General features: G+C 38.5%; 3 long non-coding RNA genes and 1 pseudogene across 4 annotated transcripts in view; 3 read left to right on the top strand and 1 right to left on the bottom strand.

Annotated features, from left to right (window-relative positions):
• Positions 1-8,921, top strand: part of LOC141491808 (uncharacterized) — a 10,929-nt gene extending 2,008 nt beyond the window's left edge. The window contains exons 1-3 of one of the 2 annotated variants that reach the window (XR_012469770.1): positions 104-172; positions 5,174-5,233; positions 8,738-8,921. This is a non-coding gene — a long non-coding RNA (uncharacterized LOC141491808). Of the gene's footprint in view, positions 1-103; positions 173-5,173; positions 5,234-8,737 lie in introns of those variants that run through there. The other variant, XR_012469769.1, reaches the window with a different exon arrangement.
• A 29,806-nt stretch (positions 8,922-38,727) lies between these two features.
• Positions 38,728-77,247, bottom strand: LOC141491154 (uncharacterized). Its single transcript, XR_012469486.1, has 3 exons — positions 77,011-77,247; positions 73,715-75,104; positions 38,728-38,810 (listed from the first exon to the last, which is right to left on the bottom strand). It is a non-coding gene; the product is annotated as an uncharacterized LOC141491154 (long non-coding RNA).
• LOC141491153 (uncharacterized) lies at positions 69,123-90,178 on the top strand. The gene is made up of 4 exons (XR_012469485.1): positions 69,123-69,222; positions 73,963-74,061; positions 83,875-84,016; positions 89,847-90,178. It is a non-coding gene; the product is annotated as an uncharacterized LOC141491153 (long non-coding RNA).
• A 39,566-nt stretch (positions 90,179-129,744) lies between these two features.
• LOC141492211 (adiponectin receptor protein 1 pseudogene) lies at positions 129,745-131,227 on the top strand (annotated as a pseudogene).
• Positions 131,228-144,179: the final 12,952 nt, after the last annotated feature.

Here is a 144,179-nt window from a genome sequence, read left to right as displayed (position 1 = left end):
ACTAAGTATTGACCCAAGGACCATCTGTGTGTGCATTGGTTCTGGTGATTCTGTTGAAGGGATTGGGAAATCCCCTTCTGCCCCAGTTAGTGTGGGTAGAGTACATTTACAATCTGGAGAGTCCTGGGTTCGAATTCTACAGACACACTCCTAAGACTGATTTTTCTTATCTGTAAGTAAGCAGGAGATGAGAATAATCTCTGGGAGTGGGTCCAACACAGAGCTGGTGGGAGGTCCAGAATGGAGTAAAGATGTTTGGAAATCTTAAGGAGCCAGGGAAATTCCCCCTTCCTACTCCCCAATCCCTGGTTATCAACTAGTGTACCCAAGTCATCTGTTTTGTTTGTAGAAGATGCTGGGGCCAAGTAGACCTGCTGGTGAATCAATCACGCCCATGTGGAGTTGAGAGCTTCAGGCTCCCTGCCATGTGGCCAGCAGGCCCTCAGCGCTGCCTCAGGCAGTGCAGCTTGTGGGAGCTTCTGGCGGAGGGACTAGAGTCCCCAAAGACATTTGGGAATGACTTCAGGCTTCCTACAGCTTTGTCACTGACAGCAACAACTTGTGGAGAAATACTTTAATTAATCTAGGTTCCTTTGCTGCTGGGGTCTGACTGGCTAGGAAGCTGAGTCACATTGATTTGCTGGTCCCCCAGCCAGATCTGTAGCACAACTGTGCAAAATTGCACTGATTCCCTTAGACAAATATTTATCCTGGGGTGACAAGTACCTCCCACCTATCTCTCCCAATTCCCTGTCAATTCAGTCCTTCAAACTGTAAACTTCCCACCTCCCTGACCTGAGCCTGTGGCATCTCCCTAAGCCCTGGGGAAACAACCTGAGAGGGCAGCTGCTTCCAGTCCAGGACACCTCCTCCCCTGGGAGGAAGGATGAGCCAGATCTGGAGCTGCTCCTGTGCTGGTTGGACCTGCTGAGGAGGGAGAAGAAAGCAGAAAGGAGAGAGGACAAAGCTGCTCTCCTGCTTGGACACCATCATTTTCCATCTCTCTTCCTATGCTAGTATCCCTTTTATAAGGGAGAGATGTTGATAAAGGATCAAGACTGAAGAGGCCATTCCTTTTGTTGGGTTTTAGGGAAGGCAGAAATATCTCAATAGATTCCAAAGAAACTGAATAACTGACAACTTCTCTTGACCTCAGGGTGGGGTAAACCTGTTCCTAACCTCTTAGTTCCTTAAGTCTTCAGTCCAACAAAGAGAGAGGATGGATAAACACAGCTGATTCCCAAAACAAGCCACAATCCCTTTGGGCTCATGTCAGTCTTCTTTTCTCATCATTGTTGCTGGACCCCACCTGAGCTGGGAGTTAGGTTTGAGAGATTCCCATGTTGCCTGTCAACTGTTCTTGGGAATATAAAATATGATAGAGGCACAATTCCTCAATATTATACACATTCACCTTGCAGTCCTTACAATGTACACCCAAACCCCAAAAGGTAAAGAAAGAAAATTACTAACCAACTTTCCTGCTTTCTTTTTTTTTAAATTTAATATTCTTATTTTGTACAAATAATGTTCTTTTTTACTCTTATTTAAGAGTAAATGAAATACCCCCTCCCCCCATCAATATAGACTTGCTTGAGTGATAAAGTAAAGGTGAGAGAAAAAATTAAAATTAAAAAACTAATAGTAATAATTGTAGGTATGGCCAGGTGGCGCAATGGATGGAGCATCAGCCCTGGAGCCACAAGCACCTGAGCCCACATCTGGCCCCATACACCCAATAATCATCCAGCCATGTGACATGCAAGCCACCCGAACCCCGCTGCCCTGCAAAAAAAAACACACAAAAAAAAACAAAGACCCAAAATAAAATAAAATAGTAATAATAGTAGGGCTGGCTGGGTGGCAGACAGAGCTTTGGCCCTTGAGCCAGGAGTACCTGGGTCCAAATCTGGCCTCAGACACCCAAAGATCACCCTGCTATGTGGCCCCAGGCAGGTCAGCCAGACCCATTTGCCCTGAACCCCCCCTCAAATACTAATAATAAAAAATGTGCTTGAGTCTTTGTTCCAACACCAACACCTCTGTTGCGGGTGGATCACATTCTTTATGATAAGTCCATCAAAAAAGTGACTTCCATATTTTTCCACCATTGCCATTGCTGATCATCACTCCCTCCTTTTGTATTTCTCCACTACCATGTACTATATTTTCTCTCTCTTTTCACTCTGACTCTGCTGTAGGGTATCTGAGTGGTGCAGCAGACTGATCCCTAGCTCTGGGGCCAAGAGGCCCTGAACCCCCATACCACCCCTTAGGCTCAGCATCCACCTGGCCCTATGATCCTGGACAGGCCATCCAATCCCAGCCCCTTGCAAGAAGTAAAAAAGAAAATGTGTTATATCTGACCACTTTCCCCCCATGGTCCATCCTCTCCTCCATCACTCACATCCCCCCCCTTCCTCCTGTCCCCTTCTCTCCTTCTTACTCCAGATGCCTATACCCCATTGAGTATATATGCTGTTTCCTCTCCTAGCCACCTCTTATGAGAGTGAAGATTCCCTAATTCCTCCTTGTCTTCCCCCCTTCCATATCATTGCAATAGCTCATTGTAATAAAGAAAAATCTTCTTATGTGAAATATCTTGGCCTATTCCCCCTCTCCTTTTTCTTTCTCCCATTATATTTCTCCCATACTTTTTTCTATTGACTACATTTTTACACTATATTTTATCTTCAAATTCAGCTTTCTCCTGTGCGTCAGGAGAAGCTCTATTAACTGAGAAGGTTCATATGAGTATTATCAGTGTCATTTTTCTCTGCAGGAATACATGCAGTTCATCATCATTAAGTCCCTCATATTTTGCCTTTCTCCAATCTCTATGCTTCACCTGAGTCCTGTATCTGAAGATCAAACCTTCTGTTCAGCTCTGGCCATTCCAACAGGAACATTTGAAATTCCCCTGGTTCATTGAAAGTCCATCTTTTTCCCTGGAAGAGGACATTCAGTCTTGCTGGGTAGTTGATTTTTGGCTGCATTCTAAGCTCTTTTGCCTTCTGGTATATTCTAAGCCCTATGAGCTTTTATGTAGTTGATGCTAAGTCCTGTGTGATCCTGACTGCAGCTCCATGGTATTTGAATTGTGTCCTTCTGGATGCTTGTAATATTTTCTCTTTGACATGGGAGTTCTGTAACTTGGCTATAATATTCCGAGGGGTTGTTTTTTTGGGATCTCTTTCTCAGGGGATCGGTAGATTCTCTTCATTTCTATTTTGCCCTCTGCTTCTAGAATATCAGGGCAATATTCCTGTAGTAATTCTTTGAAAATGATGTCAAGGCTCTTTTCCTGATCATGACTTTCAGGTATTCCAATAATTTTTAAATTATCTTTCCTAAGTCTGTTTTCCATATCAGTTGTTTTTTCAATGAGATATTTCACATTTTCTTCTATTTTTTTTTCAATTTTTTGGTTTTGAAGTATTGATTCCTGATTTCTGGTAAATTCATCAGTCTCCTTGAATTCTATTCTTTGTCTGAAGGATTTGTTCTCCTCAGAGAGTTTTCTTATCTCTTTTTCCATCTGGCCAATTTTGCTTTTTAAAGCATTCTTCTCCTCCATAACTGTTTGAACTGTTTTATCCATTTGACCTGGATTTTAGCGTGCTATTTTCTTCAGCATTTTTTTTTTGGATTTCCTTGACTAGGTTGCTGACTTCATTTTCATGTTTTTCCTGCTACTGTCTCATTTCTTTTCCCAGTTTTTTTTCTAACTCCCTCATTTGATTTTCAAAGTCTTTTTTGAGCTCTGTCATAGCCTGAGCCCAATTTCTGTTTTTCTTGGAGTCTTTAGATGCAGGAGCTTGCGCTTCCTCATCTTCAGACTGAGTATTTTGATCCTTCTTGGGCTCATTTGCAAAATATTTCTCAATGGTGTTCCTCTTTTTTCTCTGCTTGCTCATTTTCCCAGCCTTAGCCTTTTTTGGGGGTGCTTCCTGAGCTTTTGGGACACTCCCACAAGGGTCTCAGTATGTGAGGCTCTGTCCTCCCTCCTGGTCTGTGAATGACCACATGTACCCTCCTCTGCCATGGGGCTGAGGTGGAGGGGGACCCTGCTCTTCTATGGTAGGGGCCTAGACTGTGATCAGGATCTGAATGTGGTCAGAACCCTAGAGTCCTGTTCCAGGGGCAGAAGACAGAGCTGGGCAGTCTCTCTTCACTCCCCTCCCTAGGTTCAATGGGCTCATGCCCTGAGGGCCTGCTTACTAGCCCCACCTGCTTCTCTTCCTGGATCTGGACTGTGCTGGCCACACTGCTTGCTGTGTTCCCTGAGGACTGGGCTCCTCAACTCGCTCTGGCAGAGTTCCCCTGCTGTTTCCCCAATTTGTGCCCAGTACTCCCCAGGGTGTAGCTCAGGAGACTCCCCTGCTGCTGTGAGCCTCAGCTCCCAGTGCCCTGGGGCTGCCTCCGGGAGGCTGAAATTCTTTCGCTCTGGCAGGCCACCTCTCTGGCAGGCTGCCTCTCCAACCCCGGGGAGCAAAGCCTTTCTGTTCTTTTCCAGGTTACCTTGAGTGGGAGAACTGCCTCACTGGATCCCTCTGTGTGTTCTGTCTCTAGAAAATTTAGTTAGAGTCCTTAGCTTATGAGTTTTATGAGAGAGCGCCTAAGACATGATCCTTTTTTGTCGCCATCTTGGCTCTGCCTCCTGCTTTCAAAGAGTCAACTGAGACCACAAGATAAAGAGCAGAAGAATTCTGCTCTGAGTTGGCTTTCTCTCCAATATTTCTACTGAGGATAGATGAATTAAATATTAGTGTCAACCTTCTTCCCCATCAAAATTAATAATAGTATTGCTGCTCACAAGGAACCAAGTGTACTAAGTTCCATCCTCCTTTTTCTTTCTGTTCTGGAGAAGGTTTAAGCAGGTAGTGAAACAGGCAAGGATGGAAAAAAGATGAGGTAAAAGAAGGAAAGAGGCAGCTGCCAAAGATCTTGGACAATCCATCGAGGGAATTAGCCAGAAATCAACAAGAATTGGTTGAATACTGAAAATGATAATTTGCTGAGATTCAACTTTATTAGTATTCCTAGCATTTAGGGATATTCTCAGGCATTTGTTTTTATATTCAAATGGCTGACAGATTTGATAATTTAAAATAGATATGAAAAATAAAATTTGCATTTTTTTTTACTTTTGTTTGTTCTTTAATTCTTATAGACCTGAGGAGAGGAGCACACCATTCTGATAAAAGGTCAAGAGTCACAAAAAACATTTATTGTGAGTCACTTCATCTTTCTGTGTCTTGGTTTCCTATTCTACAAATTCTACTAGATGATCTCTTTAATCTTATTTAGTTGTGATATTCCATAAGCCAGGGATTCCTATATTTTTCATAAACCTATGATACTTTCATTTCCCCATTACCAATGGGAAAACTAAAAGGTCTTTAGATCAGTAGTAGATAGAACTGGAGTTGAAACTCAAATCCTCTGACTTTATCTATTAGATTTTAATGGCTTTGATCTTCCTCCTACAGAGAGCTAGATATCTGCACTACAGTATAGGACAGAATGGCAAAAAAAGCACACATATGAAGAATGCACTGATAATTTATGGTATCCACACCCTAGAAAAAGTTGCACATACCTCCCTTTGTGTGATAGTAATATTTCTGTGTAGTATTCTGAGCCAAATTCTTTCCCATGATGCATCACCACTGCAGAGAGGGCATAAGCAAAGGTCTCTCTGTCAAGGGAGGTGTGTGTGTCCCTGCAGCAGTGAGGTTCCATGGTTAAGACCTGGCGAGGGGTGTGTGTGAGAGGGGTGTGTGTGTGTGTGTGTGTGTGTGTGTGTGTGTGTGTGTAATGATATATAAGGCATCTTTTCATGATGATTACATCCAGACCACCTAGAAAATGTAAGTATATGTGTGTATGTATGTATGTATATATGTATGTAAAGGCTCTATCAGAAGCAAAGCAGATAAATATTTACAAAAAGTGTAATGTATGTGTATGAGTGTGTATGTATATTTTTGTGTGGTGACATGATGGTGGAAGAGATAACTTGGAAAGTGACCCAGTGTTTAGTATTGTCATGGCTAGAGTATAAACATTCTACAAAATTCTTTTCACTAGTAGAAATGAGCATAGTCCTAGACAAAGGTAATGGGAAAACATTTAACTTCTACATGTATCTTCATCTATAAAATTCTTAAACACATACACTAGGAGGGTACATGGATCAATGTTCAAAAATGTGCTTTGCAAATAAAAATCCCTAGTCCATTTATTTGAATTTTTTGTTAACTTTCAACCCTTCCCAACCCAGCTTTTCTATCAATTGTAAAATTCCTATGTAATTCTATCCTGGGAATGTTTCCACGTAAAACATAATGAATTCTAGAGAACCTTTGAGCAGACAAACCAAAAGCAGTAAGTTCAATTAAACAGAACCAAGGGAGCAGATGGGAAGGCCCATCAACAACTATTCACTATGAAGTCCAGAGGGAGTCCTCTTCCAGAACTAAATAACCTAGGCTCAACTTATTAAATCCCAAAGCAGGGACTCCCACTGCTTAATAACACCTATGACTCCTAAAAGATGCTCACCTGAATCCTTGAAGGTGCAGTCAGAGAACCTGAGGGAGTCTGTAAAACAATAGCTGTTTTTTAGCTTCATTCAGAACCAGAGACTTGGGAAAGTATTTATATCATCTACCTACATGTTTGGGGTGAAGATAAAGCAAATTGTTTATTGAATTAGCATTTTGTTGGAAAATTGTCCCTCTAGTTTTAAATCTTCTAAGGTCAGCACATCTTTGACTACCAAAAAAATATTCTTCTGGTAACATGGGTTTATCAGTGAGACATCAAAAATGTCACTAACACTTTACTTGGGGGAATTTGTGCATGAAAGTTATATCTTTTGAAATTTCATGGTGATAATAAATACATATACAATGTATATATTATGTATTAGGATTATGTAAAATAAAAGGAGGACTCAATGCCCTCCATGGAACTTGAGATTGAGCTGGGAGCTGAACCTCCAAATCAACAGCTACAGAGCCACTCTGGAAAAGGTAGATTCTCTGCTACTCCCCTCAGTTGTGGGTCTGGCTTTGATAGAGGCAACACCGGGGCACTCTGACAATCAACCTTTTTAGTGGCTGAGATGGGCGAGCTTTAAGGTATGGGGGAAATGGGCCATAGAGATGGCATATGCCTTTCCCCAGGCTTTCTCATCTCTAAGGTAAGGACATTGGACTCAGGGATGGTAGACATTCTTTTTGGCTCAGAGAGTCTATGCCCTCAGAAAGAGGCCCTGGCAATAAGTGGTGACAATGGTGCACACAGATGGGGAACCCCTCCAAAGGGATCTTCTTTGCAGACAGGCATCAAGAGAATTCTACCCCTAATTCACTGTTAGCTTGTGCAAGCTCCTTGTGCTCTCTAGGACCTCTCTGGGACTCAGGTTTTTCATTTGTATCACAGGAAACATAATAGCAATTATTTCTAAGATAATTGAGTTACAATGTGAAGGGACATTGAGATTAACCCCCCCCCACACACACACACACACACGTTTGACAGGTGGAGACACTGGGGCTCAGATGCCCAGGGTCACAGGTTGTCTCAGCTGAGACTCAGTTCAGGCTCTTGGAGTCTCAAGTCCATTATCCCACACTATCTTCCCTGAGTTTTTGAGAGCTTCAAGCAAGAAAATATATCTGAAGCAGGATTTTTATTTCAATTTTTAAAATTAACAAGCTTTGATGTTCTCTCCCTCCTACTCCTCCCCTGGAGCAAACCAGATAGTCAAGCAAAACCTTGTCCCAGAATGTCTGCCTCATTCAGGACCCCAGGGTCCCTACCTCCATCAGGATCTATAAGTCCTCTGACTAGCCTTGGTTCCCAGGTGTTTTCTCACCCTCAAGTTCTAGGCTCCTCAGAAGTAGAGAATCAGAGGTAGATATTTTGGAGAGTGGGTTGGGTAGGGGGCATGCACCTATCTAAGAGACTCTCCCTTCCTCTTCTGGACTCCTTCCAGGCCTTACTTTACTGGGCACTGGACTTCACAGTCATGGCCCAGGAGGCTGTGAAAGTGGAAACCCAGCTCATGGAGATATTGTACAAGACTGATTTTGGCAATGACTGACTGGGAGGTGAGGTCCCTTACCTGCTGCTCCCATATTCCACAAGTGTCCTCTACATCTGGACACTACCTGTCAGAAAGGGCACTGGAACCAATGGAGGAAATGGGCATGGGGCACTTGGGAGGGTTGGGTAGGTGCCTGCAGGTAGAAAGACCAGGAGATTCATTCCATTTGGAAGGATTAAGAATTGAAGGAACACATTTGGCTGTGCTATAAGGAGAATGAACACTGTGAGCTGTCCCACAATAGGCCAGGTTTTCTCCAGAGGTGATAGCTTTTCCCTGGGATGGTCCTCAGATACATGTAGTAGGTAAGATTTGCTTCTTGGCCATACTGTATGTCATAGGCCATGCACTTCAAAACATGATTTGGAGGAAGGTAAATGCATGTTGCCCCAAAGGGAAGATTCCCTGACTTCAGAGGAGCAACTCCAGGCCAGAGGAAATGAAAGTCATTGGCCCTTCATCTCCTTTCCAAAGTTAGAGATTCTCTGGAGATTCACAGGCCGAGGTCACTCCAACCAGGCCAACATCCACCAGCCAAGCTGTGGCTCCATCGGTCAAGCCAGGGCAGAGTGACCTGTGCTCTTTCTTCATTTTCCCCATCCTTTTCCTCCTTTCCAGGGTGTGATCCTTTGCTTGTGGCTGGAAATCAGATAACCACTATGCTGTAAACATTGGAGGAGAAAATTAAAGAGACAGAGGATTCCTGGCACATCAGTGCCTGGACTCTGGGAACCAGGATGAAGGTGTACATGATCTCAAGGCTTGCAGGAGCCACATCAGAAGCTGAAGGGGAAGATTCTGCTGCACCTTTTTTCTTTCTTTCTTTCTTTCTTTCTTTCTTTCTTTCTTTCTTTCTTTCTTTCTTTTTCTTTCTTTCTTTCTTTCTTTCTTTCTTTCTTTATTCTTTCTTTCTTTCTTTCTTCTTTCTTTCTTTCTTTCTTTCTTTCTTTCTTTCTTCTTTCTTCCTTTCTTTCTTCTTTCTTTCTTTCTTTCTTTCTTTCTTTCTTTCTTTCTTTCTTTCTTTCTTTCTTTCTTTCTTTCTTTTTTTTCTTGGCTTGTTTGTTTTTTTGTGGGGCAATGGGTTTAAGTTACTTGGCCAAGGTCAAATAGTAAGTATCAAATGTCTGAAGCTGGACTTGAACTCAGGTATAGGGAATGTGATTGCATAGTCTATGCTTCTATGTTGTTCAAGGGGGAAGGGTTTCATGTGTTTGGCAAAGTTAGTCAGGTTAAGCTCTCATGCCAAGGCACCAGGCAGAGATTCCATTTAGTTTGGAGGGACAGTATTCCATCATAGTTAGAACCACAGACTTGACTCAGAAGCTGTGACTTGAAATCTCTCCTTGATTGCTCTTCTGATCAAGGATTGTTTCATTATTTGTTAACACCACCCTGAGCCTCCTTGTTGGTGTTGGATAGAGTCACTGGATTCTCTAGTTTCTCCTGTGTGTTACCTGATGATGACTGCACTCTGGCTCCTCAGATGGACTGAACCTGTGCCCAGGACCCTTGGTTCAGGTTGGCAAGGCCTCAACTCAGAGATAAGCCCTTGGAGGCCATGCTGTCATCAACATATTTTTAGCCTTCTCATGGCTGAGAGACAGATAGCATGATTGGGGGATCAATCCTTGTGGGGGAACTAGTATAGAGGAGGAGGTAGGATGGACATGAGAGATTTTCAGGGTCAGAGTAACAGCCAAGGGAAAGCATACAGGAGGCCCATTGGGGCTAGCTTTGGGCCCAGGTGCTAGGCCAGGATGAGCTTATCCTTGTTAGCCATGGGTCTGGGCCCCAGGCAAGGCTGAGCTCTTCCTCATTACTTGGGGGACCCATTAGATGGTCACTGGCTCTCTGGGACTGGGCTACCTGACCTCCATCTCCTCTTAATTTTCCCCTTCTGTACATGTCTGACCCTTTAGAGCAGGGGTACGTTCCTTCTGGTCTATTCAAGTGGTCAGTGGACATTGGTGGAGCACCTACTGTAAAACAAACACCACACCAAGCTTGGTCCCACAACATGAGACAATGTCTGGCTCTACCTTCAAGGAGCTCTGACCATGTTGACTTGATCTGAGCAGGTGTTGGTCCAGAAATGCATATTGAATCATGCCCAGTTAAGGGTCAAGAACTTCCCTGAGAGTGGCAGTTGGCTCTTCCATCTTCCTTCCAACTGCCTTTAGACAGAGGGGCCCTTTGGGGGGCAAGTATTCTGTGCCTTTCTTTCCCAGTGAACTGACATCTTCTTTCGGTGCTGAGGACAACCAGGAACTAATGGGTGAGACTGTCCAGTGTTTATTTCCTCTCCCTCCTCCAAAAGAGGACAATGCCCAGGTTCAGGTGAGTTCTGGTCTCTGGTCTCCTCTGTTCCATGGCAGATATTTGTGCTGACTTTGGTCCTGAATCCAACATCTACTGTGTTTCTCAGACCTGTGCTTGGATCACGTTCCTTGACCAGGAAGAAGGGTTAAGGAGGTATTATCCAAGTTGTAGCCATTGTTTACCTTGTAATCCTTGGGGCTACTCTGTGCTTGTGACCAACCAGTGGCCATTTCTAGCAATGAACAGACCCTTCTGCGAGGACCCCAGCTCAAGGGAGCCATATAGGGAGAGCCCCTACTCCTCTTAGAGTTCCAGCACAAGGACATGATCAGGGCCTACCAGACAAGAAGCAGCTGGGTGGGGGGGAGCTATCGACCACCTTCCTCTATCTCTCTGGTCATGCCAGTGAAGGTGAACCTGGGTCAGATCTCTCCTTCCAATATCTCCTTTGTGTTTGTTCCTATAACCTGTCAGACCAAGAAAAATCTCTTAGGAATATGTCAGGCTTCACCTGCTTCATTGGGTCTCAGATCACTGGGTCATAACCTGATAGATGGGAGGGCACTCCATGTCATCTGACCCCTTCATTCAACAGGGAAGACAGTGAGACTACCCAGCTTTTAAAAGACTCTCCTAGGAAACCTCCCCTCAATCCCACTGCTGTTTTCCCTCATATCAAGCAGAATAGTGGATCCTGAAGTTTTGACACCTGCTTATAGATGTCATGACCCCCATGCATTTCTTCTCTTGGTCTTAGATGCTGTTCAATAATTCCATGGCAACATATTAATGAAGCTGATGCAAAGCATTCTATTAAAAGACATGGACCACAAAAGTATCCAAGAGATATTTCATGTCAGTTTCCAGAGTTCTGAATTCCTCTCCCCACTGACCAAAGAAACCACCCTCCTATGGTAGCTTGCTCTTGGAGCAGGGCCAGACTCTTCCAAACTTCTTTAGTCTTCTTGTAACAAAAAAACTTTATACAAAACCAGCTTCCCAAAATATATATCCTAATGGTAAATACACCACTCCACATTCTCAGTCTTCACCTTCCTGTTGAGAGGAAGAATAAATGTTTCCCAATAAGTTTTCTAGCAACAATCTGAATTGTCTCTGGGTTGACATCTGAACCTGGATGTGAATATAATGAAAGTGTATGTGTCTATATGTGTATGTATGAGAGACAGAAACAAAGGCAGAGAGACACAGGCATGCAGAGAAACAGGGAGACATGGAGAAGCATGCCCAATGTCTCTGATCAGTCCAGCAATTTGCCCTTGCATCAGAAACAGATACCCCTGAAACATGGTCAGTTTAGAACTCTGATTGTATTCCTGGCTCCATGTGCTGTGATACCCAGGTGAGGACTCAGCAATTCACTATTGATGTCATCTCTGGTCAAGACAAGAAATCTCCTTCTACTGGGGTGGGTAGTAAGTGGTAATACAAAGGCTTGTTGGATGTTAACCTTACCCTTAGGGAGATTACATTCATACTGATAAGAAAAAGCAAAGACTTATCTCTAACTGATGGACTTAATTTTTCCCATTTAAAGTTTTTCCCTCAATTTCATGTAAATTTTTTAACCTAAATTTTCAAAAATTTTGAATTCCAAATGTTCTCCCTCTTTTTCTCCCTTCTTGAGAAAACAGGCAATTTGATAATAGTTTATACATATACAATCATTTCAGTACTAGTCATGTTGTGAAAGAAAATACACACCAAAAATAATATAAGAAAAGTGAAAATTTGTCTGTTTTGATCTGCATTCAAACTCTTATCGGTTCTTTCTCTGGACATAGCATTTTTCATCATGATATCTTTGGCATTGTTTTGGATCACTGTATTGATAATAATAGCCAAGTCATTCACAGTTGGTCATTGAACAACATTGTACTGTATACAATCTTCACTTGATTCTGCTTCATTTTGTTTCAGGGCATGTAAGTTTTCCCATGTTTTACTGTATTTATTGTACTCTTCATTTCTAAAGCACAATTGTATTCCATTACCATCAGATACTGCAACTTTTTCAGACACTCCCCAACTAATGGACATCCCTTCAATTACTAATTCTTTGCTATTTACAAAATAACCACTAAAATAGTTTTGTACATATAGGTACCTTTGCTTTTTGTGTTTTAATCTCAAACCTAGTAGCAGTATTTTTGGATCAAAGGGTATGCACAGAGTTAAAATCTTTCTGACATAATTCCAAATTAATCTCTATAATGGTTGAATCAATTTGGAACTCCACCAAGAATCCTTTAGTGTTTGAATTTTTCCACATCCCCACCATCATTTGAACATTTTCCTTTTCTGTCATATTAACCAATATTGCCAGGTGTGGAGTAGTACATCAGAGCTGTTTTAATTTGCATTTCTCTAATCAAGTGACAGAGCATTTTTTTCTTTTGACTGTAGGTAGCTTTGATTTGCTCTTCCGAAAATTCCCTGTTCATATCTTTTGAACACAATTAATTGGGGGGTGACTTTTTTTCTTATAAATTTGACTCAATTCTCTGTATATTTGAGAGTTGAGACTTTTATCATAAAAATTGACAGTGAAATTTTCTCCCATTTCTGCTTTCTTCTACTCTTGGCTGCATTGATTTTGTTTATGCAAGACCCTTTTAATTAAATGTAATCAAAATTTTCCATTTTATATCCTTGAATGCTCTCTATCTCTTGTTTGATCATACATTCTTCCTTTATCCATATATCTGACAGATGAAAAATTCCATGCTCCCATACTTCATTTCTGATGTGTCCCTTTTTATTGAAAACATGTATCCCATTTTGATCTTCTCATGGTGGATGGTGGTACAAGATGTTGGTCAATACTGGTTTCTGCCCAACTTCTTCTAATGGATTTTGCAAAGACAATAAAAAAAAACACTGGCACTCAAAAGATGGGAATTCTTACCAGGGCAGCCAAGTGTGGACAAAGCTGTGGGGAAGCTGAGAAGTAGCCTCTCTGAATCCCTTTAAACAATCCTCTTTGTACAATTTATTTTGTAAGTTATTTGCATCTCAAGTCTAGGCAGGCAGGCAGTCAGTCAAGGATTGATTAAGCCCGTGTTGTGGAAGACCCTGGGGCTAGGAAGAAGAAGATAGGCATTAATCCCCACCCTCCAGGAGTTCCTATGTCCCCTGGGATGGGAGTACAACAGGTTGGTGTTTGCTGAGATTCTGAGCAGAGAGGAGAGCCTGGAACACTGTTGGAAGCAAGAATAGAATATATTGAGGCTTTTGTGGAGTGTCTTAGTGAGGGGACCCAGGGGAAGTCTACCAACTTAAAGGCTGCTGTGCAGAGCCTTGTGGGGGGCAACACTGCTGTGGGTGCAACACACCAATGGTCCTTTTCAATTGCAGCCCAGCCTGATTCATATGGAATATGATCACAGGATGACCATAAAAGAAATGGTGATCACCAATGAGAAGATGATTTACTCTTTGTCCTCCAAAATCGACAAGGTGACCAAGACTGAGCCTCCCAAACCCATTGCTTCCCCCTAGTCAAATTCTGAATCTCCATATTTGTGTGCTGGCAGGCAGAGGGTTGGGGGGTGGGGGTGGGGCTTCCTGGTTTTCCCAGGGTAATCCCTGACTCTACAGCAGTAACAACACTGCCACTAAGGTAATTCTATTATTACCACCACCACCACCACTACTACCATCATCACCACAACCATACTATTACAACTACTACTATCACCACTATTACTAGTTAGTATTTGTCTATCACTTTAAATACTTTTTATCTATTAACTCACTTGACCCTTACAATTCTAAACGGTTGATTCTATTTTGATGTCCATGAGGCAACTGGAGATGGAGTGACTTTTCCAGGGTCACACAACTATCTAGCCAATGTTGAGGTAGGATTTACATTCAGGCCTTTTTGACTGCAGACCCCAGATTCCATCTGCTCACCCTCCAAGCTTCCATGACAGATCAGGCCCAGGATACAGGAAGAGCAGCCCCAAAGGGCTTTCCCCTTCTAGGTTGCTTCTTTCCAGATTGTGTAGAAACCTCCAACATCAGATCCAGCTTCTCCCTGGGGAGCTCAGAGACTTTTGGCTAATGAACTGAAAGGGCATTGCTTGAGATTTTGCCTGATGCCACTGTACTGGGGTCACACCTTGTGCTCAACCTTATTTTGTGTAGGTTTGGAAGGGTCCTGCTTCTAGGTTGAACATCAGAGACCTAGTGGGGACAGTAAGACAGAGAGGGTTGAGTTGATTCTACAGAAGTCAGTCATGGGGTATATCAGTTAAGAGGACCAGTGAGATCCTTGGTAGTAGGTAGTGTCCAGACCCAGGGAACTGGTGGTTCCACTGACCCCTTCCTTAGACCTCATTAAACCTCTATGTTTGCGGAAGTACATTGGAAAAACTGGAGATTGTACTTAGGAGGGCCACCAAGATGGTCTCCACTGTATGAAGATCAGTTGAAGGAACCAAGGCTGTATAGCCTAGAGAAGACTCAGGAGAATGAGGTCAAAGGTAATGTCATAAGCTAGTTGTCTCCACTTATATGAAGGGCTGTCATATGGCAGGCAGGCCTAGGAGCTATGGGTAAAAATTGCCAAGAGTTCAATTTAGACTTTATTCTGGGGAAGATGTCCCCACAATGAACTCTAGACTCTGGCCCTCCACTGAGGTTCCTAGCAGCCCCAAGATCCTGCCTTTCCTCAATAGATCTGGGGATACTGGACTTCTCCAAAAGGACATGAACCTCTAGACAAGGGTCTTGACCTTTCCTGGATCTTAGGTCCCTTTGGCAGCTGGGTGGCCTATGGATGAACTCTTTTCCAAAGACATTGTTAAAATGTGATAAACAAAATACAGACAGCTCCAAAGCAGATAGATGAAAATGAAAGGCACTGAAAAGTCAAGTTGGTCTGCTTAGATAAAGAGCCTCTGCTCTAGGTTCACTCCAGTGGGCAGGTGGGCATGGGAGGTTGAGAACCTTCCTGGTAGCCTTCATCTCTGGGTTCCATTAGTCTGGTTCCCAGGTGATTAGCACTGAAGGATGAAGGGAGGAACTCATCTTTCTTCAGAGTACCTTCTAGAGCCTGGGGGCCACAAACTTCACCCATGACAAGGCTTTCATCATGTAGTTCAACACCATCCTCAGGCTGTGGGGGCATGAACTGGAATTCAAGGTAGGATGGGTTGGATGGGTCTAATAATTGCCTGTCCAGCTGAGAGACAGGCAAAGAGCAAGGAGTGACTACTAGTTTCATGGCGGCTGACGGCTCTCCTAGAACACTTGCCTTTCCAAGGGTCATGTTTCTTTCTGACATAATTCTTTCTGACATCCTTCATAGGTGCCAGAGATCTTGAGCACTTTCTTTGCTTACCTGCCCCATGTGCTTCATCCGGAAATGCAGCAGCCACTGGTGGAAGCTGTCCTGCAGGCTCACTTCTACTTGACTTTTCTCCTGAGGCAGTCATAGCTTCTGAACAAGTAGGTGGACATTAGCTAGGAGGTCCAGGACTTAGACTGGAATCTGGGTAATGCCATGCTCTTTTTTTCCAACTGCATCTCCATAGCTAAACATTTTAATTAGAAACATTCTTGAAGATTAATACACCCAACAATAATAATGGAGCAACCAGTCCTACTTTAATAAACTGATTTTATATCTTACAAGCAGGGCTGCATGCTGAATGGAGGGCTGGGCTCAAAGTCAGAAGATTGGAGTTAAAGTCATATCCCTTACACATCCTCACTGACTTTGGGCAAGTCAGTAGATAACTGGCTTTCCAAGCCAACTGTCTAAGGCTGGCAGCTTTAGGAAAGGTGCCAACTGTGACGGTAGAGGGAATTCCTTATGCCAACCATAGGTTCCAAATACAAAACATGCCTCCCACACCAATTTCATCCTTTCAAGCCCCTCTCAGGATTCTTTGTCTGTTTTTCCTATGTGATTGTAGTTCCCATGTAGGCCATACATAAAACTACCTATACATTTGATGAGAAAGTATCTCAGTGATAAGATCATAAGGAATCACAGTCATTAAGAAGGGAGCTCAGGTTCATGGGGATGAAATGACTTATCCAATAGGAGGAAGCAGAACAGGGACTCACTGAATCATAGATGTTGATTATTTGGAAAAGAGGGATAAGAACATTGACCTTGACCCCCACCCCTGGTCCTCACCTAGGGGTTGGGTCCCTGGGCAAGGTCTCATCTCCTATATGATCAGGTTGATTATTTCTTGTCAATTCTTTTGATCTCACCTCCCATGCACAAAACTACTGTGTGCAGAGCTCTTTGCTAACAACAAGAAGTGGACTGATACACACACATGGTTTACCTAAGGGACAGCACCTGCCCATTGAACATTGGGCAAGGAGTCATCCAGAGAGCCATGCTACACAGTCTTGCTCAATGGGCATATTAGAGAATGGCAGAGTTGTAGGAGAGATCCCTGGGAGGATCTGGAAAATGTGATTGTGGTTGAGTGAGTTCAGTTGATTGGACTGGAAAGTGAGTCAAGGGAATGATGTGAGATCAAGGCAGTAGAATGAGGGTAATGTTAGTTGGTGGAAGGCCTTGAATTCCAACAGAACTTAGCCATTGAGTGATGGGAAGTCACTGATGTTTTCATTACAGGGATGTGGCCAAGGTACGAGAAACTCTGGCAGAAGACTGCCTTTGATGGAAAGATCCTAAAAACCTCGATAGTAAGAATGAAGACAAGGAAAGCTCCTAGTAGCAACCCAACCTGCATAGAGCACAGTAGGCACCTGGAAGCTGTGGGCCTCATTGCAGTAAGTAAATTTGGAGTGTCAGGAGCTCAGTTCAGCCTCACCTACCTCCCCCTCACCATTTTATCCCTGGTGGGAAATGCTGAACTCTATATGTATGTGTGTCTGGAGGGGGGGAGGGGGGGACAGCATTAGGCAGGAGCTTGGATGTGGGCGCACTGCCCTTCCCCAGACAATGTATGGTCAGTACAACATCATGGAGGCACTAGACAGAAAGGAGAAGCTTCAGGCCAGCTTTTCAGAACTCTTCTGAATGGTCCTCCTCCAGAGTTGAGCAGCAACACTTTGCACTGGAAGAACTCACCAACTGCAGAGAGCTGGAACATCATCTGGAGTGAATCAGGATAAGTTTTTAGAAAGGGTCAACCATATACTAGGCTCTGACTTGGGGGAGACAACAGGGGAAAAGTCCATGAGACTTTCTGAGCATTGTCACTTCCAGATCACTCCCCGTCCTCTACTGGGACTACTAACCTCCATGTCTCCTGTAAGTGCCCCCCTAAAACCCCACCTTTTAAGAAAGCTCCCCAGTCCCTTTCTCAGTTACCCATTGCTTGTTTGCACTGTCCCTTCCTTAGATTGGTAGCCCCTATCTCTGTCACTTACAGGATGGCAAATGAACTGATGCATAGGTATCTTTTCTAGACTACCCATCAAAACTCTATAAGAGGTGAAGTGTTGAGTCAGGACCCAGGACATGCTGCAGAACTTGAGACACCACTAGGCTTGGACTCTCCTGGAAAAACCTCAAGACTGACATGAATGGAGTGTCTCCCCTGGCCAGGTAGCCTGGGACAACCACTGTTCTCTTAAAGGATGAGCATGAGAATGACAAGGGTGGGCCTAAGGGTGGACTGCAAGCCCTGGTGTCTGGCTGAAGGGATCCCATGGACCCAACCATGCCCATGATGGGATGTTTGCAAGTCTCTATGATTGGTGTGGGTCTCCTCTCTTGGTGATTTCATGCTGTCTTGAGAAGGTCCTTGGGTTGGGGGATAGACCTCCCTGGTGACAGATGAGAAAACTGAATCTGTAAAGGACAGTGAGTGTCTGGTGGGATTCAATTCTGGGTCTTCTTGACTCTGAGTCCAACAAACTGCCCATTGGGTCAGGCAGTGCCTCCTGGGGTCTTAGCTCAGTGTAGTGGACAGTTTAGAATTACCATAGTATTTTGGGGGGGGGCAGAGTCAAACAGCTAATCAACAATGATGGCCTAAGTACCTACTATGGATAGGCTCTATTAGTATGGCAATAATGTAGTTCCTGCCTTCCAAAAGCTCAGATTCTAGCTAGAGGAGAAAATACCAGCTCCTGTGGACTTGTAATGAATAGATCCAAGAGAATGGGGAGGTGGGGGGGTGGTAGGACCAGCTTTCCTGAAAAGGTAGTGCTAGAATCTGCTATCATATGAAAAATTTCTTTTAATCATTATTGATTAGAGAAATGCAAATTAAAACCAACTCTTAGGAAACACCTCACACCTCTCAGACCATTATACCTAGAAAGGAAAATGATCAATTCTTGGAGGGTATATGGGAATATTGGGACATTAATGCATTGTTGGTGGAGTTGTGAACTGATACAATCTTTCTGGAGAGCAATTTGAAATTAAGCACAAAGGGGGATAAAAATTGACATATCCTTTGATCTAGCAATACCACTATTGGCTCTATATCCTGAAGAGACCATGAAAAAAGCATAAAAGTACTACATGAACAAAAATATTTATAGAAAGTAGCTCTTTAATGTAGTGGTGAAGAATTGGAAATTGAGAGAATGCTAATCAATTGGGGAATGAATAAACAATTTGTGGTATATGTATGTGATGGAATACTATTGGTCTACAAGAAATCATGAGGGACAGGAATTCAGAAAAGCCTGGAAAGACTTGCATGAATTGATGCCGAGGGAAATTAGCAGAACCACAGAACATTCTACACACTTAACAACAACATGGGATAATGGGCAACCATGATAGACTTCTTCATTTCAACAATATAATAATCAAAGTCAATTTTATCAGACTTGAGATGGAAAATATCATCCATATCCAGGGAAGGAATTAGGGGAGTTTAAATTTTTTAATTATTTTTTCTAATTATGTCATTTTTCTCTCTCTGTTTTCTTTCTTCCTTTTGGATCTGATTCTTCTCTATCAATAATGTTCTGTAAGGGACTACTGTGTGTAGGACTACTGACCTGAGGAAGCAAACCTTTATCATATGGTGTCCTAGAGTATGGGAACAGTGTTTTACTGGTTCATTGGAGAGTGTCATGGGAGTTGTAGTGGATCAGGGACTGGGGAGAATATTTAAACACTTGTATTTGGTTTAACAAACAGAACTAGTCATCTTTGTTCTCCGACCTTTTCAACGTTTGCCTGAGAACTTGACTACAGCTGGACTGAGTCAAGTCATAGTTTATGAATAAAGGATAAGCTAGCCAGCTGGAACACAACAACATTCAATATAGATCTATGTTCAGTGTGGTTATAAATATAGAGCCTAGATCAAATTGCTCTCTGACAGGCCAGGGGGAAGGAGGAGGGAATGGAGGGAAGGAAAAAACTTGTATAACTCAAAATCTTGTAAAAGAAATGATTGATAAAAACTACTGTTGCATGTAGTTGGAAAAACAAATAAAATATTAAAATAAAAAAATGGAGTTGAATCTAGGAAGGGACTTATAGGAGGTTTAAATGAAGAGGGAGGACACCTAGTTGGCAAAGGCGTGGAGGTAGGAAATGAGACAGTGACTGGAATGTATTGTATAATTAGGCCTGGCAACATGAAATAAGGAGACCATGCCCCTGGGGCACTTCCTGGGCCCAGGTTGAAAGCCAGTCCTTACCCTCCCCAAGTTGTCTCTCTCCTCCTTCCCCAGAGCAATCAACTTTCACATAGATTCTTATTGTGAGCACTTTATCTAACTACTTCTCCCAAGCCTGGATTCAGAATTGGTCTCCCGGAGAGTCAGCAGCAAGACCTTCCTCCTAGAAGTGTCAACTGGGGGAGAAGTAGATAGCATGAGGGGAACCAGGGCTGCTGCTCCAAGGTCAGGGACCTCTCCCTTCCTCTTCTTCACCTATACTACCACTGCTCCCATTCCTGAGCTCTACCTTGGGCTGATTGGTCATGAGCATCTAGGGAGCAGGCCAAAAGTGTCCAGCCAGAAGTGGACAGAGGTCAGAGTTCAGGCCTAGGCTGGGTCTCCAGCTGCTGACTTGGCAGTAGGCATCTACTTGTGGTCTGGTGGGCAGTCATAGCCTGGTAGGGTGGGTAATGAATTCATGAGGCCAGCATCACCCTTTGCCTCATTAGTTCAATATACCTTCCCCTCCCCCCCTCCCCTATTCCCAGATAGTCCTAGGATCCTTGGGGAGATGATTCCATTCAGGTCTCTGACATTTACCTGCAGGGGAGTGAGGGGAAGGGAATCTTCCATTTCTCTGTCTTGCTCCAAAGAAGATAAAAAGTTGAAGGGAGCTGAAATCAAAATTCTCTTGAGGTGTGTGTATAGGTGTGTGTATGTGTGTGCATGTGTGTGTATGTGTGAACATATATGTTCATGTGTATAGGAGGTTTGGGGTGGGGAGGGGGAGGGGAGCCCTTGCCTCATTTCTAGGGTTGCAGAACAACAGGTCAATTGACCCTCCTTTCTCAACAAGTCTTGTCCTGGGCTCACTTCACCCAGACACTTCTCCTAGCCAACAGGACTAGATCTCTGGGCTAGGTGCCCACAGTAGGGTTTTAGTCGAGCTTTGTTTGTTAAGCAAGCATCTTGACCTTGACAAACAATGATGAAAATGGGCATCTCCACTTACCCGAGGATTGAGCTGCCTCCTCCAGACTTTCTCCTCCCAGCACCCTTGGGGACTCGCTGCTGGGGGAGCCCCCTGCTGTCCTCAGGCCCCCTTTTTGGAACCCTTCCTTTTGCCAGCTTGTGTGACCTACTTCTCTGCGAAAAGATGTGAAGTTGACCAAGGTTCCAGTCACGTCCACAGCAACCTGTAACTGAAGTCCATTAAGGCCCTGGGCAAGATTGCCATTGGGGCTCCCAAAAAAAGGTGAGAAGAGGGAGTAGCTAGGGACCCTCTCCACTGGGTAGCCATGGGGAGATGGAGATTGGAGCCTGGCTTCATAGTCTGTCTCTGTGTCCAGGTGAAACACTACCAGAAAGCTGCTCTTGGAGACCTTCCTCAGTTTACTTAGAAATCCCATTAGCAGCCAGGTAATGGCAGAGACCTTTCTGGCAAAGTCTTTTCTGAAGATGTGAGTAAGGGGCTATGGCCAGGGGAAGTGACTTCTCCCTGGATCTGGAAAGGGGACTCAGAAGTCAGGCACCCCCATTTCACAGATACTCTCAGCTCCTGATTAGGGTCAGTGTTGGCAGGTTTCTTCCTTTACTCACAGCTCACAGATACCTCCTTTTCTTGTTCCCTCTCTGGTCTCCAGGTGCTCCAGATAAGTCTATTTTTCAGAATGCTGTGAAAGAGACCTTTGCCCATATAAAGAGGAGAAAGCTAAAGAAGAGTGAGATTTGACAAAGGAGCCTGCTCACACATGGATATAACTTGTGGGATCTCCTACCACTCTCCTGAAAATACTATTGAATGGGGCAGACCCAGGACTCAGGGTCATTCAGGAATAAAATAAATTAAAAATACAACATAAAGGTTAATTTGTGGTTTTCTAAGTCATGCTGTAGCCCTCAAGGATTAATTTCTATTTGAGTTTGTCAAAGCAGGCAATCACTGCAGCTGGGTGGCTTATTTCCTTTCAATTTAAAAGATAGTCCAACTTCCCTATTTATTTTCTCACTTTCATTCCTACCCCACACATTCCTTGGGGCTATTGACACGTTATGAAAAATTTTCAACATTCATTCACATGCATATGCATATTTATAAGTTACAAAATTTCATTCCACCCTCACTTCCCACTCCTCTCCCTTCAGTGGCAAACAGTTTGGTAAATTTTGTACATATATAATTGTATTTAACTTATTTAAAATTTAGTAATTTTATGTATGATGTAAAGAGGAAAGAACATGAGATAGGAAAGAAAAACATAGGAGAAATTTTTAAACAGTGAACAGAATATTTAGATTCTGTAGGCTTTTTCTTTTTCTTCCTCTGAATATGGATAGCATTGTCCATATTATAGGGTTGTCCTAGGTCTCTCAATGGCTGAGGAGAGTTGCCTCCCATCAAGGTTGATCAATGCACAATACTGTTGCTAATTTGTACAATGTTCTCTTGGTTCTGCTCCCTTTGCTCAGCAAGAGATGAATCTTCTCTTTTTAAAACTTTTGTTTTGTTTTTTTGCAAGGCAATGGGATTAAGTGACTTGCCCAAGGTAATTGTTAAGTGTCTGAGGTTGGATTTGAACTCAAGTCCTCCTGATTCCAGGGCCAGTGCTCTATCCACTGTACCACCTAGCTTCCCCAGGGATGAATCTTCTAAAAGTCATGGATCAACATCTACTGCTAATCTACTGAACTCTATTTCATCCACCCAGCCTTACCAGCCATCTCCCCGTGATATCCTTCCCCCAACCCCATGCAGACTCTAGGAAAAAACTTCTCTAAGTATATTTCAAAACATAACAGGTGCCTGAATATTATGGTCAGCATACAACAGTCCCTGCACTCCAGGAGGTGACATAGTTTTGAAACCCCCAAAATGCCAAATCAGAAATTAAGAAATACATTTTTAAACCACATATTCATGCAATTCCAAATGCTTTTTTTCCCTATGAATCCTGTGATATCAGTAGTAAATGGATAATGGTCCCATTTTACAGATGAAGCTGAAGGCAGAGAAATGACATGATTTGCCCTTGGTTCCCCAGTTAGTGAATGTCCAGTGTCGCAACCTGAATCTCCCACAGGGGTTCCTGGCTTCATGTTCAGGGCTCTTGATTTAGTGACACCAAGTACTGCGGGATGCAGTGGTGATAATGAGCTTCTTGGGAAAGATGGAAGCAACAGTCTTCCTAATGATGGATGACCATGGCAGAAAGAACTGAAAGATGGTAGCCAAGGGAAATGGGGGGAGGAGAAGAAAGGGGAAAAGGGATAGATCAGAAGCAGGATGTAACAGTTGGGAAGGGGAAGGAATAGCTAAGAAAGCAAATTTTACCTGCAGTCCCATCTCTTTGCACAAGATTATGGATGATTATGAGGGGTACAGGGAGAGACCCAGTGATGTTGAAGCAGATGGCAGTGCTGAGGACTTCTGAAACCATGCTTTCAGCAAAGGACTGAGACTCAGACTTTTGCCATCTTGCCAGCAGTGCAATTGGTGACTCCCTGTTTATTCAAGTGGCTTTTGGATTGGAACAGGGCTCTGGGTTATTATGGGCAGAGTGTTGGACTGGACAGAGGGGATGGGGTAAATATCCAGACAAAAAGGGTAGAAATTGGCAATGGGGGGGGTAATTGGTCAATCAAGGGGAAGAACTTGAACAAAGTTTCTGCATCTCCCTTAGGAATCTTTGGAAATCTAGGTGACTACAGGTGGGCAAGGTAGCTGAAGTGAAAATCTCTAGTGAGTTCCCTGAGATACCTGCTACTGGTAGGATTTCAGGAAGCTGTTGATATCTAGACAGCTTTCTGTTTGGGAGGAATGACTTAAATCCTTCAGTCCTCAATGCTTTAGTATAAATAAATTTCATCTGATACCAGGAAAAGAGATATAATTTTGGAGTCCTGGGCACCTGAAGGCAGAATGGGCAATAAATAGCTAAGAGTGGGAAGATTAATAGATTGGCTGGACTTTCAATGTTGTTGGAAGATTTGATGATGTTAGACTCTGTATTTCTGCAAATAAATCTGTCTTCAGCACCTTCAGAATACTGCTGGATGAAGAGATCCCAGAGTTCTAGAAAGCACATACTTATGACTCTGTGTGACTTATTCTGCAGTAGGTCCAGTCCTCATCCCTCTCCTCCCCCTTGATCCTCACTACAGTAAACACTCATTTGTTGTCAGAGATTCCAGAGGACTAGTGTTCATTCTTGTCTTTGATATGTGTTCAAGATCTGAAATCCAACTATACAAGGTCTCATTCCATATTGGGGCAGAGAAGAGTGTATCAGTTAATGGCAATGGGTTCACAGGCCCAGGGAAATCGATGGATTTGTGGTCCCTGGGACTGGAATGTGTCCTAAGTCATCTGAGTGCTTCTTTGGACCAAGATCATCCATTACCTTCCTTGTCTTCCTAGGGAGATTTGGGCTTCAATGCCAGATAAGCACATAGGAACTCAGAAGGATACAAGAAGGAACTGTTTTTGGAGCTTCTGGGGAGGGTAGATATGATTGACGACCCCTTGGCAGGATGTGCAGATGTGAGTTAAACATGAGCTGCCTAAATGAAGCAAATTCTTGTCTCTTGTGACATGAAGATGAATGACTTCTGAGATTGAAGTGGGCAGCCAGTCTCAGGGACATTGGAATGTTTCTGTATCATGGGACTGATCTGGCTGCTTCCCTTTCCAAGAGGCCTGGGCTGCAACCCCCTGCCTTGGATTCCCAAAGGCTCTTGAGTTTAGAACGTGGGAGTCCTGCTACTCAGAATTCCATGATCTTCCCAAGAGAGGGTGGGGTGGAGAAAGGCTGGAGGTCAGTCAAGTGGCCAAGTCATGTTTCAGTTGCCTTGGCTGGTGAAAGCTTATGGAAGGAAGGTGGGGAAAGGGGAGGAAGAAAAGAATGGAGGGAGAAAAGGAGAAAGGAGGTGTGAGAGAAGACCAGGAGGGACTGGAGGGAATGGGGGATGACCTTCCCTAACACAGATTCCAATATCTGTGTGACCAGGCCTAGGCTGTACTCCCTGGCTTCAGCACAAGCAAACTGTTGAGATTTTCCTGCTATTTTTGTTTTGGGACATATGTCACTGCCTCATCTTCCTCTTCCTCTTCAATGATCAGAAACTCATTGCTGGGAATCTAGAATTTTTTTTGACTCCCAATGAAATGTTCTTTATCTCCTTAAACATACATGCACATACACACAAGTACAGACACAAACACACACATGCATGGGCATACACACACGCACATGCACACACACATGCACATGTACACAATGTACAAAGCCAGACACAGGGAGTTCCTGTCAAGAATGTTTCTCCTTTAAAAAAAAAAACCCAACAAGAACAATTTCAGGGAACTCAGAATCTTCCTGCATGGGAACCAGAGCCTGGAACTGTAGGGGTCAAGGCAGGACATAAGAACTGGGAGTTTGTTCATGTGTAGGGCTTCATTTCTCTTCCCCTCCCTCTCCTCTCTTGTCATCTTTACCCTCCTTCCTCCCTAGCCCCTTCCTGCTTCCCCTTTTCCTTCTCCTTCCCCCCTTCACCTCTCCTCCTTGCCCTCCCTCATCTGCCTTCACCATCCTCTACTCCTTTCCTTTCCCCTCCCCCTCCTTCTCCTCTCTGTTACTAGACCAGTCCTCTATTACCTTGGCATCTACCGATAAGTTCAGTCTTATAAGCAGTTGCTTTGTTTTTCCTGAAAACCATCAATATCTGGACCAGGGACTGGTGACTGTGTGTGTGTGTGTGTGTGTGTGTGTGTGTATCTGGATATATAGGTATGCACATTTCTGTGAGTATTTATGCATTAGTGAGGTGGGAATAGGGATTGAGGAAAGAAGGAAAGAAGCAGAGCTATTAGGATATTATTGCTAAGGGAAGACTGGCTCTCAGGACCAGGAGAGAGCCAAATCTCTAAAGGTGATCCAGAACCCTGGACTGGAGGTAGATTTCACAAGTAGATGTACCAGCTTCTGGTTTGGACACTACTGTCTAAAATAGTGTTCATAAATTGGACTAGAGGTAGGTAGACAGATTGTGGCATTATAGTTTAATCACATTAGACCCTCACCTTCCTTCTGTGAATTTAAGTAGGTACCCCTGATATTATGATTTCCAATTAGCAGATGTGAAAGTTGAGGCACTGAGTGGCTAATAAACTGCCCATGGCCGTATAACTACCAAGGTTCAGAAGCAAGGCTTGAACTCTGGGCTCTCCTGATTCCAGAACCAGAACTTTTCTCACTATTCATGGAAGAAGAAGATGGAGGGAATGATGTATTCAAGCCTAGGAGAAGCTTCAGGAGATCACAGGGTATGGGGAACTTCAAAAGACGTTAGAAATTCCGTGACCCAATCCATAGCCAAAAGTAGAACTTGAAAGTCTTGCTCATGTCATGAATCCCTTGAAAAGTCCATCTGTTGAAGTCTATGGATATCCCCCCCCCCCAGTGTTATTAAATGCAGGAAATAAAATGGATTTTCAAAGGAATCAAAGGTCAATCACAATAAGGTGCTCATTTTTGGAATTCAAATTCATGGGCCCTCTGAAATTTATTCAAAGACCCACAAGTAGGAACTCTTGTCTTTAACAGAATGTTTTACTGAGAGTCTTCCTATCTATTGACATGTTATGGATTAACTAGTCACACAAAGAGCCCTTTGTTCCTATTGGTTTCCATTCCTCTAGGATAGAAAGTGGCTAGAGATTTCACCAACCCCTGGTTCAGGGGAAGTCTCCTAAGCAGGAGATCTTGATATCTCTTTATTAGATATTCCAGGACCATAAACATATATCTGGAAGGTATTTCAGAGGTAAATGGTATCAACCCATTCAATTTATAGATGAGGAAATTGAGATCCAAAGAGGCATAATACTCACTCGCTTGAGGTCACACAGTAAGTAGTTAAACCAAGATTAACATCCAGGTCTTCCAACCAGAAACCAAGTCTACTGTCCACTATAGCCTACTCTCAGTAGACAAAATTATGGAGGTCCAGGAACTCAAAGTACGTTGCTTGTGTTCAAACAGTAAGTATCCTGGAGGGCACCACAGGTCCTCTGGGTTTGAATCTTTCTACCACTCATGAAAATCTTCATTAATAAAACAAAACCTTGATTAGCCAGAAAAAAAGTGAGAATTTCTCAGAAGGAAAAACCAAAACAAATGGGAAACTTGAATTAATCACAATTTTATTTAGAGCACTCAGAAAACACAGTCTCTGTTATTGTTGAACTCATCTTCTATTTTTCCTTCTAGCATTTGTTGTTTACAATGTAGTCATGAACTAAGATTTGGACTGTTCACATTTTTCTGGAGCTCTCTGGGTGACAATGTTCTTTCCTACACATTGAGGGGTCCTGATCATGGGTATGTTCTCAAAAAATAAATGATGTTCTCAGATAGGCCATACTCCAGAGAAGAGGTAGGGATATACTCAAGGGGCCCCTGCCATTGGAGAGGGTTTCATGAAGGGTCCCTGAGTCAGTTTCAAGTCCAGTCCTGTTATAGGAATTGTAGGACCATGTTTAAGTGAACTATAGAAGATTTTGACAGAAATTGCTGGCAAATCCTGACTGAAGATGAGACTGAGTTTTGGGGAGAAGTAGAGGGAGCTGTGAAATTCTGAGTTTTCTAATACCTGGATTTCAAGGGCCATAAACCCTGCTTTGACCTGCTTCAGAAATGACCCTCCCTTGAGACTTCAGTCCAGAGTTATATATGATGGTTGGGGGAATTGCTTTTCTGGATTTAAGATTCTACTGATGTAAGGAACAACCCATAAGGAAGCAACTTCTCAGCTAAATAACTGCACTGCCCCCTGACTTGGTCTTAGAGCATTATAGGCCTTTCTCACAGCTCCTTTGTCCTTATCTCAATTGTTCTGATATCCAAGAACATTCCAAATCCATGCCAGAGACTAATGGGCACTCCTGAGGAAAAAAGAGAAGGTGGATGGACCTTTTAGGAATCTCCAAGACTGTTTGCAGCTTGCTTCACCATGGGGCCCTATCACTGACGGCCTCCCTCCCAGAGGGGAGCTGAGAATAAGGAGTCAAGCCACACTGCTTTATGCCTCCAGCTCAAATTTATTACTGCTTAGCTTCTACATATATACTGTTAGGTCTTCCTGGGTAAAACAAAGAAAGATGAGAGAATGGGGGATGTGGCAAGCAGGGTCTGCTGCACTTGCATTACAGGATAAGAGGGTACACTACCGGGGAGGTAGTAAAACATAGCTGTGTCCTGTGCCCTTGGGCCATGGGGTGGAAAGACCAGCTCCCAAGGACTCTGGCACACCTTATCTCTCAGGGCAGCATGCCAGCTCCTGAGACTCAGTCCAGGTGGCAGGGCTGTTAGAATAGCCTGTGTTCCCGCATCTCCCCCTTGTTTTTCATTAAGGCCCTGGAGCACCTGGATAGTTATAATAAACACAGAGTTGGGAACTGACGTGAAATGCATAGGGGCTTCTGCATGGGGTCCAGGTGATCTGCGGAGACCAGAAGCAGGGGGAGTGTCCAGTGTTAGGGACAAAAGGGCAGGGAGGGGTGTGTGGGGTTTTACATTGTTCGGTAATATTAGGTCCAGGGTACAAGGTTCTGAAATTCTGGGGCCAGTGAGCAGGGAAGAGAGACGCATCATGACCCACGGGTGAAGGAATGGGGAGGGATAAGTTCCCACTGAGGGGTGGCCCATGCTTCGGGGCTGTTCAGCAGGAACAGCATAGTAACAAAGAATTGGTGAAGAGACAAGTGTCCTCTGGGTTTAAAGTCCATTGCTATTTTTGCCAAGGTTAGGAGCTCGTCCTGGAGTGCTGCAGGAGGTTGTGGAGATCGTCTCCTCCCCCTCCATCCTCTGCATCTTGGGTCTGTCTATTGTTGCTTAGCGACTTACTCTGCATCTCTTTGGTCAGGGCTAGAGAGGCTGGTCGGATCAGATAGTTGTGAATCCACAGCAGTGCAATCTGTGGGAAAAACACAAGCAAACCCTCTCCCTTGTGTTAGAATGGGGGAGCAAGGGAAGCGGGCAAGGACCAAGGCTAGGGTTTGTAGTTCTGCCCATAGCACAGACTGGGTGTGAGGGCTCTTATGAGTGAATACAAGAGATCCATTTCTATAGATTACATAGCCCAAGTGCTTTCTGTTTGCTTCTGTAAAGGCTACATATGCCTGTGGGATGGGTGGAGGGGAGGGAGATGAGAAGGGGAGCATGCTGACAGAGACTGTTGAAATCCCCTTGAGGAGAGGGGAGGTTGGGTAATGGTTATCAATAGACCCAGCAAAAATCTCTCATCTGACAGGAATCGGTGAAGTCATTAGTAGCTGCTGAGGGGATGGGGGGGCAATGTGGGAGGGGATGGGAGGGGGAGTGTGCTAAGAGGGAGCACCAAAATCCCTTTGAGAAGAGGGAAGGGTGGATCCAGTCCTCTTCCAGAGGCAACTCAGGGTAGAGACGAGGAGGCTTTAGGTGGGGTAGTTTGTCAAGAAGTGGATCTGGGGAGGGCTTAGGAGAAAGGGGGCAAGTGGATTTCTCATCAGTTTGGGTGCCCTCATTGCAGACTTCAGTGAGGTGACATGGGCTCTCTGCCCTGGCCTGTTCTACATCTAAGGCTGCCTATAAAATATTTTGAGGTTCCTCCTCTCTCCCTGAAAGGCAGGCATGTGTTTCAGTGACAATAGGATAGAAGGGCAGCAGGGGAGAAAAGTCACCACAGGCCTCAGCTCTGTGGGAAAATGTCAAAACATGCCCCCAGATGTCAGGATCCATCATATGGCCAGCCTCAATCCAGGGGGCCAAAGCCAAAACCACCTGGAGTGTTATCTTACATTCTCTTTCGGAGCATTCCAGATGACAGGAACTTAGAAGGTGTTTAAGAACCCTACTTGGGTATCTTGAGAAGGGGGAAGATTCTCCATCATGTTAAGGGACTACAGCGGGCTCTAGAAGCCCTGGGGTCGCTGGGGTGAGGGGACCTTGGGAGACCGGCCAATGTGGGGTACTTACCTTGGCCAGCAAGGAAGAGTGTGGTTCTGAGGTGTCCCTCAGATTGGGGTGCTCCCGGGTTTCAGCACCATTTGTTGTGGCTTGCTTCACCTTGGGGCCCTAACAACAACACCTTCCTCCCAGAGGGGAGCTGAGAATAAGGAGTCAAGTCACCACTGCCTTATGCCTCCAGCTCAAATTTATTACTGCTTAGCTTCTACATATATACTGTTAGGTCTTCCTGGGTAGAACAAAAAAAGATGAGGGAATGGGGGGTGTGGCAAGTGGGATTTGCTTCACTTGTGTTACAGGATAAGGGGGTACATTGTGGGGAGGTGGTAAAACACAGCTGTGTCCTGTGCCCTTGGGCCATGGGGCGGAAAGACCAGCTCCCAAGGACTCTGGCACACCTTATCTCTCAGGGCGGCATGCCAGATCTTGAGACTTTCCAGGTGGTGGGGCCGTTAGAATAGCCTCTGTTCCCAGGAGAAAATAAAGCAATGGAGATCATGGGGAATGAGTCCATAATAATAGGTAATGACGAGAGTAGAGAGATGTGGAAGATGGCAGAAGAGAACAAATGTTTGAAACAGAGAGGTCAGAAAGGCATAGATTTAAAGATGACTAAAAGCAATTTTGATCCAACATTCTCATTTTACAGAAGAGGAAACTAAGGTGGGGGGGCACTTAATGACTTTTGCAAGGTAGCATGAACTAGAAGTAGCAGATCCAGGATTCAAACCAGCTCTTCTGCCTCTGAAGTGAACTCTACAGGTTTGAAGGGGTGGATCTTGGAAGGTTTCAACCCTCAGGATAAGGGGAACTCCAGTCTCAATGCAGACCTTAGTAGATTATATCTTTTCCCTCCTGCAGAAATCCATAGGAGGGAACATGGAGGGAACATGGAGCTGGAACATTTGACCATCATGTGTTTCATAAGTATTTTGTCAACAGGTTACTTGGCCAACCCTCCAAGTGGGCATCTGTTGTGGCTCTCTATCACAGTGGACATCTGATGTTTGGTGGCTTGACTGAGATTGGTGGAAGCATCACTCTTCACAGGGATGGCTAATGCAGCAGGAGAAATCAATTGGCTCCCATGATATGTGTCCAGTTCAGGTAAAGCCAGGAATGGGGAGTCCAGGAATTGCTCCTCAGATGACCAATAACCTCTCTTGTGTGGCTTCCATACAAGACAATCTTGCATGGCCAGCAGGCAAGATTCCTGAAAGCAGAAACTTTGTCTCAGGGTTTGGAATCCAACACAGTCCCTGATTCCTAGGATTATTTGGAAATGCATTGAATTGACTTGTTGCGGGTTGTTTAGCACAGTCAGGACTTTAGATAAAGGTTCCTGAAATATGGCTTCCCCCAGGTTGAGGTGAGGATACTTAACCCTGTAATATAAAATCCCACTGATGTTTTCTCTTTTTTAAAACCTTGATATTGGCTGCTGCAGGGTCACACTACATATAAGTGGGACCAGAGGGAAAGAGGCAAGGAAGAGCCCACTGATAATGACATCATATTTTCCACCATGTGTGTGCCAAAGACCAAATGCTTCAGTTGACCATAGTCAACAGTTGGGTCAGAGGGATTAACATTGCTTGATCTATTATGACTTCTTCCAGTAAGGGAAGAGATTGAGTGAGGGGATCCCTGAGGTCAGACTACCAGACTCTAGCCCTCATCCCTCCATTGCTGACCACAGGGAGTGGTCTAGTTCTGAACTCCGATGAATTTCTGAACCCAGGCTTGGTTCTCATGGATGTTGAAGTACTCACCACATCTGTCACTTTTTTCACAAGCATCCACCCAAGACACAGTGCCCACCAAGCACTAGTAGGATTGCTCCCCAATGTGGGTCACTATAGGGTCTCCAGGATCCCCACTACAAGCATCTTTCCTTCCTAAGGGAGAAAGAGATAGGAGCCATGAAGGTGCTTCTGCCCATAGTGGGTCTCTTCATAACATTTGCCAGTCCCTAGATCTAAGTCACAATTTTAGGAAGCCAGGTGAGGGGATGCCACCCTCCTTTATGGCACAAGCCTGGAAAGGACTATGACCATCTAGTCCAATCCTCCCATTTTAATGAAGAAGAAGCTGAGCCTCAGAAAGGGGAAGTATTCAAGACTTTATGATCAACTTGCAAGAATTGGGGAGGTTTGAATTTGACAGAGTCAGAGACAGAAAGACAGAGACAGAGGAAAAGGCAGAGACAAAGTGAGAGAGAGAGGAGGGGGCAAAACAAAACTCCCTTTTAAACAAGTTTGCAAATAAAGAACCTGAGATCTCAGGAATCAAGTGTGGTACCCAAATCTACCTAGGTGGGAAACATACAAGGGCAAGATTTGAACCTCTGTCTTTTCAGGCCATTTCCTATTTTTCCCCATATTTTCCTCACCCAGAAGTTCATGCATTGCTTTTCTTTCTCATCATCCTCCCATACTGAAACTTCTTTGTTGAACTGTTTTCATTATCATTATCATCATCATCATCATCATCACTAACACTGGCATTGAGTATTACTTTAAAGTTTAAATATTCATTTTATAATAACACAAGCCTGAGGAAGTAGATATTACACTTATTATCCTCATTTTGCAGTTGAGGAAACTAAGACAGAGGTCAAGTGACTTGCTCAGAGTAACATAGGTAAACCATCTCTGAAGCTGGATTTGAACTCAGATCTTCCAGATTCCAGGCCCAGTGCTCTAACCACTGTGACATTGGATGCAAAAGTGTTTGCCAGCCATTTTTCCAACTTGACCTCCTTTAGTCCTCCCAGAAACAGGAAGATATTTTTATGATTCTTCTTTCGGGGGAGGCAAATTAAGGCTCAGAGAGGTCCCAAAGATAGTAAGTGATGGAGGTGGGATTCAAATCCAATCCCTCTTGATTCCAAATATAACTCTCCAATCAAAGTTTTTTCAGGGCTTCCACTTTAAGGAACTAGCCTGGGTCAGTCATTCCATCATCAACCTGCAATACTCTAGATCCGAGTGTTACAGCACTCACTGCCTTCTTGTGATCAAGCCTTGCACAACTGGACTATCCAGGTTACATTGAGTACCAGCCTGCTTCTCTTTCTGGCTGGGGAAGAGAAGCTTCTTTTCATCCATGCTCTCATGAAAAGAGTACAGGGTTTAGACCAACAGGAACCAAGTCTGAATCCAGGCTTTCCTATTTACTATCTTCTTGAATTTGAACAAGTCACTTAACCTTTTGTTGACTTAGTTTCCACATTTGTAAAATGAGCTGGAGAAGAAAATGGCAAACCATTCTAGATTCTTTGCTTTAAAAATGCCCCCAAATTGATGGACTTGCTAACTCTATCAGTGTAATATTCAGGGACAATTTTAGGAGATCTGTAATGGAGAATGCCATCTGTATCCAGAGAATTGTGGAGTTTGAACAAATAACAAAGATTATTATCTTCAATTTTTAAAATTTATCATATTATTATGTAATTTGATTATCTCTAATGTTTTCTTTCTTTCTTTCGGATCTTTTTTTTTTTTTCTCTCAATACATTCAACTTGGATCTATGCGCATCATGGAAGCAAATGAAAAGAATATATCAGAGTGCCTTCTGTTGAGGGGAGAGGGGAGTGAAGGGAGGGAGAGAGGAAGAAAAAAATAGTAAAATTCAAAACCTTGCAAAAAAAAAGTGATTTGTAGAAACTCCCATTATCTGTAAATGGAAAACAAATAAAAATTTATATAATTAAAAAATGAAAATTCCCACCCCCCACAAAAGGGGTCATAGTCAGTCTCAACTAAAATGAATGAACAGTGAAACTTTACAAAGGGGGAAATTGAGGCAGTTGGCAAACTCCTCAGGGTTATTGCCTGCACCTGAAGCCTATTCCCACAGCTTGCAGCCTTATAGTGAGAGTGGCTGGGTTATTGGGGAGCTGCTACCTTCCTGTCCACACAGCCTGGCTACTCTAAAGGAATTGATGAGTACAAATGGAGCAGGACCTTAATGGTGGGAGAACCCAGGATTAAGGAAGATGGGTGGAGTTAAAGAGAAACAAGCAGGAGGACCTCAGTTTCTGTGGTTGGGGGGGCTACTTTTTGGAAGAAAATGGGAGCAGGAAGGCAATGGGACTAGAGCTTCATGCTGGTCCTTAATGGAAATTTGACTGGAAGGAACAGTGGTGTTCAACTAAGCAGCTCAGTCTGGGGGTCACTACATTGGTATGGACTCCTTGACCTGAGCTCTCCATGGTTCCACTTCAGAATTCCTTCTGGGGTTGATAAATATAGATAGATAATAAGTTACTGAACCATAGCAGAGGTTTATGAGCCAGACATGCAGGAATGGAAAGCTATGAACAGACAATGAGCTAAAAATGCTGATTTTAGTGGGAACTGATCTGTGTCCCCAGAATAGGATATAATGGTCTTTCTTCTATCCTGATCCTTATCAATTTTGTACAGTGGAACAGATTTGTAAAACAGGATACAGATGTTATAAATTAAGATTTGTGACATCTTTACATAATATGTGAAACCTGTTTGGTTGACTGCCAAAATTCCTATGGTTATTTGCTTTAAATCTTATAAGTATTATTTATTCACTTCCTTAGTTGTTGGAATTCTTTTTTAATTTAGTTTTTTTTTCAAGGCAGTGGGGTTAAGTGATTTGCATAATGTCCCATAACTAGGTATTTATTAATTGTCTGAGATCAGATTTGAACTCAGGGCAGGTGCTCTATCCATCTTGCCACCTAGCTGCCCCCAGTTGTTGGTATTCTTAAGGATGCTATCCACCTATGGGTTTTGGTAAGATCCTAAAGAATAAAACTTCATTATAAAACTAATTTTGTTATTTCATCTTTAGTCTAAGGAAATTATGGTTAACACTAGGAATAGCTGAGTGACCCTGGACACATCACTTACTCTTCATCTGCCTCAGTTTCTTCAGGGAAAGAGGGCTGGTGTAAGGATGCAATATTTGTAAATTTTCAAGTGCTATATGCATTCTAAATTTTATTATTAGCTATTATTAGAATGTAGAATATCAGAATTAGAAAGTTCTTTTGAATATAAAATATCATGGTTGAGTTGCTTTACAGTGTTATGTCTCAATATGACTTAAGAAAGAGAATTTAAAGTTTAGAATTTAGAATTTAGAGTTGGGAGGAACCTTAGAACATAAACCATAAAGAGAATGTCAGAATTTGGGAAAACCTTAGAACAGGGAATGTCAAAACTGGGAAGGGTCTTTGAGATTATGCAACAAAACTTGATCATTGTAAAGATGTGTAAACTGAGGCACAAAAAGGAGAAAGCCTTGACGAAGATCCCCAGGAAGTCAGAGGTATTTTTCATGTTCATAATTCTCATAGTTTCTTAGAATAAGGGCTGGTGACAATCTTCCCCCAGGATGGGCCAACAGACTCAGCTCACATTACATGGAAGCCTATGGTGGGAAGTAGAGTTTTGCAGAATCTTTCATTCTTTCTGGCACTAGACCCTTTGACCTGGAGACCCCAGAGAAGTAAAATCTTTTTTTTCTTTTTGGAGCCCCCTGCCCAGAATGTTTCCTCAAGTAGGGAAGGATCTATCTTGGACACCATTTCATTTGCTTGGTCTTTCCCATTCAAGGTGTGTCATCAGGTGTTCACAACCCAGATCATTTTGGAATGACCCCAAGGCTAACACCGGGCACCTAGAGGGGCTGACTGAAATCTGGATGAAAATAGTTGGAAGAGGGAAACAGTGGAATCTGGGAGCCTTCCATGCTTCCTATGTCGCCTCAACTAGTGCCTTAGGATTTCTGGGAGGTGAGATGGCCCCTGGCACATCCAAGGAGCCTGACATGCTCATAAGGAGGTCTAAGGTCTCCTGCAGGCCCAGAGATGCCTGCTGGGGTCAAGCTGCTGCTTTTTGGATAATCAGACACTGCTCCACACAAACTGTTACTGCTCATTCTTACTGAAAATAGTCAATAGTTTGCATCCTTCATTGATAGAAGCCCACCACTGATACCATCAGACTTAGTATAATCTGAACTGATTTTGGAGTCCAAGGAGCTGGGTTCATTTCCCAGTTTTGATATTTATTGCTGAAGTATTCATAATTTTCTTTGAGCCTAGAGAGGAAATAACATACACTCAGCAAGGTATAGAAATTTATTTTATCCTAGAGGAAAAAAAGAAGAGGAAAGGGATGCGAGAAAGGGGACAGGGGGTGGGGAGGGAGGGTGTAGGTGATAGAAGAGAGGGATAATTATGGGAGAGGGTAGTCAGATACAACTAACTTTTGAAGAGGGACAGGGCTAAAGTAGAGAGAGAACAGAATAAATAGAGGTGGGGAGGAATAGGATGGAGGGAAATCCAAGTAGCAATAGCAACTATGAAAAAAAAAATATTGAAGCAACTTCTCTGATAGACTTATGATAAAGAAGGTGATCCATCCCAGAGAGAGCAGATTATATCTGGATGTAGACTGAACACATTTATTTTTCTGTCACTTCATTTTTCTTGATGTTTTTCTATCTTTGTTGGGGGGAGGGTGATTATGCTTTTCTTTTACAGCAAGACTATTGTAGCAAAAAAAATAAAGAAATAATTTTTTTAAAAAAAGAAAAAACCTTTCTCTGAGTCTCATGGTCTCCCTCTTTAAAATGAACTTTCACTAAACCTCAGTTTCCCCAATTTTAAAGGGGACTTTCTCCAAGTTTAATTTTTCCATTTTAAAATGAACTTTCTCTGAGTCTCAGTTTCAACATCTTTAAAATGGACTTTCTGTAAGCTTCAGTATCTCCATCTTTATAATAGACTTTTTCCTGAGCTTGAATTTTTCCATTTTTAAAATGGACTTTTTTCAGAGCCTAAGTTCTCCTTCTTTAAAATGGGCAGGTCATATTTCTTTCCTTTGTGGTCGTGGCGGGAGCAGACTTCCAAGTCCTATCCCTATAAATGCTGGAATCACAAGTTTCTTTTTCTAAGGCACCTCACAACTCCCAAAGACAAATCCCACAATCCTTTACCTTCTGCCCTTCTGAATTACAGAACAACAACCTCGGTACCCTCTCTTCTACCCTCTACTCCTTATGTCACTCTTGGAGAATTTGCTCTTGAAAGAAGTCCAGGCACCTGGATGGTCCCTCTCCCTGACACACCCCCCCCATGGCAGCCACTGTGTCTGCCTAGGTTGGCACCCAGGACACGCTATTCTTCACCTTGCTTCTCTGACATAGTATCCTATGCACTTTTCATGTTGCAAAAGTAAATGTAATAACCCCCACACCCACAAAAAAGAAACCTCTTGAAAAATAAAGTGAGGGGGGAAAATGTGTGCTTCAATATGTAATAAGATACCATCAACTCTCTTTGGGATGGATAATATTATCATAAGTCTATCAGAAATTGCTTCAATATTTTTTCCCACAGTTGGTATTGCTAGCTATATTTCCCTTCATCCTGCTCCTCCCCACTCCCATTTTTTTCTTTTCTCTCTCTCCTTTCACCCTGTCGCTCTTCAAAAGTGGATAGTATTTAACTATCCTCACCCATGATCTTTCCTGTTTTCTATGACCCACAGTCCCTCCTCCCCCTTCCCTTGTCCCCTTTCTCCCATCCCTTTCCTCTCCTATTTTCCTCTGGGGTAAGATAGATTTCTATACCCACTTGAGTGTGTATATTAAGCCCTTTCTGAGTTACTTTTGATGGTAAGGTTTAATCATTCCCCTTCACCTTCCACTCCACTGCAAAAGCTTTTTCTTGCTTCTTTTATGTCAAATAACCTATCCCATTCTACTTCTCCTTTGTTCTCCCAGTACATTCCTTTCTTCCCCATTAACTCAATCTTTTTAACATATTATACTTTCTAATTCAACTCCCTCCTGTGCCTTGTCTATATATGCTCCTTCTACCTAACACAATAAATGAGAATGTTCATATGAGGAATGTTCTGTCCCATGTAAACAGTTCAGCATTATTAAATGTATCATAATTTGCCCTCTCATTCATCCTCTCTATGCTTCACCTGAGGCCTTTACTTGAAAATCAAACTTTCTGTTCAGATCCAGTCATTTCAACAGGAAAGTTGTAAAGTCCCCTGTTTCATTCATTGTCCATCTTTTCCTTTCTTTGGTTTTGCTGGGTAGTTGATTATTTGAGATTTTTTACCTTACAGAATGGCCCTATGAGCCCTTAATGTAGATACTGCTAATCCTGTTATCCTTACTGTAGGTCCATGATATTTGAATTATTTCTTTCTGCTTGTTTATAATAATATTCTCCTTTAGTTGGAAGTTCTGGAATTTGGTGATAATATTCCAGGGAATTTTCATTTTGGGATTTCTTTCAGGAGGTGATCAGTGTATTCCCTCAATTTCTATTTTATCCTCTGCTTCTAGGATATAAGGGCATTTTCCTGAATTATTTCTTTTTTAATAAATATTTTATCTATATTTCCAACTACATACAATGGTTGCGTTACCAATCATTTTTTGCAAGGTTTTGAGTTTTACAATTTCCCTCCCTCCCTTCCCTCCCCTTACCCCCAATGGAAGACAGTCTGATATAGGTTTTATATCTGTATCCACGTCAAAGATAGATCGAAATTGAATGTATTGTGAGAGAAGAATCAGATCCAAATGGAAGAAAGAAAACATTAGATATAATACAATTATTTAATACATAATCCATAAAACAACTTATAAAAATTGAAAACAATAAGCTTTGGTCTTCATTCAAATTACATGGTTCTTCCTCTGGATATGGATAGCACTTTTCTATCACAAGTCTTCTAAAATTCTCCTTTTACTCCTGAAATGAACAAGTTCATCAAGGTTAGTGATCACCCCATGTCACTATCAGTGTGTATAATGTTTCTCTTCTTCTGCTCATTTAATTCAATATCAATTCATGCAAGTCCTCCAGCGTTTTCTGAAATCTGAGCCCTCATATTATTTTTTATTTGATATTTTATTTTTCCAATTACATACTATGAAAGTTTGTCAGCAGTCATATACATGCTTAAGCATATTTTTAAGTTACATAATTTTCTTCCACCCTCCTTCTCCCCCCCCCAGCACATACACATTTGTGTTTAACATGTTTATAAATTTCGCATTTTCAGCATGAGGAATTAGGATTAAGGAAAAAAGAAAGAAAACCATAAGATAGGAAAGATATACATATGAAAAAAAAATTTTTAAAGTGAAAGTATTATTCATTCAGATTCAGTAGGGTTTTTTGTTTTGTTTTGTTTTCGTTTTCTTACTCTGGATGGAGATAGCATATTCATAGCTAGTTTCCTAGGGGTTATGCTAGCTCTCTGAACTACTGAGAGGAGCTGCATCCACCAAGGTTGATCAACTCACTGTTGTTAATGTGTACACTGTTCTCTTGGTTCTGTTCCCTTCACTCAGCATTAGTTCTTGCAATTCATTCCTTGCTTTTCTAGATTCTCACTGTTCGTAGTTTCTTATAGAACAATAGTATTCCATAACATTCATGTACTTTATCTTGTTCAGTCATTCTCAATTGATGAGGAACCCCTCAATTACAATTCTTTGCCACTATGAAAAAAACTGCTATGAATATTTTGGACCATGTGGGACTATTGCTGGGTTAACGGGTATGATCAGTTTTATTGCTCTTTAGGCATAGCTCCATATTGCTCTCCAGAATGGTTGGATCTGTTCACAACTGCACCTACAATGCATTAATGCTCCAATCTTCCCACAATCTCTCCAACATTGAGCATTTTCCCTTTCTGTCATCTTAGCCAATCTGATCATGTCAGGTGGTATCAGTAATGATTTGGAGCATTTTTTCATATGATTACATATAACATTAATTTCTTCATTTAAAAACTATCTGTTCATATCCTTTTTCCATTTATCAAATGGGGAATGACTTGTAAACTTAAAAATTTGATATAATTCTCTATATATTTTAGAAATTAGACCTTTATCAGAACTCCTAATGAATAAAATTGTTTCCCAGCTTTCTATTTTCCTCCTATTTATAGCAGCATTGGTTTGATTAGTGCAAAAACTTTTTAACTGAATATAGTCAAAATGACCTACTTAGTATTTTATAATGTACTCAATTTCTTGCTTGGTCATAAATTTCTTCTCTTACCATAGATCTGACAGAGTATTACTTAGTCTATTAATTGATCTATGGTGTTGCACTTTATGTCTAAATTCTGTACCAATTTTGAACTTATTTTGGTATAGGGTGTGATATGTGGGTCTATGCCAAGTTTTAGCCATACTATTTTTCAGTTTTCCCAACAATTTTTATCAAGTAGAGAGTTCTTATCCCAGAAACTAATGTCTTTGGGTGTGTCAAACTGTAGATTACTGTAGTCATTTACTACTACTGTTTCTTTTGAACTATCCTAATCCACTGATAAATAACTCTATTTCTTAACTAGCGCCAGGCAGATAGGATGACTGTCACATAATTTTAGATCTGGTAGAGCTAGGCTCACTTCCTTCACATTTTTTTATCAGTACCCTTGATATTCTTGATCTTTTATGACTCCAGATGTATTTTGTTAGTATTTTTTTCTAGTTTGGTAAAATAGTTATTTGGTAGTTTGATTGGTATGACACTGAATAAGTAATTTAATTTGGGCAGAATTGTCATTTTTGTCATAATAGCTAGACCTAACCATGAGCAATTGACATTTTTCCATTTGTTTAGATCTGACTTTATTTGTGTGAGAAGTGCTATGTAATTGTATTCATACAGTTTCTGGGTTTGCCTTAGGAGGTAGATTTTCAAGTATTTAATGTTGTCTGCAGTTATTTTTAAATGGAATTTCTCATCCTATAATTTTCTCTTGGACTTTGTTGATCATTTATAGAAATGATGATTTTTGTGAGTTCATTTTATGTTCTGCTAATTTGCTGAATTTGTTAATTTTTTCAAGCTGGTTTTTTTTACATGATTTTCTTCAGTTCTCTAAGAATATCATCATATCATCTGCAAAAAGATGTTTTACTTCCCCATTCTAAATTCTGATTCCTTCAATTTATTTTTCTTTTCTTATTGTGAAAGCAAGCATTTCTAATCCTATGTTGAATAATAATGGAGAAAATGAACATCCTTGTTTCACCCCAATCTTACTAGAAGTGTTCCTAGTTTATCCCCATTATATATAATATTTGTAGATGGTTTTTAGATAGACACTGCTTATTATTTTAAGAAAAACTTCATTTATTTCTTTACTTTCGAGTTTTTTTAATAGTAATGGATGTTATATTTTCTCAAAGGCTTTTTCAACATCTATTGAGATAATCATAGGATTTCTGTTGGATATTTTATTAATATGTTCAATTATGTTGAGTGTTTCCCTAATATTGAACCATCTTTGACTACTTGGCATAAATCCTACCTGATCATGGTGTATTCTCCTAATAAGTCTTTTTAAAAAATTTATTTAAAGGGGTGGCTAGGTGGTGCAGTGGATAAAGCATTGGCCCTGGAGTCAGAAGTACCTGAGTTCAAATCCAGCCTCAGACACTTAATAATTATCTAGCTGTGTGGCCTTGGGCAAGTCACTTAACCCCATTTGCCTTACAAAATCTAAAAAATAATTTATTTAAGATTAGCACATCAGTGTTCATTAGGGAGATTGTTCTATAATATTCTTTGTTTTGGTTCTTCCTGGTTTAGGTATCAGCAATATATTGGTGCCATAAAAGGAATTTGCAGAACTCCTTTTTTATTTTAATAATACTTCATGTACAATAGGAATTGTTTCTTAAATGTTTAGTAGAATTAACTTGTAAATTCATCTGAACATGGAAAATTTTCTTAGGAAGTTTATTGGTGGTTTCTTCAATTTCTTTTTCTGAAATAAGGTGATTTTAGTATTTTATTTCCTCTTCTGCTAATCTGGACAGTTTCTATTTTGTAAATATTCATCCATTTTCAAATCTATTGGCATAATAAAAATATTTCTGAATTATCTATTTAATTTCCTCCTCATTAGTGATTAGGTCACCTTTTTTCATTTTTGATACTGGTAATTTGTTTATCTTTTTTTAAAAAATCAGATTAACCACTGATTTTATGTTTTTTGTCTTATAAAACCAATTCTTAGTTTTATTTATTAGGTTACTGGTTTTCTTGTTTTCAGTTTTATTAATTTCTCCCTTGATTTTCAGAATTTCTAAGCTGGTATTTAATTGGGGATATTCTTTTTCTAGCATTTTTATTTTTATGCCCAATTCATTGATCTCTTCTTTCTCTTTTTTTTAATTCAAATAAGCATTTAGAGATATAAAATTTCCCCTCAAAAATACCTTGACTGCATGCCATACATTTTGGTATGATGTCTCATTGTTGTCATTTTCTTGTATGTAAATATTACTTCTATGATTTACTGTTTGATTCACTCATTTTTAAAATTAATTTTAATGTAATTTTTATAGTCTCATGTTATACATCAATTATTTCTGCCTTTCTGCATTTGATTAAGAAGTTTTTGTGCTCTAAGTACATGGTCAATTTGGTATAGGTGCAATGTACTGAAGAGAAAAGGGTATGTTCTTTTCTATTCTCATTAATTTTTCTCCAGAGGTCTATGATATCTAAGTTTTCATTCACCTTCTTACCTTCCTTATTTGTTTTGTGGTTTATCTAGCCCTGAGAGAGGGAGGTTGAGGTCCCCCATTATTAAAGATTTACTTTCTATGTCTTCTTGTAATTCACTCAGCTTTTGCTCTAGGAATTTGAACACTATTCCACTAGGTGCATATATGTTTAATAATGATGCAACCTCATTGGGTATTTTTTTGGGGGGGGGGGTTGTTTTGTTTGTTTGTTTTACAAGGCAATAGCATTAAGTGACTTACACAAGGTCAGCCAGCTAGGTAATTATTGTCTAAGATTGGATTTCAACTTAGATCCTCCTGACTGTAGGATATGTACTTTATCCCCAGAACCACCTAGCTGCTACTACCTACTACCCCTTTTAACAAAATCAATTATTATGTTTTATTTGAACTCAGGATTGCTACCCTCATATTTTTACTTCAGATGAAACTAATAAGTATTATATTTTGCAACAGCCCTTTGCCCTATGTGCAACTCACTGCTTTGAAAATGTTTCTTGTGAACTTATTGTAGAATTCTGTTTTTTAATCCATTCTACTATTCATTTCTGTTTTGAGGGAGAGTTCATTCTATTCAGATTGCAGTTAAGATTGCTAATTCTATATTTCCTTGCATTCTATCTTTTCCCATTTATATTTTTCTCTTTCCTCTTATTACCAAAGTTTTACTCCCCTTCCCATTTAACTTTTCTTTTATATTTTAACTTTCAGTTTATTTTCACTTGTAACTTTGCATTCCCTTTCATCAGTCCCTTCTTCTCTTTTCTTGCTCTCCCCTCTCTGGGGCAAAACTATTGAATAGAATCTACTTAGTGTTCATAGACTCCCTTCTTTCCCTCTACAATAATAGACCTTTGTACCTCTTCACTTAATGTTATTTATTGGAAGAAGTGCCATCAATAAAGTACTATCAATCAAAATACCATCAAAGTTTTATTAATTGATTGCTTGATAAGCTCAAAGTACTATCAATCAAAATCCAATCACAGGTTGGTTGATTGGTTGCTTAATTGTATGATACATAGCATTGCCTCATAGTCACTAAGTACTCTCCCCTCTGCTGTCTTATTATAAATATACTTCTCAAGAGTTATGAATAAGGAGGTGGAGTCAAGATGGTAGTGTGAGGGCAGAATTTTCCAGAAGCTCTCTTCTAAAATATTTCAAAAATCTTAAAATTATGACTCTAAATTTTCAAGAGAGAACCCACAGAAAGATCCAGTGAAGCAATTTGCCACCCCCAAGGCAACTTGGAAGAGCACGAGAAGGCTCTGTGTCATGGGGTTGGAGAAGGTGGCAGCACAGCCAGGTTCACCATGCCATAACGAAGGAATTCCAAAATTCTGGGAATAGTCTGAGGGGTGACTGGGTCCCTGGGGGCACTGGCTTATGGCAGCAGAAGTCATTTCTAGACATCCAACCCAGTGAATATGAAGCACAACTTGGAAGATCAATGGGCAAACCTCTGTCAGACTGAGCCCAGGACAGCATGACTCTCACAGTGTAGACCAAATCCCAGGAAAAAGAAACAGGACTGCAGGGCTCCCAGCAGTAAGCTTCCAGGCAGCTGCTCCCAGAGTGCTCAGCTCAAGGAAGGTAAAAGGGTGGGGGGAGATTGTCAAGGTCACTCCTCTGTCCCTGAGATAGGATGCTGTGGCTTCATTTATATTCAGACCTTGGTCTTAGTCGGAGGCATCCCACTGCTATAGAACAGGGACCCTCCAGGGCAGAAGGGAGTGATCATCCACAGATCAGAGCACATGTAGGAGAGTAGTCAGAGTCTCTCATAAGACACTGAAGGAACTGAGGTCCTGGTTGGGGTATCCCAATAATACTTTTTGGTGCTTAAGGAAGCACATTAAAACTAAGACATAGACTGGGAAATGAGTACTTAGAACAAAGGAACCTGACCATAGACAATTACTTTGATCCTATGGAGAATCAAAACACACACTTGGAAGATAATGAAGTCCAAGATTCTGTACTCAAAGCCTCCAAGAAAAATGGGAATTGGGCTCAAGCTAAAGCAAAGCTCAAAAAAAGATTGTGAAAATCAAGTAAGAGTTAGAGGAAATATTGAGAATAGAAATGAAAGCAATGCAGGAAAAACATGAAAACCAAGTCAGCAGCTTAGTCAAGGAGATACAAAAAAATGCCAAAGAAAGCAACATGTTAAAAACTAGTTAAGGTCAAATGGAAAAAGCAGTCCAAAAAGCTAATGAGAAGAATACCTTAAAAAGCAGAGTTGGCTAGATAAAAAAGGAGATAAGAAAGTTCTCCCAAGAAAACAAATTCTTCAAATGTAGAATGTAGCTAAGGGAAGATGATCACTTCACTTTGTGAGGAATCAAGAAACAATAAAACAATACCAAAAGAATGAAAAACTAGAAGAAAATGTGAAATATCTCAATGGAAATACAACTGACCTGAAGAAAAGATCCAAAAGAGACAATTTAAAAATTATTGGGCTACCTGAAAGTCATGATCAGTAAAAGAGCCTTGACTTCATTTTAAAAGAATTTCTATAGGAAAATTTCCCTGATGTTCCTAGAAACAGAGGGTACAATAGAAATTGAGAGAATCCACCAAATTCCTTCTAAAAGAAATCCAAAAAATAACCCCCTGGAATATTATAGCCAAATTTCCAAACTCCCAAGTCAAAAAAGAAAATATTACAAGCAGTGAGAAGAAGCAATTCAAATATCATGAAGTAACAAATCAGGATTACAGAGGACTTAGCAGCATACACATTAAAGACTCAGAGGGTTTGGAATATAATATTCCCGAATGCAAAGGAACTTGGAATGCAACCAAGAATCAATTACCCAGAAAAACTGAAACTCCTCTTCCAGGGGAAAAATATTCACCTTCAATGAAATAGGGGAATTTCAGACATTCTTGTTGAAATAGCCAGAATTGAAAAGAAAGCTTGACCTTTAAGTACAGGATGCAGGTGAAGTATAGAGAGGGTGGACAGGAAGGGCAAATTATGAGGGATTTAATGATGTTGAACTGTGTGTATTCTTGCATGGTAATATGATTTTGATAATATTCATATGAACCTTCTCATTTAATAGAGCAATTAGAAGGACCATATTTTGCCAAGGCACAAGAGGGAGCTGAATGTAAAGATATGATACATTGTAAAGATGGAGTCAGTGGGCAGAAAGGCAATGTACTGGGAGAAAGGGAAAGGAGAGGCAGAATGGGCTAAGATATTTTATGTAAAATAGTCAAGGAAAACTTTTTCCATAGAGTGAAAGTGGGGGAAAGGTAAGGGGAAATGAGTGAGTCTTAATTCTCATTGGAAAAGGGTCAGAGAGGAAATAGCATACACACTTAATAGGATATCAAGATCTTTTACCCTAGAGGAAAAAGGAGAGGAAGGGAATGGGGAAAAAAGAGATGGGGGAGGAAAGGGGACATGTAGGTGAGAGAGGAGAGGGTAGATCATGGGACAGTGGAGTCAGACACAACACGTTTTAGCTTTTTGAAAGGTGGTGGATTTTGGTTACTTGCCTGGTACCACATGACTGGGTGGTTGCTGGATGTCTGGAGTGTGATGTGGGCTTGGGGTCTCCTGGCTCCAGGGCCAGTACTCTGTCAGCTATAACACTTGGCTGCCCCATCACACTTTTTTAATTTATATATTTCTTTATTTACATATTACTAAAATAGTCTTGTACAAAGAGTAAACCTAATAACCCTCCCCCACAAAAATAAAACTGTCATGAGAAATAAAGTGAAAGAAAGAGAAAAAAAATGTGCTTCAGTCAGTTCTGATACCATGAGTTCTGTCTCTGAGGTGGATTGCATTCTTTTTGTAAAATTTTATTTATTTATTTTTGAATTTTACAATTTCCACCTAATCTCACTCCCCTCCTCACACATCCCACAAAAGGCAATCTATTAGTCTTCACATTGTTTCCATGCTATACATTGATCTAAATTGAATATGTAAAGAAATAAATTATATCCTTAAGGAAAAAAATAAAATATAAGACATAGCACAATTATATAAAAACAGTAGTTTTTTATTTTTAAATTAATTATAATAGTCTTTGGTCTTTGTTCAAATTCCATAATTCATTTTCAGATGGTATTCTCCATTGCAGATACCCCAGAATTGTCCCTGATTGTTGCACTTATGAAATAAACAAGTCCATTAAGAGTGATTATCAGGACTTCTGTCTAAGATGGTGGAGAGAAGACAGGCACAGTTCTAAAGTCTACTGATCTTTCCCCATCTATGAAATGAAACAAACCTCTTAACAGAAATTCGAACTACAAAACCCAGAAAGAAAAGCCAGGAGAAAGAACATCTACCTCCAGATTTGTTTTCCATGATCCTGGGTGAGTCCAGGCACATAGGGTGGATCAGTCTTGGATCAGCCTGATTTGCTGCAGGGTTGGAGCCCCAGGAGCCTGACGGCCTGAGAGCCAGACCTGCTTGATCAGCAAGACTAGAGCCTGGTCCACTGTGGGAGCTTGAGTCAGCTAGGGAACAGAGGCATCAGTGTGGGCACTGACCATCTGGAGCTTGCCAACAGGGCAAGGGGAGCTGTAGACATCATCCCAGGGCTACTCTGGTCTGAGTCCATGGCTCCATTGCAACTAAGGCCTCTTCCCAAAACAAAAACATTTCCAGACCTTCTGCCCCAGGCACAGGTGTGTGAGCAGAAGAACCAACTCAGCTGACAATACAGAGTGGGGTGACCACACCCCAGGGTAAAGCCTATCATTGATTGAAGACAAAAGGATTTAACAGCTTCAATGGCTCCCTCCAGGCTAAGGGAGTAGACCTCAATCAAAGTCAAAGACACTCCACAGAAAGCAACCAGCACCTCCTACTGGCCAGCCAGAAATTGCACTCAGTGAGTAAAGCCTTTAGGGATCCCAACACCAAACCTCTGTGTACTAGCCCCTCCTCACCTCAAGGTCTTAGCAAAATGAGGAAAGGATAGCAGGAAGGTGGGTCCATAGAAAAATTCTTGGGAGTAAAAGACCCTATTTCAGAGAGACCTAGAACCTCTGAAGAGAATATGACCTGGTCTATAGTACAGAAAGACTTCCTTTAAGAAATAAGGAAGGAGTTTAAAAATCAATTGGAAAATCTGGGAAAAGAAACTCAAGAGCAGATTAACACCTTGCAACAAGAAAACAAATCATTGGAAAATACAATTGGACAAATACAAAATGAGAATAATTCTCTCAGATCCTCAACTGGGCAAATGCCCAAAGAAAATAACTCTCTCAAAACCTCAACTGGTCAAATGGAAAACTCTTTCAAAAACAGAATTGACCAATTGGAATAGGAGTTTCAAAAGGTAAATGAAGAAAACTCCTCTCTAGAAAAATAATGTGCCTTCATGAGATAGCAAGAGCCTTTTAAACAAAATAAAAAAAATAGGAAAAATAGAAGAAAATGTAAACTATCTCATCAGCAAAACCACTGCCCTTGAGAACAGATCAAGGAAGGCCAACATGAGAATTATTGGACTTCCTGAAAACATTGAAGAGGAAAAAAATCCTGGATGTAATATTACAGAATCTAGTTTTGGAAAATTGCCCTAATATCATGGAACCAGAGGGCAAAGTAGTTATTTAAAGAATAAATCAATCCCCTCCAGAAAGATATCCTAAAATGAAAACACCAAAGAATGTTGTGGCCAAATTCTAGAACTATCAGATAAAAGAGAAAATCCTGCAAGCAGCCAGAAAGAAAAATTTAAATGCCAAGGAATCACAGTAAGGATTATGCAGGATCTGGCTGCATTAACATTAAGGGATTGAAGGGCCTAGAACAAGATATTCCATAGAGCAAGAAAGCTTGGAATGAAGCCAAAAATCCACTATCCTGCAAAGCTGAGCCTTCTTTTTCAGTGGAAAAGATGGACATTTAACAAAATGGAAGAATTCAGAAAATTTTTGATGAAAAGACCAGAGCTAAATAGAAAATTTGGACATCAAACAGGAGGTTCAAGAGACACAGGAAAAGGTTAAAAAAATTGGAAGGTAAAGAAAAAACTGCTATCCAATAAGTTGAAACTGGCTATATTCCAGCATGGGAAAAAGATTCTCAAAACTCTTGAGAATTGTTACTCTAACAGAGAGAATATACATAGCCAGAAGTGATGGATACTCATGACTTGTCCATGAGACTGCTAATCAATGGGATGAAACTGGCTATAACCCTACTTGGGAAAAAGACTCTAATAACTCAATAATTATAACTCTATTAGATAGAATATATTTAGCTAGAAGTGATGGATACTCAGAATTTTCTATGACTCAGATAGAATGATTTAAAAACACCTCCTCCTTAAAAAGGGGGACAGGAACAAAATGGGAGGAGGGACAGGATTGAATAGGGTAAATCTCATTACATTAAGAGGTACAAAATACCTATGATAATAGAGGGGAAGAAGGAAGGAGATGAGAAACACCTGAATCTTCTTCTCATCAGATTTGGCTTAAAGTTAATTTACACACAGACTCAGTTAACATAAAAAAAGATAACCTTTCAAATATTAAAAGGGGAAAAGGGGAGGGGGCAGAGAAAGGGCGCTGCAGAAAAAAGGAGAACCAACAGAAAGAAGAGAAGGGAAAAGGGAAAAAGGGAAAGGGGAAAGAAAGGGGGGTGGATATAGGAGGGCAAACACACTGAAGGGGTTGATATTCAGAAACAAAATACTGGGGAATATGGATAAAGGGGAGAAAGGGGGAAAATACAAACAGAGGGAAGATAGCATGGATTGCAAAAGAATAAGTAATTATAACTTTGAATGTGAATGGAATGAACTCTCCCTTAAAACATAAGCAAATAGCAGAGTGAATAAAAAACCAGAATCCTACAATGTTCTGCTTAAAAGAAACTCATCTGAAGCAGAGAGATACATATAGAGTAAAGGTAAAAGGTTGGAGAAAAATATATTTTCATTCAGCTGAACTGAAAAAAGTAGGGGTAGCAATGCTTATCTCAGACAAAGCAACTGCAAAAATAGATAGCATTAAAAGAGATAAGGAAGGAAACTATATCCTCCTAAAAAGGTACCATAGACAATAAATTGATTTCAATACTGAATATATATATTATCTGCACCCAATGTGATGGCATCAAAATTCTTAGAGGAGAAACTGAAAAGAACTACAGGAACAAATAGAAAGCAAAACTCTACTAGTGGGAAAACTCAACCTCCTGCTCTCAGATCTAGATAAATTGAATCATAAAATAAACAAGAAAGAAGTTAAGGAGGTAAATAGAACATTAGAAAAACTAGATAAGGTACATTTATGGAGGAAATTGAATAGGGATAGAAAGGAATAAATACCTTTATCTGCAGTACATGGCACTTATAAAAAAAACTGACCATGTACTAGGGTACCTAATGATCAACTGCAGAAAGGCAGAAATAGTGAATACATCTTTCTCAGATCACAATGCAATAAAAGTCATGTGCAATATTGGGCCAGGCAGATATAGACCCAGAAATAAGTGGAAACCAAATAACCACATTTTAAAGAATGAGTGGATCAAAAAGCAAATGATAGAAAGAATTAATTATTTTTATCCTAGATAATGACAATAAAGAAACAACATAACAAAACATATAGGATTCACACAAAGCAGCTGTCAGGGGATATATCATATCTTTAAATGCTTACATGAATAAATTAGAGAAAGAGCAAAGCAATGAACTAAATATGCAAGTAAAATAATTAGAGAAAGAACAAATTAAAAATCCCCAATTAAATATCAAATTAGAAATTCTAAAAATTAAAGGAGAAATTAATAAAATCAAAAGGAAAAAATGCTATTGAATTAATAAATGAAATCAGAAGTTGGTTTTATGAAAAGACCAATAAAATTGATGAACCTCTGGTCAATTTGATTCAAAAAAAAGAAAGAAGAATACCAAATTGCTAGTATCATAAATGAAAAAGGTGAACTCACCACTAAAGAGGAGGAAATTAAAGTAATAATTCATAATTATTTTGACCAAATCTATGACAATAAATTTGACAATCTAAGTGAAATGGATGAATATTTACAAAAATATAAGTTGCCCAGGTTAAATGAAGAAGAGATTAAATACCTAAACAACCCTGTCTCAGAAAACAAAATTCAATAAGCCATCACTGAACTTCCTAAGAAAAAATCTCCAGGGCCTGATGGATTCACAATTGAATTATACCAAACATTTAAGGAATAATTGCTTCAAATTCTACATAAACTCTTTGGGAAAATAGGGGAAGATGGAACTCGGCCGAACTCTTTCTGTGAAACCAATGTGGTGCTGATACCTAAACCAAGAAGAGTTGAAACAGAGAAAAAGATTATAGACCTATCTCCCTGATGAATATGGATGCAAAAATATTAAACAAATTCTTAGCAAAATGATTACAAGTTATCACTAGGATAATACATTTTGACCAAGTAGGATTCATCCCAGGAATGGAGGGTTGGTTCAATATTAGGAAAACTGTTAGTATAATCAATTATATCAATAATAAACCTATCAGAAATTATATGATCATATCAATAGATGCTGAAAAAGGTTTTGACAAAATACAGCACCCTTTCCTACTAAAAACACTAGAGAGTGTAGGAATAACTGAACTGTTTCTTAAAATAAGAAGCAGTATCTATCTGCTACCATCAACAAGCTTTATATTCAATGGGGAGAAGCTAGAGGCATTCCCACTAAGATCAGGGATGAAACAAGGATACCCACTATCACCACTACTATTCAATATCGTATTAGAAATTTTAGCTTCAGCAATTAGAGAAGAAAAAGAAATTGAAGGAATTAGAATTGGGAAGGAAGAGACAAAACTCACTCTTTGCAGATGACATAATGGTATATCTAGAAAATCCCAAGAAATCATCCAAAATACTACTGGAAACAATTAGCAATTTTAGCAAAGTTGCAGGATATAAAAGGAACCCTCATAAATTGTCAACTTTTCTGTATATGACTAGCAAGATACAGCAGAAAGAGCTAGAAAGAGAAATCTCATTCAAAGTAACCTCAGACAATATAAAATACCGGCGAGTCTATTTGCCAAGGCAGACTCAGAAACTTTTTGTAAACATTTATAAAACACTTCTCACACAAATTAAATAAGATTTAAATAACTGGGCAAACATCAACTGCTCCTGGATAGGTAGCACTAATATAATAAAAATGACAATTCTACCAAGACTAAAGTACCTGTTTAGTGCCATACCAATCAAAATTCCAAAAAATTACTTTAATGAGTTAGAAAAAGTTGTAAGTAAATCCATATGGAGAAATAAAAAGTCAAGAATTTCCAGGGATTCAATGAAAAAAAGTACAAATGAAGGGAGCTTAGCCCTACCTGATCTAAAATTGCATTATAAAGCATGAGTCATCAAAACTTTCTGGTATTGACTAAGAAACAGAGTGTTGGACCAGTGGTATAGAATAGGTGCAAAAGCAGGAAACAATTATATTAATTTGCTGTTTGATAAACCCAAAGTGTCCAGCTATTGGGATAAAAATTCTCTCTTTGATTAAAAACTGCTGGGAGAATTGGAAGTTAGTATGGAAGAAACTTAGATTAGACCAACACTTCACACCCTATACCAAGATAAGATCCAAATGGTTACAGGATTTAGACATAAAAAAATATTTTAAGCAAATTAGAAGATCGCAGACTAGTTTACCTGTCAGATCTATGGAAAGGGAAGCAGTTTATGACTAAGGAAGACATAGAGAATATCACAAAAATCAAACTAGAAGATTTTGATTACATTAAATTAAAAAGCTTTTGCACAGACAAAACCACTATAACCAAGATCAAAAGAAATTTAGTAAACTGGGAAACAATCTTTACAACTAATATTTCTGACAAAGGACCCATTTCTAAAATATACAGAGAATTGAATCATTTTTAAAAAAATCCATTCCCCAATTGACAAATGGTCAAAGGATATGCAAAGGCAATTTACAGATGAGGAGATCAAGGCAACCCATAGTCATATGGAAAATTATTCTAAATCATTACTTATTAGAGAAATGCAAATTAAAGCTTCTCTGAGGTAACACCTCACACCTCTCTGACTAATCAATATGACCAGAAAGGATAATGATCATTGTTGGAACGGTTGTGGGAAATCTGGAACATTATTACATTGTTGGTGGAACTTTCTGGAGAGAAATTTGGAACTATGCCCAAAGGGTAACAAAAATATGCATACCTTTTGATCCAGCAATACCACTACTGGTTCTATACCCTAATGAGATGATGAAAAATGGCTAAAACCTCACTTGTACAAAAATATTCATAGCAGATCTGTTTGTGGTGGCAAAGAATTAGAAATCAAGTAAATGTCTTTCAATTGGGGAATGGTTTAGCAAACTGTGGTATATGAATGTCATGGAACAATATTGTTTATTTAGAAACCAGGGGGGATGGGAATTTGGGGTAGTCTGGAGGGATTTGCATGGACTGATGCTGAGTGAGATGAGCAGAACCAAAAAAGCACTGTGCACCCTAACAGCAATATGGGGGCAATGATCAACCTTGATAGACTCACTCATTTCATCAGTGAAACAATCAGGGACAATTTTGGGCTCTCGGCAATGGAGAATATCATCTGTATCCATACAGAGAACCATGGAGTTTGAACAAAGTCCAAGGACTATTTCCTTTAATTTAAGGGAAAAACCCTATATCTTATTGTCTGATCTTGTTATCTCTTATACTTTATGTTTCTTCCTTAAGGATAGGATTTATTTCTCATCACACTCAATTTGGATCATTGTATAGCATATAAACAATTTAAAGACTGACAAATTTCCCTCTGTGGGGGGTTGAGGGAGGGAAGTAAGATTAGGGTAAAAATTGTAAAACTCAAAAATGAATAAAATCTTTAATGGAAAACAAAAAAATAGTGATTATCAATCCCAAGTTACTGTTATGGTATACAGTGTTCTTCTGGTTCTGCTCATCTTGCTCAGCATCAGTTCATCCAGATCATTCCAGGTTTTTCTGAATTCCCATCCCTCCTTGTTTCTAATTGAACAATAGTGATCCATAACATAGATATACCACAATTTGTTCAGTCATTCCCCAATTGATGGACATTCTTTCAATTTCCAATTCTTTGCTATAACAGAGCTATTATGAATATTTTTGAACAAGTGATGTTTTTATCCTTTTTCATGATCTCTTCAAGGTATAGACCCAGTAGTGGTATTGCTGGATCAAAGGATATGCAGATTTTTGTTTCCCTTTGGGCATAATTCCAAATTACTCTCCAGAAAGATTGGATGAGTTCACAGCTCCACTAACAATGTATTGGTATCCCAGATTTCCCACATCCCTTCCAATATTGATCATTGCCCTTCCTGGTCATACTGGACAGCCTGAGAGGTGTGAGGTGGTATCTCAGAGATGCTTTAATTTGCATTTCTCTAATAAGTAATGATTTAGAGCAAGTTTTCATATGACTATGGGTCACTTTGATTTCCTCATCTGTAATTTGTTTCTGCATAGCATTTGACCATTCGGCAATTGGGGGTTGTTGTTTTTTTTTATAAATTTCACTCAGTTCTCTCTATATATTATAGAAATGAGTCCTTTGTCAGAAATACTAGTTGTAAAAAATTATTTCCCAGTTTACTACATTTCTTTTGATCTTGGTTACAATGGTTTTGTCTATGCAAAAGCTTTTTAATGTAATGTAATCAAAATTATCTAGTTTGTTTTTAATGATGTTCTCCATCTCTTCCTTGATCATAAACTCCTTCCCTTTCCATAGATCTTTTAGGTAAACTATTTCTTGATCTAGTTTACTTATAATATTGTCTTTTATATCTAAATCCAGTATCCATTTAATCTTATCTTGGTACAGGATATGAGGTGTTTGTCTAAGTGGATTACATTCTTTATCATAAGTCCATCAGAGAAGTTACTTCCATATTTTTCCACAGCTGTGGTTGCTGATTATAATACCCTCCATTGATTCCTCCCCACTACTATTTATTATATTTTTGTTCTCCTTTCACTCTGTCATCTTCAAAAGTGTGCTGTGGGGCAGCTCAGTGGCTCTGTGGACACAGGACCAGCCCTGAGGCCAGGAGCCATTTACAATGACTGGTTTCCCCATTACAAAGCCATTCTGAGCCATTTAGGATGAGAATGAGGCTCCCTCATTCCCCCTTATCTTCCTCCCTTCCATACCATTGGAAAAAAGCTATTTCTTGACATCAAATATCTTAGTCTATTCTACCTCTCCTTTTCTTTTGTTCCAGTACATTTTCTTTTCACCCATTGAGTCCATTTTTAAAATATATTATACCTTCATATTTGGCTCACTCCTGTGCCTTGTCTATATATGCTCCTTCTAACTGCTTTAATAAATGAGGTTTATATATTATCAGTATCATCTTCCCATGCAGGAATACACACAGTCCATCATCATTAAGTCCCTCATATTTTCCCATCTCATCTACTCTGTTTCACCTCAGTCCTGTATTGAAGATCAAATTTTCTGTTCACCTCTGGCTGTTTCAACAGGAACATTTGAAATTCCCATTTCATTGAAAATCCATCTTTTCCCCTGGAAGAGGATAGTCAGTTTTGCTGGTAGTTGATTATCTAATGCATTCCAAACTCTTTTCCCTTCATATTCCAAGACCTATGAGCTTTAATGTTGATGCTGCTACGTCCTGTTTAATTCTAACTCTAGCTCCACTATATTTGAATTGTTTTGTTGTAGCTGCTTGTGATATATTTTCTTTGACTTGGGAGTTCTGAAACTTGGATATGATATTCCTGGGGGTTAATTTTTGGTATCTCTTTCAGGAAGAGATTGGTGTATTCTCTCAATTTCTATTTTGTCCTCTGTTTCTAGACGATCAGGGCAATTATCCTGTAGAATTTCTTCAAAAATGAAGTCAAAGCTCTTTTTTTCTGATCATGATTTTCAGGTAGCCCAATAATTTTTAAATTTTCTCTTCTGTATCTGTTTACCAGATCAGATGTTTTTGCCATGAGATATTTCACATTTTCTTCTAGTTTTTCATTCTTTTGATATTGTATTGTTTCTTGATTCCTTTCAAATCATTGACTTCCTTTAGCTCCATTCTATATTTGAAGGAGTTGTTTTCTTCAGAGAATTTTCCTATCTCCTTTTCCATCTGGCCAAATCTGCTTTTTAAGGTATTGTTCTCTCCATTAACATATTTGGACTGATTTTTCCATTTGATCAAAATTGGTTTTTAACATGTTATTTTCTTCAGCACTTTTGGGAATCTCCTTGATCAAACTGCTGACTTGGTTTTCATGTTTTTCCTGTATTGCTTTCATTTCTCTTCCCAATTTTTCTTCTACCTCCCTTCCTTGATTTTCAAAATCTTTTTTGAGCTCTATCATAGACTGAGCCCAACTCCTATTTTTCTTGGAGCTTTTGGATACAGAAGCTTGGACCTTGTCATCTTCTGAGTATGTGTTTTGATCATTCATGGGGCCTTAGTAATTGTCTATGGTCAGGTTCCTTTTTTCTGTTTACTTATTTCTCCAGCCTATGTCCTGGTTTTGAGGTACTTCCCGAGCTTTTAAGTGTTATTGAGACAACCCTGCAAGGACCTCAGTTCCTTCAATATCTTACAAGAGCCTCTGACTGCTTTCTTGATCTGTGCTTTGGTCTGTGGATGATCATAAGCATACCCCTCTGCCCTGGAGCTGTGAGGAGGGTCCCCTGCTCTATGACAATGGGGGTCCCAGACTGTGACCAGGATCTGAGTATGGACAAAGCCACAGAGTCCTGCCCCAAAGACAGAAGAGGATCTCAACAGTCCCTCTTACCTTCCATGGACTGAGCACTCTGGAAGTAGTTGCTGAGCAACTCCTTGCTAGGCAGCTCTGTTGGACTTTCTTCCATTTTCTGGGATCTGGGCTGAGCTGGGGGATGCACTGTGGGTCATGCTGGCTCCTACTCACTCTGGCAGAGGTTTCCCCACTGATCTTCTAGGTTTTGCTTGGTGTTCCCTGAGTTGGCAAGTCAGGAAACTGCTTCTGCTGCCAGGAGCTGATATTCCCAGGGAACTGTTCCTAGAAGGCTGGAGTTCCTTTGCTCTGGAATGATGGTACTGGCTGCACTGCTGCCCCCTCTAACCCTGTGGACCAGAGCCTTCTCTTGATCTACCATGTTACCTTAGGCTGGAGAATTGCTTCGCTGGATCTTTTCTCTTGAAAATTTAGTTATAGTCATAATTTTAAGGTTTTTGAAATATTTTGGTGAGAGCTCCTAGGAAAGTATGTTCTCATGCCACCATTTTGGCTCTACCCTACCCCATCCACACTTTTGAAGAAGGACAGAGTGAAAGGTGAGAAAATATAGAATAAATTGGAGTGAAGAGGAATGGATGGAGGGAATTGCAAACAGCAGTAACAACTGTGGGAAAAAATATGGAAGAAACTTCTCTGATGGATTTATGATAAAGAATGTAATCCAACCCAGAGATAGAGTTGATGGTATGTGAAAACAGACTGAAGCACTTTCTTTTCTCTTTCTTTCATCTTGTTTCTTATTAGATTTTAATTTTTATGGGAGGAGGTGGCATTATGTTTACTCTTACAACAAGACTATTTTAGTAATGTGTAAATAAATGAAAATTATATTTAAAATTTTTTAAGTTAAATAAAGTTGAAAAAATTATGTATAAATTCAAATTATAATCATTTTATACCTTACCCCCTTTTCAAGTACCCTTCAAGGACACACAGTCCTCCTAAGCCAAAGCAGCAAGCAAAGGCAAATCATTTCATAAACCATTTTTACTCCCCCCATTCCATGCATACGCTCTCCCACACTCCCCGTTTAGCTCCTCAACCATGATACTTAAACCCTTGTATTAAGTCCCACCTTACTAAGTAGGTTCCCACCCTCTGCCCATAAATTCACTTCTGATTTTATTCACAATAGTTTCTAAGTGCTCTAAGTACTGAAACACTCTGAGAAGGTCTCTCTTAAGGACTTTACAATTGATTATAAGGTATGAAAGACACTGTTTCCATACCACTCAGTATAAGATGCCTTCATCAGAGAAAGGGTCAAAGGAAACCGAGACACATAAATTTAGAGTAAACACCACAGCTTTTCAACTGTACTTATCTCAAATATAGTGCTGTCATCTTGATCTTCATCAATGGAAAGACAAGAAACAACTATACCCATATCCTTTAAATCCAATCTCTTCAATTAAATTCAACCCTTTACTATCCTAAGAGAAATACAATTCTCAAGAATTACAAGTGTTTTATCTTCCCTTAGAGGATTGTATATAATTTGATGTTCTTGACTAAAATTTGTTTTGTTTATTTTGTTTTCCATTTTCATTTACTTTTTTTAGGTTGTTTTTTTGTAAGGCAATGGGGTTAAGTGGCTAGAGGAAGGACACACAGCTGGGTAATTATTAAGTGTCTGAGAAAGGATTCGAACTCAGGTACTTCTGACTCCAGGGCCAGTGCTCTATCCACTGTGCCATTTAGCCACCCCTCTTTTACCTTTTTATGCATCATTTGAGTCCTGTGTTGGGAGTTTGAATTCTCTGTTCAATTATGATCTTTTTCTCAGGAAATTTTGGAAGTCCTCCATTTTGTTGAACATCTATCTTTTCCCCTGCCAGAAAATGTTGAATTTTGCAGAGTATTCTTGGTTGTAATTCCAACTCCTTTGCCCTCCATATATGGTATTCCAGATCCTCTGGTCCTTCAATGTTGAAACTGATAAATCCTGTGTAAATTTGATTGTGTTTCCTTTGTATTTAAATTGCTTTTTCTGCTACTTGCATTATTTTTTTTTACTCAAGAATTCAGAAATTTGGCTATGATCAAAGAATATGGAAAGGCAATTTTCAGGCAAAGAAATAAAAGCTATCTATAGTCATATGAAAAATGCTCTAAATTGTTAATAGAGAAATTCAAATTAAAGCATCTCTGAGGTACCACTTCACATGTCTCAGATTGGTCAAATATGATTAGAAAGAATAATGATTAATGATTAATATTGGAGGGGAAGTGGGAAATCTCGGACATTAATTCATTGTTGGTGAACCTGTGAACTGATCCAACCCATCTGGAGAGCAATTTAGAACTTTGCCCAAAGCTTAAGAAAAATGTGCATAGCCTTTGATCCAATACTATTGTGTCTATATCCTGAAGAAATCATGAAAAAAGGGTAAAAACCCCACATGTACAAAAGTATTCATAGCAGTTTTTTGTAGTGGCAAACAATTGGAAATCGAAGAAATGACCAATTAGGGAATGGCTAAACAAACTGAGGTATATGTATATAATAGAACATTATTTTCTATTAGCAATCAAGAGGGATGGGATTTCAGACTTGCATGAATTGATGGTGAGTGAGATGAACAGAACCAGAATAATATTATAACAACAACATGGGATGATGATCAACTCTTATGGACTTGCTCCCTCTATCAGTGAAATGATCAGGGACAATTCAAATACAAAGGGAACACAATCAAACTAACAGAGGATCTATCAGCCTCAACATTGAAGGATTGGAAGAACTGGAATTACATATTTTAGAGAGCTAAGGACCTTGGATTACACCCCAGAATGCACTACCCTCAAAAATTCAGTATATACTGCCAGGGGGAAAAGATGGTTGTTCAGTGAAATACAGGACCTCCTGAACTTCCTGACATAAAGACCAGAACTGAACAGAAAATTCTACCACCAAATGCATGACTGAAGAGTTACATAAAAAAAAAAGGTAAATGAAAAAGGGAACTGAAAAAACAAAATTGTTTGAAACAAATGGTGGTCCCTAAAAGGTAAGATATAACAATTCTAATTCCTTTGAACTTTACTTCTCTAAGAATGAACCTAAAGGATAGGGATATAATTGGGTCTTGTCTCTCAATTGAAGAGGTACAAAATCACATCACTATGTTTGAGACAAAAAGCCCTGCCAAAAAGAAGCAGGAATGTTGACTTCAACTTAGGTGTCACATTACACTATGACTCACTTAGAGCACCTTGTCTAATGAGGGCATTATAAGCTTCAAGGATCTGAGACAAAGTCTCTGTTATTTAAAATCATTTGTAAAGTTCTCAATGAGATCTCCAGAGTCTCCCAGTACTTAGAGATCTTCAAGATTCTTACAGTTAATTAGATCAGCATCCATTGCTTTACTTAACAAGAGGTTAAGTACCCTGGGTGGGGAAGGGTATGGTAAAGGGCAAAAGAAAATAGGAGGGGGAGGGAGAGGGGCACAAATAGTTTGAGAAATGATATGACTTTCGCTGATACCTTGGATCATGAAGAGGATTGTGTGTACTTGAAACATACGTGAAAAAGGGGTAAGATTAAAAAAAATGATTGTAATTTCAATTTGATGCAATTTGAGTCAATGTTGCTAATCAAGCAATCAAGTAAACAATCTGTGATGACATCTTGATAACAATAGGAATTTATCAAGCATCCAAATAATCGAACTGTGTTTGATGATACCTGAACAATAATATTAGAGCACCAAGGGAAGAGGCACAAAGATTTCTAATTTTAGAGGGAAAGAAGGGAGAATGTGAATGCTAAGTAAATTCTATTCAATATATTTAACCTAGTGAGGGAATAAAATATGTTCCTACTTGGGTTTAAAATCTAACTTAATCTATAGGGAAGGGGGTTGAGGGGGCAGGGAATGGGAAAGATAGAGGAAGAAGGGAAGATATAAGTGAAAATAACCTAAAAGTTAAATTCCTAAAGGAAAAGTCAAAGAGGAAAGGTAGTAAAATTTTGGTGATAAGGAATAAGACAAAGGGAAAGAGAAATATAAAAATATAAAAAATTATAAAAAATATAAATTATAAAAATATAAAAAATATGAAAATATAAAAATATAGAAAATATAATTGGAGAAAGAGAACATGGAAGGACATACAGAATTAGTAATCTTAACTGTAAATGTGAATGGCATGAGATGACCCATAAAATGGAAACAGCATAATAAACTAAAAACTAGAATCATGCAATATGTTGTTTACAAGAAACACATTTGAAGCAGAGCGATACACATGGTAAAGGTAAAAGTTTGGATCAAAATCTATTATGTCTCAGTTGAAGTAAAAAAAAATCTGGGTTAGTTATCCTAATCTAAACAAAGTAAAAGCAAAAATCAATCTCATTAGAAGGGATAAGGAAGGAAACTACATCTTCTTAAAAGACACCATTGGTAATGGAGCTATATTATTACTAATGTATGCACCTAATGATGTAGTATTCAGATTCCTAGAGGAAAAGCTTAGTGAGTTACAAGGAAAAACAGACAGAAAAACCTTAATAATGGGAGACCTCAATCTCCCTCTCTCAGAACTAGATAAATCTAATAGCAAAATAAATAAAAAGAAAGTTAAGAAGGTGAATGAAATCTTAGAAAACTTAGATATGATAGATCACTGGAAAAAACTTAATGGAGATAGAAAAGAATATGCTTTTTTCTCAGCAGTTCATGGCACCTTCACCAAAACTGACCATGTACTAGGACACAAAAACCTTAAAATCAAATGCAGCAAGGCAAAAATAATAAACACTTCTCAGACCATGATACCATAAAAATTACATGTAATAAAGGGTCATGGAAAGATAAACCAAGAATTAATTGGAAAATAAATAACATTATCTTAAATAATGGGTGGATCAAACAGCAAATAATAGAAATAATCAATAATCAATATCCAAGACAATGATAATAATGAGATGACATATCAAAATTTATGGGATGCAGCAAAGGCAGTTTTGAGGGAAAACTTTATAGGTCTAAATGCCAATATGAATAAAATAGAGAAAGAGGAGATCAATGAATTGGGTGTGCAATTAAAAAAGAACAAATTAAACATTCCCAATTAAATACCAAATTAGAAATTCTGAAAATCAAGGGAGAGATTAATAAAATAGAAATCAAGAAAAACCTTTGATCTCATAAATAAAGCTAACAGTTGGTTTTATGAAGAAGCCAATAAAATAGACAAACCTCTGTTTAATCTGATTTTAAACAAAGAAATAAGGTAATCAAATTACAAGTATCAAAAATGAAAAGGGTGAACTAACCACCAATGAGACAGAAAATAAAGAGATAACTTGGAACAACTTTACTGAACTATATGAAAAAAATTGGACCACTTGAGTGAAATGGACGAACATTTACAAAAATTCAAACTGCTACATTAACAAAAGAAGAAAGAAATTACTTAAATAATCTCATTTGAGAAAAAAGTAATTGAAGAAATCATCAATAAAGTCCCTAAGAAAAAGTCTCCATGTCCAAATGGATTTACAAGTGAATTCCATCAAACATTTGAGGAATAATTAATTCCTATTCTATATTACCTATTTAAAAAATAGGAGAGAAAGGAGTTCTGCCAAACTCCTTTTATGACACCAATATGGTGCTGATACCTAAACCAGGAAGAACTAAAACAAAGAAAATTATAGACCAATCTTTCTAATGAATACTGATGCAAAATTCTTAAATAAAATTTTAGCAATGAGACTTTAAGTTGTTACCAGGATAATACACCATGATCAACTTGGATTTAGATCAGGTAGGTAGGAATGGTTCAATATTAGGAAAACCCTCAACATAATTAAGCATATCAATAGTAGAACCAACAGAAACCATATGATTGTCTCAACAGATGCTGAAAAAGCCTTTGATAAAATACAACATCCATTCCTATTAAAAACACTAGAAAGCTTAAGGATAAATGGATTTTTCCTTCAAAATAATAAATATTATCTATCTAAAATCATCAACAAATATATTTAATGGGAATAAACTCAGAGCATTTCCAACAATTTCAGGGGTGAAACAAGGATGTCCATTATCACCTTTACTATTCACTATAGTATTGGAAATACTAGCAGTAGTAAAAAAGAGAAGAAAAAGAAATTGAAAGAATCAGAATTGCCAATCCGGAAGCAAAACTTTTATTTTTTGCAGATGATGTGATGGTTTACCTATAGAACCAGAGAAAATCATCTTAAAAATCTCCTTGAAACAATTACAAATTCAGCAAAGTAGCAGGACGTAAAATAAACCCACATAAATCATCACCATTATGAAGAACAAAAACCAAGAAAAAGGTATACAAAGAGAAATTCTATTTAAATAATTGTAGACAACATTAATTATTTTGGAATGCATCTCACAAGATAAACCCAGAAACTATATGAACACAATTATGATGTTCTCCTCACTCAAATAGAGTCAGATCTAAATAATTGGAAAAATGTCAAATGCTCATTTTTATGTCAAGCTAATAAAAATGACAATTCTACCCAAATTAAATTACATGTTCAGTGCCACACTAATCAAACTATCAAATTACTTTACCAAGCTAGAAAAAATAAAACAAAATTCATCTGGAACAGCAAAAGGGCAAGAATAGGAATGGAACTATTGCAAAAAAAACATAAAGGAAGTTGGCCTAGCTCTAGGAGAATTCAAACTATACTATAAAACAGCAGTCATCAAAACTGCCTGGTACTGGTTAAGAAATAGAGTAATGGATCAGTAGATTAGGATAGGTTCAAAAGAAACTGCCAAAATGACTACAGCAATCTGCTATTTGACAAACCCAAAGAGATCAGCTTCTGGAAGAAGAGCTCACTATTTGACAAAAATTGGAAAATAGTATTGCAAAAACTAGGCATAGATCAACATCTCACACCCTATACCAAAATAAGGTCAAAATGGATAAAGGATTTAGACATAAAGAACAATTCCATAGATAAATTAATAGACCAAAAAAATTACTCTTTCTATCTGATCTATGGAAAAGGGATAAATTTATGACCAAACAAGAATTAGAGCACAATATAATTGGAAAATGAATGATTTTAACTATATTGAATTAAAAAAGGTTTTGCACTAATAAAATCAATGTTGACAAAATTAGAAGGAAAAGAGAAAGCAGAGAAACAATCTTCATAAGCAGGAATTGTGATAAAGGTCTCATTTCTAAAATATATAGAGAATTGCATCAAATTTATAAGGTCACAAGTCATTCCCCAATTGATAAATGGTCAAAGGATATGAACAGTTTTCAAATGAAGTGATAAAAGCTATATATATATAATCATATGAAAAATACTCCAAATCACTATTGATTAGAGAAATGCAAATTAAAGCAAAAATAAGGTATCATCTCACACCTATTAGATTAGCCCCGATGAGAAAAAGGGAAAATGATCAATGTTGCATAGTGCACCTGTCTTTAATTTGACAATCCTTCAAAGAACAGATTTATGGGATTACAGATCTGAAGCTGAAAGGGACATCAGAGATTATTTAGCTTAGTCCTGTCATTTAACAGAGGAGGAAATTGAAGTACTTGATCATGTAAAGTCACATATAAGGTCATAGATTTAGAGCATGTGTAAGATCCATGACTTGGCTCAATTGTATGACTTAAACCAAGTCTTGGCTTCAGTGCTGTCATCTGTTAAATGGACAATCTGATGTTTCCCTGTCCATGTTAAAGTGTACATTCGTTAAAAGAGGGGGAAAAAGTCTTTTTAAATGTTCATTATAGTTAGTAATGGAGGTACTATTATGGAGGGGAAAATGTTATAACATGACCCACAACTCCTGGTGCATGTTGAAAAAAAGAGAGAGTTCCTTTCATAAAAGTTCTAAAATGTCTCCCTAACTCTGTGGATGGTGGACTAGAATCAGCATCCTCCTGTGAAAGATGCCACATTAAATCCATCCTTTAGAAGGCATCTGAGTGATTTTTATAGTGGAGAAAGGCTGTCCCTTAATTGTAGGATGACATGACATGGGCCATTATCTGTCTCTGGTTCTCAGATCTCTCCTCAACTACTTGTGCCTGTGAGCTTGGACAGACTGGGAAAAAAGGTAGAGGAGAGAAGGGCCTGGTGACTGTGGTCCTAGGGGGTCATGGAGAATTGACTGGTCGACTGACCAGCTTTACCCAAACTCAGGCCATGGAGACGTGAACATGAGAGGCTCCAGAGTTGGGCCAGCCAGTTCAGTCCTTCTCCCCTGCCTGGCTCTCCCAGATGATCACAGCTGCTTTCAAGTCCTTGACCTGCAAATTTCATTCCTATTTTGATAACATGTGCATCTCATAAACTTCTTTATGCACCCAGTGGGTGTGTGCCAGGACTATTCCCACACTGCATGAACTTGCAGGATTAGTCCCTGGAAAGAGACAAGGAAGGGAAAGAGAAAATCAGCTCCAACTTTCTCTTTTCTAAAGTTAAACTCAGCTTTGATGGTCTCTCTTCTATAGTTCTTGCCCAGCTCTGACATTAATTTTTCCAAGGTTTCACCCATCTCTGACATTCTCTGCTTAAGGGTCACCCTAGCTGATTTTGCTCCTTTTATGGTCCAAGACTCCTTCAGATATAGTTTGGAGAGATCATAGAAGGGAATATAACTAGTCCCTTCATTTTATTGAGAAAGAGAAGTTCAAAGGGGTTGAGACTAAATTTCATTTTATCCATAAATCAGAAACTATAATCATATTTACAGACTTTTTCTATGTCCTAAAGAAAACCCTCTTGACCCATTGTCACTAACATATTCTTCATATAGATCTCTCCATGGATTAAAAGTTCTTTGAGCACAGAGAGCATTTTGGTTTTTGTCTGTATTCTGAGCACCTCATACAGTGTCCACCACAAAACAGATTAATAAAATGATCATTGGATAAGATCACAGAACCTAAGGCAAGCCCCAAATGTACTGCTTCTAAATTCTGTATAAAGTGGTCTTCTCCTAGGGTTGCCCAGAGTTTCTCTCCCATACTGTGGGTGGGGAACCTATTCCTGGGTCCCTTCCAGGCTATTTCTATGGGTTCTACTCTTTTTCTCTCCATAACAGCACTAAGCAAAATCAATCTGACTGCTGGGGTCTTACTGAAAGATGCTATGGCATAATTTATCAATAAAAACAGTTGGCAACCAGAATGGTATGGGGAGGAGAGGTGAGGATTAACACTCCTCCTGCTGGTAATGAAGTGCCCTTTGCAAAGACCAGATCTATTCAATAATGCTACCCTCAGGGGAGCAAGAGGAGAGAACAGTAGTGAAGTTCTCTGGGATCCTGGGCTGGCATGAGGTAGATAGTGTGGTGACTGCACAGAGGGGCCACAACCAGGATCAAAGGGAGGAGATGGTACCCTGGGCTTTCTGGGAACCTGAAGTCTAGGGTTTGAGAGCTGACTTTATCATTGGTTAGCTGAATAGCATTGTAGGACAATTTGGGGGTAGCAGGAAAGATGGCATCAGAAAAATCTCACAATTATAGGGTCATGAAATCCCAGAATTTGAGAATTGGAAGGTACCTCAGCTATCTAGTTCAATGAATATCTGAATGGAATTTTTGATATAGCATAGCAATCATAAAATATATGTGTGCATGTGTGTGTATATTATATTTATATGTAATTATAATATACTGTGTATTAAATGCTATAATATATATCATATATAATATTATATAATACACTAATGTAATATTATCTATCGATCCATCCATCTATCTACCCATTTATCTGTACATCTATCTATCTGTCTTGTCTATCTGCCTGTATTGTCCATCTGAGGACAGATGGAAATGGAAATGGAAACATCCATCTGGCATAATAGAGAATTGATCTCAGTGCTAGGAGACCCTGATTCAAGTCCTACTTCTGATTCATACCAATGTGCAACTGAACAAGTTATTTGAATTCTAATGTTTCTGGAAGCACTGAGAAGGTTCTAACTAGCATTTTGAAGAGGGATTTTCTTGGCTTCCCCTTCCTTAGAACAATCAAAATCAGTCCTTATCCCTATCTCAAATTTAATCTGGTAATCACAAAACTACCCTGCTTGTCTGGCATAAACTTCTTATGGATATAAACTACACCTACCTACCTACATACATACATACACCAACCCAAATATACATATTGACACGCACGAAGTCTTTTGTAAAATGTGATATGTTTGTATTTCATAATCTTTGTCTATTTGTATGTCATAGAGTTTCAAGACAATTTCCCTAGCTCTTCCTTTGATGGTAAATCTGCCTTCTTTATTTCATTATTTTGATGCCAGAAGGAGTCCAAACTGCTCATTTTACAAGAAAGAAACTGATGCTGTTCCAGGAGAACTGATTTGGCTCAGATCACATTCTGAATTAGTAGCAATTATTGCTTTTTTAGATTCACTTACATGTGGATTTAAAAAGTCTTTCACAGTGTCAGTGTTGTGCTAATAAATTTTTAACTATTTGTTCTCTGAAAAAAATGAACAGGCAGCAATTCTAAGCTTGATCAACATTATTAGCATTTCTTCATCATTTTTCTTGTCTTAAATCAACAAAACCATAAACTGGATCCTCAATGTAGCATTTGTTGACTTCTGAGGTATGAATACTTACACTGGAAATTTAACAATAAATCAATTCTCCAGATTAAACTGGCTCCAGTCACCATTGGGCAAGCAAAAGTTAAATAAAAAAAAAGTGTAAGTGATATTATCTCTGCCGACAATCTTCTTTGTGAGTGTGAACAGAAGACTTTTAACACACACAAACCACAAAGCTCCTTCCTCCTAATCCACTGATTTGATTTCCCCAAGGGAAACATTTGTCCTCCTATCTATTACTCTCTCCTGATTCTCCCTTCCAGCATCCAATCCTCAGATCCCTCCATAAAAGAAATTTGGTTCCTTTATTTCACTCACATCTTTCCCCCATATTCTTTACACCAAACAACAACTAACAATCCCTAACTTGGGGCCAATTACTAGGGAGACAAAGGACAAGCAAAAGCAATCCCTGGCTGCCTTCAAAGGGCTCACTTTCTATCTAAGTCAGTACATACAAGATAATTGCAATTCAGACTAGAAGTCCATCATAGAGAGAAAGGAGCATCTATGGATAAGTGCAAATTCTAAATAATTCCTTGAATTGAATTCTAAATTGAATTCCTAAGGTAAAAAATAAAGTACCAGAGTCAAGATTTGAACTCGAGCCCTGTAGGTAATACAATACCACCTTATTGATCTAAGGATTCTTGGTCCCAAAACCAACATGCTTCATCTCTCTCATGGGGCAATGGGGAATGGACTTCACTTTGTCACATACTATTCCTGCTGGTTCCCTACATTGACTCTAAGGCGTTATTTTTCTCCTATGTATTATAGACTTACCTTTAGGCTGGAGCATAGAACTTTCATTTGTGCATGATAGTACTTATCTGGAATAGATTGGTCTCACTGTTAAAAGTCGAGTTGAACTAAAGTTTTGTTGCTTCAAATGCTATTCTATTTCCCATCACCTTGTTCTGTCACAGGTGGATCTGTGTGCATTCTCACCTTACTTTCCTTAGTACCTGCCTTCAGGGTCGGGTAGAACCTCCAGGTCTTTCCTGAGTCTTCTCCCCCCCTATTTGGTGGGGTGCCCCTACACCAGCAAAAACAAACTTCATGCTTTCAGAGACCGACTATTTTGGCCTGATGCCTAATTACTATTTGATGAGCCCAACTAGATTGCATCCAATTTAGCTACATCCAAACATAGGAGTGAGCCTCAGTTTCCCCTTTGTAAAATGGGATAAAATAAGTCTAGACTTTTTTAGTCCTTTTCAGGTTTCCATGTATGACTAAGTGCAAATGGTTGGTGTATCTATCCTAACCTCCCTTAGACTTACAACTCAGATGTTGCTTTAGGTTTATTAGGGGTATCATCACTGAAGTTTCTTTTTTGCATTTCTCAGACCTTGGAATTTTTTATTGGGCTTTTGTTTCTTAAAAAATACCCCCTCATTGTACACATTAACAACATTGTGAGTTAATCAACCTTGATGGATATAGCTCCCTCTTGCAATTCAGAGAGCTAGGGACAAATCTAGAAGACCTGCTATGGATAATGCTATCTACATCCAGAAGAAAAAGAAAACAAAACAAAAAATCTAAATCTGTACATTCACTTTTTTAAAATCTCTTATAATTTTCTTTCCTATCTCATGGTTTTCTTTCTTTTTCCTTAATCATAATTCCTCAAAAATGACTGTTCTAAACATTTTAAAGATAAATGTGTATGTACAATCTTCACCAGCCTCTGAAAGGAGAACAGGTTCTCCTGTCAGTTGGGAAGAGAGGGTGGAAGAAAATTATGTAACTTAAAAATATACATATGCATATGGTTACATGTTGAAAAAATTTCAAAATATGTAATTGTAAAAATGAAATAAAGTTTCAGTTGAAAAAAAATAACCTCTTTCTTTTCTCTCTTTTCCTGGAGAAAATGATGTCTCAAGTAAAAGAAGCCTAGACCCTCTACTGCCACTTCCTCTTATCTATAGAGAAGGTACATGCCATCTGTCCCTCTTCTTTCTGTCTTGGCCCCACTCAGAGAAGTTATTTACCTTGAACCCTGGGGGAGAGTGCATTCCTTCAGAATCCTGATGTCAAATACAGTTAGGTTTCAGAACACTCACCTTAACAGCCACAACCACCTGAAAAAGGCAGATTGATCGGGAAGGCCGAAAAGGTGGCTGGGTCCTATGTTAGACCAGAAGTAAGTCTGGGGTTCTGTGCATGGTTGGGTTAGACAAAACATAATTCAGGTTTCATCTGAAGCAATATGGTTGTTGAATTTAGGTCATAAAGAGAGCTCTGGGGGTAATTGATGTAACCCACACCTCTGTAGGAAGGTCCCCCATACCCTGCCCTTATTTATCTGTCATCAAGACCTAGCTTAAGGACCATTTCTTCCAGGCTGCCTATCCTGGTTCTTTTGTTGGCATTGAAAATCTTCTTGCATCATTTCCAGGCTCACACCATTATTCCTGCCAAACTGTTCATTTTTGATGACTGGAATGCCTCTTCCTGCCTTCTCATCTCTGTATCTTGGAAAAAAGCTGAAGAACCACCTCCTATATGGAGTCTTCCTTAATCTCCCGTTCATTCCTGTATTTCATCCTTGAATCTACTTTGTATTTACACACTTGTGTAGCTGATACTCTCCCCCTCAGTAGAAAATAATGACTACATTTTTCCCCTTCCTCCCTAGCAGTGATCTGCACATATCAGACTCTTATTACATGCTTGAATTTTCTCTCCCTTTAATCTCTGCTTTATTATCATAGCTCAGCTTATATTCATAAGCTCATTGGGAGATGGAAGGGTTCTCAGGTACCATCTTCCCAAGCCTCTCATTTTACAAATGAGGGAATTCAATCCCAGAGAGGGGGAAGGGTCAGGTAAAAAGCATCTGAGGTGAGAAATCACTGACTATGAAAAGATTTAGAGGAAGCTGAGGAAATAATAGGAGCAGGACCCCAAGAAGTCCCCAAGCACAGAAGCAATGATATCTATGGGAAGGCTCAACTGCAGGACAGAGGGAATGGTCCCTGGACCTAAGAACATAGTGATCTTGAAATTGTTGATCATACCTCTTCTTTGATATCATTCCCATTGATAAAGTCAGATCTGTTTATGAAGTTGAACCATTTGACAACCCCAAAGACTTAGTTGATGACCACTTCCTTTTCCATGTTTTTTCCAGGTATGACTAGTAAAGATGGGAGCTAGAGCTCCTGCAGAGGTAGTTGGAAGGACACTTTTCTCCATATGTTGCTTGCCTGGACAATGGATTCAGGGCCAGGCTGGAAGTAGGGTCATTGGTTTGAGAGGGTGGTGCCATTGTAACTTGAATTTTTTTCGTTTTCCTTCCTGCCATTAAAGTTCGTTGGTAATTGGTGTTAATGTTGGCATGTATGGTGGGTTCCTTATCCATATATCTCAAAAGATATATGGTTTTTAGAATTGAACATGGTTTTCCAGATGAGATCTGAGTACAGACAGTCCTCTCTCTCTCTCTCTCTCTCTCTCTCTCTCTCTCTCTCTCTCTCTCTCTCTCTTCTCCTGGATACCTTTGATAAAGCAGCCCAAGCTACTAATCCCTTCACCTCTCTGGGTCTCAGTTTCCTCATCTGTAAAATGAGAGAAATTTAGCTAAATGATCTCTGAAGGCCCTTTAACTCTAGAATCTTACAGCTCCCCACTGTATAATCTTTACTTGGAAAATCTTTTATGCCTAGACACATCTGCAATATATGGTAATCAGGTGGCTTTGTAGATTGAATTTCCAATAAGTAGACTGACTATAGACCAAACAACAGTTCTACTATTCCAAATCCCCTACATTTTCTAGAAAACCACTTCCCTCATCTGGTCACTCCTACCTTTATGATGATGTTTCAGTTACAAAATCTCTGGTTTGCAGAGGTCTCTTGGTAACTGTCTATCTAACCCAACCCTTATATCAAGACTGGGGTTAGGAATAGGTAATAGGTTGGGGAACAAGAAATGTCATATGAGTAGAGTGAAGAGGGAAGAAGCCAGAGATTTCTGTGGAAGAATTATTTAAAAACAGGAAATGCCACTAGTCGAAGAAAATGATTGGTCAGGGCTCAATGTGACAGGTGTGTTAGCACTTCTAGAGAAGAAAGGATATCAAATGATGTCTGAGACTGGGAAATACCCATGCTGTAGGGTTGGGTCTAGGTCAATTCCAACCAGAGTCTTGTGCCTCTTAAGATGGGAACTATTTGCTCCTTTATTACCCAACCCCAACACTACCATTAAGAAAATACCCCATGTCTTCCTGGCTTCCCATGGGCTCAGTTCTATGGAGTCATGCCTGATCCATTGAGTATGAACTTCCCTAAGTATCACTCAGAGAGAGATTTGAGATTTCTTCTGTCTTCTCCAACTTCTAGAAAGAATTATGGTCTTGGGGTGGCTAGGTGGCGTAGTTGGGGCAGCTAGGTGGTGTAGTGGATAAAGCACCGGCCTTGGAGTCAGGAGTACCCGGGTTCAAATCCGGTCTCAGACACTCAATAATTACCTAGCTGTGTGGCCTTGGGCAAGCCATTTAACCCTATTTGCCTTGCAAAAACCTAAAAAAAGAATTATGGTCTCAACAGTGACTCCTTTCATCACACAAATGATTCCTAGAAAATTTCACATGGTCAAGATGCTATTGCTGCTGCTCCATTGGGTTCTATTGGTGATAGTCTGGAAGTTGGGGAGGTAATGACTCTCCTTAGTATCCCTCACCCTTTTCATTCCCCACCTATTCCTTGCTTATTCCTTCCATCTTCTCTTTATGTACCTATTGATGGATATATCTCCCCTGTTGGAACATAAGTTTGAGGGTTTACCTGACAGAGATAGTAACACCTTGGTGGCTCTGTCCCAAAACAGCTTTAACTTTGTTATGTATGAGCAGCAGCATCATTTCAAACCTCTGACCCCGACTGATGAGTAAGTATATCCTTATCATATTAGTTCTTTGAGGAACTGGTTTTGCTTTCTCTTTGTGTCCTTGGGACTTGGGACAATGACTGGCCCAACGTAAATGCATATTAGTTAGTTGTTTAACTTTCATGGCTATCCTATCTTTCATTATTCTACACCTCCCTTGTCCCCAAGATCACTTATTTTAATTTCTCTTTCACAGAATTCAGTTTGCAGCTGTTGTTTCCCAGATGATCATCTTAGAAAATGGGATATCAAAGTGACAATAATGAGATCTGCTCACAGCAGACTAAAGATCAAAACTCATCCATTGATTAGTTAAAATTATATGATTTTTTTTACTCTATTTTATAGTCCATCAAAGACACTGGATGCAGAAGAGTTCCTCTTTTGGAATGTCTCAATTCCTTTCTTTAGTTGTTTTTCTTATAAATCCAGGCTATATTTTTCTAAATGAATATGTTTGGGACATAGACCTGTTGTTCTTGATTTTCACTGTATCCTGTTCCCATTCTGACTTTCGTTCTAATGTTGAATGAGAAATCATGTGTAATTTGGATTGGTATTTTAAAATATGTGATGTGTTTTTTCCTGGTCATTTGTCATATTACCTCTATTTTCTTGAATTAGATTTTGATGACAGTATATGTGGACAAGTTAAACATAGCATACACTTCTGTTGATAGCCTTTGATTTATAGCCTTCTTAAATCTTCTCCTCATGTTGATTCTTAAGTTTGAACTATGGGTTTGATTGAGTTTGTGTATTTTTAGTCCAAAGGTAGAACAATTCCATTCCTCAGTGACTCAAACAATTTGTTGAAAGGTTCCACCCATTGAACCAAGTCTAGAATCTTCTGGTCATCTTTCTTTATCCCTTATTGATTCTATCTTTTTCACATCTTCCACTATTTCTCTTAAGTTATTATGTACATGGAAGAGTCTTGAGGGTTGGTTCTATATGATGTCTCATTTCTGGAACCATGGTGCATTCTATTTCATTATATTTTTCTTTCTGGTGTCTTATTTTCTATTGTCCTATAATATTTATACATCTTGGCCCAAGGATTTTTCATTCTAATCAGGGAAGGTAACACATATGACTTTGGGGGGAGGGGCTTGAACCTAGGATCACCGACTTTAGAACCAGTACATGGAGAGAAGTGGTTTTGGTAAGAGAGTGTGGAACTCCATGAGAGACTGTGGAGAGGAAGAAGATAATGTCAAAAGAGGAAGAAGGAGGGAAGGGGGGGAGGAAGAATATAGGGAGGGGGAGGGGGAGTAAAGGAGGAAGGGGAAAGGGAGTACAGAGTGGGAGGAAAAGATAAAAGAGTAAAGGGGAAGAGGTAGGAGGGAGTGGGAAGAGGGGGAAGAGGAAGAGAGGAAGGAGGAGGGGATAGTGGAAGAGGAGAAAGAGGAGAAGTACAGGGCATAAGGGAAAGGAGGGGAGCAGCAGAGTCAAGCAGAGAAGACTTTTGATTTGGCTGTTTTGATGGCCTAAAGCCTTTTTTTTGCAGACTGAGGGTTACTTACTGGCAGAAATATTCACTGACACTGTGGTGGCTCTATTCCAAAGCAATTTTAACTTTGTTATATATGAGATGCAGCATCATCTAAAATCCCTGACCCTGACTGATGAGTATATCCTCATCACATTAGCCAATATGGTCCATGATAATGGTATGTATCTTCTTACTACTTTCCCTTTCACCCCTTCCACCCCCCATCTTTTCCATTTTCTTTTACCTTTTCTCCTTTCTCATGTTTCTGCTTTTCCTTCTTCTATGTCTTCTCCATAGGTGGATCTTCCTCTTCTCTCTATTTCCCCTACCCTCTCTGACATTCTTTTCCCCCTTCTCTTTCTACTAGTACTCAATCCTACAGGTCACAGGCTGCTTTCATTGGGTAGATCTGGAGACCCTGGGAGTTTGCAAGGAAGCGGGGACAACTCCTTGTGTTCATTTTTCCTAACTCACAACTGTGTCCTTTTACAGTATTGGAGTTCATGTCCTACATTAGGATCACACTGGCCACCACCATCTCCATTTTGAGACTAGCAAAAGGAGATAGGATACATCAAGTGTTCTGTATTGGTGAGTATCCCTTTCATAATCTGAAAGTTCCCCAGTGAAAGGCAGGTTTAGGGGAGGAACTTTATCCTTGAATTTTCTACCCACCCATCCATCCATCATCCATCTTATGTTTGCTTCATTTTCTCATTTGTAAAATGTCCCTCCCAGTGTTGTTGTGAGAACCAAATGAGATAATAATGGAAAAGTGATTGGAACCCAGTGACAACAAGAACACTAAAGGTTACAACAAGATTCTATCCACATTCAGAGAATGGAAAGGTCATATCTTTCTGGGGGAAATCATGGTAGACTGCATGACCAAGGTGATATGTGAATGAATTTTGAAGGATGGGTCAACATAACATGGAGTGGGGAATTCTGCACAGAGGGACCCACTCTGGAGATTACCTGATACCTATACTCTTGATTTTACACAAAAATCTCTTTGGGAGTAAAGTTCACCCAGGGCCCTGATATTAAGTATTCTATCATGTGACCTCAAAAATTGGGGTAGATAGAAAGGCGGGAGAATGCAGAGGTGATGTCCTGGGCATGGTCTTGACTGTTTTCAACTAGACTTGGGGCTTCAGAACCGCAGCAGTTTCTGAGTGTGAAGACGTCATTGATTGAGACAGATCCTGGCTTTATCTTCCCTTCTTCCTCACTGCACTCCTTCCCTTCTGCTTTGCTTAACATTCAGCTGTCCAGACATTTTTGTGAGGTGATCCTATTTTACTTAAAGCATTGTAAAGACAGTGTGTATTCCATCATAACCAATGAGCATTTGATGAATAACCTCTTCAGTTTTATCAGTATTTGATCACTGTGTGGCTTCAGAGTGATAGCTGCAGTGGGAGGCTATCCAGGACTAGCATCAGTCAGTACCTACTCCTCCTCATCCTCTCTTCTTGCCTTTCTCTCCCCTTTTCCTCCTCTTCCTCCTCTTCATCTTTTGATTTCTCTTTGTCCATCCTCCTTCTCCTTCTCCTTCTCTTATTATTTATCCTTCCCAATCACTTTTGCAAGCTTTTCTTCTTTTTATGACACCAATATAGTACTGATACCTAATCCAGAAAGAACCAAAAGAAAGAAAAGTATAAACTAATCTCCCAAATGAATATTGATGCAAAAATCTTAAATAAAATTTTATCAAAGAGACTAGAAGTTATTAATAAAGATAATACCCATGATCAGGTAGAATTTATACCTGCTAAGCAGGATTCACTGAATATTAGCAAAACACACAATATAATTGAACATATCCATAACAAAATCAACAGAAATTTTATGATTATCTCTAGATATTAGATGGTGAAAATCTTTTGACAAAATAAAACATCCTTTCCTTTTAGAAATGCTAGAGTGTATATGAATTAATGGAGTTTTCCTTAAAATAAGCAGTATCTAGCTAAAGCAATCAACAAAAAATATATGTAACGGGGATAAACTAGGAGCATTTCCAACAGATTGGGGTGAAACAAAGATACCCATTATCACCATTGCTATTCAATATAGTATTAGAAATATTAACTTAAGCAATAAAAGAAAAAGAAATTGAAGGAATCAGAATTGGCAATGAGAAAGCAAAACATTCACTTTGCAGATATAATGGTATAGTGTGCCCTAGAAAATCATGTAAAAAACTACTTGAAACAATTAACAAATCAGCAAAGTATCAGGATATCAAATAAGTGCAGAAAATTCATCAACATTTCTATATATGAACAACAATGTCCAATAAAAAGAGATAGAGAAAGGGAAATTAAAGTAACTGTAGACAATTTGGAAATCTTCCTCCCAGAAACTATATGAACAAAATTAGAAAGCACTTTTCTCACAAAATCAAATCTAAGGAATTGGAATAAAGTCAATTGCTCATGCTTAGGTCAAGCTAATATAGTAAAAATAGCATTTCTATCTGAAACAAAATATGCACTGCCATTCAAGCTACTAAATAACTATTGCATCAAACTAGGGGAAAAAAAGTAAAAAAAAATCATCTGAAGCAAGAATATTAAGGGAATTGATAAAAAAAAATGTAAAGGAAAGTGGCTTAGCTATACCAGATGTAAAACTATACTGTAAAGCAGCCGTCATCAAAACTGCCCAGTTCTGGTTAAGAAATAGAGTAATGGACCAGTGGATTAGAACAGGTTCAAAAGAAACAACAGTAAGTGACTCTAGTAATCTACTATTTGACAAACTGCAGGACATTGGTTTCTGGAATAAGAACTCATCATTTGACAAAAATTATTGGGAAAACTGGAAAATAGTATGGCAACAACTACGTGCAGACTCACATCTCACACCCTAAATCAAGATAAGGTCAAAATGGGTACAGGATTTAGACATAAAGGTCATTACCATAGACCAATTAATGGATCAATAGATCAAAAAATACACTATTTGTCAGATCTATGGAAAGGGGAGAAATTTATGATCAACAAGAAATAGAATGCATTATGAATTGCAAAATAAATTAAAAAGATTTTGCCCTAATTAAACCAGTGCTGCCAAGATTATGAGGACAATTAGGAGTTCTGATAAAGACCTCATTTCTAAAATATATAGAGAATTGAATCAAATTTATGAGATTAAAAGTTATCTAATTGATAAATGATCAAAGGAGTTGAATACTGTTTTTAAATGAAAAAACTATCAATTTGATTTTAAAATGTGTGTTTAATTTAAAAGGGGAGTGACGCAATTTCAGTCTATTGAATTTTCCTTCCTTTCCTTATTCCTTTATTTTCCATTTTCCCTTTTCCTTCCCTTCCCTTTCCTTTCCTTCCCTTTCCCCTCCCTTTCATTTCCCTTTTCCTTAGCCTTTTTCCTTTCCCTTCCTTTTCCCTTTTACTTTCCCTTATCCCTTTCTCCTTTTCTTTTCCTTTCCTTTCCTCTTTCTTTTCCATTCTTCTTTCTTTTCCCCTTTCCTTTACTCCCCCTTTTTCCTTTTCCTTTTCTATTTACTTTTCCTTTCCTTTTCTTCCACCCTTAATGGATAAGATTCTAATCTTGGAGACAGGAGGGCTAGCTGGGTTCAGATGCTGCTTCTAACATATCTTGAGCAAGTCCTTTGCTCTGTATGATCCTATAAAACCAGATTAACTCTCCTGGATCCAGCTCTCCCTCCATGATGTTATAGCATTGTGTACTGTGTCCCAGATGGTCCATCTGGCTGATCAGGAAGAGAAGATGATTCACAAGGTAACCATGGACACTGTGAGGATCATCACAACCTCTGTCAATGGGATAACCAATGTGAGTGATGTCTTCAGGGTGGCTCCATTTGGGTAGGACAAGGAAGGTTTTCTTGAGGTCAGAAGTCAATGAGCCTTTATTAAATACTAAATGTGTATGTAACCTAGACTATGAAAGATATAGTGGTACATTGGAAGGAAGAGACACAGCTCCTTGACCATAGTCATGACCTTGACTGTACCATGCGTGCCAATGGAATATCAATCAGTAATGATTGAACCAGGTTCTATCATGTACCTAATAGTGGCTCCCCAGATTTCAGACATGAAGCCTAGGAGGACATAATTTGCCAGTCAGAACAAAGGAAGTGAGAACAAATATAGCAGGAGACAAGATGTGTGGAATGACCCAAAGCTGCTAAATGTTATCCTATTCCTAAGTCATATAGTGGCTTGGGCCCACATTGTTATATCATAGATTCAATACTCTTAGAGTAGAAAGAAGTCTCAGGCAGTAGGTCTTTCAGGAATCCTCACCACCACGCTCAAGAGGGATTTCACAGCCTTGGCTTCCAGACTTCCAAAGAAGAGTTCAGTCTACCATAGCCTAAACAGTTTTGATTTCTTGAGCTCTGAAGAACTTGGGGTGATCTCTGGAGGCAGTTGTTCCCACCTTGGAAGAGTTCTAAGTGCTCACTTATACCTGGGAGATTAGAATAAAGTGAAAGTCACAGGAAGGTTCTTTGGGAATGACTAATCAGGGACCAGATTACCCACCTTTGTCTTGGATAGGATTGTAAAATTGGAGCCAGTGAGAGGGAATGGTGGCAACCATTGCCAAGTCAAACAGCATTCCTGAAGCCCTTACAAGGTGCCATGCCAGTACCTAACTGTGCTAGGACCAAAAAAAAAAAAAAAAAACAGAGAAGGCAAGTTATCCTTTTCTGTGGGGTGGAAAAAGCAGGGCCTCCTTCAATCTGTTTGAAATGGATGCTGTGGAAGGGACTGGCCAATAGGGGGCAAAAGATGCTTCCCATGATTTTCCAGGGGAAGGAGCTTCTGTGACCTGAAGGGCAGAGATGGTGTAGAAGCAGAACCAGGAATGTGGACTGGAGAGGAATGACCATAAGGGCTTGAAAGTAGACCTGAACAGAGGAAGAAGAAGACATGGATCTGCCTAAAGCAGGTGGTTTTACTTGGTGGAAGGGGCATGGTTATGCCTAATAATGACTTCATGAAACCATGGAAGAAATGGAAGAGACCTCAGAAAGCTGCTGTGTCCAACCATGACTGTAAGGCATTCCTGACTATGGGGATATGTTTTAGTCATTTCCTGGGGAGAGAAGTCGAGTGAATGTGAAGCCAAGGATGAGGAGCAGGACTTGATTGCAGGACTTGACTACAAGCCTCACTAGGTTGGTACTGGGGGGTGAGGGGGCAAGTATTCACCCCTTCTAGGGAAGTTGGGGACTCAGGGCCTACAAAAGCAAAGTGGAGAGTTACCCCTGTCCTCTTAATCTCCTTTCTATATCTTCTTTCCCAACTGGATTCTAATTCCCTGTCCTGTATCTTTTGCTAACTCAAAATTAATAATTATAAAACTAATAATGACTTCTCTCTTAGCTTGATTGGGATGACCTTAAGGGCTCAACCTTCCCTGAACTTCCTTTCACATGCAAGGATGGATGGATGTATTTTTCTTGTTGATGCTTATTCAATTATTTATGTCCAACTCTTCATGACCCCATTTTGGGTTTACTTGTCAAAAATCCTGGAGTCATTTCCCATGGGCTTCTCTAGCTCATTTAACAGGGTGAAGACAAATGGTGACTTAATGACTTACTCAGTATTCTAAAGCTGGTTAAATGTCTGAAGCTGAATTTGAACTCCAGGTCTGGCACTCTCCAGCTCATTTAACAGGGTGAAGACAAACAGGGTGAAGTGATTTACCCAGTATTCCAAAACTGGTTAAATGTCTGAAGCTGAATTTGAACTCCAGGTCTGGCACTCTCCGGCTCTAATATTTAATAGTGTGAAGACAAACAGGGTGAAGTGACTTACCCAGCATTTCAAAGCTGGTTAAATGTCTGGGACTGTATTTGAACTCCAGATCTGGCACTCTATCCATCAGCAGTCCCTTATGTGTTGTAATGGCACAAAAAAAAGACATTGAATGGGAAAGGTGGGGTGCTTTCAGAATTTTAGGAGGGACTTAGAAAGGTTCTGTGGATTAAATAGCTATCTTGCAGAAATGGCCTTTGTCCTATGGCCACCCATTTGCCAAAGGTCCAGCAGAAATCTAGGAACTGAGACTTGGAGCCTCTCCAAGGGCAGAGGCTCCAAGAGAGTCAAAGAAGGGGGACCTAGGCTTGGACACTGTTCCAACCCTGCTGAGGAGAGCAGTCACAACTAGCCAAGCCAGGGTTGAAGTGGGGTGAAGACTTGTTAGACAGCTCCTACTATGTGCCAGAAGTTTCCCACTGGAGAGCAAGTTTGGGATGTCTAGGAGACCACCCCTCCAAAAGAGATACTGTGCTCCATGGAAAGCCCAGTCCAGCCCAGTTGGGCCTGGCTGCCTTGACATCTGCCTGGGTCTGACTGCCATTTCCATGCCCCAGAGGACCTGTTTAGGAGCAGACTGCTTAGCAGGCCTGGCATCCATCACTCAGGCCACATCTGGCAGAGAGCATGGGAAACCCCTCAGGAGAAAGGAGGCACCTGGAGGGGCTGCCTTTCCACATTTGCTTTGGTCACCACTGTGCTCCCCCTTAGGATTGGTTTTCATGTTTTGTGCCCATTTGCCTACCCCAGGCTTGTGTGTCTTTGTGGGAGAGTGCTTCCAGGATTGGGGGGAGAACATCTAGTCCTAGTCACTCCCAGGGGTTCAATGGGGAAGGGTGTACAGTGTTAGAATAATTCTTCCTTAAGATACTATCAGCTGTGCGGTCCTTCAACCCCTTCGGCATCATTTTCCTCATCTGTAAAATGGAGATAATCGTTTACCTAACAGGAAGTTGTTTTGGATTAAGTGAGGTATTATCTGTAAGGCAAACAAACTCCCCAATTCTTCTTAGCTACTGTGATTGTTCCTGTTGATGTGTATTTTGTATCAATTCTTTTCTCAAAATCTAATTGGACCTATGGACTGATTCTTAAGGCAAATGCAAGAGTGGGGGCACCTGAGCTACAGTGTTAGGAAGGTGGTTCTGGGAATTCTGAGACAAGAAGCCAATGCCTCTGTGTTCTCACAGAACCCTTGGATGAGACTTGGAGGATCTGGGACAGGACAAATGAAATTTCAAAATGTATTTGTATTAATTCTGTGTTGTTTTGACACTTCAGTTGCCTCACAATTACACTCCACCCTTAGCAGAGAACTTTTCCATAAAAAGTGCAAAGTAAAACCACATTTGCTGGTGTGACAATGATACTGCATCATATTACTAACAGAAAGAAAAGATAGATGATTGGTATGATTGGACTGTTTGAAAACACCATTTTCCAAGATATTTGACCTTAGTTTAATGCCCTCTTAATGCTTGCCTCATTATGTATCATCATACTACTGTATTGTAAACATAGCATACTATATATATATATATATATATATATATATATAATATGCATAATAGACATTATATTTAACATAATAATGCCCTAGAAAATGGTTTATTTGGCATTGACTCTGCTTTCTACACTCTACTTTGTTTCTTTCACATCTTATATTTCACTGGCACCAGTGCATTTGGAGAGCCTCTTGAGTCATTCATTCACTTCATTTATCTACCATTCTTGGGAGCTTGTTTTGTCTCCAGACTTACAAATAAGGCTGCTGTGAATGTGCTGGTGTTTTGGGGATCTTTCTGTCTCTGACTTCCTTGGGCAAGCCCCCAGATCCATAATCCATCCCAACTATTTTTCAGAATGATTAGAATTCACCATAGTTCCTACAGAAGTGAATTGGTATGCTTAGATAAATATAAAAAACTTACGTTTCTATAGCCCTTCCTGCTATCCAAGCACTGTGATGAGTTTTACAATTCAATTGCAATTATCAAATCCAAAATATCACAACCAACCTGGGAGGCAGGTGCTGCTGCTGTTAGAGCCATTTTATAGCCAGGCTGTGAAAGATGAGAACTGAAAAAAGGTCAATAGAACTGGCAATGAGGAGATCCTTGTTCTCTTGATGAGAACATTTTCATCTGAGGTTCAAAGCTGGAAGTTGCATGGTATGGGCTTGATAAGGGAAGGAAAGCATAGGAGGTAGAAGCAGAAGGTGAAGATGACTTTTGACTGTGAAAAGGAGGAGAGACAGAGGGCAATAACTTATGAAGATGATAGCATCTGGTGAGGGGATTTTTCAGGTCTAAAAGGACTTGGGATGAATTTATAGACAGTGAATTTAGAATTAGGGTTAGCTGGAAGATAGGGAGGGAGGCTCTTTGATAAAAACTGCTGGGATGGGACAGCTAGGTGGCCCAGTGAAAAGGGCGCCTAGGTGGCGCAGTGAATAGAGCAATGGCCTCGGAGTCAAGAGTACCTGGGTTCAAATCCAACCTCAGACACTTAATAATTACCTAGCTATGTGGCCTTGGGCAAGCCACTTAACCCCATTGCCTTGAAAAACCTAAAAAAAACTGCTGGGATAATTGGAAGTTAGTATGAAAGAAACTTAGATTAGACCAACACCTAACAACCTTTACCAATATAAGATCCAAATGGTTACAGGACTTAGACATAAAAATCAATAAAATAAGCAAATTAGAAGATCAAGGAGTACTTTACCTGTCAGATCTATGGAAAGGGGAGCAGTTTATGACTAAGGAAGAGTTGGAGAACATCACCAAAAACCAACTAGATGATTTCAATTACATTAAATTAAAAAGCTTTTGCACAGATAAAACCACTGTAACCAAGATCAAAAGAAATGTAGTAAGTTGGGAAACAATCTTTACAACTAATGATTATGACAAAGGACTCATTTCTAAAATATACCAAGAACTGAGTCATATTTTTAAAACAAAAAGCCATTCCCCAGTTGACAAATGGTCAAAGGATATGCAAAGGCAATTAACAGATGAGATCAAAGCAATCCATAGCCATATGAAAAATTGCTCTAAATCATTATTAGAGAAATGCAAATTAAAGATTCTCTGAGGTACCACCTCACACCTCTCAGATTGGCCAATATGACCAGAAAGGATAATGATCATTGTTGGAAGGGCTGTGGGAAATCTGGGACACTATTACACTGTTGGTGGAGCTGTAAACTCATCCAAACCTTTCTGGAGAGAAATTTGGAACTATACCCAAAGGGCAAAAAAAATGTGCATACCCTTTGACCCAGCAATACCACTACTGGGTCTATAACCTGAAGAGATGAGGAAAAGGGGTAAAAACATCACTTGTACAAAAATATTTATAGCAGCCCTGTTTGTGGTGGCAAAGAACTGCAAATCAAGTAAATATCCTTCAATTGGGGAATGGCTTAGCAAACTGTGGTATATGTCCTGGAACAATATTGTGTTCTATTAGAAACCAGGAGGGATGGGATTTCAGGGAATCCTGGAGGGATTTCCATGAATTGATACTGAGTGAGATGAGCAGAACCAGAAAAACACTGTATACCCTAACAGCAACATGGGGATGATGTTCAACCTTGAAGGACTCAGTCATTCCATCAGTGCAACAATCAGGAACAATTTTGGGCTGTCTGCATAGGAGAGTGCCATCAGTATCCAGATAAAGAGCCATATAGTTTGAACAAAGTTTAAGGACTATTCCCTTTAATTTAGAAAAAAAAAGATATCTTATTGTCTAATCTTGTTACCTCTGAGACTTCTTTAAGGATATGATTTCTCTCTCATCACACCCAATTTGGATCAAGGTACAACATGGAAACAAAGTAAAGACTGATTGCTTTCCTTGGGGGATGGGGGAGGGAAGTGAGATTGGGGGAAAATTGTAAAACTAAAATATCTCTAATAAAAAAAAAATTTTAAAAAAATATGGAGGGAGGGAGAAAGGAGAAGATAGTTGTGGGAGTCATTTACTGTAGGCACTATCTTGTACATAAAAACTGTTCTGATCCCTCAACTATTGCTTTCACTCCCAAGCTTTCTTATATTTAATGACTTTTTATGTACTCCTCATATATGTAGTGGTTATTTCTCCCTTTAGGATATAGGTCCCTTATGGGCAGACAGTTTGTTTTGTTACAAGTCCATTTTCATTAGTGCATGCCTTCTCATAGAAGCTTGGGATTGACTGATTATGGAAATCATCCCTTGTCTTCAGTTGGGAAAGCCTTAACTTTTCATCCCCCCCCCCCAATTATTTTAATGCTGTGTTTTAATGTATCTCAAAATTTATCTTGGAAATATGTTGGTCTAACTTGATTTGCCTCATAACTGCCTTCACATTTTCACTGTGGTTAATGTTGACAGATGTTTGTGAATAATATCTCCTTGGGCACTCACAACTCACATTCAGGGAGCCCCCCCACTCCTATCCATTCTGCCTGGTCCTGGGGTTGGCCCTGCATGGTCCATGGCTGACCTTGATCATGACCTTGACTTGATCTTCTTTCTAGTGAAAAATCCTACCCCTCTCCCTTCCTTCATACCTGCAGGTGCTTCTCTCAGACCCTCACAATGGGGCGGGTCATAAAGTGGCCATGTTCAAACTTCTCAAAACCCTGTACAAGACTATTGTCCCCTCCTTGACTGACCTCTGGATAGCTGATATTTCTTCTCTTCCAGGTCTGACTCCTGGTGAGTAGACTGAGCCTGCTGGGGAAATGGTAGCTCTGACTAGATGGGATGAACATTGGCTCACTTCCCATGTCTTGGTGCCCAAAAGAAAGGGGTTCTGCCTGATTTTATAACAACAAAGTTCATGGGTAGTGGGGGTGAATGGGAAGGAGGAAGTTCTGGGGTTGGGAGGTGTATCCCAAAATACAGACCATCCTAGCAGAGGAATATCTTGAGTTCAGTGGCATTTCCTATCATCCCTGGCTCATTTGGACAGCAGTGGACTGTTTTTGTATTTAGTGAGGAAGGAAAGGGTGGAATAGGTTTGTTTTCAAGAGGGCCCAGATATGGAGTTGGAGAGCAGGTGCCTCTGGGTAAGGAACCTGGACCTGAAAGGCAGAAGCCCTAGCTCAGGATGTCTGGGTGGGCCCTAAGGTCCTGAAACTTTTTCTGTGGAGCCCCACTTCCCCTATTATCCCATCAAAAGGACCCAGGATCTCTCAAGAAGAGCTGAAACCCGAGTTGTCTGTCTGATCTCTTTTCTTCACACCTCAAAATGGGGAGGGCTATCAGGTGACCATGCTCAAACTTCTCAAGACCCTGCCCAAGACTATTGTCCCCTCCTTGATTGACCTCTGGGTAGATGAGATTTATGGGTACCTGGAAGGTGAGCTTCTGGGGGTTGGAGGTGAGTGTCCATTGTCCAGCAGCCTTGAAAGGTATTCTTTTAGAAGTTAGTGCATACAATCGGTGGTTAAAAAATAGTTATCTCCCCCACTTCAGAAATCAGATGAAAGAACCTCATCTGGGCTGGAGACACTGTGGCTGACCAATATTTGCTGGCTTAAAAGTCTGTACCCAAGCTTATACAAAATCTAAACCAAATGAACAGGAGGATGTTTGGGTAGAGCCATCTTTAAAACCAGTCCTTTGGGAAGGGAAGGAAGCACTAGAACTAAGTTTTGTAGGAAATGAGAGTAGGTTACTGGGCAAAGGTGAGGGGACATTCCAGATGTAGATATAGGCTATGACTTAACAAAGGTCTGGAGATTAGGACTAGAAGTCTATATGTGAAGAACAGAAGAAACTTTGCTTTAGTCTGGGCTGGGATATCCAAATGGGGCCAGTGTGGATCAGGAGGAATGAATGGATGGAGGGTGGTTATGAGGGGGAGGTCCCATTCTATTGGGAGGCAGACACCCCTAGGTGGAGAGAGTCTAAGGGCAGGGCAGACATGAGGAGGCTTCTTTTCTAGCTGCCTGTCCATGGAGAATCCATAGAGGAGACCAACAGAGCATTTGCATGGTATCCTGGAGGAACTAGAGAGCTGCTAATGGAGCAATGATGAGGCTGGAGGGGGTAGGGTAGGTTACTTCCACCCGAGTGTCCAGCCCTTATTTCAACCCAAGTCTTGGCAGGTTAATATGGTTCCATCTGCATCTGAGCTTGAGATGGGTCCTTTGGCTGTCATCCTCTCCTTTCTCAGCTGTCAAATGTGGCCAGATGCAAGATGGTGGCTCTGGAGGGAAGGAAGGTTGACCCCCAAGTCCCATCTGATCGGCTGCCTGAACTGGAGAATATGGTGGTGGCACTGTCCACACTTCTGAGATTACTTTCCATTCATTCTTTTTTGTACCTCTGGGTACTACTTGATGGGTAGCTTCTCTTCCCCCAGTGTAATGGAGACTCTGCAAGAGCAGGGATTTTTTCCCCCATATTACCCTTGCACTCCCATTGTATTATGTAGTACCTTGCTTGCAGTAGGTGCCTAATCAATACATGTTGCTTGATTGACTGACAGGAGAGCCCTAGGTTAGAATCCTGAAAGCACTTTCCAAGATTGATTTTTCTTATCTGTAAGCAGGAAGTGACAATAGTCTCTGGGCATGGGCCCAGATGGCACCTTTTCAATGAACCTTAAGAAACAAGAGGAATGTTTCCCCTCCCCACTCCCCAATCCCTAGTCACCAGCTAGTCATCTGTCTGCCTTGTAGAGGATGCTGGGGCCCAGTAGCCAGGCTGGTGATTCATGCCACATAGAGCTGAGACCTTTGGACTCCCTAACATGGTGGCCAGAGGGTCCTCAATGCTGCCTCAGACAGTGCAGTCTGTGGGGGCATCTAGTAAAGGGACCAGAGTCCCCAAGGGTGTTGGTGAATGACCAGGCCTCCTATCATTATGCCACCAACAGAAGCAACTTCATTTTAATTTAGGCTCTTTGCTGCTGGGGTCTGACTGGACAGGAACCTGAGCCACAGTGACTTTCTGGGCCCCTAACTAGACATACATGAGCACATTCTCACTGTTTCCCTAAATATCCTGGGGTAACAAGTGCCTCCCACCCATCTCTCCCAATTCCCTGTCAGTTCAGTCCTTCAAACTGTAAACTCCCCAACTCCTTGGACTGAGCTTGTGACATCTCCCTAAGCCCTGGGGAACCAGTCTTGAGAAGAAAACTGCTTCCAGTCCAGGACACCTCCCCTGGGAGGAAGGATGAGCTGGGCCTGGAACTGTTCCTGGTGCTGGATGGTCCTGCTGAGGAAGGGGAAGGCAGAAAAGAGGATAATGCTTGGATACCATTTTCCATCTAGTTTCCTGTGCTGTGATCCCTTTTATAATTGACCAACCCTGATAAAAGATCCAAGACTGAAAAGGTTGTTCCTTTTGTTGGATAAGGAGGGAATATCCCAAAAGATTCCAAATGTTCTGGACTGGATTGAATTACTGACAACTCCTCCTCTTGACCCCAGAGTGGGGTGCCTTAAGTCTTGACAGGAAGGATGGGGGTGACACCAATGGTTTCCAAAACAAACCACAATCCCTTCAGAGCCCCCCAAGCTCGTAGCTTGAGATAAGCTTCATCTTTTAGGAGAGGACGCAATGGCCCCTGGGGACCAATGAGGGTACACTTTAGTTTCCCCCTTTTGCAGGGCACATGCCTTTCTTTGGACTTATTTCCCTCTACCCCCTACCAATTGAACTGGCTCTAATTGTCTCTGACAACCTGCCCCCAGCACCATACTGGGCTGCCCCAGTGAGAAGAATCATAGACACACTGGTGGGATTCCCCCAAAACCTTAGTATTGTCCCCATATTGCACATGGGGAGGGTGCAGAAAAACTACACTTCCTTGACAGAAGGAAATTCCCCATCAGGAGTTTAGCATGCTGAAAAAAGGACTTGGGGCTACCCATGCCTCCTTAGAAATACTACCAGAGTGCAACAGGAGACATGAGTTCCCCATCCCTGGCAGTTGACCTGGGACTCAGAAGATTGAGCCCTCAAATCCATCAACCCTTCCCCCATCCTGACCCTCCCTGACCCTTCTTAACCCTCACTTAGACTAGTTATTCAAGACCTCCAAGGAGGGGCATCCCAGCATCTCCTCACATGGGGCCTGAGGGAGGCAGGTGTTCCTTCTAGCCAACCATAATGGACAACTCTGATCTCCAACTCCCCAAACACAAATACAGTGCCTGGGCTCTGCCCTCCCAGATCTGTCCCCCATATACAGCCCTTGGATTCTTGAAGTCAGCTCTAGGGTGAGTCTTGAACATCTATGATACTGCCAAAACATGCCTGGTCCCTTCCCCAAACTGGGAGACTATGACCTCTGGGCTTGCCACCCTTCAAAGGGGGAGATTCTTGAGGTCATTGGAGGAGTTCCTACTCAGCTAGAGATGTTCCATCTTTAGTCCAGTTCCAGGTATCTGTCTGACCTGTCTCATGTGGGCCCAGCTCCCTCTCAGGTCTCCCCTCTCCCTGCCCCCCCCCATCTCGGGGAAGGGGGGAATAAGCAAGAATGTTTTGTTTGGTTTTTTTTTTAGATTTTTCAAGGCAATGGGGTTAAGTGGCTTGCCCAAGGCCACACAGCTAGGTAATTAAGTGAGAGTGGATTTGAACCCATGTACTCCTGACTCCAAGCCGGTGCTCTATTCACTGCACCACCTAACTGCCCCAAGCAAGAATGTTTTGAACCACCTTGAGAGCAAAGTTCAGGGTCCTATTTATCTCAGGCACAGAAAGGGAATGGAGGAGCTGAATTTTTGGTGACATCCCACCAGTGCTCCTGATGCCCAGATGATATGGACTCCTCAGCCTCTTTCCCCTCCTGTGCTGGGTTGCTGTTCTAGAAGATCTTTTCACTGGAATGGCAGCAGCAGCCAGGGTCCCAGGGCAGCCTCCCACTTTGATCACCTCAGCCCCTCTTGGCTTGTCTTCCTCCTGGCTGGAAGCAGGAGTGTCTTTATTAGTTCAAGATAGGTTCCTGATCCTTTGTCCCTGCATCTCCTCCAAACCAGCCCCCTTTTCAAGGCCCAGCTTGAGGTCACTTCTAGCAGGACTTTCTGGAACCCTGCAGCCAGCTTTCACCACCACCTGGACCAACCTGCTCCTGAGTGGAGAGTCTGCACTCCACATCTTGGCCCATCATTCTAATCTGGCTGCTTCTGCAGCTGGACTGGGGGTCCCTAGAGGCAGGGGATTACCACCCAATTATTTAAAATTACATGTGTTGTTGGAATAACACTAGCTGCCAACACAAATAACTGCACTTAATGACTACTTATATTCAAACTCATCTCAAGAATGAACTTTTGGAGGTAGCTGGGTGGCATGGTAGATAGAGCACTGGCCCTGAAGTCAGGAGTACCTAGGTTCACATCCACCCTTGGACTACCTAGCTGTGTGGCCTTGGGCAAGCCGCTTAACTCCATAACCTGATTAACTTAAATTCCCTCCTGGCTCAATCTTGACTCCACCTGTGTGCCACTCCCACTAAGTGTTGATCTGAAGTCCCCAACCTCATTCAGTGAAGATCTGGCTTATTTTGCACTTCCATTTTCCAGGATTGAAGAAATGATTTGATTTAAGAGGAATTAGGGCCTGAAAGAGAAAGTTTGAAAGAGAAATGGCTTTCTTAGAAATATTGAGTTTGGAACCATCAGAGAGGATGATTAATTTTTGCAAGAACATATGAAGGCTGGAGAAGTCAAACACCAACTAGGCACACAAGTATTCTGTAAGACAATTCACTTTTAAGTGGGAAGTCAGAAACCCGTTCTGAAGTGAGAAAATAGTGGAGCACTTTGTAGGAATTGCACAACCATAAAATTTTATCAGCTGTCAATCCAATTATATATTCTTTCATAAAGATAATCAGAATAAATATTAAAGTCTTTCACCATGAGTCAAATGTCTCACTTCTGACAGGAATTCCATTAGGGAGGAGGAGAAGGTATTATAGAAGCTTCTATAAAACATGGGATTCTCTCTCACAGGATTCCTGTGACATCCTGGGACTGTTGTAAGTTTGATTAATGGGCAAGGTCAGGTAGTTAGAAACTAGAAGCTGGGGAATGGGGAAAGCTGTAGGAAAGATGAAAAATCCAAGGTGAACAATGAAAGATAAAGGATCCAATCCCATCCTGGAATAGTCACTTTAAACAACATCTTCCCTGAAGTAGTACCAGAAGAAACATGATCAGGATCCTATGGTGATGTCTGATGATAAAATTGCCTGTCTTCATGATCCCTCTCCACTTCTCTGGCTCCAAGTTCGGGGACCACAATCTCCCTGAGCACCCAATTATCACTGCCAGGTGATGCTGCTCACAGTGACCCAGACTGATGGGAAAGGGAGATGAAAACCCCTCCAATGCCTGTGCCCTGTGCCTTTCCCTCTGGGCTCCAGAGAGGTGCTTGGTGAGGACAGAACAGAAGCACTTTCCCCTCTCTCACCCTTTGTCCTTGAGGCTCTTTCCTTGTGTCCACACCCTCTTTTCCCTTCCTCTTATTTCTTGAGCTCTGTTGCCCCATGAAAGCTTATCTTGAACTTTCTCTAATTTTGAAGAATGTTCTGGTGCCAAGATTATGAAAATTGGAAGAAAACCTTCCGAAGATCTCCCATTTTTCCCTCTGAACTACTGGAAAGCGTTCTCAGAGCTATTGGAGGAGCAGGAAGGCAGCTTGTAGACAGACAGGAGGAGACTCTGCCTGGGTCAGAAGAGGTATAAGGTCAGAGCAATTTGGAACAAAGCCCAAAGGACTTTAAACCTTTGTATATTCCTTGATCCAACAATACCACTACTAGATCTATATGCCAAAGAGATAATAAAAGAGGGGAAAGGATCCTCATGTGAAAAAATATAGCAATCCTTTGTGTGGTGTGAAAATGTTGACAACTGAGAGGATGGTCATGACTAAACAAGTTGTGGTTTATAAATGCAATGCAATACTAATTGGTAATAAGAAATGAACAGGTAGACTTCAGCAAGTCTTGGATGAACTGATGCAAAATGAAATGATAAGAACCAGAAAACCATTGTAAATAGTATCAGCAGCTTTGTGTGATGAACTCCTAAATATGGCTCAGCTCTACTCAGTAACAAAATGTGTGAAGTGAAGTACACATGAAGGAAAATGCTACCTACATCCAGATAAGGAACTGGTGGGCTCTGAGTGCAGGTAAAAGCTCTGGTCCTGCATTGTCATAAGTTTTTGTGCTGAGACCATGGGTCTTCCTGCTTGCTGGCTTTCCCGGGGCTTCAGCTTTTAGCTGCTTGCTTTCTCTGGAGGACAGACTTCCCTGTTGAATGGGGCTGGCATGAGTCCTCTCCATTGTCCTTTCCTGGGTGTAAGGTTTACCTCCTGTTCTGCTACAGGGTTGGGGCTGTGTTACTGCTGGGAATTGGGGTAAACAAGAAATGAAGTTTACTGAAAGATGAAGGAATTTGTGTGCTTTCTGGGATTTTAAAACTGCTCTGGATTTTGCTACAAATTATTACAAATTAAACAGATTAAAACTTTTTTTCTCCTCTGAAAGGGTCAACAAGCACTTTAAGACAGGGTAAATAATAAAAGTCTGGGTATCTTCCTTTCCTTTATTTTATTTATTTAAGGCAATGGGGTTAAGTGAGTTGCCCAAAGTCACACAGCTAGATAATTATTACATATCTGAGGTTAAATTTGAACTCAAATCCTCCTGGCTCCAGGGCCAGTGCTCTATCCACTGCTACACCTAGCTGCCCCCCTCTCATCTTCTAATGTGACAAATTGCTCACAGTGAATAAGGTTCTGCATTATTCAGACAGAAACCATGTTTCTATGGGAATGTAAGACCTAGTCTTTTTACTCAGGAAGAAGGGAAAAGCCACAGTAGTCTAGGGAAAATCCATCAGTCTGAGGTTTTCAGGGCTGAGATAGCTAGAGGAAGTCAAACAAGTTAAGATGTTGCCTCCTAGAAGACTTTGTGGAGTCACTCTGAGAAAAGGGTTAGAGCCATGACCCCAAAATCTAGTTAACTCCTGGGCTTTGAGGGAGTTGATGATCTATCTCCTTCCAGTTACTTCAGATATCCACAAAGGACAAAGCAGCTACCCACCCAAATAAAGTCAGATCTAAATAATTGGAAAAATTTCAAATGCTCATGGTTAGGTCAAGCTAAGATAATAAAAATGACAATTCTGACCAAATTAAATTACTTATTCAGTGCCATACCAAACTACCAAATAACTACTTTACCAAGCTAGAAAAAAAATAGTAACGAAATTCATCTGGAGCAACAAAAGGGCAAGAATAGCAAGGAAACTAAGGAAAAAATGTAAAAGGTAGCCTAGCTCTACCAGATGTAAAACTATACTATAAAGCAGCAGTCATCAAAACTGCCTGGTACTGGTGAAGAAATAGAGTAATGCATCAGTATATTAGGATAGGTTCAAAAGAAACTGCAGTAAATGACTACAGAAATCTACTATTTGACAACCCAAAGACACCAGCCTCTTTGATAAGAACTATTTGACAAAAATTTTTGGGAAAACTGGACTATTGTACAGTAAAAACTAGGCATAGATCCACATATCACACCCTATACCAAAATCAGGTCAAAATGGGTACAGGATTTAGACATAAAGAGCAATACCAGAGACAAATTAATAGATCCAAAAATACTCTATCTGATCTATGGAAAAGGGATTAAATATATGACCAAACAAGAATTAGAGCACATTATAAACTGCAAAATGAATGATTTTTACTCTACTAATTTAAAAAGGTTTTGTACTACTAAAATCAATGCTGCCAAAATTAGAAGCAAAGCAGAAAGATGGCAAACAATCTTCACAACCAGGAGTTCTGATAAAGGTCTTGTTTCTAAAATATATAGAGAATTGCATCAAATTTATAAGATCAAAAGTCATTCCCCAATTGATAAATGTTCAAAGGATATGAACAGTTTTCAAATGAGGAAACTAAAGCTATATATAATCATATGAGAAAACACTTCAAATCACTATTGATTAGAGAAATGCAAATTAAAGCAAAAATAAGGTATTATCTCATACCTATTAGATTAGCCCAGATGAGAAAAAGGGAAAATGATCGATGTTGGAGAGGTTGTGGGAGGATTGGGACATTGATGCATTGCTAGTGGAGTACTGAACAAATCCAACCTTTCTGTAGAGGAATATGGAACTATGCTCAAAGAACAATAAAACTCTTTATACCTTTTGATGCAGCAATTCCAGTTCTAAGACTATATCCAGAAGAAATTGTCAAAAATGAGAAAAGTCCTACATGTTCCAAAATATTCATAGTAGCTCTTTTTGTAATGGCAAAGAATTGGAAATTGAAGGGATGTCCATCAATTGGGGAATGGCTAAACAAGTTATGGTATTTGAATAATATGGAATATTATTCTATATGAATCCATAAGTGGTTGGACACTTATGGGATGGGATCTGATCCTGAGTGAAGGAAGTAGAGTCAAGGGAACAATGTACATATCAACAACATTATGAGATGAACAACCTTGATGGAAGCAACCCCTCTGGACAGTCCAGAGAGTTAAGACGACTGTATTAGACTGGTAATGGTCTATATTATCCCAACCAGAGAAAGAAAAACAAAACAAAACACACAGAAAAGGAAAAACTATGGAATCTGATGACCACTTTATAAAAATTGTCTCATGTATCTCTTTCCCTTAATCCTAATTCCTCATGCCAAAAATTACTAATTTGTAACTATATTTAACAAAATGTGTATGTAAAATGCTAACCTAACTTCCCTATGGGAGGGGGTGGGAAGGAAGGGTATAGGGAAATTTTTAATTTAAAAATTTTCATGTACAAATGGATGAAAATAAAATACATACATACATACATACATGACAAGGCAGATAGCTGGCAGCTATGACATGTGTGAGCACAAGCCTAAGTTAGCCATGGTTTCCCATAGTGATGCCACGAAATACTGTGACCTAGATCCAGAGTCAGGCTGAGTCTCTGGGATGAGAATTCAAAGAGACCCACAAAAAGAATGTGAGATGATCTCTCTCTCTCTGCTTTCTCTCTTCCTCCCTAGCAGGACTTGAAGCCAACCTGTTGGAAGCTGCCTCAGGGGACTGGTCCAGAATTTCTGGACATTCTAGAATTTTAAGTTGCCCAAAATGTTTCCTCTTTGTCTGAGAGACTAGAAGTGGTTTTTGTGGGATTTGAACTTTCAATAAAATGTCTTCTCTAACATCCTACTAGATTTCCAGACTTGTCCCTATCCTGGGTGTGAAGGATATCGAGGGACTGTCTTGTATGAAAACATTTGATTTCCTATTATATCTTCCTATTCTATTTCTTCTCTAGTGCCTGCTTTTACTGTTCAGGGACATGGGTCTTTTTCTCAGGGACTGACTCATACCAAAGATGGACTCTTGACTCTGTCTGAAGTTCTGACCTGTGCTGACCATGTTGGTCTCTGGGTCTGACCTCACTGAATTTAGCTGAGGAGTGCAAGTAAAGGAACCCAGGACTGGAGAAGCTGGAGTGATCTTTGACAAGGACTGAATCAGTGACACCCCTGATCATCTCCAAGGCTAATTCCATAGGCCAATACATAATAGGTATGTTTTCAGTGATTACTGAGTCATGAATTCTACAAAAACCAATCAATCATGGTCCCTGGGAGAGAAGGAAGAGGAGTAATGAGGCAGAATCTTTGAGATCCTACTGATAAGGGGAGTGAACTGTCCCTGAGAGGACTTGAGAGGCTTTTCTGCCTAGCTAAGGGGGCTCAGACGCAGGATAGAAGGTGGGGGGGCATTCTCCCCTAGGGTCACACCTAATTCGCTTGACATTTCCAGGGTTTGACCAAGGAACTATCCTCAGCACCCAAAGGAGCATTCCCTAGAACCTTCTCACCCATGCACTCAATGCAATCTTTACATACATCTATGTATGTTTATATATATATATATATATATATATATATGTACATATATATGTATGTACATATATTCATCTGGGGAACTATCACCTTCTCCATAGACGTTTGTTGGCCCTTTTGTTCCACCCTCAAGTTCTCTAATCCATCCCCTTCAAGTTCTCTAATCCATCCCCATTCCCTTCTCTCAGAAGACCAGGGTTCCCAACCCCTCATTCATCAGACTGAGTGGGAGGGAAAGGAAAAGGGCATAAGTATTACTTCATGTCTACTATGCTGCATGTATGGGGTATTCAGGAAGGGCCAGCACCTTTGGGTGAGGGCTGCTGAAGCCTTTCTAAGGTTCTCATCCACCTTTGCTATCCACCTGTCACCCAATCCTGACCCATAGCTCTAAGATGCTGAACATGTGCAGTGGGCACACCCTTGTGTGTGGCAGGAGACCAGGCCAAGGGGAAGTGACCAGCCTCAAACTCATTGGTGAGATGAGGGGTGTCCAGTCTCCCTAATGAACATTGATGCAAAAATCTTAAATAAAATTTTAGCAAATTACAGTAAGTTATGACTAGGATAATACCCCATAAACAGGTGGGAATAAAATGGGGTAAGCACTCAATAAAATTGAACTGATCAATAACAGAACCAAGGAAATCATATGATTATCCCACTAGATGATGAAAAAGTCTTTTAAACAAAATGCTATCTCTATTCCTATTAAAGCACTGTACAATATAGGAATAAATGGAGTTTTCCTTAACATAACATGCAGTATCTATCTAAAATCATCAAAAATGTTGAAATGTGTGGAAAAGTGGAAGAAAGAGAAAGTATGACATTGCATCTCCTGTCATAATAAGGCATGTATGAATAGTTGGTGTAAATGCTGCTAATGAAATGACAGCTCACTCAATTCCACCCTGGGTTTCTCATATCTTCAAAAAACTTAAATGGGAGCTGTGTGTGGAAGCATAAAAAATTTGATACAGAAATAAATTGTGTTTTAGAATTTGCTTTAAATAAGTTTACCTATTAAGTTAAAGGAGCTCAGGTGGGAGGGAAAACTATTTCAGTAATGCAGATGTACACTGCAACATCATCATTCTTATCAAAGCTGATACAGCTTGTCATATAAATGGAATCTTTATACTTTATTTATAATATATTCCTTATATTGTTCATTTAACATATAAACAGTCAGTAAATCAAGACAACTAATGGATAGACTAAAATAAAATAGGATAGAGTAGGATAGAATAAAAGCCATCATACTTTATCATTACAGTGAGTTATAGATTATAAAATAATCTCATATAGTTTAGTGAAGTAGTTCATAGAGTTTCAAAAATATCATAAATAAATATAAAATATCAAATATATAATAAAATATCAAATCATAAATGATATCATAAAATGTCAAAATAAATATCATAAATAAATCAAAAATAAATGGAAATAGGAAACAGATTAAATAATTCACAGGAAAAGCATGGCTAAGGTTCCCAAATTTTCTCCATTAAGATACATTTTGAAGGAAATAGGAAATATTTTAAAATAAATACAAAGAATAATAAATTAATATATTCTATCAAAATAATCAAGACCCACTTTTCCCTAGCTACTCAATATTTTCACACTGCTATTCAAATAATACTATCCCTGTTTTATAGATTAGAAAACAGAGGTTCAGAAAAGTTAAATAACTTGCTAAAGGTCATATAGTTTAGTAAGCATCCCAGCACTATGGACTGAATTTATTTTCTCTTGTCTTCAAATCTACGGTATTATCTATTACACCAAATGCTTCCTGTACATAGTGTCACAAAACTATAGAATCTTACCATTAGGTAGGATCTCAGTGGCTGTTAATCCAATCTGTACTTGTACTTGTATACAAATCCATCATTTGTCATACTGACCAAGGAGTCATTTCATTTTTCCTTTAAGGTCATCAGTATGGAGGAAATCACTACCTGCTGACATGCCCTACTTCAGTTTTACAGGGTTCTGATATCAAAGAAATATTTTCCTCACATGAAAATTAAATCTGTCTCCCTAAAATTTCTACATATTACTACTAATTCTGTCTTTAAGCAAAACAAAACTAATTCATCTTCCTTCAATATCTCATTTCAAAGGGACATTTGAAACTCCCCTGTTTCATTGAAATTCCATTTTTTCCCTAGAAGTGGATGTTCAGTTTTGCTGGGTAGTTGATTTTTGGTTGCATTCCAAGCTCTTTTGCTTTCCAGAATATTATATTCCAAGCCCTTAATGTGGATGCTGCTAACTCTTAGGTAATCCTGACTGCAGCTCCACAATATTTGAATTGTTTTGTTCTGGCTCCTTGTAGTATTTTCTCTTTGACTTGGGAGTTCTGGAACTAGGCTATAATATTCCTGGGGGTTATTTTTTTTGGATCTCTTTCAGTAGGAGATCAGTGGATTCTCTCAATTTCTATTTTGCCCTCTTCTTCTAGGACATCAGGACAATTTTCCTGTAGAAATTTTTTTTATGATGAAATCAAGACTCTTTTTCTGATCATGACTTTAAGGTAGCCCAGTAAGTTTTAAATTGCCTATTCTGGATCTATTTTTTTCCAGATCTGTTGTTTTTTCAATGAGATATTTCATATTTTCTTCTAGTTTTTTTTATTATTTTGATATTGTTTTATTGTGCCTTGATTTCTCACAAAGCTATCAGCTTCCTTTAGTTCCATTGTACATTTGAAGGTTTTGTTTTCTTCAGAGAAATTTCTTATCTCCTTTTCCATTTGGCCAATTCTGCTTTTTAAGTTGTTTTTCTCCTCTAACTTTTTGAACTGTTTTTTTTATTTGAACTAAGCTAGTTTTTAGTATATTATTTTCTTAAGCATTTATTTGGATCTCCTTGACTAAGCTATTGACTTTGTTTTCATGTTTTTCCTGCATTTCCCTCATTTCTCTTCTCAATTTTCCCTCTACCTCCCTTACTTGATTTTCAAAATCTTTTTTGAGCTCTGAAATAACCTGAGACCACCCTTCTATATTTCTTGGAGGATTTAGATGCAGAAGCTGGAACTTTCTCATCTTCTGATTGTGTATTTTTGGTCCCCCATGCAACCAAAGTAATTGTCTATGGCCAGGTTCCTTTTTTTTTTTAACTCATTTCCCCATCCTGTACCTGGTTTGGGGAAGTTCCAGAACTTTTGAGTATTACTGGGATACCGCCAAAAGGACTCAGTTCATTCAAGGTCTTATGTGAGGCTCTGACTGTTCTCCTGCCTGTGCCCTGGTCTGTGGATGACAATAGGGGGTCCCCAGACTGTGACCAGTTTCTGAATACAGACAAAGAACAAGAGTCCTGTACCAGGGCAAGAGGAGAAATCTCAACAGGCTGCCCCCATCCTCCTACCTTCCATGGGCTGAGCACTCTGGAAGCAGACTCCAGGCTACTCTCTGTGCCTGCTTATACTTCCTGGGATCTGGGCTGTGCTGAGGACCACATCTATGCGGATGGCCACAGCTGTACTGAGGGCCACGTTGGCTCCCACTCATCCTGGCAGAGGTTTCCAGGCTGACTTTCCAAGTTGTGCTTGGTTTTCCCTGGGTTGTCAGGTCAGGAAACTGCTTCGGCTGCTGGGAGCCAGTGCTCCCCGTATTCCAGGTGTCTAGGCCCAACCACCTAGAAGTCTGGAGCTCTTGGCCCTGGCACAATAATCCTGGCTGGGCTGCTGCTCCCTCCACCTCCATGAAACAGAAATTTCCCACAATTTTCCAGGTTATCTTGAGCTAGATAATTGCCTCACTGGATCTTTCTGTGGTTTTTGTCTCTGGAAAATTTAGTTAGAGTCATAATTTTAATGTTTAGAATATTTTTGAGAGAGTTCCTAAGAAAGGCTATTTTCATGCTGCCATCTTGGCTCCGCCCCAATTCTCTTTCATTTAAAAAAATTACTTTATTTTGGTTTCAATTGAATTTATTTTTTAAAATTATTTTATTTTCAATTCATGGAACAAAACAAACAAGGAACAAAATGGACAAAATTATTTTATTGTATTATACAATAAAGTACAGTAAAATAAAAAAACTATATATAATTTGTACAACTTGCTATTCCATTCAAATATATATATATATATATATATATATATATATATATATATATATATATATACATACATAAATTTCTTTATTTTTCTTTTTCCTTCCCCCACCCTCCCTTGAGAGATGGTTGCCAATAGACACAAATATATGAGATATATATATATATATATATATATATATATATATATATATATATGAAATCACAGTATCCATACCTCTATTTATCAGTTGTTTCTCTGCATGCAGATGGTGTCTTTTTCATATGAATAATAATCAAAAATAGTTGTTAAAGTCATTCTTAAAACAATATTACTGTTACTGTATACCATATTCTCTTGGTTCTACTTTGCTCTTCTTCATTTAATGTAGGTCTCTCCATACCTTTCTAGGATTGTTGAATTCATCATTTCTTATAGCACAATAGTATTTCATCCATACACCATACCTTGTTCAATTACTCTCCAATGGATGAGGATTCATGCAATTTCCAGTTTTTTATATAATATTTTTTATTTATTTTACATTATTAGAACAATTTGTTGTGAGAGTAATAATAATGCCCCTCCACCTCCCAAAAAAGATGAGAAACCATAAGAATAGTGAGAGAGTGAAAAAAAGTGTACTTCAGTGTGTTCAAATTCCCTTGGTTCTGTCTCTGGGATGAGTTGTCTTCCCCATCATAGCCACCAGAAAAGTTGTTTCTATATTTTTCACAGTTGCTATCACTAGTTGTATTTCCCTCCACTCGATTCCTCCCCACTCTCATCTATTCCATTCTCTCTCTCTCTCTCTCCTTTCAACCTGCCCCTGTTCAGAAGTGTGCTGTATCTGAATACCCTCTCCTACGTTCTTCCCTTTTTCCTATCACCTACTCCCCCCTTCCCTCTCCCCATTCTCCTTTATCCCATCCTTTTACTCTCATTGTTCTCTAAGGTAAGATTGATTTCTATATGCTATTAAGTGTATATGTTATTTCCTCTCTGAGCAATTTCTGATGAGGATGAATGCTCACTCATTCCCCCTCGCCTTCCCCCATTCCACTCCATTGAAAAAGCTTTTTATTGACTTTTATGTGAAATATCTTAGTCCCTTCTTCCTCTCCTTTCTCTTCCTCCCAGTACTTTCCTTTATCACCCATTGACTCCATCTTTTTACTTTATTATACCATGATATTCAGCTCTCTCCTGTGCTCTGTCTATATATGCTCCTTATAACTGACCTTATAAATGAGAAAGCTCATATAGGTTATCAGTATCTCATTCCCATGCAGGAATACAAGTACTTTAACATCATTAATTTCCTCTTAGTTAATCCTCATTCACTCCCCTCTATAGTTCACCTGAGTGACCCATATTCAGCTCTTGTTGCTTCAAAAGGAAAATTTGAAAGTCCCCTGTTTCATGGAAAGTCCTTTTTTCCCCCTGAAACAGGATGTTTAGTTTTACTTGGTAGTTGATTCTTGGGTGTAAACCAAGATCTTTTGCCTTCCAGAATATCATATCCAAGTCCTACGAGCCCTTAATGTAAATCCTGACAGATCCTGTGTAATGCTGACTGGAGGACCACAGTACTTGAATTGCTTGTTTCTAGAATTTTTTATTATTTTCCCTTTGACTTGGAAGTTTTGGAGTTTGACTATAATGTTCCTGGAAGTTTTCCTTTTAGGATCTCTTTCAGGAGGTGATTGGTGAATTCTCTCAATTTCTATTTTATCCTCTGCTTCTAGGATCTCAAGGCAATTGCTATATTATTTCTTGAAAAATGAAGTTTTCCTGGTCATGACTTTCAGGAAACCAATAATTTTGAAACTATCTCTTCTGGATCTGTTTTTCAAGGCCAGTTGTTTTTTCAATGAGATATTTCACATTTTCTTCTATTTTTTTGGTATACTTTTATTTCTTCCTGAGTTCTTGCAAAGTCATTGCCTTCCTTTAGTTACATTCTGCACTTGAAGGAGTTATTTTCTTCAGAGGTTTTTTTTATCTCCTTTTCCAGCTGGCCAATTCTGTTTTTTTTAAGGCATTGTTCTTCTCATTTGCCTTTTGTGTTGCTTTTCCCATTTAGTCTAAACTGGTTTTCAATATGTTATTTTCTTCAGATTTTTTTTGTATTTCTTTCACAAAGTTGCTGACTTGGACTTCATGATTTATTTGCATCACTCTCATTTCTCCTCCCAATTTTTCACTACCTCCCTTAATTGCTTTTCAAAGTCTTTTTTTGAGCTCATCCATAGCCTGAGCTCATTTTCTATTTCTTTTGGAGGTTTTGAATACAGAAGCTTCAATTTTTTCATCATCTGATATGTATTTTGATCCTCTATGGAACCAAAATAATTTTCTATGGTCAGATTCTTCTTTTTCTATTGTTTGCTCATTTCTTCAGCCTCCAAATGATTTACCACATTTCCAAGTCTTTGGGGGGGGGGTTGGGGACAACCCACAGGGACCTTAATTCCTCAAGGTCCTATGAGAGGCTTTGACTTATGAGAGGCTTGTGTTCAGGCCTTCCCCTCTGCCCTGGAGCTGTGAGGATGGTCCCTGTTCAGCTATGGTCATGTTATGGGGGCCCAGACTGGATCTGAGTGTGGGTAGACAGCTGAGTCCTGCCCCAGGGAGAGTGGAGATACCTCTGCAGTCTCCCCTGACCGCCTCACCATTGTCTACAGACTGAAAGCTCTGGTAGTGCTGGGAAGCTCTGCCAACTCCTGCTATAGTTTTTCACTGCAGAGCTGCTCTAAGGCCGGAGTTCTGCTCCGCACCCACTCTGGTGTGGCAGAGTTCACTCACCACCCCTGCTGGCTGTCCTGGATGATTCCTGGAAAGATGTCTGCAAACCACGCCTTCTGCCACTGACCCACGCACTCGGCCTGGCTGTGCTGTGCTGCTGCTGTGGTTGCACTGTGGCCTTTTCCACCCCCCTGGACCCAATGGAACAGACCTTTCCCAAGGAACTTTTAAGTTATCTTAGACTAGGAAATTATATCACTCAGTCTTTCTGCGCATTCTGCCCCTCTAAATTTTGACTAGAGTAATAATTTGGTGGCTTTTTGAGTTTTGGGAGGGGGAATGAGTTTCTGGGAATTCATGTCCTCAGGCTGCCATCTTGTCTCCACCCCCCCATTTCCATTTTTTTGCTGCCACAAGAAGTGCTATAAACATCCCATACTTTTCAATGAAGCTAGCGAGTACAAACTTTTATGTCTGCCATGATGTACTGAAATTGTTACCCTTCAAAATCTCAGATCATCTCTTTTCTTGTCTTCATTTACCATAATTTCTCTTTTAAGTTTCTCTATGCATTTTTACAAAGCTTTTGTTTATATTTATCAGATTAATAGATTTTGTTTTTAATTTTGTAGCTTTTTAAAATTTGATCTTTGGAGTTTCTTTAGAAGTCATTAATTTGCTATGCTTTGAAATTAACTATTAGTCTGTTCAACTTATTGGTTTTCTCAGTCCCTCTTTTGTTGACATGTGGTCAGAAAGATAAAATTTCTTCTAAAGCTCATTTAACTATCTTTCAAAAATTATAATAAGCTGTGGTATCATTATATTCTTACCAAAATTTTCATTTTCTGAAATGATACCATTTATTGTTTCTATAATTAGTTCTTTAATTTTCTGATTGTTTCTTTGTTCAGATTTCCTTTGTTAATTATATTATGCTCCATAAAGAATGCATTCAATGTCCATCAATTGGGAAAAGACTGAACAAATTGTGGTTTATATATGTTATGGAACACTATTGTTCTATTAGAAACCAGGAAGGAATTAAGAGAAGCCTAGAAGGATTTGCATGAACTGATGCTGAGCAAGATGAGCAGAACCAGAAGAGCATTGCATACCCTAATAGCAACATGGGGTTGATGATCGATTTTAATGAACTTGCTCTTTTCATCAGTACAACAATCAGGGTCAATTTTAGGGTATCTACGATGGAGAATACCATCTGTATACAAAGAAAAACTTGTGGAGTTTAAACAAGGACCAAAGACTATTTCCTTTAATTTAGAATAAAAAAGGTATCTTATTGCTATCTCTTATATTTTATTTTTTCCTTAAGTATATAATTTCTCAACACATTCAATTTTGATCAATGTAGAGCATGGAAACAATATGTAGACTATCAGACTGCCTTCTGTGGGGAGCTTCCAAAGTCTTCAGATTCTGGAAATAGCATGGTTAAATGTAGAACTAAAGATTAGTCTATAGAAAGAAAGATTTAGATATATCAGGATGTCATATTCTCTTGCTAAAAATCACATGTTGATGCTTGCTCGGCATTGAGATGCGCTGAGCTACCTCGCTGATATGGGAGGAAGAAAAACCAATTCCTATGTCAAACCAATTCCTGCCATGGTCCTGTTCCTATCAAACCAGATCATGGTGTGGAATAGTTTTGGAAGCAGGAAGTGAGAAAGATGTCTTGCATATAATAAACATAATTATGCAAATTACACCAACACTTGTTTGTGTAGTCCTCTTTAGTTTAGTATATTCAGATTTATTTTGAAGTAATGAGGATTTACTTAGGTTTAGTTCATTCTCAATCAGCCAGTTTTTTAGAAATGTCAATCATTACTCCTTAAGCAGCAATATTGTGGCTGATTAAATATGATCAAATGAGACAGGGATTCCACAGAAGTTCATATAGTTAGAAACTCAATTTTCTGATTTGATTTTCTAAATTATGTGTACTATTCTTTCTACATATTTTGTACAGATAGGGTGAAATCCTCTAGACAACAGGTCTTCATTTGAACTGATGACTTGTGAGTGAAAGCATAATTTATATATTTTTTCCAATGTGGAAAACGTTTCCAAGACTGATTTGGGGGATTTTTGACTACCTTTTTAAGTAGATGATAGGATTATATCCACTTCTTTTTGCATGCTCCCTCCACTGTTGAGGATTATGTGACACAAATTTAGAGCTCCAAGACCCCATAGGGGCCATCTAGTACAACTGACTCCTTTTACAGATGGAAAAACTCCAATTCTTGCTACATAGGTAGTTACTAATAGAGATGGGATTCAAACCCAGGCCCTCTAACTCCAAATACAACATGTTTCTCCATTGTTTACCACTGTTTTACCAGTGCTTAGCATAGTGACTGGCAGAAAGATGCCTAATAAATGTGTACTTGTAATAGAATAAAAGAAAAGAAAAAATTGCCACGTGCACAGTAGAACATAGGGGATGATTCAAAATATAAAGCAAAATGTAAATTTAAATTTCAAGAAAGACTATATAATAAATACTAAATACTGTATACTGTGTTTTAAAAAAATCTTTTCTATGCTTTCTTGTAGGTTTTATTTTGTTCTTTGCTATGGACCTTTTAGTTTATATTTTTTCTCCTCCCCTCCAGAAAGTTACAATTAAGAGCATATACATACATATATATATATACACATACACATATATGTGTGTATGCATGCATGCATACACAGAAATATATACATACATGCACATACAAAATACACACATGCCCACCCATATGCATATTGTTTATGCATATGTAATACATGCATATATCTTAACATCCTTCATATATACACATGCAATGCATCACCACATATCCATATATGCATATACATATTCAATGCATTCATATACCTACATCCGTGCATATACACATATATACCCACATGCACACACCTATATACATTGGCAAATAATTTTTTCATGATATCTATGGTCATATACTTATATACAAATACACTTTCATATATATATATGTGTGTGTATGTATGTGTGTGTATGACCTTATTTCTACTTTTCTGCTTCTCTGAAAGTGAATAGAATTTTCTCCCCTAAATTCAAGTCTTACCATATTTTTCTAATTCCATCATTTTCTCCACCACAACAATAGTTTTGCCTTAAACTATTTAGTAATTTTAAGTAGTCTAAAAGAAAATTGATTAATATTTCTTTCATGTAGTATAGTTTCCCTGTTTTTCTCAAATCTATTTTTGCTTTAACTTTATCTGAGTTCATGATTATTACCTTTACTTTTTTATAAAAAATTCTATTCCTGATCTTTATTTTCTGTTTGTGCATATTTCTCACTTTTTATAACATTTTCAGAAAGTAACATCCCCTCCTCATTCTTCTGTTTTATTCTACCCTCTTCCTTACCCTCCTGTTCCTTAACCTACTCTCTTCCAAGAGTCCCTCCCTTGTATTAATCCCTCCCATTCCTGTTAATCTCCAGACCCTTCCATACCCTCTCTTTACTACTCCCTCACAATCTAATTCAGTACCCACCCTATCCTGTTAGCTCAATTCTTTCTAAATTTAGAACTTTCATTGCCTTCGAGATATATATATGTGTGTGTGTGTGTGTGTGTGTGTGTGTGTGTGTTTGCTCCTTAACCCATTCCCAATGAGAATAGGTTTTTCAGAGCTACAAGTCCTCCTCCATCTAATTCCTTTTTATCAGTTCTTCCTCTTATACCTCATTTGTATGAAGTAATTACTTTTTTTTAGCTTTTCCAACATTTTACTTTTTAGAATTGCATCATACTCAACTTTACCCCAGTCTTTCTTTCAAATTGTCCAATTACTAATGATTCAAAATGTTTATTGGCAGACTGTATATTACACTGCCTTTAGCGCAGATTATAGCCCAAATGAGGCAAAAGGAAGGAGCAAAAGGAAGAAAAACAACCAGGTTAAAAAAGAAAAAGGGTCACAAATTAGGAAACATTTAAGTGCTGATTAGAATACAGGTATAGTACTTTTATACTGGAGATACAAAGAGAAAAATCGAACTGCCCTTTCCTTAATGATTAAAGGATATCATATTGTGTCTAAATCACTTCATTTCAATAAAATACTGACCAAACACAAAGTAGTTTTTGAGAGAAGAACCCAACCAACTAGCATTAGTGAGAGCAGAAAAGACTTTATTTAGAAAGTAGAGTTTTAAGATGTGACTTGAAGAACATTAGAGATATTATGAGATGCACAGGAGGAAGGACATTCCAGGCATTCTGGTCAATCAGACGAAAGTCTTAGAGATAGGAGATGTGACATATGTAAGGCAAAGTTGGATTGTAGTTGGATTGTAGAGTGGAGAAAGAGAAATGATGTATAACAAACTTAAAAGATAGATTAGGGATAGGATGAAATGAATTTGAAAAGTCAAACAGTTTATATCTTATCTTAGAGGCAGGAATTCAATGATTAGGGATGTGATTTGACAGCTGTGTGAAAGATGAATGAAAGTGGAGACTGTTGACCAAGAACAAAATAGCATTCCCTTGCAATAGTCAATGCAAAAGGTGAAGAGGTAATACATTAGGATTATGTCTTTTTGAGTAGCAAAAAAGGCATAAATTTGAGAAAAGTCTTGGAATTAGAAATAATGATCAGATAATTAATTGGATATTGGGGTGAGGGAGAATGAGAAATCCTGTATTGTGTTAACTGGGAGGGATTTGACTGATGCTTTTGACAAAGGACAAGGAGCTTGGGAATAATAAGGAGTTCTGTTTTGGATATATTAACAGGACATCCAGTGTGAATATATAATAAGCTATTGGTGCTACAAGACTAGAGTTCAGGATAGAGACTAAAACTATATATTTTATTAATCTGGGAATCCTTTGTATAGAAAATGAGAAAGAGTTCAAAATAGGGCCTCATGATAGGAGATGTAATGGAGCAATCAGACAGGATGTATGCCAAGAAAGAAATATATCATAAATACTAAGAGGACAGAGTATCCAAGGAGAAGGAGGTGGGGGAGTGAGGGTTAACAGATTATATGTTGCAAAAAGTCAAAAAAGAGGAGCATTCTAAATCATTAATTATTAGAGAAATGCAAATCAAAGATTCTCTGAGGTACCGCCTCACACCTTTCAGACTGGCCAGTATGACAAGAAAAGGTAATGATCATTGCTGGAATGGTTGTGGGAAATCTGGGACACCATTACACTGTTGGTGGAGCTGTAAACTCATCCAACCTTTCTGGAGAGAAATTTGGAACTACACCCAAAGGGCAACAAAAACAAGCATACCCTTTGATCCAACAATACCACTACTGGGTCTGTACCCTGAAGAGATGATACAAAAGGGTAAAAACATTACTTGTACAAAAATATTCAGAGAAGCCCTGTTTGTGGTGGCAAAGAATTGGAAATCAAGTAAATGTCCTTCAATTGGGGAATGGCTAAGCAAACTGTGGTATATGTATGTCATGGAACACTATTCTATTAGAAACAAGGAGGGACAGGAATTCAGGGAAGCCTGGAGGGATTTTCATGCACTGTTGCTGAGTGAGATGCGCAGAACCAGAAAAACACTGTACAACCTAACAGCAACATGGGAGTGATGTTCAACCTTGATGGACTTGCTCGTTCCATCAGTGCAACAACCAGGGACAATTTTGGACTGTCTGCAATGGATAACTGCTATCTGTATCCAGATAAAGAGCCATGGAGTTTGAACAAAGTTCAAGGACTATTCCTTTTAATTTAGGGGGAAAAAACATATCTTATTGTCTGATCTTGTTATCTCTTATACTTTTCGTTTCTTCCTTAAGGATGTGATTTCTCTCTCATACTCATTTTGGATCAATGTACAACATGGAAACAAAATAAAAACTGACAGATTGCTTTCCTTGGCAGGGGGTAGTGATATTGGGGGGAAAATTGTAAAACTCAAAACTCAAAATCTTTAAAAATTAAAAAAAAGAGAAATAGAAAAAAAGAGGAGCATTAATATTTTTGGCAATTAAGAGCTTATATCAAAGAACCGTGGGAAAAACAAGGGGGAAAACAATTCCAATGTTAGCCAAATTGGAAAAAATATCAAAAGTCAATAAAATATTGTTCAAGTTCAAGAGTTAAAATATTGTTAGAGTTCAAGGAGGTTGAAAACTGATAAAAAAAAGAAGTCTGATATTCTAGAAAACTATATTCAGGTAAATGTTACCTTCACATGTTTCAGGTTATATATTACTTTATCATTTTATTTTACCTTCTCAGCTCTAAAGCTAATTTTGTCTGAAAACGTCACCTATCATATATTGCATGTCAACTTACTAATACCAGTTTTAAAGGGAGAATTTTATTGACTTTTTGCCATATTGTGGTCATGTATCCTTTAGTCGTCTATGCACCAAGTACCAAATATAAACTTTTTCACTGAATCATGAAAGTCATAAGTTTCTAGGAATTCATCCCAAATAGTTACTGAAATACACACATTCTTTAAAATAAGATCGATATAGATGGTAGTATAAGAGAATACACTACTCTTTAGGTGATGGAATAGCATGCATGGAGATCTATGTATCTATCAATTAAGCACTAGCCCTTACTTAAAGTAAGAAGGAAAAATTGGTATTTGATTCCGAGGTTCTAAGCTTGATAGCTAAATAAAATTTTTAAAGGCATTATTGTATTTTCCCAATGATTTGTTGTTAATAAAAATAACAATTATTTCAATGATCAAATTGTTTTACTAATTGATTTCTTTCTTCCAAATATATTGCTCTTCTGTCTTTTACCTCAAGAGTCATCCTTGATAAGGAAAAGAAAAATTAGTTTAATAAACAACACATGTATTGACCCAGCTGAATGCATATGCAATATTCTACACTTGTTAAATTCATAATTATTAAGGTCCATACTTTTGTGATTTTTTGCAAATCCTTGCTAGAGATAATTTGTCTTCATTTTCTCTTTCACTGTGTTTTTCCCCCCCTCTAAAATCAAAGCATAGTATTTTGATTAGCTATTTGGTCTGATAGTCATTGGCTTTCTTCCTATGTTCAAATCAAGTTAGAGTTTAGTTTTTTTGGCTTTTTTTCAAGGCAATGGGGGTTAAATTACTTGCCCAAGGTCACACACAGTCAAATAATTATTAATGTCTGAGGTCAGATTTGAATTGAGGTCCTCTGAATTCCAGGGTTAGTGCTTTATCCACTGCACTACCCAACTGTTCCTATAGTTTAGTTTTTAATCAATCCAGTTTTCTTTATTAAATGTCGGTCATATAAGATTTATTAAAAATCAATTAAAATATAGCATATTTGATTCATTTACTTATATATTCCCAAACTACTATTTAAAAGCTATTTGTCATCCCAGGAGTTATCTCAATATGAAAAAAGTAGGTCTCAATATGAAAAAAAGTAGAGCAAACAAACACCCATAGATTCTATTTTGATTTAAAATCATCGAAACCTAAATTTAGATTGTTCTCTATGTTAGTAAAATGCACTTCCACTATTTTATTTACTACTCAGGTAGATATGAGCAAGAACTGGATCTGTAATTCCACTGATATAGGAGACTCTTAGCTGAAGAAAAACACAACCAATGCAAATCAGTCTCTACATTTTATAATTTTAAGGTATTGCTTAAAACACTTTAGATTAGAAAATGTGTAGAATTATATAGCTCATTTGTGTCACAGGCAGAATCTAAACCCATCTTTCAAACTCCAAAGTCAGTTTTCTATCCACTGTGTCAAGGTGTCTAATCCCCATGAAATTGGGAAAATTAATTCAAATTATTCATCTTCATATTTCAGTTTTCAAGAGTGTGAGATAAAATATCTAAAATTCCTTCTGGCTCAAAATGTTATAATTCACTGATCCCATTTTCAAGAAAAACATTTTGTTGCAAAGTTACAGATATATTGCAAATCTTCTATTGGAGGGAATACCCCAAACCATGAAATCTATTGACCCTAGTTGTTTAGCTTGTTATCCCAAAACAAAGATTAGTTGTCTTATAAAATGTTTGTCCATTTTTGTCATTAAAGTATATAAAGAATTTATCATTATTATTTATTTACTTATTAATCCTGTGATTTAATCACTGTAAGGGACAGCTCTGTTCCACAGATGCAGAAACTACTTTGAAACTGCAGATATTCATCTCCATCCCTTATACTCATAACCTTAGAGAGTTGCTTTAGTAAGTGACAGGTAAAGCGACTTACACATAGTCATATATGTCAGCAATGGAACCTATATCTTTATGACTAAGGTCAGCCGTATATCTAATATAACATGCTGGGAAAATACACTACTAACTTTCTATTATTTCTGGGAAAAAAGAACTATCTTCAAAGAAAATCTAACTTTAGTTTTAAGAAGATCCTAAGCCCCTAGTCATTACATTTAACAGACAACTTTAGCAACCGTGGATAATAGTATCTTCATTTCTCTGAGGACTGTAAGCCATAAGGGAGTCTTTGATATAATACTTTCCTTGTAACTCAAAGAAGGCCAAGGTGAGTAGTTGGAAAGGAAGAATACTTAAATGTAAGTATGCATACATATGATATATGTATGTATATGTGTACCTAGATATTTCTACCTATAAATCTATATATGTAGATATATATATAGATAGATTGATAGATAGATAGATAGATAGACATCAATATATCTATCTATGTTAGTCATTTCAGTGATATCTGACTCTTCATGATCCCACTTTGGGTTTTCTTGGCAGATACTTGAATGGTTGCCCATTTCCTTCTACACTTCATTTTTTTTTTAAGATCACAAAAGTAAGTTAAGTGACTTTTCCAGGGTCGGAGTCCAGAGTTGAACCCAGGAAAATGAGTCTTCCTGATTCCAGGCTTGGCACTCTATCCACTGTACCACTTAGCAGCTTAGATCTAAAAAAAAGTTTAAACATTGACATATTAATCAGGGTTCAAATGAATACTATCAATAGAATGGCACAGAAAAAGAAAGTTTGCAGTTTATAATTGCTTACAAAATTATTTCCTTCACTTTCTTATCCTTTTTCCTTAGATAGAAAAAGCTGTTGATTTTATCTTTGTGTAATAACTTGAGATGCCCCAGGCTAGAGAGAACACCATACGGGAAAAAATCCTGAATATTAAAAAGTAATAAATTTAAAGATGAAGACAAGGAGAAATGTCACTGAGTGATATTTAATTTATTTATTTAACTAGAAACCATTATGTATAAAATATCTGAGAATAATTATTGTGAAAGAAAAAACTCCATCAGTTTTTATTTATAGTTCTTGCTTGATCTAGTGTGTTTTTTAATCAAGACATTAATTTAAATGTCATAAAAATTAGTTATTACTGTTTTATCTCCAATTTTTTCCTGCATGTTATGGTGCATATGAAGCATTTAAAATAAAATATCTACTACCAGATTAAGTATACAAAAATGTTTAATGATAACCTGCTAATTAGTTTTGAATTCTTGTTTGCCAATTTATCACTCAAGTTTGAATTTGAATTGTCCTACTAATTTCATTTAGAACCATAGTTAGTTGTTGCATAATCATGGACAAATCAGATAATAGAAAATATTGAGTCTGATTTTCCATAATTATTCTGTCCAGTCATTTAAGTGGACAGAATTAAATGCAATCATTTACTTCTTATGTCCTCATTCAAACCGTTCATTAGTTTGATAACTGAGATAGGGTCACTGAACTTTGATATCAAAGTACAAAAAAAGGGAAGGTGCTGAATAGAGGTAATTACACCTAGCATCTAGTTCAAAAAAAAAAGCAAAAGATGGCCCAGTTTTTTTAAATCTCAAGAAACCTCCATTCTCTTGCCTGTCCCTCATGGATAGTCCTTTTTTTCTCTGATATCTCTCCCCCCACAAATACAGGCAATATCTGGATTACTCTTTAAAAGTTAATTTGAAGGAAATTATCTTCCTTCTTGTCCCAGGCTTATTTTGCCCAAGGCATTTTTTTGTGAAATTTCATAGGTTTGAGAAATTCTAGTTATATTACTGCTGTCCTATATGATTCAGAATTGACTGAAGCACCTGCCTCTTAGAGACAAAATGCTGCCCCTAAATCAATAAACCTGAAGGCACTTTTATCTCTCACTTAAAAACTTTGTTTGCCAGATAATACTCATCAAAAAATGGAAGCAATTGTTTCAGAAAATGTTTTTGAAACCAATTCTTATAGCAAATGGAAAACTCTTACAAAAACAGAATTGACCAATTGGAAAAGGAGCTGCAAAAGGTAAATGAAGAAAATTCTTCCCTAAAAAAAAAGAATGGAATCTGTGTAAACCAATGACCTCATGAGGCAACATGAATCTGTCAAAGAAAACCAAAAATTTGAAAAAATAGAAGAAAATGTAAAATACCTCATCAGCAAAACCACTGACCTTGAGAATAGATTTGTCTTCCTGAAAACAATGAAGAGAGAAAAAAATCCTGGATTCAATATTACAGAATTTAGTGACGTATAACTGCCCTGATATCATGGAACCAGAGGGCAAAATACTTATTGAAAGAATACATTGATCCTCTCTGTAAAGGATCCGAAAATATAAACAGTGAGGAATATTGTAGCCAAATTCTAGAACTATCAGATACAAGAGAAAATCCTGCAAGCAGTCAGAAAGAAACAATTTAGATACTAAGGAGTCACAGTAAGGATTACACAGGACTGGCAGCATCAACATTAAGGGACTGAAGGGCCTGGAATGCAATATTCTGAAAAGCAAGAAACCTTGGAATGCAACCAAGAATTCACAATCTGATCCTTCTCTTCCAGGGCAAAAGATGAACATTTAATGAAATAGGAGACTTCCAACTTTTACTATCGAAAAGACCAGAACACAAGAGAAAATTTGGACTTCAAACAGGAGACACAAGACACATGAAAAGGTAAAATAAAAAATGTGGGGGGGGGAGAAAAAACCTGTTATCAAATAAGATGAAACTAGTCATATCCCTCCCTGGGAGAAAGACTTTAATAACTCTAGGGAACTGTAACTCTATTAAAGAGAATTTAATTAGCTAGAATAGATGGACACTCATAACTTATCTGAGAAACTGCTGTCCAATAAGATGAAACTGGCTATATCCTTTCCTGAGAGAAATTCTCTAATATCTCTCAATAATTGTAATTCTAATAGAGGGAACATACTTAGCCAGAAGTTATGGACACTCATGACCTTTCTGTGACACTGATATAATGATTTAAAACAGTATCTCCTTAAAAAGAAGTAAAGTAAAGTGATGGGACAATGGAGGAGACTGAATGAGGTAAATCTCATTACATTAAGAGGTACAAAGGACTTACTGCAATAGAGAGGAAGAAGGGAGGAAGTGAGAACCACTTGAATCTTACTCTCATCAAATTGGCTTAAAATTAACATACATACACTCAATTAAGTTAAGAAGCTTATCTTACCCTTAAAATGTTAAAAGTGAAAAACGGGAGGGGGAGAAAAGGGAAAACCAAAAGAAGGAAGAGAAGGAAGAAGGGGCAAAGGGAAAGGGGAAAAAGGGGGAGGTGGGTTTGATATAGGAGGGCATACACACTGAAGGTGATGGTATTCAGAAACAAAATACTGGGCAATAGGGATAAAGGGGAAAAGGGAAAAAAATAGAAACAGAAAAGATAACATGGAGGGTAATAAATTGTTAGTAATTATAACTTTGAATGTGAATAGGATGAACTCTCCCATAAAATGTAAGCAAATAACAGAGTGGATTAAAAATCAGAATCCTACCATATGCTGCTTACAAGAAATTTCTTTGAAGCAGAGAGATACATATGGAGTAAAAGTAAAAGGGTGGAGCAAAATATATTTTGCTTCAGCTGAAGTAAAAAACAGGGGTAACAATCCTTATCTCAACCAAAGCACCTGCAAAAATAGATATCATTAAAAGAGATAAGGAAGGAAACTGTATCTTCCTAAAAGGTACCATAGACAATAAAGTAATTTCAGTACTAAATATGTCTCATGGATAAGCCAAGCAAATATAATAAAAATGACAATTCTACCAAAATTAAGCTACTTGTTTAGTGCCCTACCAATCAAAATTCCAAAGAATTACCTTAATGAGTTTGAAAAAAATTTAAGTAAATTCATATGGAGAAATAAAAATTTGAGAATCTCCAGGGATTTAATGGAAAAAAGTACAAAATAAGGTGGCTTAGCCCTCCCAAATCTAAAATTATAAAACATCAGTCATCAAAAACTCTCTGGTATTGGCTAAGAAATAGAGTGGTGGGTTAGTGGAAGAGAGTATTTGCAATAGCAGGAATTGATTATAATAATCTGCTGTTTGATAAACCCAGAGTCCAGCTATTGGGATAAAAACCACTCTCCTTGCTAAAACTGTTGGGAAAATTGGAAGTTAGTATGGCAAAAACTTGGATTAGACCAACACCTAATATGCTATACCAAGATAAGGTCGAAATGAATACAGCATCTGAACATAAAAAAACTAATATAAGCAGGCTGATAGATCCCTGTCAAATCTATGGAAAGGGAAGCAGTTTATGATCAAGGAAGTGAATGAGAAAACCATTATAAATAAATTAGACACTTTTGATTATATTAAATTAAAATCTTTTGCACAGATAAAACCATTGTGACCAAGATCAAAAAAATGTAGTAAATTGGGAAACAATTTTTATGATTAGTATTTCTGACAAAGGATTCATTTCTAAAATATACAGAGAAATGAATCAATTTTTTTAAAAAAAGACAAGTGATTGCCCAATTGACAAATTAACAAAGGATATGCAAAAGCAATTTACAGATGAGGAAATCAAAGCGATCCATAGTCATATGAAAAATTGCTTTAAATCACTAATTATTATGGAAATTCAAATTAAAAAAACTATGGGATACCACCTCACACCTCTCAGACTGGCCAATATGACCAGAAAGGACAATGATCAATGTTAGAAGGGATATAGGAAATCTGGGACACTAATACATTGTTGGTGGAGATGTGAACTCATCCAAACTTTTTGGAGAGGAATATGGGATTATGACCAAAAGGCAACAAAAATGTGCATAACCTTTGATCCAACAATACCACTACTGGGTCTACACCCTGAAGAGATTATGAAAAAGGTAAAAACATCACCTGTACAAAAATAATTCATAGTAGCTCTGTGTGTGGTGACAAAGAATTGGAAATCGAGTGAATGTCCATCAATTGGGGAATGGCTTAATAAACTATGGTATAACTATGTGATGGAACACTATTGTTCAATTAGAAACCAGGAGGGATGGGAATTCAGGCAAGCCTGGAAGGATTTCAATTTAGATCAATGCACACCATGGAAACAATGTAAAGACTAATAAATTGCCTTCTGTGGAGGGTGGAGTGAGGGAAGCAAGATTAAGGAAAACATTTTAAAATTCAAAAAAATAAAATCTTTCAAAAATTAAAAAAAATCTCAGCAAACTCATTACATTGTTTCATTAACACATAGAAGCAGATAAACTAAAAATTAATTGGAAACAACTTAATTTTAAATAATCAAATTACAAATTATAGAAATAATCAATAATTATATCCAAGAAAATAATTACAATGAGACATCATACCAAAATTTATGGAATGCAGCCAAGGCAGTTTTGAGGGAAATCTTTATATCTCTAAATGCTTTTATGGATTAATTAAATACCTTGAATCAGTATGACAGATTGACTATGGAAATATAAACCTACTGACTGACTTTATTAGCCTTTAGTAATCCAAGGCCTTAAGAAGTATCACCCATTAAGTTATTTTTCATCTCCTCTCAGCAGATGGCTTCCTTAAACATTGTAACAGAGGTTGCCTGTGTTGTAATCATCAAGCAACCTTGACAGATTTCCTCAAACTTTCCATACCTACATCAAAGGATGTGAACTAGATTCCTTATAAATGGACCCAAAGGTTTCTTAAAGATTTTCTTTTTCTCACTCACTTAACATCATCAGTACTTAATAGAAATAGTATCCACATAGAAAAAAAAATGTGATATTTGAAGAAGTGGGTAGGAACTGATAGAAGAGAGAACTGTCTCTCTCCAAACTAATGAAAGCCTTTGTAAGAATGGATGATGTCACATTTCAGATTCAGAAGCATAAGGGCATCCTTCTAAACTGGTGGTGGTTCCTCATTTTTATTGGATATTCTTATTAGATATTTCTTACTGCTAAGGTACAGTAAAAATTAATTCATCTAAAGGGAAACTGAAAATCGATGGCTTTTCAAAAGATAATATGGAGGGAATTCATTATTATTCTTTTATCTTTCATGTTCTCTTCATAGCAATGAGGTGGAAGGCTCTTAATTGTTTTAGGTTCAAGTTCAGTAGGAAATGTTCTACATACCAAAGTTGTCAACACAGACACTAGAGCTGTAGCTGTCAGATTCATTACAGAGCTAATTATTAAATAAGAAAGGCTTTCTTGTACAAGGACTGTTGAATGATTATTTTTCCTGGATCTGAACCGATATTTAAGCAAATTGCTTTCTTTATTTAAGACCTAAAATGGTAATGATGAGTCTGTTTGTTTGCTCCTTATGTTGTGTCCTGTTTTTTAACTTCTCTTTTTAATCTTGTAGGTTGAATAATGTGGCATCAAGGGAAAAAATTTCTACAAAATAATAAAACTTCCAAATAGATGTCATAAAATTTTTCTAATTAAAAATCATTAAAAGGATCATTGGAAATTAGTTCAAGTTATGCTTTACATGTGTATTAACAGATAATCCTATTAAGACTGATTAGGGGGTGTTTTAGTTCTCTCTCTTTAGAAGAATCCTTACTTTTCCCTCCTTACTCTTTTTTTGTTTTTAGGTTTTTGCAAGGCAAACGGGGTTAAGTGACTTGCCCAAGGCCACACAGCTAGGTAATTATTAAGTGTCTGAGACTGGATTTGAACCCAGGTACTCCTGACTCCAGGGCCAGTGCTTTATCCACTACGCCACCTAGCCACCTAGCCACCCCCCTCCTTACTCTTAAATTAGACCTGGTTTATTATACGGCCTAATGCATTTTCCTTTTGAAAAGAAAGGTCAACTTCTACGGCTAACTTCCATTAGTGAAATGTACATAAAAGGACACATTTCAAAACCATTGCTGTTCTAAACTGCTTTTAAAATCTTTACATTCATCTATAGGGATTTTCTCAAATGTTTATTTTATAGAAATGCATTTTGAGAATTTAGAGAAGTAAATGTGGTAGTTATATCTTTTTATTGAACAAAATAAATTCATAGTATCAGTAAAAGATACTGATTTGTATTTTATAAATGACATAAAAATGAAAGTATTTTTGCTAGTTTTAAAATTCACTTAATAGCTTATTTATTTATTTTTAAAAGAAAATATTGTTTAAAATCTGAATGATAAATTCAATTCTTCCCCAAACCAAACTTATAAAATTTTAAATTTATCTTATACTTTACTACAATGTGTTTCATGTTCAAAATAAAACTAGCATCAAGTGATGATAATTAAATTTATAATGTTGAAAACTATCATTTCTTTCTATTCTGATATTTTTACTTTTTCTTATGATTATTATTTTATTAGTTATGACCAAAGTGATGACTTTCTTATGGAAATGTTAGCTAGGGAGTGGTCCATGACACAATTTAAGATGGTGTCCCAGTTTTCCAGAAGAAAATCAAATTCAAATTACAAAGGTTTCTCATTCCTAATTGCCTCTAGACCAACAGTTAATTCTCCTCCTTTGTTCTTTCACTTACACACCATCCCTGTCCTCTTTTTTCTTCTTTTTCTTCATTTCCCTCTCATTTCTATTTCCCTTGATATTAATTGGTCCTCCAGAAAAATAAAAAGTGTAAACATACACTTAAATCTTAAATCTAGATAACCAGAATAATTAATCAATTACTGATTTGAAGGTATTTTCCATTTATGAAGTACATATGCTTACAATGAAAATTAAACAATTGCCTCTCTCAAATCAATTAGAATTAGCTCTAGAAGGTTCCTGGATACAATTATTTTCTAATTTTGATGAATTAAGAAGACTAACCAACATTTTATAGATACCTTTTGAAGTTTTATAAAGTATTTTCCTCTCCCCACTTCCCTCCAACAGTCCTATGGATTAATTTGTTACAGATAAGAAAACAAGCTTAAAGAGTCCTGTGATTCAATAAATCTATGATTGAATACAAAGTAAGGACTGCAGCTAAGATTTAAAGAAAGTCCTATGACCTTGCTTTAAATCTTTAGGTGGCGTAGTGGATAAAGCACTGGCCCTGGAGTCAGGAGTACCTGGGTTCAAATCCAGTCTCAGACACTTAATAATTACCTAGCTGTGTGGCCTTGGGCAAGCCACTTAACCCCGTTTGCCTTGCAAAAACCTAAAGTCTCTCATTTGTAAATAAAAATTTACTATTAGAAAAAGGAAGAAAGGAAAAAAGGATCTGTGTCCAAAATATAATACTATGTCCTTTACATAGTTTCTTCAAAAGTCATTGAATATTTAAATTTAACAAAATGCATGCTACAGAATGTAAAAGCACTTATTTGTAATCAAAAAGAAAATGACCAAATCCATTGAAATATATGTTCCTAGATGGCTGGATTCAGTAGAATATTGATTTAAATAAGGAACTTAGTGTAAATAGAAAATTCTTGTTCTGTATATAATGAGAGGTGAAAGTAAACTTTTAATTTATATTTTTAATTTTTTAATTTATTTAAGGAAATAGGGTTAAGTGACTTAACCAAAGTCACATAGTTAGGTAATTATTAAGAGTCTGAGGTCAGAGTTGAATTCAGGTCCTCCTGACTCCAGGGCCAGTGGTCTGTCCACTAGGCCACCTAGCTGCCCCTAAACTTTTCATTTAAAATAGAAATGTTATTGAACAGAAATTCTATTTTTTTATAAAAACCCACAACTTCCAGAACTATAATGGGCTCCTTTTTCTGTTTTCAATTTTGACTAATTTCAATAAAATCTGCCACATCCAAAACAACTGTGACACATTTTCCCAGTAAAATTTTCTCTTACATGCACACATACACCTCAAACTCCCATTAATTCAGAAAATTTTATTAGACCTGGGTAACTGAATATTCTCTAAATGTGAGGGGAAGAAAGAATATAGTATATTACAGCTGCCAACTTAAAATGAACTGAATATAATCTTTAATGACTCTGAAGGTGTTTTAGTACCTTATAATACATCGTATACAGTAAGTCTTCAAAATGTTCGATTACAAAAAATTCAGAAAATCTTTTCTAACTGTCCAGTATTATAAATATAGAAAGTTCAGGAGAATGAATAAAATCTGCACCATCCATTAGAAGCTGTCTCCATATCATTCTTCCAATTTCACAAATCTCTACTAGTAGCTCCTTTATTTTTGTCTCTTATGAATTTAGAGTATGTTAGGGGTTAGAACTTAGCTTATGTGAGTTTCTTGATTGGTCTGAATATAAAGAAAAAAAAATATATATATGCATATACATATGGATGCATAGATAAACAAATATATGCATGTATACAAATGTGTAATGCATTTACTAGAAAATGCACCATAAAGAATAGTTGCAGTAGGTAACTTTTAAAGTCTTCAATTCTAAAATTCTGTAAATTTGTGATAATAATATACATATCATTTCCTGACCATCTCCTCAACTATGCTGGTAATGATCTGACCATTATCCTTACGTTCCATACTGATTCTCATGCAAGCTTAGATTCTGCCATCTGAATTCCTTGACCCTAATTTTGGCGGTTATTAAACTGGTACTTTCTTTCCTGATAGCTCTTTAAGCCACACCAGTGCTCAGCTTCTTCTATTTTATCCTGTTAGTCCTACTTTATGTTGCCCTCCCCATTTCAATGAAAAATCCTTGAGGTCAGGATCTGGTTTGCTACCTTGCATTTTTGCCTCTTATCAGTGGTTTGAACATAGTAATCAATCACTTAGAAAATGTTCTATCTATCCCTAACCATCCATCTATTAACCTATTTTTGTCACATCTACCTACATGTATTTTATATTACATACATACTATTTTGTAAGATTTTTGAGATGTTATATCATTATTGAATAGATTAATTCTTGTGGAATAATGAATATGTCCTTGAATATGAATGATGTGACAACAAAAATATAAACCATCAGCAAAATGGTCATCAAAATCTTAATAAAATATTTTAAAATGATACTCCCTTAATTGTTCAGAATTTTATATACACATTTTCAATGGTACTTATCCATTCATTAAAATTCAAGATGCATTTTTGGTCAAAATATATCAGCAATACCTAATAGGTTATGGAAAAATAGAATTCTGAAATATAGTATATGTAATATGTAAATAAAGAAGACTGAGACAACATTGAAGAATGAAAAGAGGAATGAATTTGAAATCAAGGAAATTGGGATTAAAATCCCCATTTTCACAATTTTATGCTATCTGCAAAACATTTAATGTCTCTGAACATTTGATCTGAAAAAAAGTGCTTTATAAACTTTAAAATATGATTTACCTATGAGGTATCTTTGAAAGAATCATGGTCTGGACCTGGAAGAGTCTTACTTTTCATTCTAAAAATGAGTAAATTGTAGTTAAGGAAACTTAAATGTTCATGTGTCACATGGTCAAAGAATGTTAGAATTAAAAGGGAATTTTGAGATCATATAGTGTGACCTCACAGATGAATAATTTGTTACAAGAATTTGTAAGAATCATAAGAAAGTAATTGAAGAACAATTTAATTTCCATGCTGGGGACCAAGATTTAGTTTCTATTGCCCTGTTTCCACAAATCAACAAATTTAAAATTAACTATTAACACATGTTTTCAGCCTATCTTCAAACTTATTAATTTAAAACCCATTTTTAAAAATAGAGATTCATAAAATAGAGTTATTTTGGTAGTACTAAATAATATTTCACCTTGAAGTCATATTTGAAGATCTCTAACTATATAGGGGTAAATATTATTAAAGATTATCTTTATCTCCAATATCTGTATTAATGTGCTCTAGTTGAAAATATGGCCTCCATTTAAAAGGAAGGATTAAAATATTGAATTTTAGTAGTAACTTGGCTGATGCCTTTGCCTTATCTATATGGCATAACATAAAGCAAGGGGGAGGAATCTTTTTTTTTGCCACGGGCCATTTGGATATTTATAGTATCATTCATAGGCTATATTTGATGAACTATTTAATTCATCCCTAAAAAGCTCCTAGATTTATTGAATTTCAATTCTCACCTGTGGTTACATAGGCAATGTTACACAGATAATGCAGGAGGGTTGGAGGTTACCCTCTGCCCTAAAGAGTTTTAGATTGCCTTGCAATATCTTGCTTGTATTTTTTTCTTTCATCTATCTCTCTAGAACTGAACTACTTTTTTATTTTAATTTTTTTAAGACAATGGGGTTAAATGTATTGCCCAAGGTCACCAGCTAGGAGGCTGGATTTGAATTCAGGTCTTCCTGACTCCAGGGCCAGTGATCTATCCACCATGTTACCTAGCTGTTACCTAGAACTAAACTTCTTAAGAAGTTCATGTATAGATTTTAATGGACCTGTGAAATTGGAAGGGGAAAAAAATAACATATTTCAATGTCATTTCTTTGTAATGCTATGTATTTTCTTTTAAGCATTTAAAAATTGAGGGGGGTCATTCAATGATAGATAGATAGATAGATAGATAGATAGATAGATAGATAGATAGATATGTGTGTGTGCATGCAGGTGTATACACACACACACACACACACACACAAAGTTTAACGATATCTCACCTACAGCATTTATCCATTCAAAAATATTTTTGAGTTACCATGCTAAGAAAATAGGGGAAGCAAAGACAGAATGAGTCACATTTCAAGATGTGGTATAAGTCAGAGGGTAGACAGAGAAGAGAATAATGTATTACATGAATACAGATAATTTTAACACAACAGAATATGATTATTACATTTAAAAGGCACAACTCAACTGAGAAAATGAAGGATTCAAGGAGATGATATGAATTGGACCTTGAGCAGTATAGATTTTAACACTGTAGAGCAAGAGTTCTTAACCAAGGGTCAGAGTATACTTTTTTTGTTTTACTTTTATTATGATAATCATATTAAATTATTACTAGTTTCCTTTCTAATACTATGCATTTTATACACTCAAAAATGCTATTTTGCAAAGGGATTCAAACAATTCATCAGTTTGTTTTTGGGGTTGTTAGCACACACACACACACACACACACACACACACACACACACACACACACACATAGAGAGGTTAAGAACCTCTACTGTTGTATAATGAAAACAGTAGTGGACTTGGAGCTAGAAAGACTTAGGTTAATATTCTTACTCTTTTATTTATAGTTTGAAAAGTCATGAATAAGTTTCTTATGCTCTATAAGATTCAATTTCATCTTTAAAATGAAAATCTGTAAAATGTAAATAAAACTCAAATTGCCTGACAGGGTTATTGTAAGACTCAAATGAAAAAATGTTTCTTAAGAGATTTGCAAATGTTAAGATGCTATACAATTGCCAGTTATAATTATTAAAGCAGAAGTAATGTCCATGATAACCCTTGTCTTTAAGATCTGTTAATTTTTTTTAATCTTACTAATTTTTAAAATTTGTAATATATAGTCCACATGGGGCCTACACAGTCTGTATTCTTGTCCAGATTCAATGTCAAATTTTCTTTCTATTAAGTTTATTATTTAACCATTTCTAAAAGTGAATAAAACACCATCTATCTCACAAGAATAATTGGGAGATCAAAGAAAGAAAATTTATAAAACACTTCAAGCTGCCTGGAAGAAAGACACAATAAGATAGAAGATTATCATGACATTCTCTGGAGAGTTAATACTTGCCTAAGGAGTTTTAGGGAATTAAAAACCTTAGTATCTATTTTTGTCAAGTATAGTTAAAGATATTGGAAACTAAAGATAAAAAGGAGCTTTTTCATTATTCAACAGGTACTCAGATTAGAAGAAAGAAACTTGTTATATTTGATAAAATGTTTTATGGAAATATCTCTAATTTTAAAATTCTATGAATTTTATGCTATCTTTTTATACTAGGAAACTATTCTAGTTTTCCAAGATATTGGTATTAATTGTATTAATGCCATCAGATTTTTTAAAAATCTCAGCTAATTATATCTCTGCCCCATCATTGACATTTTGCCTATTTTTGTTATAAAGAAGAATTCAGTTCATAAAATCTATCCACAAGAAAAGTTGTATTTTTAAATCAATTTTTTAAAATCTTGATTGATTTGATGCCATAGAAATGGAGTTGGATTTGGTGGCAGAGGATTCAACTTCCTGCTCTTCTTCACACTGTGTTACCTCAGACCTTGGGCAAATCACTTTTCTCAAATCTCAGTTTGAAGAAGTTGAATTAGTTGTTCTCTGATGTTCTTGCTAGAAATTTGAAATCTGATGACTGACAAAAACGTTCGTTCTAATCTAGGGATGGGGAAACTTTTTTCTGTGTAATTTGGATATTTATAACATCATTTTTGGGGGTAGATTTGGTGAAACATTAATTAATTCACTCCTAAATAACTAGTAGATTTATTGAATTTCAAGCCCCACTGCAGTTGGCTTGACAATGTCAGTCCAATATGACCTGCTGTTCAGAGGTTCCTCACCCATATATCTATAAATTGTACTCATCAACGACTTTCTTCTGGGTAACTATTTTACTATATCTTCAGTAGGGTTTAGTTGTGGATGCTTCTAAATCATTGAATGACTTTTCATGTGCCAGTTCAATGAGAAAATCAGTATCTCTTGGGTGTAGCAAATCACATTTGAACTTTATATGAATGAATATGAGACAGTGTCATAAGAGTAGGATAGATATGTTCAACCTAATAGAGTATATCTAGTTAATTTTGTTTTACAATTTTTAATGAACTATACTGTCTATTAATTAGTAGAGAAAAATTCAATTACCAAAGTATAGATAATGTGTATGTGTGTGTGATAACACATGTGTTTGAGTGCATATTAATGTATATGTGTATATATGTACACATATCTATTCATTTCATAGATTTATAAATTTAAGACCCTCATGGACAGCTACAAGTGAACTACAACATGAGAAAGAATCATGGCAGTTCTATAGTGCATTTTAAACATCTTACAACAATGTTCACTAGTTGCATCTGTATATAAATTGTTACATGTCAAAACTAATTAATTTGCTTATAGATTTACTGAATACTGTTCTTAATTTATCATTTGTTCATATCTATGTATAAAGCAAAATGTTACACTATAGAAAACTCATCTATTTACAACTCATCATGTTTAAAGAAATTCAAATTCATTGTCACTCAAACAATAAATGTGCCTGTTTTAATGACTGTGGAGTTGGGATTTTTGAAATTGCTCTAATAGCCCATGGAGTAACTTCTTTTTATGGTACTACCTGGAACACTCTCTCTTTTCTTAATAATATATGTTAATAAAATTCAAATCCTTATCAAAAGGGTCATTATTTTTAGTGTACATTAATTAGTTTCTGTTAATGTCCTGTCATATTCCATTTTTACTTACTAATTAGGACCTGATAGTAAAAAGAGTTAGACAGAAAGAGGAGACAAACAGGTAATTAGAGAAATAGACAAATGGGATACTTAATAATTCTTGCATCAAACCCTTAATATTCCAACCAATCCATTGATTTGTACATAATAATTCATCCATGACTTCTCAAATTGTCCAAATCATTTTATGAATCCTTCACATAAAAGCTTTCATCAAAAGTTTTTGATGTTATGGGGATGCCAACAAGACAAAGGGTAAGTCTAACTACACATTATGCCTCCCTTTTGCAACAACAGAACTATGGGAGGCAAAAAATTTGTGGGCATCTTTATTTGGAAAAACAAGGCAAACCAAAGGATTCTCAGTTTCAACTATCACTGATGCTTCTGTAGGAATATGGCCAACAACGATAATGATCTCTTCAGCTGGGTAGAGATCCTGACTTAAAACTGATCAGCCAGGGGCATCCCTTTATTGATAATAACTTCTGAGAGACCTATATGACTCTTTATATGACATATCTAAGAGCAGAGAAGGAAAAAAAGGGGGGACAAGATACTTTAATAAGGCTTGTATAAACCTCTAATAAGTTCAAACCAGTGATCCTGGTTAGTTCTCCCACAAATGACTATTTCATAAGGAATTTCTGGGGTTTTCCCCTTTTTTTCCTGGAATCATGAATTTAGTCCACAAATAGTCATTGTTGATATTATTTTATAGTTAACTCCAACCTAGCACTCCTGCCCTACATGGGTCTCACAAACCATAGTTGTAGCAGGAGACTCCTCTGACACTACCTTCGCCAGACCAAGGTCATAATGTTGTTGAGAGCAAAAGAGAGGAGTAAAAAAAAGACTCCATATACACTTGAAGAGAGTAGTTTAATATATACAGTGAATTAGAAATAGAAATGGGAACAGAGAGCTGGTCTCTGAGTCAAGAAGTTCAAATCAGGGTTCAAATTATTCTATAGTGATAATGGCTAGTAGTTCATTTGGACCCTTATTACCAGACCAAATTAGAGTAAGCTGTTACCCTATCTACTCCCACAATAGTACAACCTGGAAAGTGAGCAGAGTTAAAGTCAGAATGAAATGAAATATGTCATATAAGTGCTGCTGCATAAACATTCATTCTAAGAAGAGTCTCAAATCAGAAAGTTGCAGGAAATCATTAAGTTTTGGAGAAATCAACAAAGAATATTCAAAGAGATGGTAGAGAATGAAGCTATGAAAAGCAAGTAGTAGAATAAAGAAAATGGGAGGTTAGATGTTAAACTGAAGGGACCTCTCAGAGGTGATTCTCAGACCATCAGGATTAACAGAGGCTGTGCTGGCGTTTAACTATGGCTGGTGTGGACTGAAATTGGAGCATAGACTTGGAACTTCTATTTATTCAAAAAATTTTACTTATATTATTGCTGGAAGAAAAGTAGAAGAATCTTTGCTGTAGCCTTCTTAGCATACTTAGGTATAATAGGGCCAGCATCACCTGGGGTCCACACTACTATCATCACCACCATCACCTTTGTTCCTATCTCCACCAATATGTCTTAGCATGAGGTGACAAAGCCAGGGCTTGACTGACTTAGGGATGGAACAAGACTCAATGGGGTACCTCTCGACAAAGCTTCCCTGTTGGGAGCCAGGGTCTCTAAGCTGTTTGACACAGTCGCAGCAAGAAGACTCAAGGCAGTCACACTGCCTGATGGAACATCTCCTTCTTCAACATATATATATATATATATGGATTTCAGGCATACCAATATTTATAGGTTTATTATTGATTACAATATTTACTCACCCTAATACTGGAATGACTATAAAGGAAGGATTTCGGAAAAATTCCTTGAATAAAACAGATTGTAAACTCTGTCCAAATTTAACAGGACTGCCTCTCCCTGAGGCATACAAAAGGTTTCAGCATTATGAAATCTCTGGAAAACCCAGCACTGGGAATTCCAAGGAGATGCCAGAATATATACAGGGAAAACAGATACAAGATGGGTCAGATAGAATTCCAGGGAAATTAATAGTTTTGCCCCCCTTACCATACACAGGAATATATGAAAAATATGGTGAGAAAACAGTTAGTACAGGTAACCGATATGTGAACTCCAGCAGCCTTAGTTTCATGGGAAAAAATAAAAAAGTCACAGAAACTGTGGTTTCTACCAACCAGACCAGAAAGAAAAATTGGTTATTGTAAGAGTTAACAGATGGGTGGACAAGCATAAAGACCCTCACTACAGACTGTTAAGGAAGTGTATCGAAAAACATTACTTACACAAAAAATATAAAAAAAACTTTCCATTAAAAGAATTGCTTAATAACTTCAAATGAATTAACGATTATACAATGTAGTAATAAATATGGTAACAGACAGGTTAAGGTCATCATGGTCTGAGTAGGGATAAGAAATCAATTAACTATATGATTATTACTTAAACTTGTAATCACATGATAAAACTTATAACCATATGAACTATATGATTAATGATGAAAATTGTACACTCTTATAACCAAGAAAATAATCTCAGCTTGCTTGCTTGAAATATACATGATTCTGAAACCATAAAAATAAATCCAAGCAACTGACAGTCAGTCAACCTGCTCCTGCCTTTACCCACTTGTTGACTCAACTCATTTCAAGAACTCTATCCCTCCTGTCAGGTCCCAAGAACCCCATGGAGGCTGGACCCCCGCACTTCCCAGTGGTCTTTGGCTTTTTTGAAAAGACATCCATTGAGTCAGAGTCCCTATGACTTGATGGATGCCAGAAAATCACAGGACAAGAGTCATTACACCTAAATAATTTATCCTGCTAAACAGATGCTTCCCTATGAGGACTGAAGGGTTAAATCTTTTTTTTTTAGGATTTTTCAAGGCAAATGGGAATTATTAAGTGTCTGAGGCCAGATTTGAACTCCAGTACTCTATCCACTGTGCCACCTAGCTGCCCCTAAATAAATCTTTTTTTAACTGCTCAGTGACTCACAAGTTCCTCATTTTGTCTCAATATCAAACTTGAATTAACAAGAGAAAGTATATCAGTCTTCCCTAATACTGGTTAGAATACCTTTCCTGTCTTTTCTGGATTTTATTTTAAGACTCCTCAGTAGGGAACTAAGGGAAATGGTAGGAAATCATCAGAGAAAATACATCTGAGCTTATTTACTTCCCAAAAATTTATCCTCTTAGGAGTCCAGAAATCTGTTGGAATGATAGATAGAAAGTTTCAAGTCAGAGGATCCAGGTTCAAATTCAACCTCTAATGCTCAGACAAGTCACTTAATTTTGTAGAGGGCCAGCCCTTGGGAGCGATATTCACAAATTCTTGGTGATCTTGTCCAAATGTAAAGAATCTCCAATTCCCAGAACATCATTTTGCCAGTGAGGATAGAAAGGTCTTTTAAGTTAGAGCACTGAGAAGTTAAAATAGCACTGATACAGATAAGAAAGATTTGCAAACTTTGATATTTTGAAAAGGAAAATAAGTTAAGGTAATTTTGAATGAGTTTGGAATTTATAAGATTATTAAGAGAACTATAAAGAAAACCTTGTAATCATAAAAATGTATTTTAGAAACATCTGGTCTGAAGAAATTTTTATGTATTACAGAATTTTAGGGAGTAAAATTGAAATGTGTTATGTATAAATAGTAAATTTGAGAACTGATTCAGACAATTTTTTGAAATTTTAAAATCATGTTACAATAACAAACAATGAATGAACTGAAGTATAATCCACCATCTTTGTAAAGATTTGTTATAAGAAAACTGGAGAATACCTTACCAACAAGGTTATATTTTTTAAGGTCTTTTGGCTCAGAGATTGTGAAAATGATGTATGCTCTTCCACCTAGTGTTTCTTAAAGGAAATATTTATATGTAAGATCAAAGTTACTTAATCTGTTAATTAAGCAGAAATTATGAATGTGTATATATATATATGTGTATATATACATATGTATATATGTATATATGTATATATGTATATATATATATATATATATATATATATATATATATATATATATATATATATATATGCTTTAACCCTGGCATTGGTAAAAGTTTTACATTGAATTTTTTGAAATTATTATTTATGCATATATTCATAGAGAATTTTATTTTCTTTTTGAAAACAGGAGTGTATTTGAACTACAGGAAAATAATTTTATACAACAGAGATGTGAAAGAAATTTATGTGTAACAGATATTTAGTTATAAGGTTATCTTTAAGAGAATGAGATGTCAACATGGAAACATTATGTTTCATGTAGGTTAAGAATTTAATGTTTAATTTTAAAAAGCAAAAATGATAACCTTAGAAGAAAGTTGTATAAAAAATTGGGAAGTTATAGCTTAACTGTAATTATTTCAAATAATGCTGAATAAATGTGAGAGGCTTTGAAAAATGATTGGAAGACTGAAAATTATGTAACCTATAAGCTTATCAATTTACAGCTGAGCAAGATGTTGAAAAGTTATGTGATCTAGTTTTTATCAACATAAGCTATTTTACTGTAATGATGTCAAACCCTGTAGTTAATGATTAATTGCTCTGTAGAGGTAATGAGGGAAAATATCTGAAGTTATGACACTTTAGGTTTCCTGAATTTTTCAAACAATGTGATGGACCTTATTCTAGACCTATAGGTCCAAGCATAAATGCAATTAAAAAATAAATTTTTATCAAAACAAAAGGATATATGCCCAATTAATGGTATTAATAGAACAGCCACAAACCCTTAACATTTTTACAGATAGTAAGTATAGTTATCATGTGGTCAGATACATAGAAATAGCTTTTATTAAGCTTAGCACTGATGAAGAATTCTATCAACTTTTTAAAGATTTTCAAGAAGTTACAAGAGATAGATATAATACTTTTTTTTATTGAACACACACATTCCCAAACTGGATTGCCTGGCCCTATATATGAAGGCAATCATAGGTCTGATCAATTAACCCTTCTACTTCTTATAAGCTTAGTAGAAGAGCAAGCTAGGCAGTGTCACAAAAAATTTCACTAGAATGCCTCTTTATTAAAGAACGAATTTAAAAATCACCACAGAGCAAGCAAGGAATATAGTAATATCCTGTCACCAATGAATTCCATATTTATCTACGCCTCCAAATTATTCCAAGCATCCTAGAAGCCAGGTTCCTAATGAACTGTGGCAGATGGATGTGACTCATTATACATCTTTCGGGAAAATGAAATTCATTCACGTTACTGTAGCTACATTTGGCTCCTGTGTAATGGCAACAACACAAAGTTCAGAGGACACACAAGGTGTGATTGATCATTTATTCCATTGTTTTGCTATTGCAGGGATAACAAATCCATAAAAACAGATAATGATGGCTCTGGATATACTTCTATGGCATTTAAAAAATTCTGCCTATATTACAACATGAAACATATTACAGGTATTCCCTATAACACCACTGATCAAACTTTAGTAGAAAGAAAACATAAAGATCGTAAGAAATTTCTGGAAGTGCAAAAGAAGGGGGAATATATGGAGACAAGGGGAAAACAAGGAAGAGGTGTAAATTTTGCCTTACACACCTTGAATTTTTTAACATTGAATGCTAAACAATTAACAACTGCAGATTTTTTAAGGATATGCAACATGGGCATGGTTACGTGTAAGTATCCTAAGGCATCAACAATGAAAGTGACTTGGATCCATTATTAACCTGGGGTCGAGGGTATGCTTCTGTTTTGTCCACAGATGGAGAAACTGTCTGGGTACCAGAAAGAAACATCAGATCATGCAGACCAGATGAATCAAGTAATATAGAAAATGAATAATTTACACTTAAGAAATAGAAAAGGAAAAGCTGAGAGGAGAACACATCATGGACTTATGGGACAATTTATGATGCTTACAAAACTCATGAACAATTTGGGGATTGTAAAAGAAATTGAATAATGGACTTACATTCAAAACCCTCCATGGGTCACTACTCTACAATGGGGTGAGAGTATGGCTGAAATTGTATTAATTGGGGAAGCTGCAGATTATTTGGAATATAACAAAGTTCCTACTGGAGATATCAAAGAAGAGATGCTGAGAAGAAAAGTTAGGCCTAATTTCTCTTTTATTAAATACTATGGATCCGCCGCCGCCGCCGCTCCCGCTCCCGCCGCCTCGCCTCGGCAGGCCCGGCCCGACCCGGCCCGGCAGGCTCCCGCCGCCGGGCGCAGGTGACGCGGCGTCCTCGCGCTCCTTCAGGGGCCGGCGCCTCTGCGTCCCTGGGGGGTGGAGGCTGCTCCGCCCTGGGGCCAAGGCCAAGGTCAGCGTCCAGCCCGCGCCGGGGATGCAGCATTGGGGAAGGCGGCCCTGTCAGAGCCCTCGGCCGCCGCCGCCGCCGGAGCTCGGCCCAGTCTACCATCAAAGGGAGATCTCTGGAAGCTCCAACTTTCAACCATACTGAAGCTGTTAGTTGTGGGGGTACCAACCAGGTGTCTTCCTGCAAAGGATCTCTGGTGGGTCAGGGCAATGGGGCACCGGCCAGTAACCGAGAAGCGGACACAATGGAACTTGCTGAGCTAGGACCCCTACTAATAGAGAAGGGTAAACGAAAGACTCCCAATTCCACCAAAGTTGAAGAAGAGCGAAGAAGAAGAGGAGGAGGTGCGGGTACTAACCTTGCCCCTACAAGCCCACCATGCCATGGAGAAGATGGAGGAGTTTGTATATAAGGTATGGGAAGGACGCTGGCGAGTCATCCCGTATGATGTGCTCCCTGACTGGTTAAAGGACAATGACTACCTTCTACATGGTCACAGACCACCCATGTCTTCCTTCCGTGCCTGCTTAAAGAGTATCTTCTGTATCCACACTGAGACTGGTAATATTTGGACCCATTTGCTTGGTTTTGTGCTGTTTCTCTTTTTGGGAATCTTGACCATGCTCAGACCAAATATGTACTTCATGGCTCCTCTACAGGAGAAAGTGGTCTTTGGGATGTTTTTTTTCTGGGTGCTGTGCTCTGCCTCAGCTTCTCCTGGCTCTTTCACACTGTCTATTGTCATTCTGAAAAAGTCTCAGGGACATTTTCCAAATTGGACTATTCAGGGATTGCTCTACTGATCATGGGGAGCTTTGTTCCCTGGCTCTATTACTCGTTCTACTGCTCTCCACAGCTATGGCTCATCTACCTCTCCATTGCCTGTGTCCTGGGCATCTCTGCCATCATTGTGTCCCAGTGGGACCGTTTTGCCACACCCAAACACCGGCAAACAAGAGCAAACAAGAGCAGGAGTGTTCCTGGGACTTGGTTTGAGTGGAGTCGTGCCCCACCCCCATGCACTTAACTGTTGCAGAAGGCTTTGTCAAGGCCACAACAGTGGGCCAGATGGGCTGGTTCTTCCTTATGGCTGGTATGTACATCACTGCAGCTGGGCTATATGCTGCCCGAATCCCTGAGCGCTTCTTTCCTAGTAAATTTGATATATGGTTCCAGTCACATCAGATTTTCCATGTCTTGGTGGTGGTGGCAGCCTTTGTCCACTTTTATGGCGTCTCCAACCTTCAGGAATTCCGTTATGGCCTTGAAGGCGGCTGCACTGATGACTCTCTTCCCTGAGTCAACCCACTACAGGGATAGAAGAGCTTCCTAAGTGCTTTTTAAAAACTATTTCTTTGCTGAAGTGAAAGGAAGACATGAGTTGTCTGTTTCTGGAAGAAACCTCTAGGTAAATTCCATACCAACTGAGCCTCAGCCCACTCTTACACCCAGTGGGCTGTCACCTCTCAATTTTCATAGCTAGAACTGGAGTGGATGGCCTGTCTGAGTCATTCCTCTTCCTCCTCAGAACAGCAACCAGTCACCTCATATAGACAGTGTTTTGAAGCTCACATTGAAATTCCCTTCCACCTTTCTTAATCCAGTCATTTTGGACATAACTAAAGAAGTGGGTCCCTTCAGAAATCGTTTCTGGAAGAAAGTGGTCCCTCATTCCTTCTTTGTAACCTGGCTTAGAGCTGTCCAGTCTTTTCATAGCACACTTTTGAAAACAACCGTAACTTGGTCCCAAATTTCTTGGGCCAAGATCTGCAGTAGGAACAAAGCCACCCACTTTTACCAAGCTGGCTAATCATGGAAGTGTTTCCAGGCTTCATCTAACTTGTTTTAATTCCCCACCACCTCCACTATATCCCCCCAGCAGAGTAATGTAAAATTAAATTAAAAGAAAATATTTAATATTTAATACTAAGCTTTAAAAGGGAGCCCTGTTATCATTGCTGTGTATCAGTGTAAAAAGATTATGATCATATAAAGAGGACAATGGTATCTTAGGGGGAGTTTAGGGCCATTAAAAATCTTATTTCCTAGGGTTGTCTAATAAAGAGGTCATTCCATGCAATCAATCAACCAATAAATAAATAAATAAATGCTACGACACTGATATTTTTTAAAATGTACACTGTTGAACCATGTGTTACATTAAGTAAAACTAAACATTCAGCTCATCCAAATATAACATGGGAGTATTTAGGACATAGAAATATAAGGAATTCCATTTGTAGAAAGTATTGAAGGAAGAAAGATAATTTCTACAGAATTTCCTTGTTTAAATTTACATGCTTGGGATTTCAAAAATGAATGCTTTTCACCATGAGTTGCCTGACATACCCCAGATAGAAGAATTTATGATCATTCTATTTTGCTATGTGTGGAATTCTCCTGATAGAGTTGTTTCATGGGGTATCCCAGGATAGATTAAACCAATTATATACCCAGAAATAGGGTTAACTAATTCAGAGATATAGAAGGCTATGGCAGCTATAGATGAGATAAGGATACAATGGAATAAGACGTTGGACAAAATATCTTATGTGGAAAAGAAATTGTCTGTGACTGCATGCACAGAACCAGATAATGAATTTATGATAAGATCTTTCAGAGATGGCAATATTATTAGAGAAAAAAGGGGGATATACTGTTAACTGTTACAATTGCACTATTTGAGCATGTATAAATAAGGAAGTAGAGGGGGATGATGATGTTGTTTTCATGATAAGACAACCAAAATTTGCTATAATACCCACCAAGGTAGAAGGCTGGCATATGTCTCCTGCTGATGAGTTTTTAGAAAAAAGCATTAAAGAAAATTAGGCAGAAGAGATGTGTTAGTAGTATTGTGTTTGGGATGTTAAGTACTGTGGCTACCATTGTTGCAACCACTTCAGTAACTATTTCTGTACAAGTAGGGAATAAGGGAAAAATAGAAGTCAAATAAATTCAAAAGTTATCTGAAAATGTCATTGGAGCATTGAAGGCTCAGGAGAGAATTAATGAAGATCTTTATCATTTGATTAATGCATTACGTTACATTACATTACATTAATGCATTACATTACATTACATTAATGCATTAATGCATTACAAACCTCTGTAATGAACAATTGCAATGTGTTTATAGATTTTCTGCTATTTGTGTTACTCCTTTAAAATATAATACCTCACTTATTCCATGGGATAATATAAAAGGTTATTTGAATGGAATATGGTATAATGATTCTATAACTATGGATATGAACCAATTGCATAAAATTGTTAATGATATTGCATTGGCACCTAGAATGGAAATGGATTCAAATATTGATAATTCATTTAACTCTGTTAATAGGTTTGATCCTTTTAATTTTATGAACCTATTAGTGAGCATGCTTCCTGGTATCTTTGCATTATTGTTGATGTCCATTTTATTAAATGCCTTTTGTCACTGGGACAAAACATAGATATCCTAACACACCACCTAAATCTTCACCATGCCTAAGAAGGGGGGAATCTGTAGAGAGTCAGCCTCTGGGCCTGATATTCAGATATCCTTGGTGAACTTCTTCATCAAAGATATGCATGGATTATTGCTCATTGTATAGATCAGTTGGCTCACCAGTGAACCCTGACCTAGGATAATCTGTGGTTCCAGGGATGGTTGGAAAAGGTTTCTTTGATAGAGAAGTATGCATAATTCTAAGAACAAATATTGTAAACTTATCCAGGAAATTGTTAAACTGGGTCTCCTTTAACTGGTCATTCCTGAGATAAGTTTTTGCTATAAAATAAGTTTTTTGCTATAAAAAGTCTGAGTTTCCAAAAATGAAATTGGTAGATTTTCATTTCCCAACCTTTCATGTTTGGATATCTTTGTCTACCTGACCTGACTCTGGGAAATTCATGTCCTGACCCACACCAGAGCTATTGCAGCAATAAATTTCTCTAGGCTACTTCATCTAAAAGAATGAGAGGAGAGAATTTTAAGGTCCCTTCCAGATCTAGATTCAAGATTTAACTTTTTATGCTAGCTACTCATGAAAAAAACTCCTTGCTTAATTGTAGGTTATCCAGGAAAATCACCAGGCATACCTGAAGCCCAACCACATGCGTTCTCCAATTTGTTCAAAAATTCAACACAGCTACTCTAATTTATTTATAAAAACAACATAGTTACTTGCTTCTTTTACTCTGTGACTTCCTCAGTCTTCTGCCTGTATCTATACTATACAAGGTCTAAAGGGATGACTGATGATGACTGATTCTAAATCAGAGGCCAATATGTGGGAGACTGCAATCTTACTATTGTAGCTCTTCAGTTCCTACTACAGGTTTCCCATTAACAAATCAACCACCTGACTCAATAACTCAGCGAAACATTTATTCAAAAGGCAAATAGCAATGACAACATTGTACCCATAGATCTGATGAACACTTTTTCACCAATGTATACAATGTCTTTAAGTATGGAATATGATAGACTCAAATTTTAAATATCTTAGTAGAAAACACATGTGGACACATTAAAAATCAAAGTTCTGGAGCCTTAATTTTCTCAAGGATTGTTAACAGTGTTCAATTATGGATTTAATTTCTATTTTGAATGGATGCTTAGATGCCAAACTGAGTTGCTAGATTTCTGAGTAACTTTGCCACAAACCTAGGCTGCTCTTCTGCTTAGCAGGGCATTCTCTAAGTCTAGATAGGCAAATTAAACTCTGTTGTCAAACCATTCTTCATCTCTGCTTATTAGGCCAATATGACATGAGGCAAGGTCTATTTATTGTTGTGATGGTATATTGTAATATTTTTTAAGAAATGACAAATACAATTAGTCTGGAATTCAGAGAAGCTAGGTAGTACAATGGACGGAGTAGCAGACCCAGAGTCATCTTTCTGAATTCAAATCTGGTCTCAGATACTTAGTTGTATGACCCTGGGCAAGTCATTTAATCCCATTTATCTCAGTTTCCTCCTCTATAAAATGAACTGGAGAAGGAAATCACAAACCACTCCAGTATCTTTGTCAAAAAAACAAAACCCAAATACGATCATAAAAATCAGAAATGACTGGCTAAAAGACCTGAGCAACAATAACAACAAATTTCAAGTTTTGGTCACTTGGTTGAGTTCAGAAGGGTTTCCCTCATCCCAGAAAGCAAGTAGATGTGCAAAATATAGTCTTTGTTTTGCTATTTCCAGACAATAAGTGGTATTGACAAGAGAGTTATAGCCTGTCTGCCTGCCTAGGAGGCATCTTGGTTGCTATGCTAATCACTATTGTTACAAAGATATAAATAAAGCAGTACTTGTCCTCAAGATACTTGCATTCTGGAGACAATATGTAAATAAATAAGCTTATATAAAATTAAATGAAATCATAGATAAATGGGAGACACTAGAAGCCAGGCAGATCACAGAAGGGAATGTCTAAGTTGAGTTTTGTTTTTTTTTTATTTTTTTGGCAAAGCAATGGGGTTCAGTGACTTGCCCAAGGTCACACAAGTAATTATTTAGTGTCTGAGGTCAAATTTGAACTCAGGTCCTCCTGACTTCAGGGCTGGTGCTCTATCCATGGCTCCACCTAGCTGCTCCCTAGAGTTTTAAAGGAAACAAGAGATTGTTAAAAGGTGGGAGAGATAAGAGAATACATTTTAAACTAGGGGTAGAAGTGAACTAATGAAAAGTCAAAGAATCAGGAGATACAGCATTCTATATAAGGAAAAATAAGAAGACATTACAGGAGCATTATGACTGTTAAAAAATCAATTTTTTGATTCATGGAAAAAGTAGGATAATTAGAAGTATTGCATAATTTAATAACAATGCTAGTAGTTAATATGTATATATCATTGAATGCTTTTTAATTATTATCTCATTTGATCCTCACAACAATCCTAGGATATAGATTTGTTGGTGTTATTATTATTATTATTATTTCCATTTTATTGATAAGCAAACTGAGGCAATAGGGTTTAAGTGCCTGAGGTTGCACAACTGATAAGGAAGAAGGGGAAGAAGGAACTTTATAAGATGGAGGCAATAATAGTGAAACAGAAATAGAGATGGGAACAGAAAGCTGGTCTCTGAGTTAAGAAGTTCAAGTCAGGGTTCAAATCCTTCTATAGACATATTAGGCAGTTGGTCAAGGGAAAGTCATTTAATCTTTCAGTGTCCTCATTTTTTTTAAATTGATAAAAACATAGGATCAGCACTAACCTGTATAGGTAGAAAACACATCCTAAGGAGAATTCCCCAAACTAATGAAATACAGTTCTGAGAAAAGAAGTTAAAAAAAAATTGGGATAATGAGGGGGAAATCAATCAACTTGTAGATGAGAGAAATAGAATATCCATAGTTAAATTAACTTTCATCAAAGCCTATGATATATTTTTTCTGCTATTACTAAGAGCAGGATGAGTGAAGTGGGAAATTAGATATCTTCAAAGATGTTCTAATGGTCAGACTCAAAGAGATGTCATTAATGACTTGGTATCAACTTGTTTTCAGTTCTCAAGTACACTTCCATAAAGCTATGTCTTGAATCCTGTGATGTTTAACAGTTTTTTTTATAAACTATTTGGATGAATTCATGAATTGTATGCTTGTCAAATTTTCAGATTACTTAAATTTAGATAATATACAGGAATAATTTAAAATTGTATATATTGTTTCAAAAATCAGATTATTAATTTCAAATTAAAGAAAGGTAATTAAATAATAATTTGCATTAAAGCCTTGTTTTTAGAGGACTATATAGTCATTTAAGTCAAAAATGCAATAAACACAAGTCATGAGAACTTTGAAGCTATTTGTTGAGAAGTTCCTCTTTTCCTCTCTTCTTCATGCAGCTAATCATGCAGCTTTCCCATTATCTCTTCCTTAACTCCTCTCTGACTTAAAGAGATACATTTCTCCTTTCTAAGATGTTGGGGGCGGGGGGAAGAGGCTTGGTGGTCACTTAGCGGGGGAAACATAATCCCCTTATAAAGGAATGTTACAGAACTCGGCCCCTCATTGTTTAAGAGTTCATGGGAGGGAGGACAGAAGGGATAAAATAATCCCATTATAAAGGAATGTTACAGAACTCGGCCCCTCATTGTTTAAGAGTTCATGGGAGGGAGGACAGGGGGGATAAAAGTGTCTGCTGAGAGGTGGGGAGAGAGCGGGAATGTGATCACAGAAGAATAAAGACTCATGACCCACCTCAGGCGCTCTGTCTGGTTCTTCCCCCATCAAAGAGTGGGGGCCGGAGGTACCCCGAAGACTCACCACGCGTTGGACTGGTGAGTAAGAGGACGGACTAGCATTAAGAAGCCGGCGTTGTAAATAAAAACCCGGCAAGTGGTGCCGAAACCCGGGACCTGATTTTGCTAGGGAACGTCTGAATCCGCTGGTCGGATTCTCCAGACAGCCTCGGTCGTTTCCGACCGGGAGGAAGGAGAGGGCGTTTACTCTCAGATATTGCCTGAGGGACATATCCCTATTGTGTTGACTATGCTTTCTTTCTCTCCCCTTTCTCCTTCTGCTCTAATCACGCTCCTTGCCGTGCTGGCCTGTCTGATTGTGCCCTGCTGCCTCCTTCTCTTTTGCCGAACGGGAACTTTGCAGTTCTGCCACCTGTTAGGATTGCAGCCTCGGCTAGTAGACAGCATGGGGGGCCGGAATAGTATTCCCGCCTTTGAGCCGGAGGAAAAAGAGGCTGTTGCAGTGCAGCTTTATAAACTCTGCGCTAAGCATGGCTGTAAATTACCTATCAAGACGTGCCGTGCTTTTGTTGAGAATATCTGGAACATCTGCCCTTGGGTGCAACATAGTGGGATCCAACCAGATAAATGGAAGGTGGTAGGGCAGCAGATGGCCTCCTATGATGACACCTGCCCGGGAAAACTGACCCCCAAGGATTTTACAGTGTATAAGATAGTGGATGCAGCCCTGCATCCCCAGAAGGTGACTTTGGCACGAACAATCAGCACTCAGGTGGGTAGCTCGTTGGCGGGATCGGATTCAGAGAGCTCAGAGGAAGAGGGAAGGCCACTCCCTCCCCTGTATCCGTGGGAGGAACTTAGAAGAAACAATGGGGGAACAAGAGGCCCCCAGGGAGAAGAAAATGCCGCATGCCCCTCCTTACCGAGACAGAATGAAAAGGGGGAGGGCGATGAACGTGGCACACTTAGAGATTCAGGGCCGGAAGTTTCCGAGCGCGGGAAGGGAGGGGTGCGAACAGTCCTCAGGGGTGGCAGGAAGAGGAGCGTGAGTAGGTGGGACCGGGAGGCTGCTGACGAGGAGGGAGAAGTCCGTGCTGATTGGACAGCTGCCGCGCCCCAGGCTTGGCGGCCCAGCCAGGAAACAGAGGCAAAAAATCCCCCGTGTTCCTTGTCCGCCCTTCAGAGATCCCCTCAAGGGCTCCGCCCATCCGGCCTACTTGCCACCAGTGCCTCCATAGCAATAGAGAAAGGGGAGGAGGTGGACTGGGATGACTGGGGCCTCTACCCGGTATTTACGGACCCCCTTACCGGAGCCCGAGACTACCGCCCTGTCCCTTTTAAGATGCTTAAGGAACTTAAGGAGGCCGTGACTAAATACGGCCCAGCTCCCCTTATGTAAAAAGACTGATGCAAAACCTCTTCGCTACGCACCCTTGGACCCCTGCTGACTTTGACGAAATTGCAGCCGCGTGCCTGGATGCCTCCTTATGAAGTTGGTTGGGCTGAAGCAGAGAGCAGATCAGACACCCCTCTCATTTGTGAACGAGGTTAAAGAGACCTTGATTAATGCCCAACCCTACGGGGTGAGAGGAATTTCTTCCTTTTTCAGGCCTTCTGATCGTCGTAGGGATCCTTGGAGGTGCTCCATCTGAAGGAAATCCTACATGGGGAATACTCCGAGTTATTCCCTCTCCCCTTCCGGTAGCACAGAACTCCCCGATCTACCCTCGCCTGCTAGTGACCAATACATCGATGGGGCTCCCTTCTGCCTCGGTGGGGCCCCTCATGTGTGGCCACAGGGGAAAACATCGAGGATCCCATACCATGGAGGGATTGCCAGATGGCGGGAGGATACCCCCTTGAGGGTGAACAAGGACGCTGATTCTGGGAATCACCCTACTTGTTGTCTGTTTCTGCCGCCTAGCTAGGCGACAGAGGGGCTATATGCTTCTTACTCAGAAAGCCTTCATGGCCATAGAGACGGGGGAGGATCCCCAAGTCTGGCTAGCCGCCATGCATGACATGTGACACCTAGGGGTAAGACGAGGTAAACCCCAAGACGGGCAACTTCTCCTCACCCAGCCACCTAAGACAGGCCCTGAGGGTGTCGGGCGCCTAGGACGGGCAAGGTCCTGGGTTGAAGGAGATGACCTAAGACAGGGTTCCTCGCCCCCGGCTATCAGAGGCCAGTAGAAATGACACCGCTTAAGGCTAACCTCAGCACCGCTTAAGGTCACACCAAGTGATAACCTTGTAAAACAGAAAGGGGGAGATGTTGGGGGCGGGGGGGAAGAGGCTTGGTGGTCACTTAGCGGGGGAAACATAATCCCCTTATAAAGGAATGTTACAGAACTCGGCCCCTCATTGTTTAAGAGTTCATGGGAGGGAGGACAGAAGGGATAAAATAATCCCCTTATAAAGGAATGTTACAGAACTCGGCCCCTCATTGTTTAAGAGTTCATGGGAGGGAGGACAGGGGGGATAAAAGTGTCTGCTGAGAGGTGGGGAGGGAGCGGGAATGTGATCACAGAAGAATAAAGACTCATGACCCACCTCAGGCGCTCTGTCTGGTTCTTCCCCCATCAAAGAGTGGGGGCCGGAGGTACCCCGAAGACTCACCACGCGTTGGACTGGTGAGTAAGAGGACGGACTAGCATTAAGAAGCCGGCGTTGTAAATAAAAACCCGGCACTAAGACAAATAATTCTAAGTACAATTTTGATCTTTCCATTCAATATTTTCAAAGATATGGCTTCTGCAATCAACCCCAATTCTCGCTAAAATATTCACTCTTTTCTTACCTACTTACTCTTTTCTTGCTACCTACAGCACATCCATGTCTTCCACATTTTTTAAAAACATTCTTACTCCCAGCTTTAAACAAATGGTTAGAACCAAAAACTATTTAGCAATAATTTCAATTGCTAAATAACTTATGGTAAAACTTTAATATTTCACCTTTAAACTTTGAATGATACTTTCTTAGGTTACATTCTGCCTTATATATTTACCAGAACTTTTTCAGAGTCCTTAGTTTGACAAATATAGATCAGATTTTATTAGAACCCTTCCAAAATATCTGACCACATCAATAAAAAGAATTACTTGGTACCAAGCATCTAGATACTTGCTGTAGTTGCTAAGAAATTATGGGAAAATCATTGATAATTTTTCTTGGTCAGGGAAAGCTTTATTCCAAGATCTGAGTAAGCTCACAAAAGACACAATAAAAAAGAGAAGGGATTCATTTTCTAAGGATTTACTAAACCACAATCCCTAGTACCATTTGTTCAGTGACCAGGTCCTATTAACCTTACATATGCACTTCTCTCAATATAAACTAGTTCTCTGAACATATTGCACTATCTCTGCTAAAAATGATTCCTCCCTACTCAGATTTCTTACAGCTCTACACCTGAATCCTCTCTTGTATAATAAGTACTTCATTGTCTTTATCTTACTCCTTGCATATAATTAGAATAAATTCCTGGAGATTATGGACTGTGCCAGCTATTTTTATATTCCTGGAATGTGCCCTAAGTGTGCTGGCAGTGAAAGAGTATTTGTTGAATAGATCTATGCCAAACACTGATCTCTTGGTTACTATATTTCCCCCCATTACACATTTATTTGAAAGCTATATGGCCTTTGTCCTGGATCTTCACTGAAAAGCAGATTTCCAAGTTTTATTCCTTTCTTCATGAATATTATATGAATAATTCCAGAGAGGACAAGTGAAACAAAGGTCACTTGTCTGATTAATCCTTGACTCAGTGCTATCAATTTGACTCAATTCTAGGAGAAATTGTTATAATTTTTAATTTGCACAAAATGATGTTTTACCCTTGGGACACACTCATTTTATTTTGAAATATTAAGAAATAATGTTATGCTAACATTATAGTTTAAAATCCTTAGAGTCACCTAAATGAAACACTTTTTTAAATTTCTCCTTGAATCTTGACTTAATCTGATTCAAGGATGAATTCTGATTTTAGTTTTTCAGAAACAGATTTGCATAGTGACCAGAATAAGTATAGGAAATCATTGTGTTTAATTTTTAAAAAGAAAGAGTATCTCGAGTTCACCCATGACCAGACTAGAATAGGAATCTTTAGAAGGAATGATTGCAAATCCTTTGCTGAATGAAAGAATACCTTAGTTTATCATGGACTCAATCAAGGAAAGTGACTCTTTGCTTAACTTGGAGATGGGAATCCTATATGTTTTGAGAAGAAAGTTATTTCTCCAATGCTACACTGTTAAGACCAGCATTATTTTACTTCTGTTTGGTAAACCAAACCTAGTCTATAGTCCTGGTACCAGGCTTCATCATTCTGGAAGAATTTGTCTTTTTTCTTTTTTTTAAAATTAGTAAAATCAAGAAGTCCTTGTCTAGATGAAATAAAATTTCAGTTAGCAGGAAAGAATTCTGTTCCTTTAGATCTTCTTTCCTAAAACCAATATTTCTAAGCATTTATATATGTGAAAAGTATGTAAACATATATGTGCATACATATGTATATGAATATGTGTGTGTATGAATAGGCATGCATGCTGTTGCTGTTCATTTTTCAGACAAATGACATCAGGAAGGTGATATCTTGCCTCCCAAAGAGCAAATCATTAATATAAAGTACTTTGCAAGCCTTAAAGATTATCTGAATAATGGCTAATAGCTAACATTTAGCTAGTACTTACTGTAGACCAGGCACTATACTAAAGGCTTTACTGTTATTTTTTCAAATGATCCTCAGCAACACTGGTTGTTGCTTCCTGGTTTCAATCATGATTGACTCTTGATGACCCATTTGCGCATTATATAACCATAACCCCATTTGGAAATTTTTTTGACAAAGATACTGGAGTAGTTTCCTTCTCAGGTTCATTTTACAGATGAGGCAAAGAAGGTTAAATGACTTGTCCAGGGTCACACAGCTCCTAAGTGTCTGAGGTCAGATTTTAACTTAGGAAGATGAATCTTCCTGACTCTAAGACCAGTACTCTATCCACTGTACTATCTAGCTACCTTGAAGGTATGTGTTATTATTCCCATTTTTACAGATAAAGAAACTGAGACAAACAGAAGTTAAAGACTTGTCCAGAGTCATATAGCTAGTGGTTATCTGAAACAGGATTTGAACTCAGGCCTTCCTGACTTCAGATCCTTCTGCTACCATTGCTAATAATGCCCTATTCTCTCAGTCCCTTAGTTTTTGGTAATCATAGAAATATGGAAATAATCTTTTTGTCTCTAAATTTTTCTGGGTCAAGAGACAATCTTCTAAGTGAAGTGTTATCTCAGTTGGACCACAAAGAAAGAGAAAGGTTTATGTTGGTTCAAAGAAGAACCAACAGAAGTTAAACCTTACAAACAAATGCTAAAATGCAAAAAAATATTAAATGCATCCTTTTCAGATCACAATTATTTATAATAAAGGGTCATGGAAAGATAAACTAAAAACCAATTGGAAACTAAATAACCTAATTTTAAAAAATCAATGGATCAAACAGAAATCATAGAAAAATCAACAATTTCATCTATGAGACATCATACCAAAACTTGTGGGATACAGTCAAAGAGGTTTTAAGGGAAATTTTCTATCTGTAAATGTTTATATGAATAAAATAGAGAAAGAAAAGATCAATAAATTGGCATGCAACAATAAAGAGGTTAAAAAAGAACAAATTAAAAATCCTTAATTAAATACAAAATTAGAAATTCTGAAAATCAAAGGAGAAATTGAAAGTAAGATAACTAAGATAAGTAAATCTGAGTTGGTTTTTATGAAAAAAATGAAGTAGGAAAATGTAATTTTTTTATGAAAGGAGAAAATGAAATTTTCAGGATCAAAAATGAAAAGGGTGAACTCATAACCAGAGAGGAGGAAATTAGATTTTGAATAAAAATAAATTAATGGAATTAGAGTAGGCAATGAGAAAACAGAACTTTCACTCTTTGCTGACAATATGATTGTAGACTTAGGGAACCCTAGAAAAATCAACTAAAAAGCATCTTGAAATAATTAACAGCATTAACAAAGTAGCAGGATATAAAACAAACCCACACAAATCATCAACATTTCTGTACATGAACAATAAAATCCAAGGACAAGAAATATATAGAAAGAAAAGCTCTAAGGCTATAAGTAAAATAATTGTGAATGTACCTCTCAAGAGAAACTCAGAAACTATGTGAACAAAATTATAAAATACTTTTCACAGAAATAAATTCACATCTAAACAATTAGAAAAACATCAGTTTCTCATGATTAGGCTAAATTAATATGATAAAAAATGACAATTCTACCCAAATTAAATTACTTATTCAGTGCCATACCAATCAAACTACCAAAAGCTATTTTTAAAGAGCTAGAAAAAAGTAGTAACAAAATTCATTTGAAGCAACAAAAGGCCAAGAATATCAAGGGAATGGATGGGGGGGGGGGAGCAAGAAGGTAGCCTAGCTGTATCGGATCTCAAACTCTATCATAACGCAATTGTCATCAAAGCTGTCTGGTACTTGTTAAGAAATAGGAAAAATGGACCAGTGCATTAGATTAGGTAAAAAAGAAAAAGTAGTAAATGACTACAGTAATCTATTCCTTGATAAACACAAAGACACTAGCTTCTGGGATGAGGATTCATTTTTCCACAAAACCTGCAGGAAAAAAAAGTATGGTAAAAAAATAGGCATAGACATATTAGGCATTAACACAATAAGGTGAAAATGGGTACAGGATTTAGACATAAATTAAGAGATCAAGAAATACTCTTTGTGTTGGATCTATGGAAAGGGAAGAAATTTGTGACCAAACAAGAAACAGAGTACAGTATAAATAGCAAAATGGAGATTTTTACTATATTAAATTTAAAAATGCAGAAATTAAACCAAAGTAGTCAAGATTAGAAGGAATATAGAAAGTTGGGAAACAATTATCAGAAACACTAACTTTGAAAATTGTTTACCAGCTTTCTGCATTCCTTTCTAATCTTTCAAGTGGATGAATATTGAAAACTACCTTTGCATGTAATTTTGCATGTAAAACTACC

Source organism: Macrotis lagotis, chromosome 6 (genome assembly GCF_037893015.1).
Source record: "Macrotis lagotis isolate mMagLag1 chromosome 6, bilby.v1.9.chrom.fasta, whole genome shotgun sequence".
In the NCBI taxonomy this organism is placed as follows: Eukaryota; Metazoa; Chordata; class Mammalia; order Peramelemorphia; family Peramelidae; genus Macrotis; species Macrotis lagotis.
This window is presented reverse-complemented; position numbering and strand designations above follow the sequence as displayed.